This window comes from Eumetopias jubatus, unplaced genomic scaffold, assembly GCF_037043125.1.
Source record: "Eumetopias jubatus isolate StellerSeaLion01/CBP00866 unplaced genomic scaffold, mEumJub1_p1.0 scaffold_16, whole genome shotgun sequence".
NCBI classification, from domain to species: Eukaryota; Metazoa; Chordata; class Mammalia; order Carnivora; family Otariidae; genus Eumetopias; species Eumetopias jubatus.
Genome location: NW_028274822.1, coordinates 13,119,955 through 13,264,133, shown reverse-complemented (window position 1 = coordinate 13,264,133; position 144,179 = coordinate 13,119,955). Strand labels below are relative to the sequence as shown.

The 144,179-nt window shown below is 40.0% G+C and overlaps 3 protein-coding genes across 10 annotated transcripts; all 3 read left to right on the top strand.

Annotated features, from left to right (window-relative positions):
* The first annotated feature begins 1,840 nt into the window (after nucleotides 1-1,840).
* SERPINB12 (serpin family B member 12) lies at nucleotides 1,841-11,104 on the top strand. 3 transcript variants are annotated; one of them, XM_088019528.1, is made up of 7 exons: nucleotides 1,841-2,014; nucleotides 4,109-4,243; nucleotides 5,018-5,152; nucleotides 6,710-6,827; nucleotides 8,462-8,604; nucleotides 9,570-9,737; nucleotides 10,700-11,104. In XM_088019528.1, the coding sequence occupies exons 1-7, from the start codon at nucleotides 1,847-1,849 to the stop codon at nucleotides 11,102-11,104; spliced, it is 1,272 nt and encodes a 423-aa protein (XP_087875654.1). In that variant the 5' UTR covers nucleotides 1,841-1,846. The 3 variants fall into 3 exon arrangements, with proteins under 3 accessions (XP_087875654.1, XP_027958668.1, XP_027958667.1); XM_028102867.1 differs by having other exon boundaries at nucleotides 1,847-2,014; nucleotides 4,109-4,183; nucleotides 5,012-5,152; XM_028102866.1 differs by having other exon boundaries at nucleotides 1,847-2,014; nucleotides 5,012-5,152.
* Nucleotides 11,105-28,196: 17,092 nt separating this feature from the next.
* LOC114208930 (serpin B13) lies at nucleotides 28,197-38,008 on the top strand. 4 transcript variants are annotated; one of them, XM_028103005.2, is made up of 8 exons: nucleotides 28,197-28,305; nucleotides 29,535-29,716; nucleotides 30,213-30,269; nucleotides 33,435-33,563; nucleotides 33,954-34,071; nucleotides 35,481-35,623; nucleotides 35,833-35,988; nucleotides 37,604-38,008. In XM_028103005.2, exons 1-8 carry the CDS (start codon nucleotides 28,197-28,199, stop codon nucleotides 38,006-38,008), a joined length of 1,299 nt encoding a protein of 432 aa, XP_027958806.2. The 4 variants fall into 4 exon arrangements, with proteins under 4 accessions (XP_027958806.2, XP_027958807.2, XP_027958808.2 ...); XM_028103006.2 differs by lacking the exon at nucleotides 28,197-28,305 and adding an exon at nucleotides 31,625-31,645 and having other exon boundaries at nucleotides 29,552-29,716; nucleotides 30,213-30,281; XM_028103007.2 differs by lacking the exon at nucleotides 28,197-28,305 and having other exon boundaries at nucleotides 29,552-29,716; nucleotides 30,213-30,281; nucleotides 33,444-33,563.
* A 28,906-nt stretch (nucleotides 38,009-66,914) lies between these two features.
* On the top strand, nucleotides 66,915-125,888 carry SERPINB11 (serpin family B member 11). 3 transcript variants are annotated; one of them, XM_088019308.1, is made up of 10 exons: nucleotides 66,915-67,003; nucleotides 67,125-67,158; nucleotides 88,219-88,255; nucleotides 110,978-111,162; nucleotides 112,230-112,289; nucleotides 113,471-113,599; nucleotides 114,343-114,460; nucleotides 122,188-122,330; nucleotides 123,247-123,402; nucleotides 125,484-125,888. In XM_088019308.1, exons 1-10 carry the CDS (start codon nucleotides 66,915-66,917, stop codon nucleotides 125,886-125,888), a joined length of 1,356 nt encoding a protein of 451 aa, XP_087875434.1. The 3 variants fall into 3 exon arrangements, with proteins under 3 accessions (XP_087875434.1, XP_027958659.2, XP_027958660.1); XM_028102858.2 differs by lacking the exons at nucleotides 66,915-67,003; nucleotides 67,125-67,158; nucleotides 88,219-88,255 and adding an exon at nucleotides 105,738-105,852; XM_028102859.2 differs by lacking the exons at nucleotides 66,915-67,003; nucleotides 67,125-67,158; nucleotides 88,219-88,255; nucleotides 114,343-114,460; nucleotides 122,188-122,330 and having other exon boundaries at nucleotides 110,995-111,162.
* The last annotated feature ends 18,291 nt before the right edge of the window (nucleotides 125,889-144,179 follow it).

Below are 144,179 nucleotides of genomic sequence, written 5' to 3'. Positions count from 1 at the left end.
ATGTGAAGATATTTTTCCACATAAAGAATGTAGATTCCTAAGGTGTGAAGCATTATTGAATTTCCAGGCACACTCAGGACACATGTTTCTTGGAAAACATCTACCTGCACCTAGCTTTACCAGCACAAAATGAGAAATATATGTCAAGTACAAATTTGGCAGGAAAAAAAAATGTAAGCATAAAAATGGGTGCTAAGCTGAACAGGGGGAAAACACCAAAATATAGTAGGCACGTGCCTGTCCTACACTGAGGGCAACTTAGTAGAAATAGTAGATACAGGAGAAAGAGCACTTAGTTTAGGCCAACATGTGTGCTGATTCTTCGATTCTTTTCTCATCTGTAAAAAGGGAATGACAACTTCTATCCTGTAAAGTTGTAGGGTTAAAGCTAATATATGTAAAACATATGTCTGGCACATTTTAAAAAAGGTAACTGTTATCTTTTTGAATTAGGTTTTACAGACTAAAAAAGTTGATGTTAAGCTGGGAAGAGGCTAAAACCAATGTACACCATTCAATTCAATGCAATAATGATTTCTTAATGCTTTACTGTGTGCCACATGTCTGATGATAAAAAACACACATAAGGGGGCTTACATTTACATCTTGGAAATACACAATATCCATAGACAAAAAGATAAACGAGAAGACATTTCTTTTGGGATGGTCCGAGCTGAGATCTATGTAAGATTTTCTTGATTTTCTTGATACTTCTGGGACAGATTATTGGTGAGGGGCAAGGAATCTGTCCTGAAGGAGTCACTCCCTTGCTTTGGTTCCATATCACCTGTGGTTCCACACTGTTAAGAGAAAGTATTAAACTTAATGACTTCTAAACTCTCAACATCTTTCAAGATCAATGATCTCTTGAACAATAATATCAATGACTGACTGAAGCACCACCTGAAGGCCCACAGGTTGCATGTGGAATGAGTCAAAAGGAGGTGAGAAGGTGACAAAGGACATGACCCATGACAGTTTGCTGGGTATCCTCAGTCGTAGGATGTTGGGAGAATGTGCTGGCAAAGGACTTAAGCAGAACCACGTATAGCCTGTGGGGAAGGAGGTGGAATAAAGTTTTCTTGGTTGCTGACTTGACCATGAGGACACGGTTGCCTATGACTTTGTTTTACCTGAATAAAGAAAGTTCTACCACAATAGAATCATGTCCCCCAAAGACATGTTTAAGACCTAATCCCTGATATCTGTGAATGTGCTCTTATTGGGAAATGGGGTCTTTGCAGATGTAATTAAGTTAAGATGAGGTCATACTGGATTAGTGTGGGCCCTAATCCAATGACTGGTGTCCTTATAAGAAAGGGGAAACGTGGACTTGCACAGAAGACACAGGGAAGAACACCATACGAAGATGGAGGCAGAGATTAGTGATGCCTCTATAAACCAGGGAACGCCAACGGTTGCTAGAAACCACCAGAAGTTGGGAGAGAGGCAGGAAACAGATTTTCCCTGACAACCTCCAGAATGAACCAATCCTGCCAACACCTTGATTTTGGACATCTGGTCTCTCAAACTGAGGGAAGATAAATTCCTGTTGTTTAAGCCACCTAGTTTGTGGTAATTTGTTACGGCAGCTCTAGGAAACTAATTCACATCATTAAATGAAAATAGACGTCTGTCTGTATCAATATCAATATGGACATCAATATGTATATACCAGGATGATGACGACCTTAGTTTTTGAGTTTTTAAAAACACACTGAATCATTGTATATGATTATATCTCATGTATTTAAAATGCGAACTGTTTATTTATCTTCCTCTGATCATCATGTTTTCTCTCTCTGTTTTGTTTTGTTTTTGTTTTTAGACTGTCGTCAATCTCAGGATGGATTCTCTCGTGGCAGCCAACAACAAATTTTGCTTTGATCTTTTCCAGGAGATAAGCAAAGATGATCCTCATAAAAACATTTTCTTCTGTCCTCTGAGCCTCTCGGCTGCCCTTGGCATGGTCCGCCTGGGGGCCAGAAGTGACAGTGCACAACAGATCGACCAGGTGTGGATCCAGTGTCTCTGGGTCCACTCTCAGAGTGAGACCCTAGGCCCTTTGGCAAGCCACGCTGCTCACTGAGCCTGAGGCTCGCGGGGAGGCTGCATCTGCCCTGGAGTTTTCATTTACATCCCACCTTGCTCTCTCTTCAAGGCTCAGTTAAACCTCTGCCTCCTTTATGACCCTTCTTCAGCCTTCCAGCCTCATAGCTTTTCTCAGTCACCTTCTCTGTCTCCGTCTGTCTGTCTGCATGTCTGTCCCCCTTCCACTCTATAATTATCCATACTGATATCACTAGCAATATTTTTAATGTCTATGTGTTTTCTCTCTTTCCGTAAGTAAATCTTTAGTAAGCATCAATTATGTATCCAGTGGCTAAAGATCTTGGCGTCCTCCTTGACTTCTCTCTTTCTTTCTCACTTCACATCAAACTCCAAAAGGCTTTTCGCTTGATACACACCCAGAACACAGGTGCTTCCCGCTGTGTCACTGAGGTTTGACTCACCACCATCCTTTCTAACCTGGATGCAACTTCCTCATGGACTTCCTTGCTTCTGCTGACAGTCTGTTCTCAACCTGGCTGCCAGAAAGATCCTTTGGAAACCTCATTCAGAGCCTATTTCTCATCATTTCAAAACCTGGACTTCCAATTTAGCTAATGATAGAAGCCCGAGTCCTTACGATGGCCCATGAAGTTCTAACATCTGAATTCCTGACAACCATGCGACTCCCTCTATCACCCTGTCCCCTCCCCACTCCTCCAGCCACACTGGCCTCCAGATTCCTTGGGTAAGCATGCCCACTCCTGCCTTAGGGCCTTTGCTACATTCCCTTTGCCTAATGGTTCCCCGCCCCCGCCTCCCCCCCCCCATAACTGATCTATAACTTACTTTCTCCTTCAGGACTTTGATCAGAGTTTACCTTCTCAACCAGGCTTACCTTGACTTCTCAATCTAATGTTACATCCTGACTCCCAACCCTGTAAAATTCCCTCGTACCCTAGCTACTTTTCCCCCACATGGCATTTTCCGTCTTCCAAGATAATGCATACAGTAATTCATTACTATGTGCCTCCCCCGCTAGAATATAATCCTACAGATGGTGAAAATCTTTGTCCTAGAATAGTGCTTGGCTTATAGTAGCCATCTGATACAAATTTGTAGAATGAATGAATGAATGAATGTGACAAGAACAACTCCCCAAATAATCAACACCCTCCTGAGGTTGGTCTTAAAACTTCCCCGGATCTCACACACTGCACAGAGTTTATGTGGGGACCCCACTATTGTCCCTAGTATGGAGGAGTTGAATTCTTGGATTAAGGTAGAATATGTTTGGGGTCATTCTGCTTTATTCATTTACTTTTACTGGGAATATTATTTCATTAGCGAAACTTAGCTTTAGAGTGTGATTGGCATCCTCCCGGTCAGGTTTCAGATGTTCTTTCTGCAGGCACTTGGGTTTTGCCTGCCCAGCAAAACTGTCCTGAGCAGTGCAAGATATATATTTATCTCCTACTTTTCTGCAGTGCTCTGGGTAGCTGTCTTTTGCTGTCCTCACTTGCTTTATCGATTGGAAGGTCTAGATCAGTGCTAACACAAAGATAATTCAAATCCCATATGTAATTTAAAAAAATTTAGCAGCCATAAGAAAGTAAAAAGAAATAGGTGAGACTAATTTTAATAAATTATGTATATTACTTAACTCAATACTTCCAAAATATCCTATCAACATGTAACCAAACAATTTAAGTGAGATATTTTACATTTTTTTTTGTGCTAAGTCTTCAAAAATCCAATGTGTGTTTTACACTAATGTCTGGCTGGCTCAATAGCCACGTGTGTCTCACGGATACCTCGATATCCTTTTAGTTTGGTTGCATTCGTTCTTAAATGTGGACCCCGGGGGTAACATGCAGTTTGCTTTCTTCTATTCCACCTCACAACCAAGTCAAAAGAAACATCCACTACCCTTTGAACTGTTGTTGATTTTTTGACTATGGAATCACTGTCCCTGTCACCCTATGAAAACACTTCTGAAGCTGTTCAGACCTCCTGCTGTTTGTATTGTCTGAGAGACCCCGTAATTGTCCTCCCACAGGTACTACACTTCAATGAATTTTCCCAGAATGAACGAAAAGAACCTGATCCCTGTCTGAAAAGCAAAAAACAAGAAGTGCTGGCTGACAGCTCTCTGGAGGGGCAGAAAGAAACAGGGGAGTCTCTGACTCTGCAGGTGAGCCACCCTGAGCTCCTGTCCTTCTTCTTATGACCTGCTCATTCTGGTTATGCCATATTTGACAATGGTTACTTATCCCCAGACATTAGGACCTGGCTGTCATCAGCAGCAACAACAATAGCAAGAATGCCATAGGACCTCCAATTCTTTTCTGATTATGTATCTTATATGTCGTTGGCTGTAAGCTAGTCTCCTAAAGAGTAGGATCTGGTATCTTCTGCTCATGATGAAGACAGAGCAAAGCCCCATGACTCACCTCCTTTTTCAGGCCACAGGTTCTCAGGACGGAGCATGGTTGAGGATGAAGGGTAGTAAGGGATAGGAATCAGCTGTGGGAGTCTTACTCGCTTTCTGTACCTTGGCCTGTCTATTTCATGGGGTAATCTACTGGTACACAAAGCTTTTATTGGTTCTCATACCAGGAGTGGGAAAGATATTTTCCAAGTTAAATATCCCTGTACCTTAGAAAGTTTAAGAGGAAGGTGGAGAGAAGATTGTCTTTTTCTTGTATCTTTTCGAATATAGAGAAAAACGAGGTGCACGGATCTAAAACACAGTGTGCACTGCTGAGTCCCCAGATGTATTGTTCCTGGATGACTTTGATACCAAGTGAGAGCCATGATCTTCCACTGGGACCTCTTCCCGCCCTCCATTCCTCTCTTCTTCTCACTTGCACCCCCACATGGTAACAAAGTGAAACGACAACGTGGTCTGGTGGCATTTTACTCTGCTGATCAGGTCACATTTTCTTTCTTCTTTTGTCAGGCCGAGTCTTCCAGTGATGAGAGTGGACTGCTCAGTTGCTACTTCGGGCAGCTTCTTTCCAAGATAGACAGGATCAGAGTTGATTACACCCTAAGTATTGCCAACAGGCTTTATGGAGAGCAGGAATTCCCCATCTGTCCGGTGAGTTCGGAGTGGCTGGTGATTAAAACTATCATATGGCATGCCATTTAAAAATCATCGAGTAGCTGGATTGCTCACCTGGCACCTGGAACACAATCCTCTCTGACAGAAGGATATGCTGTGGACTGGGGGGGTTCCCCGGGGCCCACCTCTTTCTCTCCCACACTCTCTGTTGCCCTTCTCCCAGTTTTCAATTGAGCAGTTTATGAGGCCCATTGTGGGTGGAAAGAGGGTCCTGTGACTAATAGCTTTTGGAGCACCTGTGGGTTTGGTAATGGCCTTCTCTCTTGTGACGGTCTTTCCCAGCAAAGGTGCCTGGTAAATGCACTTGGTAGCTCTTCTTCCCGTCCCTCCCCACTCCTCCCCCAGCGCTTCTCCAAAATCCCCTTTCATGCCACCATCAGGCCGCCCCTCAGTAGAATTAAACTCAGCAGCACTGCGGTGTCGCAGAAGGAGATTGCGTTTGGAGCCAAAGGGCGCCTGGCTTGGCTCCGTGGCTGAGCAGCATGTACCTACAGCAAGACACATCAGCTTCCTCAGTCACCGCTGCAAGGAGCCACATACTTAGCAAAGGACATGAGGGGTGTGACCACAGGCAAATGTGTGTTGCAAGTGGTTAGGCTGGTCTAGTGAGGGGGCGGGCTTAGCCTCCTTTGGCCAACATAAGTATGTTCTCTCAACAGTGGAAATGAGTTTTTAGATGCTGTCTTTTTTTTTTTTAACTAGCTTTATTGAGGTATAAATTCACATATCATACAATTCACCTATGAAAAATGTACACACCAGTGGTTTGGGCATATTACCTTGTAATTGTGGTAAAATATAATATAAAATGGCTATTTTAACCATTTTTAAGTATGCAGTTTGGTAGCATTGATCACATTCACAATGTTGTGTAAGCACCACCCAATTTCCAAAATGTTTTCATCGCTCCAGAAACTCTGTAACCATTAGCTAGGGTTTTAATTCTTAAAAATAGAGGCATTTTATAGTTAAGCTTCTCAAATTACTCGATACTCATGTTGCAGTGTCTCCACAAATGGGATGTCCAAGGAAAAGGGTATCTGGTAGGAATGGGCTTGTGCCCTTGTAACTGTGGGCTGCTTCATGAATAGGCATTCTTTTTTCTTTTTAAAAAAGATTTTATGTATTTAGTTTTAGAGAGAGAAAGAGAGAGAGTGCGAGCTGGGGGAGGAGTAGAGGGGGAGGGAGAGGAAGGGGAAAGAATCTCAAGCAGACTCTGCACTGAGCGCAGAGACGGATGTGGGGCTCCATCTCAGGACCCTGAGATCATGACCTGAGCTGAAACCAAGAATCAGACACTTAACCGACTGAGCCACCCAGGCATCCCATGAATAAGCATTCTATATCCTAAATTGTCACCACAGTGAGTGAAAAAGGCCTCTGGCTAATTAAGAGTGGAGATAGATAGACACCACGTGCATCCTGTTTAAATGACCATCTCTCTCATTAGGCTTCTCCTGACTGCCTCACACCTAACTATTAGCATGGTTATCTGATTTCATTGTACTATTTCTCTTTATTCCAATTTAATAGGACTACTTAGATGGTGTGATTCAATTTTATCACACAACCATTGAACGTGTTGATTTCCGGAAGGACACCGAAAAGTCCAGACAACAGATTAACTTTTGGGTTGAATCTCAGTCCCAAGGTAAGAAAGACCAAACACACTGTAGCTGGTGTTCTTTTCCATTTAAAAGGAGAAAAGTCAGCCCGTGGTCTCAGATTGCTAGTCTGTCAAAACCAGGTGCTCCCATACATGGGCCGTGTTCAAAGCCAGTTTTGTAGGCACAAACAGTTAAACGCTTACGCTGTGTTACTCCTTTGCTCCATCAGAAAAGGTGAAATCTTTCAGCCAAGCACATGCCAGCAGGATGTTAACTATTTCCATTTTTTAAACAAAAGGTCAGTAGAAAGATTGTGAAGAGAATCTAGTTATTCAGAGGGAAATGGAAATAATAAAATCCCAATTTTTATCAACTTTTCACTAGGTACGTAGGTGTTTTCTGGATGAAGGGGTGTTTAGAGATAGTGATGAGTAGTGAAATTTAGAATTCAACATAAAATGGAATAATTTTCTAATATGAGACTCCCCTGTCTGGCCTTGTCTTGGGCACCTAAACTCCAAAATTATTTCTCCTTACTTGGTCCACGTGTCACAAAAATTCCCATTCCCTCAAGGTTCCATTCAGTTGCCAAGAAGAAATGCGTGTTCACTAAAAAAACTTATACTAAGGCACTAGTTAAATCTCCTGGAGTATTTTAAGTGTAGGTGATGTCAACATAATCTATTATTTATGGAATTTACGTGGAAGTCTTGTGGTAGAAAGCTCTACTCATCTTTAAGGACTTGGCAGGCATTCAGATAACCGATGGTTTGGTATTTTGTGGTGGAAAGAATGCGCACTGCAAACGGATGATTGCCCTGACGGCATGGGATTTTTCAGTCCACCTCAGGGCTGTGTTATGGTGGAAGGAGCCTCGGAGCTGGACCAAGAGCAGGAAGGCCCAGGACCTGATCTCAGCCAGCCTTGCTGATTTTTGACCCTGTGGCCTTACCTCTTACTAGCTGTAGTGTATTCCTCTATAAGAAGGGACAACCATACCTACTTCTCATGGTTGACATGGGATGGCATGAGAGAGGACATGTGAAAGCCCCTATCGAATAGATTTTATATCCTGGCCTAGCATATTTATATGCATTTTTGTTTATATGTAAACATATACCTTTTGATAGGAAGATAGGAAGTTTACACAATAGTCTGTTTCTCCAGGAAGTTATAATTTAATCAGGTGGCAGAGTCTACTCTGAAAGATAAATCACGGGGTGGGTAACCTGGTGAAGGGTACGAAAGAGGACACGTGATGTGATGAGCACTGGGTGTTATACACAACTAATGAATCATTGTACACCACATCAAAACGAAGGATGTACTATATGTTGGCTAATTGAACTTAATAAAAAAAAAAGAAAGGTAAGTCGTGGCGTAAGATGTCTAATGGCAAGTTCCAACCACAGTGTCTCAGGGAATGGAAGGAAATTCCCTCAGTTTCAGTGATTTAGAATGGGTCCCTCTTGGGGTTGAGTGACAGTGTGTCTCCCCATGATACCCCCCTCCCCCTCCACCGCATCCAGGACTGTGAGTGGTGTGATTTTCTTGGGTTAGTCCTTGAATCAGACATGCCCTAGCCTTGGGGATGGGAAGCAGCATGAAGGAAAATCTGTCTACATGAATACTTCTGGCACAATTCACATTCAGGATATTCTCTGAAACATTTCTCAAGGTAAAATCAAGGAACTCTTCAACGAGGAAGCTATTGACAGTGCAACTGTACTGGTGCTGGTGAATGCTGTTTACTTCAAGGCCAAATGGGAAACATATTTTGACTCTAAAAACACAGTTGATGCGCTTTTCTCTCTAAATGAGGTATGATATTACAGCACATGGTTTTCTAGATATTGCACTCTTAATTTCCACTAAGAAGTATGATTTGCAGTATGTGCATTCAACTTTAAAACTTAGGTCTCCTGGTGACATACAATATAATAAGAATATTTTGTTATTAGCAAAAATTAGTACCTGAAGTTCATTGACCATCTTGGTGCCAGGCACTGCCAGGAGCATTTTCCATTCATTATTTCAACTTGTTCGCTAAAATATCATTATGAAAATGGGTGTTATTGTTATTCCCTCTTAGGAGTTGAGGGGAAAGAATGCAAAGGTTAGATTACTTAGCTCAGTTCATGCATTAGCATTCACATCTGTGAGTATTTGTCTCAAAAACCAATGTTCTAATCCATCAGACTGTAGAATGGAGGAAAGGGAAGGTTGGGAATCCCAGCCCAGCACCTGTCAGCTGTGTTCCTTTTGCAAGTGCTGTGCATCTTCATCTGTAGATTGGTGACTTCTCACATATACAAGGTGTCTGGGATGGTGCCCTTTCGTCTGATGGAAGCCTATGGAAGAAGTGCTGTTATTTACTATGTAGATGATTATCATTTAACCAAGGCTCCAACTGGTGCTGTGGTGGGTCATTCAGGCCAGCGAGGGCAGGGGGTCAGGTAGGGCCAAGAGACTGGGTGGTGCAGGCACAGAAGGTAGAAAGCTGGTGGGGCTTATTTCCCCTGGCTAGGCTATAGGGAGATTCCTGGATAGACAGTTTACCAACGAGTGGTCTTGGGAGCTGAAGAACCTTTTAAAACCATGGGAAAATAAGGTGTTGGCAAAGGAAGGACTGACTGATCAGTGGGCAGAGCGTTCTTAGTTTGGATCACTGGTATGGCTCAGAGCTTCTGGTGAAGACCCTTCTCATCTTAATGGAGAGCTGGAGGCTATGTGAGTGTGTGAGCTTACGGTGGCAGTCCTGCGACTTTCTATCTTGTCCACTGCAGAATGAAAAGAAGACTGTGAAGATGATGAACCAAAAGGGCCTATTTCGAATTGGCTTCATAGAGGAGCTGAAGGCACAGATTCTTGAAATGAGGTATATTAAGGGGGCGCTCAGCATGTTCGTCCTGCTGCCTCCTTGCTCTGCAGATAACGTGAAGGGCCTGGAAGAGGTAAGTCTTCACTTTTATGTTTCTACAAAATATTTCAGTGTCGATCTTTGGAGAGCAGCCCTATTTACTGTCTACCTGCCTGAGGAAGGCTAGCACCTCATCTATCAGAGATATCAGAGAATATATAAGAATCTCGATTCGATGAGATAGTTCTTCTGTATTGGTTTAGAAAAGGACAAAATGCCAAAAATGTTGGATAGGGCTTTCCTCTCCCATCTTACAGCTCTCTGCAGTTGTTCTCCAGACCAAGGAATCTGGACACGGAGTGATGTGAGAATTGCTACAAATGAACCAGCTTTTCCTTTCCTCTGAGTAGCCTGACTTCTGGCCTCTTGCTTGGACTATTTTGCTATGGCTCACATAATGACCTGTGAGCTAAACTCTGTTTTTGGGTGCAAGTGCCTTGACAGAGTGGAGATACTGCCGCTGGGATAGATTGCTTGTGAAGTGGGAATCGGTGAAGGCTGGGGAGCCTCGGCTCTATGTTGTTCTGTCCGGTGAAGAGGTGGAGACAGAGGAAGAGAGAAATCCCCAGACAGTGATCACAAGAATAGCCATTATTCAAAATGTATTATATGCCAGCACTATGTTAACTACTTCACATACATCATTTTGTTCAATCCTGGCAAGAGCCTAATAGTATGATCTCTGTTTTATAGAAGAGGGGATTGAACCTTGGAAAGCTAAGGCTTGGCCAAGCTCGCACGACTTGGGTCAACTGAGCTTTGCTGGGCTCCGACACTGTCAGACACCAGAATTGGTATCAAATTGTCCTGTGACTTCTAAAGAGGAAAGAGATTTGCTTGGGGGAATTTAAATGAGATCAGAGTAGTTTGAGGCTTAGGGAAGGACCTTGAAGATTGTTACTGGTTGTTGAAATAGACTCAAGTCCTTTGAAGTAACTGGGGCATCCTTTGCAGGCTCATAATCTGACCCTAAACATTATTTCCTTCCTTTTGTAGCTTGAAAGGAACATCACTCATGAAAAAATAGTGGCCTGGAGCAGCTCAGAGAATATGTCAGAAGAAACAGTAGCTGTCTCCTTCCCGCAGTTCACCCTGGAAGACAGCTATGATCTCAATTCTGTTCTACAGGACATGGGCATCACGGATATCTTCGAGGAAGGGAAGGCTGATCTTACTGGAATTTCTCCAAGTCCCAATTTGTACCTGTCAAAAGTTGTCCATAAAACCTTTGTGGAAGTGGATGAAAACGGCACCCAGGCAGTTGCTGCCAGTGGGGCCGTCGGCATGGAAATGTCCATGCCTTCCTGGGTGACGTTTATTGCTGATCACCCTTTCCTCTTTTTCATCAGACACAACAAAACCCAAACGATTCTCTTCTACGGCAGGGTCTGCTCTCCTTGAAAGGAGCACACTATCTAGGACCCGGGAGCTGGAAGAGAGCGGCAGTCTGGTCTCCCCCTGGCATAACATGGGCATTTGCATTCTTGCTGATATCTAAAGCTGACTGAATTCTGTCACAGCTCCAAGCCCCCTTCCTCCGGCCACTGGGCCTGTCCTGATTCTTCTCTCACCCTGTAGCTGACTTTCATCTACCTCCATTAGCATCGAAGTCCCTGGCTCCCTCCCTGACCTCTCACCATACTAAGCTTTCAAGCATATAATTCACCCTCTGTGACCTGCAGGTCATGTAATTGAGAATGGTACTAACTTTAAGTTCCCTACCTCCTTCTAAAGGAATCCTGAAAGTTCAAGTCATTAGACCACTTCTAGGGGAGGATAAATTCAGAAACCACTTTAACATGGGCAGTAGGAGGAAATGTTGAAATGGAATGTGTTTTCGAAACTCAGCTCTATTTCTACGGTAGTTAAAACATGAGTCGTCGCGGGGCAAGACTCCCTGCCTCTTCCTCTCCCATCTTCTTCTACTGCATGGAAGATGCCCTGTAAGATGCTTCTCACCGGGGAGAAAAGCTACCCACTGGGGGTGGATTTAAGTGAGAGCTCAAGGACGGAAGCCTGTCCTGACTAGCACTCATTCTGCGCAGATCAGGATATGTTTTGTGAATCTGGCGTTGAACTAGGAGAGTGGCAGTGGATTTAAAAATTAGTCTCAGCTTTCCTTATTGAGTCTCCTAAGCCATCATCACGAAGCACGATCCTCTGTGTCTTCTTCACCCCCTTTCTCCGAGAATTCTCCTCCGAAGTTACCCCTAAATACCCAGCATGTTAGGTGGGGGAAGGGAGCGCTGCCCTCACTGCAGACTGTCAGACTCCCCAACACCCTCTGTCAGGAGTCCGGCCCCATGGACTTTTTCCTCCTGGAGGCCTTATGCCTGGTCACATCCTGAGAGCAGGCCTGGGTTTGGGCATGATACATGTGGAAACCTTTGTCAGGAAGGCCCTTGGCTTCATATCAAGCTCTGGTCTATTGAAAGCCGTATGCCTGAGTGTTCAAGACTCCAGAACCTGGGACCTTCGTCCTCTGATAGGTCTGTCTGAATTCTTGATTTCTGCCTTAGCCGAACACTCTGGAATGACTGCTAACAATGTCTAACTCGAGGACGTGGACAGTCGTTCTGTCAAGGTGAATTTCCGGTCTTGGTCGTGGCCCTGTTTCCTTGCCCTGCCCTATGAGCGTCCTCCTCACAATTGCCACTGTGTTGGTTAAGTGTGGCTGTGGCAGTTTTTGCAGGAGAAGGTAGGTTAAGCAGCTGTCATGCCGGCCCCGGTCCCCCCGTTTTCCTCCATATTAATGACTTCTTTGTGCTGTGAGGGACAAGTTCCATGTTCCCCATACAGGGCTCTCATTGTCAAAGGTTGTTTGTGGTATAAAAAATCTCTCATTGATAATGTGAGGCAGCTTGAGGTGGCTCTTCCAAGTCCTTTCCACAGAATGCAGGTCACATGGGTCAAATTTATGTCAGATAATCAAATACATAGTCTCTTCCGTGGTTCTTTTTGGGGTTGACGTTTTGAAGATTCCATGCCGGAGCTGGCATTGCTGTTGGATACTGAGCTGGATAACTATGACCTATGTGAAGGTTTGGCCTTGTCTGGCATTGCTTATGTTCTTATTCTTTTCCTTGATAAACACATCTTCTCATTTGTATTGGGATCTCTCAGAATTTTAATCACAAAGGGAAAGTTTATCTATTTACAAAAATGAGAGTGAGAGTCTTAAATCTTTCTGTGAATCAGTAAACTTACTCTTTACTAATCTTTTTCAATTGATTAAAATGTTTCTTCTTATTAAATAAAGCACTTTTGTCATTAGTTAAAATGTGTACAGTATTTTATGTGCCAACTGACTTTTTTAGTGACATAAACCTCACCTTAATTTTTTTCATCCCAAAATATAGAAATACGTAATCTGTGAAACTAACCATTCACCTCAATTATGTTGGGAAGATACATCTTGTGCCAGAAAATATTTCCCAACTTTCCATCATAATTACATATGAAATTGTAATTATGTAAGATGAAAGCTTGCAATGATGCTAAAATCTAGGAGTGACAGCCAGTGGATCATCAAACGTTTCTTCTTTCTCTAGCCATTTGAAGACTGAATGAAACTCCCCCAATACAATGCACAGGAAGGTGAAGAGAGGTATTGGCGCTTTCCACCCTGGGCAGTTTAGTCTTTACAAGGAGACTATTTTTGGTGGGACAAGGACAGAAAGGACCCTGGTGGCGATGTTGTTGGGTTCATATATTTCATTTGTCCCCTCTGTTTGGAGTGTCAGAGAGTCGGCCATACAGGGAGGACAGTGGAACTACAGTAGATGGAAGCATATGAGAAAGGAAATTATGCTCAAATTTAGGAGCTCTTGACTCTTCATTCTTGCACCAGTGAGATTGACCCTTTAATGTGGCAGCCAGAGGCACAGAGAACATGCAAGTCTGTGCTCTATAAGTGCTAGAAAACCAGCCAGAGCATGCAAATCCGGGGAGTGAACTCCTCCATTTCTAGTGGAAGATTCCTTCCACCCAGCAGCATTGACAGGTAGGACAAATGAGGCAATGTAGATTCCAAAACAACTGATTCATTTACTCCTACTACAAACATTCTGGGAAGATAACCACCAATGTGTCATACCCAGCAGGCTCTCTAGTGCTCTCCAGGTGACAGGCTTTGTATATTCTCTTTTATTTCACCCCGGGTGAAACCGGGGTGAATTCAACCCAAGAATTATGGTGTTTCTGAGAAAGCAAACATATTAATTGGCATGAAATTAAGAATCAAGACACAATTAAAGAAAACTTTCTTAACTTGGATAGTCACCTGATTACATGGATTGATTTCCAAGAAAAGTAAGCAAAAATAGACTTGCTAAAAAACTGTAAAAATAAAAGGCTGAGAAAATAACTCTATTAACATTTGGGCAAAAAAGAACATAGCTCACTTAAAAAGGATAAATAATCAGAGGGTCCTCAGACATTCATGTTGTGTTAAATTTCTGAAGACAGGGAAACCTAGTCTACAGGGTTGAAGGGAAAATATATGATTAAAGAATTTCCTGCTCAGTCAAGTTGTAAATGCAACAGAAAATCCTTCCTAGCCGTATTTCTGCACAGGTGAGAATGGTGTGTTTAATCCCCAGCACCTGGCACCATGCTATAAACATCAGAGGAATTGAAATTGGATTCATGTTGCTTTGAGTAGAATCCAATGCAGTCAAAAGCTCCAAAAGTAAAGAAATAAACCAGTAAAAATATGATTTCAACAGACAACCAAAGGAAGAAGAGAAATTCTTAATTTTAAATTCTAATTACGTCCCCAAATTGTTGGCAGCTGTGACTCTTTCCTTTGGCACTATTTTTTTTTTTTTTAAATGTTGAGTCCAGGCATGGGATAAGTCTCAATACCCAGAATAAGACTACAGTCATGAAATCTCTGAATTGGAACAGTAATAGTTCTGGATATTTGTTGAGTACTTACATGTACTGGTATTGATCAAAGACTTTTATATGTGCTAGCCCATTTAATCTTCTCAGTCTTCCTCAGAGGTAGGTTATTATTAGTACCTATAGTTAACAGATGAGGAAACTGAGGCACAAAGTCACCCAGGTTGCAGATGATTGATCTAGGAGTTTGAACCTGGCAGTCTGGCTGGATATCATACAGTGAATTTCTGATCACTACCCTATACATCCTCCCAAGTAGAAATAAGAACCTAATAGGCCATTTACTTCCATTTCTTTATTTTGCAAGCATGCCCTTTGAGGGCCAAGGACTCACTCAAGATAAAGTTGTGGGTTCCAGTGTGCTTTGAGCTTTGAGGTGGAGAATTCAGGGGGCAAAAGGAGTATGGGGTGGGCAATCATGGTGGTGGAGGGTTCAGGTTCTTCAGCAGGAGCCACATGGCAGGGGTTCATCTTCCTGTCCTGGCCCTGTGCCCAGCAGTGAGGGACAGAGTTCTTTGCCCCCTGGCTGTAAGTGAGTTCATGTGAGTCACAGAGGCATAGCCATGCCACCATGTGACTGCTACAGTCACAGAGGAGGACAAATTCCCACTCAAGGGGTATAAGCTGCTAGCATCCTTGCCAGGAAGCACATACAGAGCCTCCCACTCCTAAATTGCTAAAGCAGGCAGGGGAAACTGCAAAACAGCTCATAGACAGTCTAATAGGGAATCTCAAAGACAGAGACAAGTGTATGACATAGATTACCAAATGTCTGAAGGAAATAACCACATGAAAGAAAGAAATCAAACTTAACAGAGTTAATAGATTAGATAAACTACATTTAATACATATAAATAAGAATAGGAAGTTAAGATATTCATTTAGAGCTCCTGGAAATAAGCTTAATTATTACAAAAGTCAGTAAGTCGACTGAATAGTAGAATGAACACAGCCAAAGAGTCAGCTGGAAGACTGAACCTTGAAATTCTACAAAACGTAGAAGAGACAGAAAAAGAGGTAGAAAGTACTTAAAAATGTTAAGAGCCATGCCAGGTAGTTAAAGAAGCTCCAACATTCATCAGTGAGCTTTTCAGGAACAGAGAGAGCTGAGGGGAGGAAGTACTCAGATATAAGAAAAGAAAAATACATAGAATCGAAAAAAATTCATGCCAATCGAAAGGGCCCATTGAGAGCCTACACTTCCACACTGTGGCCAAATTATTGAAGATCAGGGAAAGAGGGGAGTATTCTAAAAGCTTTGTGAGACAAAAGAAATAGAATTCATAAAATGTAATGAGAACCAGATTGAGTTTAGGTTTCTCTTTGGCCCTGCAAGAAGACACAGGGCAATATTTTTTTTGGCTCATTTTTATATTTTATTTTATTTTATTTTAGTTTAGTTTAGTTTTAACTCACAATGCAGGTTTATTATGACAAAATTTACAATGAAAGAAATCTGGGGGGGGGGGGAGGAGCAAGATGGCGGAGGAGCAAGGGACCTGGATTTCCTCTGGTCCCAGGAATTCAGCTGGATAGGGATCAAACCATTCTGAACACCTACGAACTCAACGGGAGATCAAAGAAGAGAGTAGCAACAACTCTCTGAACTGAAAAGCGACCACTCTCTGGAGGGTAGGACATGGTGGAGAAGTGAATCCCAGGCGATATCTGGGAAGATAGACGGCGGGGGAGGGGGCCTCCTTCGGCTGCTACTGGCAAGTGCTAGAGCTGCGGAGCACAAAATCGGACCTTTTAGAAGTCGGCTCCGCTGAGGGACGTCGCTGCAGTGGCTAAGCAGGGGGTGGAACCCTCGTGGGACAGTGTGGTCTCAGGACCCTCGGGGTCACAGAAAGACCGGGGGTGCCTGAGTGCGCCAGAGCTCCCAGGTATCGGAGCGGGGAAGCCGGCTGCAGAGACGGAGCCGAGGCGCGGGCTCGCAGCTCGGGGTGGCCATAAACTGTGATCCGCGGCCCAGTGGGGCCACTGCTCCTCCAGCAGAGACCCAACAAGCGGCAGAGCCGGGGAGACTCCCCTTCCTCCCCCGGGAGGAGCAGCGCGGGAGGGCACTGCAGGGATCTGCTGGGTTTGGAGACTCCACACGGGGTCGGGAGCCAGAGATAGAAACGCTCGGTCACAGGCCGGGTGAGCACGGAGTGCGGCCGGAGACCGGGGACACGGGAGTGACTGCTTTTCTCTGCGGGTGCACTGAGGAGCGGGGCCCCGAGTTCTCAGCTCCTCCGAGTGGAGATTGGGAGGCCACCATTTTCACCCCGGTCCTCCAAAGCTGTACCAGAGCTTGCAGGGAACAAAAGCTCCTGAGAGCAAACCGAGCAGCTTGCTTAGCCCAGACTCACAAGGGCGGGGCAATTCCGCCTCCAGCAAAGACATTTGGGAACCACGGCAACAGGCCCCTCCCCCAGAAGATCAGCAGGAACAGCCAGCAAGCCAAGACCAAGTTTACTGATCAATGAGAACGGCAGAACTCCAGCGCTAGGGGAATACTGCACATAGAATTCATGGCTTTTTTCCCATGATTCTTTAGTCTTTCAAAGTTTTTTTTTTAACTGTCTTTTTTTCTTTTGAATTTTTCTTTTTCCCTTTTTCAACCAACATCTTATCAATCCCTTTTTAAAAAAATCTTTTTTATTTTTCATTTTTAGAGTCATATTCTATCCCTTCAAAGTAGTTACCCTTATTTTTGGTACATATATAAATATATATATATACCCTATATCTCTAGTATATGGCTTTGTTCTAGTCTCCTGCCTGCTCATTCTCTCCCTTTTTTTTCTTTTCTTTTTCTTTTTAGATCCTCTTCTTTCTTTTCTCAACCAACTTCTTATCTTATCAATTCCTTTTATAAAATCTTTTATAATTTTCATCTTTACAGTCATATTCCATCCCTTCATCGTATTAACCCTTATTTTTGCACATATATAAGTTTTTCTTTCTTTAAAATTTTGGGAGGCACTTTCTTCTAACAGACCAAAATACACCCAAAATCTCGTGTGTGGCACTGATCTATGCACCAGCCTGATCATATTTGATCATGTTCTGTTTGTTTGTTTTTATCTTTATCTTTTTTCTTTCTTTCCCTTTCTTTTCCCCCAGTTTCAGGTCTTTTCTGATTTGTTTAGTGTATATTTTCTGGGGACGTTGTTACCCTGTTAGCATTTCGTTCACTCATTCATCTGTTTTCCTCTGGACAAAACGACAAGACTGAAAAAATCACTTCAACAAAAAGAACAAGACGCAGTACCGACTACCAGGGACCTAATCAATACAGACATTAGTAAGATGTCAGAACTAGAGTTCAGAATGATGATTTTAAAGATACTAGCTGGGCTTGAAGAAAGCATGGAAGTTATTAGAGAAACCCTTTCTGGAGAAGTAAAAGAACTAAAGTCTAACCAAGTCAGAATTAAAAAGGCTATTAATGAGGTGCAATAAAAAATGGAGGCTTTAACTGCTAGGATAAATGAGGCAGAAGAGAGAATTAGTCATGTAGAAGACCAAATGATGGAAAATAAAGAAGCTGAGAAAAAGAGAGATAAACAACTACTGGATCATGAGCACAGAATTTGAGAGATAAGTGATACCATAAGACAAAACAACATTAGAATAATTGGGATCCCAGAAGAAGAAGAAAGAGCGAGAGGGGCAGAAGGTATATTGGAGCAAATTATAGCAGAGAACTTCCCTAATTTGGGGAAAGAAAGAGGCATCAAAACCCAGGAGGCACAGAGAACCCCTCTCAAAATCAATAAAAATAGGTCAACTCCCTGACATCTAATAGTAAAAGTTATGAGTCTCAGAGACAAAGAGAAAATCTTGAAAGCAGCTCGGGAGAAGAGATCTGTAACCTACAATGGTAGAAACATTAGATTGGCAAGAGACCTATCCACAGAGACCTGGCAGGCCAGAAAGGACTGGCATGATATATTTAGAGCACTAAATGAGAAAAATATGCAACCAAGAATACTATATCCAGCTAGGCTGTCATTGAAAATAGAAGGAGAGATAAAAAGCTTCCAGGACAAACAAAAACTAAAGGAATTTACAAACACAAAACCAGCCCTCCAAGAAATATTGAAAGGGCCCTCTAAGCAAAGAGAGAGCCTAAAAGTAACATAGACCAGAAAGGAACACAGATAATATACAGTAACAGTCACCTTACAGGCAATACAATGGCACTAAATTCATAATTTCAATAGTTACCCTGAATGTAAATGGGCTAAATGCCCCAATCAAAAGACATAGGCTATCAGATTGGATAAAAAAACAAGACCCACTGAGATGCCGTCTGCAAGAGACTCATTTTAGACCCAAAGACACCCCCAGATTGAAAGTGAGAGGGTGGAAAACCATTTACCATGCTAATGGACACCAAAAGAAAGCTGGGGTGGCAATCCTTATATCAGACAAATTAGATTTTAAACCAAAGACTGTAATAAGAGATGAGGAAGGACACTATATCCTACTTAAAGGGTCTATCCAACAAGAAGATCTAACAATTGTAAATATCTATGCCCCTAACATGGGAGCAGCCACTTATATAAGCCAATTAATAACAAAAGCAAAGAAACACATCAACAAAAATACAATAATAATGGGGGACTTTAACACCCCCCCCCCGACTGAAATGGACAGATCATCTAAGCAAAAGATCAACAAGGAAAGAAAGACTTTATATGACACACTGGACCAAATGGACTTCACAGATATATTCAGAACATTCCATCCCAAAGCAACAGAATACACATTCTTCTCTAGTGCCCATTGAACATTCTCCAGAATAGATCACATCCTAGGTCACAAATCAGGTCTCAACCGGTACCAAAAGATTGGGATCATTCCCTGCATATTTTCTGACCACAGTGCTTTGAAACTAGAACTCAATCACAAGAGGAAAGTTGGAAAGAACTCAAGTACATGGAGGCTAAAGAGCATCCTATTAAAGAATGAATGGGTCAACCAGGAAATTAAAAGAATTAAAAAATTCACGGATACCAATGAAAATGAAAACAACTGTTCAAAATCTTTGGGATGCAGCAAAGGCGGTCCTAAGAGGAAAGTATATAGCAATACAAGCCTTTCTCAAGAAACAAGAAAGGTCTCAAATACACAACCTAACCCTACACCTAAAGGAGCTGGAGAAAGAACAGCAAATAAAGCCTAAACCCAGCAGGAGAAGAGAAATAATAAAGATCAGAGCAGAAATCAATGAAATAGAAACCAAAAAAAACCAAAACAAAACAGTAAAACAGATCAACGAAACTAGGCGCTTGTTCTTTGAAAGAATTAACAAGATTGATCAACCCCTGGCCAGACTTATCAAAAAGAAAAAAGAAAGGACCCAAATAAATAAAATCATGAATGAAAGAGGAGCGACACAACAAACACCAAAGAAATACAAACAATTCTAAGAACATATTATGAGCAACTATATGCCAGCAAATTAGATAATCTGGAAGAAATGGATGCATTCCTAGAGATGTATCAACTACCAAAACTGAACCAGGAAGAATTAGAAAACCCGAACAGACCTATAACCACTAAAGAAACTGAAGCAGTCATCAAAAATCTCCCAACAAACAAAAGTTCAGGGCCAGACGGCTTCCCAGGGGGATTCTACCAAACATTTAAAGAAGAATTAATACCTATTCTCCTGAAACCGTTCCAAAAAATGGAAATGGAAGGAAAACTTCCAAACTTGTTTTATGAGGCCACCATTACCTTGATCCCCAAACCAGACAAAGACCCCATCATAAAGGAGAATTACAGACCAATATCCTTGATGAACATGGATGCAAAAATTCTCACCAAAATACTAGCCAATAGGATCCAACAGTACATTAAAAGGATTATTCACCACGACCAAGTGGGATTTATCCCTGGGCTGCAAGGTTGGTTCAACATCCACAAATCAATCAACGTGATACAATACATTAACAAAAGAAAGAACAAGAACCATATGATCCTCTCAATAAATGCAGAAAAAGCATTTGACAAAGTACAGCATTCTTTCTTGATCAAAACTCTTCAGAGTATAGGGATAGAGGGTACATACCTCAATATCATAAAAGCCATCTATGAAAAACCTACAGCGAATATCATTCTCAATGGGGAAAAGCTGAGAGCTTTCCCCCTAAGGTGAGGAACACGGCAGGGATGTCCACTATCACCACTGCTATTCAACATAGTATTAGAAGTCCTAGCCACAGCAATCAGACAACAAAAAGAAATCAAAGGCATCCGAATTGGCAAAGAAGTCAAACTCTCACTCTTTGCAGATGATATGATACTTTATGTGGAAAACCCAAAAGACTCCACACCAGAACTGCTAGAACTCATACAGGAATTCAGTAAAGTGGCAGGATATAAAATCAATGCACAGAAATCAGTGGCATTCCTATACACCAACAACAAGACAGAAGAAAGAGAAATTAAGGAGTGGATCCCATTTACAATTGCACCCAAAACCATCAGATACCTAGGAATAAATCTAACCAAAGAGGCAAAGAATTTGTACTCAGAAAACTATAAAATACTCATGAAAGAAATTGAAGAAGACACAAAGAAATGGAAAAACGTTCCATGCTCATGGATTGGAAGAACAAACATTGTGAAGATGTCAATGCTACCTAGAGCAATCTACACATTTAATGCAATCCCTATCAAAATACCACTAAAGAATGGAACTTTAATCTAAAGAAATGGAACAAATAATCCTAAAATTTGTATGGAACCAGAAAAGACCCCACATAGCCAGAGGAATGTTGGAAAAGAAAAGCCAACCTGGCGGCATCACAATTCCGGACTCCAAGCTCTATTACGAAGCTGTCATCATCAAGACAGTATGGTACTGGCACAAAAACAAACACATCGATCAATGGAACAGAATTGAGAGCCCAGAAATGGACGCTCAATTCTATGGTCAACTCATCTTTGATAAAGCAGGAAAGAATGTCCAACGGAAAAAAGACAGTCTCTTCAACAAATGGTGCTGGGAAAATTGGACAGCCACATGCAGAAGAATGAAACTGGACCATTTCCTTACACCACACACAAAAATAGACTCCAAATGGTTGAAAGACCTAAACGTGAGACAGGAGTCCATCAAAATCCTAAAGGAGAACACAGGGAGCAACCTCTTCGACCTCAGCCACAGCAACTTCTTCCGAGAAACATCGCCAAAGGCAAGGGAAGCAAGGGCAAAAATGAACTATTGGGACTTTATCAAGATAAAAAGTTTTTGCACAGCGAAAGAAACAGTCCACAAAACCAAAAGACAACCGACAGAATGGGAGAAGATGTTTGCAAATGACATATCAGATAAAGGGCTAGTATCCAAATCTATAAAGAACTTCTTAAACTCAACACCCACAGAACAAATGATGCAATCAAGAAATGGGCAGAAGACATGAACGGACATTTTCCCGGAGAAGACATCCAAATGGCCAACAGACACATGAAAAGGTGCTCAGCATTGCTTGGCATCAGGGAAACCCAAGTCAAAATCTCAGTGAGATATCACCAGTCAGAATGGCTAAAATTAACAAGTCAGGAAATGACAGATGTTGGCAGGGATGCAGAGAAAGAGGAACCCCCCTACACTGTTGGTGGGAATGCAAACTGGTGCAGTCACTCTGTAGAACAGTATGGAAGTTCCTCAGAAAGTTGAAAATAGAGCTACCATGTGATCCAGCAATTGCACTACTGTGTATTTACCCCAAAGATACAAATGTAGGGATCCGAAGGGGTACATGCACCCCGATGTTTATAGCAGCAATGTCCACAATAGCCAAACTGTGGAAAGAGCCAAGATGTCCATTGACAGATGAATGGATAAAGAAGATGTGGTATATATATAAATGTGTATATATGTATATATATATATAGATGTGTATATATATATATGTGTATGTACACAATGGAATATTATGCAGCCATCAAAAGGAATGAAATCTTGCCATTTGCAATGATGTGGATAGAACTGGAGGGTATTATGCTGAGCAAAATAAGTCAATCAGAGAAAGACATGTATCATATGACCTCACTGATATGAGGAATTCTTAATCTCAGGAAACAAACTGAGGGTGGCTGGAGTGGTGGGGGGTGGGAGGGATGGGGTGGTTGGGTGATAGACATTGGCGGGGGGTATGTGCTATGGTGAGTTCTGTGAATTGTGTAAGACTGATGAATCACAGACCGGAATTTTTGGACTAAAAAGGACTAAAAATGACATGACTTTAGGAAGGCTATGTTTCTGGATTCAAGAGTACCCTCTCCTGTTGGTATATAGTAAAGCGCAGCTTATAAAACAAATGGTGCCTTCTTGCTCTGCTTGTTGATCTGAATTATGTGCACGGATACTTGAAATGAGGTGACTTCCATTAAACTGATGGAACCGTTCCACCAGAAGAGTAAATATTGGTAAAGAGAGACTAACTCATTATGCAGAGATTTTATGATCATCTTTCTAAAAAATCCAGATGAGTTAGCTGACAGTTTACCAAATAAGAAAGTTCTTCAAGATGGTTAGTTAGCTAGTTACCCAAAATTAAAAAAAAAAGCCTTCTTATACACCAGTAATAGCTATTTGCAAGTTCGACATTTCAGTTAATTCATTGCATTTAATTCTATTTGAGATTTTCCTGTTATTCATTTTTTTATTTATAGTACACATCTCCCCAGCAGAATGTCAACCTGATGAGAGAATGGATCTTTTACATCTTTTTTTTAAAGATTTTATTTATTTATTTGAGAGAGAGAATGAGATAGAGAGAGCATGAGAGGGGGGAGGGTCAGAGGGAGAAGCAGACTCCCTGCTGAGCAGGGAGCCCCATGTGGGACTCGATCCTGGGATCGAGTCAGGATCATGACCTGAGCCGAAGGCAGTTGCTTAACCAACTGAGCCACCTAGGCGCCCCAATGAATCTTTTACATCTTATTCATTGCTGTCTCTCGGTTCTTAAACTGGTATCTGACACAGAGAAAGTGCTCAAATAATACTCTTTGAATAAATGAATGAATGGAAAAACCAAAGACTCTATTCACAAGAATATCAAAGGTATAAAATATTTATGAATAAGTCTAAAATACATGAGCTTCTGTGTGATGAATAACACAAATACATAAATATCAAAAATATAAACATAGAGTTCATTGATTTGTCAGTGAACATCCATGCAACCACTGTCCAGGTAAAGAAAAAATATATAACATTATCTTTACCCCAAAGCGCCCCCCCATCCTTTGCATCACTTTCTAATTTTTACTTTCTTAATCTTCTTCAAAATATAACCAGTATGCTGACTTGCAGTGCTATAGTTTAGTTTTGTCTGCTTTTGAACTTCATATAAATAGAATCATACAGTCTATATTCTTTTGCGTTTGGCTTCTTTTCTTCAATATTGTTTTTGATGCTCATCCATTTTGTCATCTATAGCTTGAGTTCTTTCCTTGTCATGGCTGTGTAGTATTTTATTGTGTGAATACACCATAATTTATGTTTATGTTCTACCATCATATGTATCTCTTGGTGCCCATGAATGCACATTTCTGTTAACAATTTTGTTAAACTCACTTTTAAATTCTTATAATGTATGTGTCAATTTCTCTGTGTATGATAATTTTATTTTGGTTTGGGTCTTGAAACTTAATCAATCATTTAATCGCCTTGTCACATTTGTTGAATTCTCCATTTTTTTCCTATTCTTTCCCTCCAGTCCTGGTTCAGTTTTGAATGGGAGCAGGAATAGTGGGCATACTTGTTTCATTTTTGTTTGCAAAGACAAAGCTGGTTTTCCATCTCTTTGTTTCTCTATTCCTTTCTATCTATCTATAACCTCTACTGAGGGACATGTAAGATGAACATAGTCTTGGCTCAGTATGTGAAGATGACAATTTCTCCCACGTGAATGTATCTGTTCTAAAGGTTCCAATCTAGGGCGCCTGGGTGGCTCAGTTGGTTAAGCAACTGCCTTCGGCTCAGGTCATGATCCTGGAGTCCCGGGATTGAGTCCCACATCGGGCTCCCTGCTCGGCAGGGAGTCTGCTTCTCCCTCTGACCCTCTTCCCTCTCGTGCTCTCTATCTCTCATTCTCTCTCTCAAATAAATAAATAAAATCTTAAAAAAAATAAAGGTTCCAATCTAAATCCCTGGGGGAATTTCCATAGACCTTGGTAAACTGGTGGAAAAGCTCCTTTAAAGGAGAGTATGTGCAAGAATTGCCAAAGAATGTTTAGAAAGCACAAACAGTGAGAGAGCTTGCTTGGGCTAGATATGAAGACACGTAGTCTTGGTCAGCTCCCCTAGAAGCAATGCTGCAGACAGGGGTTCTTGTTCAGGGAGTTTTCTGGGTGAGGAGGAGAGGAGAGGCTTTCCTTGAGAGAAACACGACAGGGAAGGGAAACCTGTTCATCAATCATGTGGTCTCAGCTAGAGATTGGATTCACTCTGATCATGTGGCTGAAGCTCTGGAGGACAAATTACACTACAAAATCAGTCCTGTCTTGATGCAAGGGGGCTGTCCCGTCCTTTTATATCATTATGCCAGTGAGTCACAGCTGAGGTGTGCCTGGGCCGGGAGTGGTGTGCTGCATGGCTCCCATTTGAATTGTCAGCTGAACATCAGCTGGGTGACAGAAGTACTGGCTAGCAAAGGGAATCTGGTTGGGACCCAGCAGCAACCATTACATTATAGGCTTGGGGAAGAAAAGTGTCACATGCCAGTATCAGTCACAGATGTGCAGAGGTTGTGCCAAAACTTGGGATGGGTGGGGAACCCCCGAGTACTCTGGCTCAGGGCTTCATTATTTTCATGTCCTCACTCAGAAGCATTGGAACCACTTTTATGGTTTCTAATTATCAGTGTTATTTTCTACCTTTGGGACTGTTTTGATACTAGGAGGAAGGGGCTGATGAGACAGAAGGTTAGGGAGGGGTCCAATGATTGGAGGCTGTGATGACATTGAAGATTAGGTTTAGGAAGAACAAGAATGAGAATCTATAACCAGAGGGGGGAGTTTCGGGGTCCAGTAATTTCCAGTAGGAGCAGTTCCTGGTGGTGACGACACCCAAAGTGTGACCATGTATGTGGATCACAGAGGAGAGGGAAGGGGAGGGTCAGGAAAGTGGGAGATGCTGCCAGCATGGACTGTGAAGATATACAGAGGGGTGGTGGGGTTGGAGCAGACAGGAAGAACTTGCATGTGCACAGTTGTGGCTGGGGGGAAGATGTGGTTGGGGAAAGAAGGGGTAAGTGTCTAAAGGGAACACTGAAGGTGATTGAAGGAAGAAAGTCTTCGGAAGGTGCTAGAGCAGGACACTAGGCATGGGGACCTTGCTTCCTGATCCCGAGATGTGAGTGGTTGTCCCAGGGAAGACTGTGGGATGTGTGGTCCTCAGGGGAAAGCCAGGCCTCCCTGTGAAAATGCCTGGTAGAGGAAATGCCTTAGGAAAAAGCGGAGGGCTTGTGGAGGTAGCCGGACCATAGAACAGGGGGTCTAGGGTCACAGAGAAAGGAATTAGAAGACATATACTGATAGGGATGTTCAAACATAGAGCATTATTGACAACTCAGAGATTTCATACCATTTTAAAGAAAATCTTCATTTCAAGGGCATCCAGGATTAAGTCCATAACCAAGTGCTGATTCTTTCCAAATCTTACCCCATTGGTGTATCTCTCAGTGACAATGAGAAAGTAAAATTAATTAACTACTGTTTTGAGTTGCTTAAAGAGCTGTAATCAGAATATTAAAAAACAGAAGGCAAACTGTAAGTGTTGAGACTGGCACATACATTACCCGTGCCCCTAAAAGGTTCACCACTGAGCTGCTTCCTTAGGCAGACTTGCAGGTGAGAGGGAAGAGCTAAGATGCCCTTCTAAGATTTGTTTCTTGGCAATGATGACAAATTTTCACACCCTTTACGCAAGACTAAAGCTGAGAATAATCCAAGCGCTCTTTATTTTTTTATTTCAATTCAGTTTAACTAACATATAGTGTATAATTAGTTTCAGAGGTAGAATTCAGTGATTCATCAGTTGCATATAACACTCAGTGCTCATTACATCAGGTGCCCTCCTTAATGCCCATCACCCAGATACCTCACCCCCCCCCACAAGCCTCCCCTCCAGGAACCCTCAGTTTGTTCTCTATAGTTAAGAGTCTCTATAGTTTGCCTCCCACTCTGTTTTCCTCTTATTTTTCCTTCCCTTCTCCTTTGTTCATCTGTTTTATTCGTTAAATTCTACATATGAGTGAAATTATATGGGATTTGTCTTTCTCTGATTGACTTATTTCGCTTAGCATATTACCCTCTAGTTCCATCCACACTGTTGCAAACGGCAACGTTCTTTTTGATGGCTGAGTAATATTCCATTGTACATATACACCACATCTTATTTATCCATTCATCTGTCTATGGACATCTGGGCTCTTTCCATACTTTGGTAATTGTGGACATCGTTGCCATAAACATTGGGGTGCCTATGTCCCTTCAAATTACTATGTTTGTATCCTTTGGATAAATACCTAGTAGCAAGTACTGCTTCTTTAATGGACCAGTAGAGATGGTAGGGATGCCTCAGGATTAGCAGGACAAACTGGAATTTGGAGATGTATTTCTTATTGAGTTTTTTTTTAAAATAGTGTTGTTTTCCTGAAATCAGTGAGCTTGTTGGATGTTTATGAATTATTGGTCCTTAGCCCAGTGTTTGGTACATAGTAGACATTCACCAAATGTTTACAGAGTCAACTAAAATGAGGGACTTCATAATTCATGGAAAGAATGCTTGAGAACAAGAGTGGGGTGTGTGTGTGTGTGTGTGTGTGTGTGTGTGTCTCACTACTTTTTCTGCTTCTTTTCTAGCAAGATAGTTTTCTTTCATTCTTCTTTGCATTTGACATCTCAAAATAATGCAACTGCTAAGTTTACTTTATTGCAGAGACTGGGCTTGTCAGGACACAACCCTGCACATCCATGGTAAGTAAAGTATTCATTAAATCAGATCTTCGTCAGCCTATAAGCCAGTGATTTCCAACCTTGGCTGCACATCATAATCACCTGGGGTGATAAAAATTCTGATGTCTGATTCTTATCCTAGAAAATGCTTGCTTAAGTTGTCTGGGCATCGTTTTTGTTTGTATCTAAGATGGAGAAACAGTGTTCTGAACAATTCTTTCCAGAGGATCCTCAAGATCATTGAGGATGAAGACCTTTCACAGTCTCTCCACTGGGTCAAAATTCATTTGACTCAGCCATTTGGGTCCTGGGTTGAGCTCCTCAAGTCTTATTTTCCTGTCTGGTTGATTTTTGTCTCTTTATGCTTGGGCCTCCAAAATCCTTTGTAAGGGATTTTGGAGAAGTTAGAATTTAAACTCTATTCCTCTATGTCGTAAGGTGCACCCTTTTTGAGTTCACAGAACAATTACTGACAACAAGTGCATAACTTCATGGCCATGAGTGGAAGAAATAGGAAACCCAATCCTCAGTTTTGTCAAAAACCTTGCATGTTAATTTTTATTAGGGAAATAGTCATTGAGAAACCAAAGGTTGTTTCACTGGAAATGCAACGATAATGACTAGGGAGAGGCGGAGAGAGCGCTATAAATTAAAGATCTCAACAACTCATGTTACACATGCTTCCTGGTTCTTTGCTCAGCCACCTCCGTCTCTCCAAAAACCAGGTAAGTTCTTTCTTCGGCTTCAACTTAAGACTTCTGTTTTTTAAGAACACTGATGTTTGTTTATTTGAAAGAAGTACTTTTGTTATGCATAGTTTTTGTTGGGCTGGTTTTATTTAATACAGAGCCTACACAGCCATGTAGTGACAATGTATCATCATCTTGTTTGACAGTAATTTGATTCATTTTATTTCTCAGTTAACTTGCAAGGAATCCCTGCAAGGCAACTTGGGGTTGAAATGGAAGTTTTAACAGCAGATGTAGAATGCCTTAGCAGGGATGGGCCCTTGATGGCCAAACCCCTTCAAAGTATTTAGGCTTGCAGAAAATTTTATTCTGCATTAATTAATCTCATTCTTGTTTTAGGATTTTTCTGGAAACCTTTATAAACTAGTTATAACATAGCTGCTGGGGAGGAAAATATAAAATGTGTCTTAGCTTATTTTGGTAAATATTAATTGCTCTTAAAAATTATTTCTTTTTGTGTGAGATAACAAAAGTAACATGAACTCATGGTATGAGCCTGAAACAATATAGAGAAGTATAGAAAAGAAAACACTCTCGCCCCTACTTAATAATCCATGGCAAAGAGACATATCTTTGCCCTTCAGGGAAAATTCAGCCCAGAGTCAAATTTTCATGCAGTTAGGGATCGGGGTTTAAGAGAATTAATGTATCCTGCCACTCTCTGCACGAGATCTTGAGAAATAGAAAGTATCAGAGAAGGAGCAGCTGTTGGCTTTATTATTTTAAGGCTGGATTGGAGAACACTGCTTGGACCTGAGGTCAGCAGGGATTCCTAGGCCTTCCACTGGCCTGATCATGGGCCAGCAGCTGGACAGCTAGACAGGAACAGGCAAGGGCTGGGCCTGCCGGAGGGGGTGGCGGGGAGGTGGGCGCAGAGATTGGCACAGCAGGAGGCAGAGTGCAGATATAGGCAGGCTCTGGCAGAGAACAAGAGAGAAGGAAACCATTTAGGCATTAACCCCACTGCCTGGGGAAATGAGAACAGAAACACTGTATGCTGCTGGATTGATTCACATCTTCTGTCCAGAGAAGGCCAAGAGAAGGGGGAGAAGCAGACAGCAGTGAGTTTTCCCTGGGAGGGTGAAAATCTCTATTTTCTGAATCAATGCAGGGAGAGGAAGAGAAGCAGAAGGGCTCCTGTGACATAAAGCAATTCAAACAAGTGAAATGTTCTCGTTTGGTTTTGATTGTTGTTGTTGTTCTAGATCTTGCTGGAATCTTCATGGATTCACCTGGTGCAGCATACACTCAGTTTGGGTTTAATCTCTTCCAAAAGCTGAATAAAATGCATGATGGCAACATCTTCTTTTCCCCCGTGGGCATTTCAGCTGCCATTGGCATGCTCGTCCTGGAGGCCCGAGGAGCCACCGCGGTCCAGTTACAGAAGGTAAGGAGCCTCCTGTTGCTGTCCAGCATGGGCTCATCTCTGGGGGCTGCCCTCCAGCATTACCTTGAAATGGGGCTGGGAAACAGAGAATGTGTATGAAGACACAGAGGAATTTCAGATCTGTCAGGTACGTCCTCCTCATTTTCCAAATATCGCCATGCCATCTGCTTCTTGGTGCTTGAAATTCCTTTGAGCGGGGGCTGAGCAGCCTTGTCCAAAGTCATTAACCTCATAATTAAAGATAAAGCATGAAGAACAGAACCTACTGGAAGAAGTTGTGAAATCCCTAAGAGGCTATAAATGACACATCAAAGATCAATACATGAATGGCTAAACCACTGTAGGTGAGATCAATGGGCAGTTGAGACCTTTGTGTGATTTTGCAAAGGAGAGACATGTTACCTGTTTACCACTGAGATTTCTTAAGCATTTTACTGATTCTGTGTGAGGGTTTCTCTATTCTGACCACAACCACACTATTTTCTGTCCCTTCCAGAAGCTTTTCTCTGAAAAAGATGCAGAGAGCTCAAGAATCAAGACCGAGGAAAAAATGGTGAGGAGACAGGTGTTGCAACCTTCAGGATGGCTGCTTTGTTGACGTGGGCTCCCTGGGAAAATGTGTAGGAGAGTTAATAGTTCATACTTATTTTTAGGCAATTGCAATCCCTGCAGCCAAGGAGGGTTGCTAGTATTATATAATAATAAACCCTTAATATTAAGAGGAGACTTTTCAAAAAAAATGTATTTATTTACTTTAGAGAAGGGGAGAGAGAGCACGAGCCAGGGGAGAGGGAGAGGGAAAGAAAGAACCCCGCAAGCGGGGCATGATCTCAGGATTCTGAGATCATGACCCGAGCTGAAACCAAGGGTCAGACGCTCAACCGACTGAGCCTCCTATATGCCCTGAGAAGACTTTAACTTTAAAGCACATTGACCACTCTGATGTAAGTGCCCATGGACTGCAAAGTCCCTGTGGCAGAGTGAATGGGTTTAGGAGTTAAACAGATTTGAGTTCAAATCCTGACTCAGTCACTTAACAGCCATGCGACTTTGGGCAAGTTATTTTCTTTGAGCCTCCATGAAGTGTCCAGTGGGGCATCTGGAACACATTGGTGACTCACCCAGTAATAACGGCGGTGGTAGTAGGCAATACTATTACTATGTTCTATTTTTATTTTAAGCCCCCTTCCTGATATTTTATTTTAAAAATATATTAGCACAGGACCACTGACTTCTTAGGGTCTCTTCCAGCTCTAGGGTTGTAGTATCCCTTACATAAAGGACAATCTGCTCAAATGTGGGGAAGTTCATGGGTCAGGGCTAGCATCTGGAGATGGTTAGAACTCTCAGGAGGGGCACATCTGCCTGACAGTAGTCATAGCTCAGTCCCAGACGCTCATAAAATCATGGCTCCAATCACCCAGCAATACGAGCTGTTCATTTCACAATCCCACATGGCCAGGCTGTCTGGTTGGGTCAGCGGTGTATGTGGAGAGTCAGGCTTCCTTATGAAGTTTGTACAATAGAATTGGGTCAGACAGCTCCTCCACTGTCCACTCAGTCAAGGAGCACAATTGCTTTCAGAGCTTTCTCCCTCCCAAGCATAGTAGCCTGTACAGAATCTTTGTGGGAATTAGAAAAAAGGACACCCCTTTGGACAGGTGCCCACTCCTGGCTTGGTGATGGGGATGAGGGTTGAATTTCAGCTTTGTGCAGGACACAACCTGTATGGCTCTGCATAGCAACTCTGTCCATACCTCAGGACTTTTCTGTGAGTCACAGAGGTACAAAAAAGAATGGAATTACTGACTGAAAGAATATTAGGACTGGGGACTGTCTTGGAGGCCATCTACTCTAATCTCTCTCTCTTTTTTTAAGATTTTATTTGTTTATTTGACAGAGAGATAGAGAGCACAAGTAGGCAGAGAGGCAGGCAGAGGGAGAGGGAGAAGCAGGCTCTCCGCTGAGCAGGGAACCTGACGTGGGACTCAATCTCAGGACCCTGGGATCATGACCTGAGCCGAAGGCGGCTGCTTAACCGACTGAGCCACCCAGGTGCCCCTCATCTCCTTTCTTAATTGATGAGAAAACAGATGAGTAGAATGAGCTGCCCAAAGACAAGCCAGATGTACATTTGATTATCACATGAATTCAGAGTATTCTGAACCTTGCTTTTAAAAACTGAATTTCAAGATTTTAGTATGAGGTCTTGATGATTTCAAGATTTGTTGAAGGAAAACTGCTTTACTACTCACAACACTTCCGACACCAAATGTGGGTTTTTTCCCCTCATGTTAAACAATTGTGACATTAACTGCCTGGAGTCCGAGCAGACCCCAAACATTAAGGGCTCCATTCCATGAGACTTGCCCTACTTCAGATGCCAATTGCAAGGAAGTGAGTTCCCAGATCACCCACACTTCTGTCCAGCTTGGCTACAAATCAGAGGATCCCATTACCTCCTACTTAGTTTTGATAATTTGCTATAATGGCCCACAGAACTCAGGGAAACACTACTTTACTGTAAAGGATGCAAATGAACAGCCAGATGAAGAGATATATAGGGTGAGGTCCCAAATTGTCCCAAGAGCAAGAGCTTCTGTCACTGTGGACTTTGGAGTGCACCAACCCCCCAGCACATGGATGTGTTCACCAACCCAGAAGCTCGTTAAACACTGTAGTTCAGGGAATTTTATGAAAGCTTTATCATATAGGCATTATCAACTATTAGCTCTATCTCCAGCCCCTCTCCTTTCCCTGGAGGATGGGAGATGGGGCTGAAAATTCTAAGCTTCTAATTATGGTTTGGTCTTTTCCGGAGACCAGCCCCCACCTTGAAGCTGTTCAGGATCCCACCAAGAGTTGTTTCATTAGAACAAAAGATGCTCCTATACCAGGAAATTCCAAGGGATTTAGGAGTTCTGTGTTAGGAACTGGGATCAAAGAGCAAATATTAAAACAAAAGATGCTCCTGGTACCCCTATCACTCAGGAAATTACAAGGCTTACGAGCTCTGTTAGGAATTGGAGAAAGAAGCTGAATATACATTTTTTTTAATGTCACAGATGTAAAATATCTTGTTAATTTTTATATATTATTTTTGAAATGATTTATAATACTTAATATATAGTTATGTATTATAGTTATATTAAAATGATGTTTTAGATAGATTTGGTTTGGTAAAATATAATATTAAATTTGATTTCATCTATTTCTTTTTACTTTTAAGAATGTAGTTACTAGAAAATTTAAGATTATATATATGTGGTTCACATGCATTACATTTCTATGGGACATTACTTGTCTATAGTATATATCTGGGAGGTAGGGCTTATGTATGTTTGACTTCATTAAATATTAAATTGTTTGCCAAAGGGATTATACCAATAACTATTCCACTTAGCAGTGTACATTGGCCCATTTCATACTGTTGTACAGAGAGAGTGGGACCTGACCCCACTGGCCTTGAAATCCCCAGTCATTGATATTCATGCGCAGTTGACACTTGAGTAACATGGGGTTGAATGGCACAGGTCCACTTAGATGAGGATTTTCTTTGGATAAATAGAACACAGTACTGTAAATGTATTTTCTCTTCCTTATGATTTTCCTAATAACATTTTCTTTTCTTAAGCTTACTTTATTGTAAGAATACAGCACATTATATATATTTATATATATATATATATAAAACACATATCTTGTTTTGATTTTGAAGATTGACAAGACAGAAGAGATACATCACCAATTCCAAGAGGTTTTGGATGAGATAGGCAAACCCACTAATGATTATGAACTAAAAATAGCCAACAGGCTATTTGGAGAAAAGACATACCTCTTCCTTCAAGTAAGTTTTGCTGAGTCCACCACATCTGTGAGTGGTATTCATGAATGGCCAAAGGCCCTTTTAGGACTGTGGGTCCTGGAGGCATGCTGCCTAAGCTGACTCTCTGGCTCAGCCCGCATCACAGGGTGTGTTACCCTGCCTGTCCTCCAGACATCCAGACCTTTGGGAGCTTCTTTTTAATTTTGGTGGTTTAATTCCGAGTTTTGCCTTAACCCTATCGCACCTGCAAAAAATGTGCATGGAAGTACTCAAAGTGATTTGCCCAGGTCCTAAAATTCCCTGCTAACAGTGTTAGTCATCTTAATGTAGATACACATTTATTTAGAGATGTAGGAAACGGATAGATTGAATTTTCATCCTTTTTCTATTCCTTCTCTGTTCCTTCTAAAGAAATACTTAGATTTTGTGGAAAAATATTACCATGCTTCTCTGGAACCTGTTGATTTTGTAAACGCAGCAGATGAAAGTCGAAAGAAGATTAATTCCTGGGTCGAGAGCCAAACAAATGGTAGAGTATGGATCGGTCATTTAACACAAAACACTTCTTGAGTACCTGCTCTGAGAGAAGACCTGAGCTTGACACTGCATGTGGGACCAGGGTGCACAAGCTTTTGGGGGGTGTGGACCTGAGATAAAGTTTTCAGGGTTAGAGGGCAGCACTGGGCATGAGGAGTGGGAAAAGACACTACAGATGGTGGAATGGTCTCAGCAAATGGTAGAGAGCCAAGGGGCACCAGAGAGGGACCACAGGAAGCCAACTTCGTGGAAAAACATAGTGGAGACTGACTTGCACATGACTGTGGTTTGCGATATCTTTGAGGCTCCTAAAACTGGACTAATGTCTCTGTTGGGTTCACATCTTTTCCTTTATATCAGATCCTTCCTTTCTGAGTCTGGGTCCATAAGTGGAAATGTCACAGTGGTTCCTTTCTCTTTGTCAAGTGAGAAACATTCAGTCTCCTCCCATTAAGACCTGCTTTACTACATACAGCTGGGGCTGCCCAGGCTTCATCTCCACTCGAGTGTCATGCAGGGGTGATTACAACTTTCAGCCCCATCCACAGCAGAGAACTTGACAGAGCCCTCACTTCATCCTCCCTCCTTATCCCTTAGTAGGAGGCAAACGCACAGGAAATACCAGACAGGACTATTAATATGGAAATATGCTTTGGGGAGCAAAAGCTGATACTTTAGTGTTAGAGTTTCAGAAATAATTTTTTTTAAATTCCACTTGTCAGGAAGACATTATTATTTCACAGTGCATTTTTTGGTCTTCGTACTTAGTCCAAAAAATGAAATAAAATTTGGAAGAGCAGGAAAAAAGAGGGCCTATCAAAGGGCTGATTGAAGGCAGTATTCAGTGTGGGATAGGCTAAACCCAGAGACAAAAACATTAGCTCCTTTTCCGATAATATAAAAATCACTAAGTTTTGGGTGGTAACTATATCAAATGGGTAAAAATAATAACAGCTAACACTTACTGAATGCTTCTTTTGAGCCAGGTAACATTATAAGTGTTTTATACATATTAAGTCATCTACTCCTTGCAATAAGTCTATGAGGCAGGTTTTATTCCTGTTTTACAGATTTGGAAACTGAGGCACAGCAAGCTTAAATAACTTGCCCGAGATTCCTCAACCCGTAAGAGGCAAAACTGGATGCTCACAGAGGCAATCTGATCTCAGTGCTTGAACTCTTAACCATCACACCTCAATTTATCCAATGGGATAAATAGGCGATGGGCAAAGTGAGAACCTCCCTACGATTCTGCCAGCAAACCTTTTGTCGGCAAGGCATTCAGGTGCTGACCTGGCTGAGTTTTTAATGATGAGTCAAGTCCATCTGCATCATATCTGCCATGCATAGCACTTGTGGTTTTGAAGATGGGCCAATTTTGTTGTTGTTGTTCGTTTGCAGAAAAAATCAAGGACCTGTTTCCAGATGATTCTCTAAACAGCTTCACCAAGCTGGTGCTGGTGAACATAGTTTATTTTAAAGGGCAATGGGACAGGGAATTTAAGAAAGAAAATACCAAGGAGGAGGAATTTTGGCTGAATAAGGTATGGTCCTTAATTTATTTATGTGATGTGATTACACATGGAATGTAAAATCTAAAGTCATATTTGAGCAAATGTCCATGGTAGATAGCAAAGTTGACTTTGAGGCTCTAATCTTTAGCATTATTTTGTGTGGAGCTAATTACTTTGGTGAGCTAACTTGGTTGTCTTATGCCTCTTTTGACATGGCATGCTCTGGTACTTTGTTGCAGAGTACAAGCAAATCTGTGCCAATGATGACACAGTGCCATTCCTTTAGCTTCACTTTCCTGGAGGACTTGCAAGCCCAAATCCTGGGGATTCCATATAAGAACAACGATCTAAGCATGTTTGTGTTGCTGCCCAATGACATAGATGGTCTGGAGAAGGTAAAACCTTGCATCTCCCCCCATCTTGCTTTCATTTCCTGAGGCTCTGCATCCCAAAGCTTGTTTCTGGGTATGCCTGGAAACAGGGCTTCTGTTAGGGAGCTGGTGTCTGGCAGTGCCAAGCAGAAAATACTTCTCGTTCTGTGCAGCAGCTATAGATGGATGTCTAAAGAGGAACATTAGATGATATCAAGTTTATTGAAAACAACCAATAACTAAAATATTTGGGGATGAGCTAAAATGAACATTTAATGTCATATGGGAGTTCTAAAGATCAGCCACCATTCTGAGAAACGGTATGATCTCTATGGTTGATCTCTATTTCTTTTTCCCAGAAAATTGCATTTGCACATACAGCAAATTTTGCATCCTGTTCAGCAGGCTATTAGACCTCCTGAATTTCTTTCTTGGGCCTTTAATTTCTTTTTAAAGATTTTATTTTTTTTTTTTTGGAGCAGTTTTAGGTTTACAGCAAAATTGAGAGAAAGGTACAGAGATTTCCCATGTATCCCCTGGCCCTACACATACACACCTTCCCTCATAATCAACATCACTTACCAGAATGGTAATTTTTTTTTTTTTTTAAGCAAGGATGAACCTGCACTGACACATAATAATCATCCCAAATCCATAAGACCTTTAATCTTGAACCCCTTGACTTAGTCCCTTTGATTTAAACTTAGACTAAGATATCTCCTAGAATGGATCCAGTACATGGAAGTACTCAGTAAATGATAGATACTATATTATTATAATACTAGATTGTGTTCTGCTGCTGTGAATCATCTCTAGTAGCATTATACGTTGGGAAACTTTGGGACAGCAAAATGGCGATATGTGTGAAAGCTTTAAGAGTATTCATACTCTGACCCCCAAATCCCAGTTGTGGAGATTGCCTTAGAGAAATAATTCAAAAGAAAAAAATTGCCTTTCTGAGTGAAATCAATGATTTCTGCATTAAATACACTAGGATACCTAGTTTGAAATTCATCATCATCATCGTAATTGTTATTTTGGGATCCACATTATCTATCAGCATCTATCATGCTGGATACCACGAGATGACTGTAAAGTGAATGGATGAATATTTGGCAAAATTTATCAGCTCGATGGACTTATTATCTATCGGTTTGAAGATATTCAGGAGAGATACAGACTTGTGAAAAAGTTTACATTAAAACAAGTAACATGGACATTCACTGTGACTGCAACTATGTAAATATATATATTATATAATATAAATTATAGCATTTTAATTATATATAATTCATATAAATATACAACTTAATATATATAAATTATATATCACATATTCATAAAAGACTATAGGGGAATAGTAAAAAATGGTATGTATTAGATGGATAGAATAAGAGCTTATTTCTCATCTTTAAAGATTCATTTAATACTATTGAGTTTTCCCATATACACAGATAATTTAAATAAAGAAGTAAAAGACAAGTGCCTGCTATATAAAGACAAGAGTCTAGTGAAATAAAATTTCTACTTTTATTCATTATTAAAATAAATATTTTCTAATTGATACAAATCAGTGTTACAGTGTTTCAACTTTGTATTGCTAACCATGCCGCCTTCCCCTCCTTTTCTTTCTTAATAGGTTATAGGTCAAATAACTCCAGAAAAACTAATAGAGTGGACGAGCCCAGGGCACATGGAAGAAAGGAACGTGACTTTGCACTTGCCGCGGTTGGAAGTGGAGGACGGTTACGATCTGGAGGCTGTCTTGGCGGCCATGGGGATGGGAGAAGCCTTCAGCGTGTGCAGAGCTGACTCTCCCGGGCTGCCCTCACCCTCCAGGCTGCATGCGCACAAGTTCCTGCACAGGTCCTTCGTGGTGGTAACCGAGGAAGGCACTGAGTCTTCGGCAGCCACCAGTGTGGGCTTTGCCCTCACCTCAGCCCCGGGTTGTGAACATTTTCACTGCAATCACCCTTTCCTGTTCTTCATCAAGCACCAGGAGTCCAACAGCATCCTCTTCTTTGGTAGATTTTCTTCTCCTTAGGATAGTCATTGCAGAAAACCAGTGTTGGAGTATTATTAAGACTATGGAAAGAGCCCAGCCTTTGAAAAAAAATTGTTTTACTTGCTTGCATTCCAATCTTACCATCAAAATCGATGATTTAATGACGGTAATAGGGGGTGTTGTGTTTATAATTCTCCTTCAAAGTGAAATGTCCTTTTGTTTGTGCCACATATAAAGTGAGTTAAATCAAGGCTCATTAGTAATCTCCTGTTGATTTCTTCTGAAAGTAAATCAACTTCTTGTAGTTTTGTGCACTGATGGCAAGAAACGGACTCTTCAGTAAAGACTATAGATTAGTGTTTCTGGGAGTTGCTCTAGTTCTAATAGTGTGACATAATACACAAATAAAATAAAACAGTAATTTACTCAATTCACATGTTATGTTTTTCTTTCTCAGAAGAGAGTGTGGCCAACTGCACAAAATTTAGACGCACATTAGCAAAACATAAATTAAAGCTTAAAGTCAGAACAAAATAAAGCAGGTATCAGACAAAGAGGATTCCCATATTTTCACCCTCTCTTCTAATGAAGTATCTTATCTGTTGTCAGTTGTGTAAGCATTTTGATATTGTGGAACAAATGTGATTTTGAGAAGCTAAATATTGTAGCTGATCACTATTTGTACCCTGTCACTTTTTAAAATGACAGTAAATATCTGGAATGACTTTTAAAAGAGTGTTTTCTTTCTTTTTTGCCCATTTACGTATTTCTGGTTATTTTGCAAGTGAGCTGTGGGCACTACAAAAGAGTATTTTCTTGAAGATGCTGTTTGAGAGGCTCTCAATCTATTGCCAGTGCTCTTTATTATGGGCCTATCCAGTTTTATTTTTTCAGTTTTTAACAAGATCCCATTGCTGACTTATTTTTTAACAGCTCCTTTGAGCTATAATTTACCTACCATAAAATTTACACATTGTAAATTTACAATTCAATGATTTTTGTTAAATTTCTACAGTTCGGCATCTATCACCATAATCCAGTTTTGGAACACTTCCATCATCCTAAAATGTTTTCCTTATGTCTGTTCTCACCCCCCAGTCCCAGGCAACTATTGATTTGTTTTCTGTCTTTATAAAATTTTCTTTGACATTTCATATAAATGGAATAATAAAATATGTAGTTTTTTGCATCTGACTTCTTTCACTTGGCATAATGTTATCAAGGTTCATCCAAGTTATAGCATAAATCAATACTTCGCTCTTTTTATGGCTGAGTAATATTCTATTACATGGGTATTTCAGATTTTGTTTATTCATTCATCAACTGATGAACATTTATATTGTTTCTACTTTTTGGCTTTTATGAATAATGCTGCTATGAACATTTTGTATACAAGCCTTGTGTGGACATATATTTCCATTTCTCTTGGTATATACCAATGAATGGGATTGCTGGGTCATATGGTGTCTTTATGTTTGTCATTTTGAGGAACAGCCAAATTGTTTCCCAGAGTAGCTGCAACCATTTTACAATCCCATAGCAATGTATGAGGGTACCAATTTCTCCTCATCCTTGCCAATACTTGGTATAGCCTGTTTTTAAAATTTTAGCTGTCCTATGGTTGTAAAATAATATCTCATAGTTTAATGGTGTCTTTTGAAGTGCAAGTAGAGTCTAACAAATCAATATTATCTTTGAAGGATAATGCTTTTGGTGTGTTTGAGAACTCTTTCCCTAAATCAAGTTTACAAAGATTTCCACCTGTTTTCTTCTAGAAGTTTCACAGTTTTAACCCTTCCATTTATTTTTTTTATTTTTAATTTTTAAAATTTTTTATTGTTATGTTAATCACCATACATTACATCATTAGTTCTTGATGTAGTGTTCCATGATTCATTGTTTGTGCATAACACCCATGCTCCACGCAGAATGTGCCCTCCTTAATACCCATCATCAGGCTAACCCGTCCCCCCGCCCCCCTCCCCTCTAGAACCCTCAGTTTGTTTTTCAGAGTCCATTGTCTCTCATGGTTCGTCTCCCCCTCCGACTTACTCCCCTTCATTCTTCCCCTCCTGCTATCTACTTCTTTTTCTTTTTTCTTAACATATCTTGCATTATTTGTTTCAGAAGTACAGATCTGTGATTCAACAGTCTTGCACAAGTCACAGTGCTCACCATAGCACATACCCTCCCCAATGCCTATCACCCAGCCACCCCATCCCTCCCACCCCCCACCACTCCAGCCACCCTCAGTTTGTTTCCTGAGATTAAGAATTCCTCATATCAGTGAGGTCATATGATACATGTCTTTCTCTGATTGACTTATTTCACTCAGCATAACACCCTCCAGTTCCATCCACGTCGTTGCAAATGGCAAGATCTCATTCCTTTTGATGGCTGCATAATATTCCATTGTGTATATATACCACCTATTCTTTATCCATTCATCTGTCGATGGACATCTTGGCTCTTTCCACAGTTTGGCTATTGTGGACATTGCTGCTATAGACATTGGGGTGCACATACCCCTTTGGATCCCTACATTTGTATCTTTGGGGTAAATACCCAGTAGTGCAATTGCTGGATCGTATGGTAGCTCTATTTTCAACGCTTTGAGGAACCTCCATACTGTTTTCCAGAGTGGTTGCACCAGCTTGCATTCCCACCAACAGTGTAGGAGGGTTCCCCTTTCTCCGCATCCCCGCCAACATCTGTCATTTCCTGACTTGTTAATTTTAGCCATTCTGACTGGTGTGAGGTGGTGTCTCATTGAGGTTTTGATTTGGATTTCCCTGATGCCGAGCGATGTTGAGCACTTTTTCATGTGTCTGTTGGCCATTTGGATGTCTTCTTTGGAAAAATGTCTGTTTATGTCTTCTGCCCATTTCTTGATTGGATTATTTGTTCTTTGGGTGTTGAGTTTGATAAGTTCTTTATAGATTTTGGACACTAGCCCTTTATCTGATATGTCATTTGCAAATATTTTCTCCCATTCTGTCGGTTGTCTTTTGGTTTTGTGGACTGTTTCTTTTGCTGTGCAAAAGAAACTTTTTATCTTGATGAAATCCCAATAGTTCATTTTTGCCCTGGCTTCCCTTGCCTTTGGCGATGTTTCTAGGAAGAAGTTGCTGCGGCTGAGGTCGAAGAGGTTGCTCCCTGTGTTCTCCTTTAGGATTTTGATGGACTCCTGTCTCACGTTTAGGTCTTTCAACCATTTGGAGTCTATTTTTGTGTGTGGTGTAAGGAAATGGTCCAGTTTCATTCTTCTGCATGTGGCTGTCCAATTTTCCCAACACCATTTGTTGAAGAGACTGTCTTTTTTCCATTGGACATTCTTTCCTGCTTTGTCAAAGATGAGTTGACCATAGAGTTGAGGGTCCATTTCTGGGCTCTCGATTCTGTTCCATTGATCTATGTGTCTGTTTTTGTGCCAGTACCATACTGTCTTCATGATGACAGCTTTGTAATAGAGCTGGAAGTCCGGAATTGCGATGCCGCCAGCTTTGCTTTTCTTTTCCAACATTCCTCTGGGTATTCGGGGTCTTTTCTGGTTCCATACAAATTTTAGGATTATTTGTTCCATTTCTTTGAAAAAAGTGGATGGTATTTTGATGGGGATTGCATTAAAAGTGTAGATTGCTCTAGGTAGCATTGACATCTTCACAATGTTTGTTCTTCCAATCCATGAGCATGGAACGTTTTTCCATTTCTTTGTGTCTTCTTCAATTTCTTTTATGAGTATTTTAGAGTTTTCTGAGTACAGATCCTTTGCCTCTTTGGTTAAATTTATTCCTAGGTATCTGATGGTTTTGGCAATTGTAAATGGGATCGACTCCTTGATTTGTCTCTCTTCTGTCTTGTTGTTGGTGTATAGGAATGCCACTGATTTCTGTGCATTGATTTTATATCCTGCCACTTTACTGAATTCTTGTATGAGTTCTAGCAGTTTTGGGGTGGAGTCTTTTGGGTTTTCCACATACAGTATCATATCATCTGCAAAGAGTGAGAGTTTGACTTCCTCTTTGCCGATTTGGATGCCTTTGATTTCTTTTTGTTGTCTGATTGCTGTGGCTAGGACTTCTAATACTATGTTGAATAGCAGTGGTGATAGTGGACATCCCTGCCGCGTTCCCGACCTTAGGGGAAAAGCTCTCAGCTTTTCCCCATTGAGAATGATATTGGCTGTAGTTTTTTCATAGATGGCTTTTATGATATTGAGGTATATACCCTCTTATCCCTATACTCTGAAGAGTTTTGATCAAGAAAGGATGCTGTACTTTGTCAAATGCTTTTTCTGCATCTATTGAGAGGATTGTATGATTCTTGTTCTTTCTTTTGTTAATGTATTGTATCATGTTGATTGATTTGTGGATGTTGAACCAACCTTGCATCCCAGGGATAAATCCCACTTGGTCGTGGTGAATAATCCTTTTAATGTCCTGTTTGATCCTGTTGGCTAGTATTTTGGTGAGAATTTTTGCATCCATGTTCATCAAGGATATTGGTCTGTAATTCTCCTTTTTGATGGGGTCTTTGTCTGGTTTTGGGATCAAGGTAATGGTGGCCTCATAAAATGAGTTTGGAAGTTTTCCTTCCATTTCCATTTTTTGGAACGGTTTCAGGAGAATAGGTATTAATTCTTCTTTAAATGTCTGATAGAATTCCCCTGGGAAGCCATCTGGCCCTGGGCTTTTGTTTCTTGGGAGATTTTTGATGACTGCTTCAATTTCCTTAGTGGTTATAGGTCTGTTCAGGTTTTCTATTTCTTCCTGGTTCAATTTTGGTAGTCGATACATCTCTAGGGATGCACCCATTTCTTCCAGGTTATCTAATTTGCTGGCATAGAGTTGCTTATAATATGTTCTTATAACTGTTTGTATTTCTTTGGTGTTGGTTGTGATCTCTGCTCTTTCATTCATGATTTTGTTGATTTGGGTCATTTCTCTTTTCTTTTTGATAAGTCTGGCCAGGGGTTTATCAATCTTGTTCATTCTTTCAAAGAACCAGCTCCTAGTTTCGTTGATCTGTTCTACTGTTCTTTTGGTTTCTATTTCATTGATTTCTGTTCTGATCTTTATTATTTCTCTTCTCCTGCTGGGTTTAGGCTTTATTTGCTGTTCTTTCTCCAGCTCCTTTATAACCCTTCCATTTAAATCCATGGTCCATTTGTGTGTGTGTGAATGGGGGGGAAGGTTAAGGGTCTAAGTTATGATTTTTTTGACTATGGATATATAATTATCACCATATCATTTATTAGAAAGACAAAATTTCTGCACTGAATTGTCTTGATACCTTTATAAAAATTAATTAACCATAAATATAAGGTTTTATGTCCGGGGTCCCAATTTTGTTCTATTGAACTATATGCCAATAATGACAATACCACAATGTCTTGATTACTGTAATTTTGTAATCAGGGAGTAAGTACTTTGTTCTCTTCAGAATTGTTTTGGTTATACTAGGTCTTCTGCATTTTCATATAAAATTTAGAATCAGCTTGTCAATTTATTTAAAAAGCTATTGGGATTTTGATAGGAATGGCATTAAACTTATGGACCAATTTGCTCAATATTGAGTTTTCCAATCCATGAACATCAAATGTCTCTCCATTTATTTAGTAATTTCATTTCTTTCAGCAATATTTGATAGATTCAAGTGTACACATCTTTTTTTCACGGAATTTAGACAATTCTTGATGCTATTGTGAATGGAATTATTTTCTTAATTTGTGTATCAAATTATGTTGTATACCTTAAATGTATACAATTTTTATTAAAAATAAAATAAAGAATAAAAAGAAGCATGAATATAAGATGTTTAAAGGAATTTAAAAGGGGGTGGAGTGTTAATGGACGTTTTGTTGAGTGATACTTTTTCTAGTGCAGAAGAACTGTATCAGTTGAAGAATGAGAAATCCATATTCACGAAATCTCTGAGCATTTGGGACCAGATACCTTCTTAAGGCTTAGTATGAGAAGGCTAAACCAGCTCTGCTCCTTTCAACCACCACCTGATGGCCACTAAATAAACTGAAGTATACTTAAAAAGGCAAGGCAGAAAGAGAGGTGATTTATCTAAGTTATGAATAATAAAGCTTTAGGAAGAAGTACAGTGGCTCAAAATGCAAGTAGGGGTGTGCTGATAGGGAAACAGATATGACAGAGATATCACTAACCATAGTTGTGGTTTAGGGTCTTGATTGGTGCTTGCCCACCAGCTACAGTTGTGGGGCCTCTTTACTCCATACATCCTTGACGAAATGTTCAGGATCTCTTTTTTTGGTTTTACAAGTGTCTTCAATGGAGCTGGGCATGTCTACAAGTAGACGACCTTGGGGAGGAAAAAAAAAAGACAAGTGACACAGTTGAGCAACATCCTATTTGGCAAACAGCTGAGGAGCTGCTGGTTAAGCCCTCTCTGGTGCCAATCTGGGTAAGGTTGCTAACCATTAGCACCAAGTAACCACAGTACTAAAGGCCCTTGAAAGACTTAGCCAATCATTATAACTCATCTTTTAGCTACAGTAATCTGTGTTAGGGGTGGGAAGGTGGCCTGGGACTTCATATAAAGATGGGGGGAGAGAAGTTCTCTTGGGGGTGACTAGCTGGAAGAGGATAATCTAGGTAATAGCCCAAGTCAAATGCTAGTCTTCTCATGATGTAGGAAGCTCTCTTTTATATAGTGGGGGAGGATGAGATCAATACGGAGAACAAGTGATCTGAAAAATAGAGGTATCTATCATCTACCTACCTACCTACCTATCATGTATCTATGGAGAGATAACTTGATCCACTTTTTTTTCACAGTTCCACCAAAAAAGGAAAAAAAAAACCCTGAGTTTTGTTACTGGGTACCTGAAGAATCCTGAGAAATCTGTGATCTCCTTAGACAAAAATTTGAAAAATAGCAGGCAAGTTGGAACCAGTGTTTTGGGAGATGCCTGAAGTCCTAGTTGTTTTGAGGAGTTGATTAAAAATATTTTCATCTGCTGCAGATAGTGGGCATGCCAATGGCACAGCTGACATATTGTAAACGAATAGAAGTCTTGGCTGATATTCTTGCCTAGATAGAAAACCATCTATTATTGCAGGGAAAATAGGAAGAGAAAAAAACCTCAGTTAAATCTTAAAAAAATTTCCACTTAAGAATTGTTTTTTCCAATGAATCATGGAACACTGCATCAAAAACTAATGATGTAATATAAGGTGATTAACATAACAATAAAAAAATAAAAAAAAGAATTGTTTTTTCAAGTGAATCCTTTGCTTCTTGTTCTCAGAATTAATTGGATAATTCACATCTGCTTCAAAATAGGCAAGCTGGTAAGATTTCATTGGAAATATAATTGCAATTGATCAAATTCTAGGTATAAGAATGTGTTTACAGATAAACACAAACTCATCAGAATGAGCTCTGGGCTCTGTGCACAGGGAAAAAGACACCTAAGATGACTAGAGTTTCAAATATTCTCTTATGCAAAGGCAGCTCAGGACTACATCCTTTTGGCTTCCATGGAGATGGATCACATTTACAGAAGTATTTGGGTCAAATGTAAATTAATGCCTATGTTATCTTCTTTGGAAACTGTTTCCAAGGGAAGAGCAGGGTGGCTGAAAGAGTGGGTTGATGTTGTAGATGCATGGACTGTGAGAGATCAAATGGGAAGATGCTTCTTTTTTTTTTTCTTAAAGATTTATTTATTTATTTTAGAGAGAGAGAGCACGAGGCAGGGAGGGGCATAGGGATTGGGAGAGAGAAACTTTAGCAGACTCCGTGCTCAGTGTGGAGCCCTACGTGGGACTCGATCTCACGATCCGAGATCATGACCCGAGATCACCACCCAACCAGAGCCAAAACCGAGTCAGATGCTTAACTGACTGCATTTTCCAGGCGCCCCAGGAAAATGCTTCTGAATGAGGACTCAGAAGACAGATTAACTGAATTTGATTCCCAGCTCCACCACTTATTAACTGTGTGACTTTGAACAAGTCACGTAACCTTCTCTACTGCAATTTCCCCATCTGTAAAATCGGGAGATTACTCAGTAAAATAATGCCCTATCTGGTTGTTTCAGAGATTAAATGAGATTGTTTATACCAAGTACTTAAGAAAATGCCTGGCATTTAAATGCTTAATAAATATAGGCTGCTGCTGATGTTTCTCCCTCCTCCTGTTTCTCCCCCTTTTCTTCTTTCTCTTCCTCTTCCTCCTTCTCCTGCTTCCTTGATTGTTACTGTTCCTCATTGCTCCTCAATCCTATACATTGTTATTGTTTATAGTAGCTGAATATGGAAATTCTATCAGTTTGTGTCCCAGCAGGCAAGAAGTGACACATTTCTTTTTTTTTTTTTTAAGATTTTATTTATTTATTTGACAGAGAGAGAGACAGCGAGAGCAGGATCACAAGCAGGGGGAGTGGGAGAGGGAGAAGCAGACCTCCCGCCGAGCAGGGAGCCCGATGTGGGACTTGATCCCAGGACCCTGGGATCATGACCTGAGCCGAAGGCGGACACTTAACGACTGAGCCACCCAGGCGCCCGAAATGACACATTTCATTTAACTAGGATTTTTGAGGATACTATTTTTATACTATTTTTTTACTGGCTTTTTATTTGGAATAATTTTAGATTTTAAAAAGTTGCAAAGATGGTACAGTGAGTTTCCATATACCCCTCATCCAGCCTCCCCTAATGTTATCATCTGACATTACTGTGTCAAACCTAAGAAATCAGCATTGGTACATCACTGTGGTAGACAGCATTCTAAGATTCTACCCGGGGCGCCTGGGTGGCTCAGTTGGTTAAGCAACTGCCTTCAGCTCAGGTCATGATCCTGGAGTCCCGGGATCGAGTCCCGCATCAGGCTTCCTGCTCAGCGAGGAGCCTGCTTCTCCCTCTGGCCCTCCCCCCTCTCATGTGCTCTCTCTTTCTCTCTCAAAATAAATAAAAAAAAAATCTAAGATTCTACCCGGTATACACATACTTTCTCCTAGTTATTCAATCAAATACTAATCTAGGTGTTGCTATGGAGGGATTTTGCAGTAGCAATTGAGAAACCAAATAAATAATAATAATAATAATAACAATAATAATAAAACAATCCATACCAGTTGACTTCAGGAAAGGGAAATTATCAGGGTAGGCCTGATCTAATCACATGAACACTTAAAATCTTGGTCTAGAGCTCAGAGACAGGGAAGTCAGAGGTAAAGTCTGAGGGATTTGACAGGAGCAAAATTCTCTTGCTAACTCTGAACATGGAGGGTGCTGTGAGGCAAGACCCTGAGAAACTTTAGGACCTTAGAGTGTTCCCTAGCTCCCAGCCAGCAAGTAAATGGGAAACTCAGTCCTACAAATGCAACAGATAAATTTGGCCAACAACCCAAGTGAAGTGTATTCTTCCTCAGAGCCTCTAGAGAGGAGCACAGCCTGGCTGATACCCCGATTTCAGCTCTGTAAGTCCCTGAGGGTGGGATTTAGTCCCACTGTGCCAGGACTTCTGATCCATAGAACTGTGAGGGGATATATTTTTGGAATTGATTATGAAGTAATAGAAAATTAATATAATTACTATTAGCTGAACTCCAGGATTTACCTGGATTTTACCAATAATTTTTTCACTAATGTCCATTAGCTGTTCCAGAATCCAGCACAAGATAGAACAATGCATTTAGTTGTCAATCTCCTTAGTCTCCTCTGATCTGTGACAGTTTCTCATCCTTTCCTTGTTTTTCAGTTTTGAAGGGTACTGGTTGGGTATTTTGTATTTGGGGCTTGACTGACTTATTTTCTCATGATTAGACTGGGGTTCTAGGATTTTTGAAAGAATATCACAAAGGTGAAGTGCCTTCTGTTCACATCATATGAGGGGGAACCTGACCATGTACATGACATCACTGGGAATGTTAACCTTAATCACCCGGTTAAGGTAGAGTTTGTCAGGTTTCTACACTATAAAGTTGTTATTTTTCCCTTTTCATACTCTATACTCTTTGAAAGTAAGTCACTAAGTTCTATTTACCTTACTGGAGGTGGGGGTGGGATTAAGCTTCACCTTCTGGAGGGGAGAGTATCTACATATGTTACTTCTGATTTTTCTGTAAGGAAGATTCAGAAGAGACTTAACAAAATTAATAGTTAATTGACTTTACTGAGATGTAATTTACATAAAATAAAATTCACCTATTTCAAGCATAGAACATGAGCTTTTGTAAATGTATATATCCCTGACAAGACCAACACAACCAGGATGCAGAATATTTTCATCATCCTCCAGCCCAGGCAGCTGCTGATCTGCCTTTAATCGCTTCAGGGTAGATTTGCCATTTCTAGAGTTTCATTCAAATGGATTCATATAGTATGTCCTCTTTTGTGCCTAGCTTCTTCGGCTCAGCACTGTTGTTTTTTTTTTTTTTTTAATTAACATATAATGTATTATTTGTTTCAGGGGTACAGGTCTGTGATTCATCAGTCTTACACTATTCACAGCACTCACCATAGTACATACCCTCCCAAAGTCCATCACCCAGCCACCCATCCCTCCCACCCCTCTCCACTCCAGCAACCCTCAGTTTGTTTCCTGAGATTAAGAGTCTCTTATGGTTTGTCTCCCTCTCTGGTTTCATCCTGTTTCATTCCCCACCCCCCGCCCGCCTTCCCCTATGATCCTCTGCCTTGTTTCTCAGATTCCATGTATCAGTGAGATTGTATGATAATTGTCTTTCTCTGATTGACTTATTTCGCTTAGCATAATACCTTCTAGTTCCATCCACGTCGTTGCTAATGGCAAGATTTTTTTCTTTTTCTTTTTCTTTTTTTATGTCAGCACTGTGTTTTTGAGATTGATCACTGTTGCTGAGATATTGGTAGTTTGTTACGTTTTATTGACAAACAGCATTCCGTTGTATGGATAAATCACATTTTGTTTATCCATTTACCCATTGATGAGCTTTTGTGTTGCTTCCAGTGTTTGGCCACTATGCATAATGCTACTATGCACGTTTGTGTGTGTAAATCTTTATGTAGACATATGTTTTCATTTAGACATCTAGGAATGAAATTGCTGGGCCATATGATAAGTATATATTTAAGTTTCTAAGAAACTGCCAAAATGTTCTCCATGTTTCACTCCCACCAGCAATGTATGAACATTTCATTTGCTCTGCATCCTCACCAATGGTTGGTGTGCCAGACTTCATTACAGACATTCCAGTGGGTGTGTAGGTATTATCTCATTGTGGTTTTAATTTATGTATTTCCCTTATAACGATGTCAGGCATGTTTTCAGGTACATATTGGGCATGTGGATCTCTTCTCTTGCAAAGTGTCCAAAACTTTTGCTCATTTTTATTATATTGTTTTACAATTATGGACTTCACAAAATTGCTTTTAATATATTCTGAATAAAAGTTCCAGGTCAAATATATGGATTACTTTTCTTTCTTTCCCGCCCCACTCCCCGCCCCCCAGGATCCAGCTTATTCTGGCTCGGGGAGATGATCCTGAGAGTGGTGGGTGCCATCCTGTGCTAGAGGAGGGGGAACCTGAGGGTCAGTTAAGGCCATGGCGGGAAAACAGGGCTAGGGCACGAAGCCCCTGGAACGCGGTGAGGCGGGGAGCTGAGACAGGCTGCAGGGGGTGCCTCTGCTACCCAGAGTGGAACCACGGGGCTGGGACTGGGCCATGGCTCCAGGGCTATAGACCCAAGCCACATGGGCACCTCATCAGATGACCAACAGGATGGTCACGTCCATGTGGTCCCGGTCCGGGCCCAAGGGGGTGGTCACAGCCCTTGTAGAATGCCTCGAGCCCTTCATCCCTCACACTGCGCAGGCGCGGTCCCACGCCTCCAGGGCGCCAGGCTCTGTATCCGGGTCCTGAGGACCCGGGGTATGTTCACGCGAGAGCTGGGAGCACGGCGAGACCGACGGGTCGGGGCCTCGTGGAGTTGACCCTTAGGTACCAGCTGCGCTGGGAGGTCCTGGCTTGTTCTGTTCAGCCCTTGTTTCCACACAATCTCCACGAACCCCGTGAAAGAATCCTCTGCATTTGGGCTTGGGGGACATCTGGTCGTGAGTGAACTTCACCGTGATCATGTCCAGGAGGCACAGGGCCACCTCAGCCTCGGCCCCAGAGCCGCTGGCGCGTGCGGTTGCCAGGGCGCCGGCGTGCGGTTGCTGCGGGATGGAGCGTCCGGACCCGACCCGATGGCCGCCTTGGGGACAGAGCCCTGCGACCGAAACCGTTGGCACGTGCAGTCCCGGAAGCCCAGGTACACCGGTGCGAGCCCTGGGCTCGCGTAGCTGCAGCTGCCTCTGCACGTGCTCGGGGTGGGGAAGGTGATGCCGGACGCGATGCCGCCTCCGGGCCACCTGTGCGGACCGGGGATGGGGCCTCCTGGCCGCCCTGCCCGTCACCCTTTTGTTTTGGCCCGGTCCCCACGCCCGCCCCACCCCAGCTGTCCTGGCCAGGCACGGAGGGGCGGTGAGAGGTGAGAGACTAGCGCCCCCACAAGGGGATGGGTTACATTTTGATGCAGTCCAGTTCTTTACTTATTCTTTTATGGCTTCTGGGTGTTCCCCCCCCCCCCCCCCGCTTTGGTCTTATTTAAAAAATCTTTGTCTCTTTCAAATTTGCTAAGACTGTCTTGTGTTTTTTCTAGAACTTTTATGGTATTAGCTTTTACATTTAGATATATGATTTATTTTGAGTAAGTCTTTGTTAAGTAAGGATTAGGGCACTTTTTTTTTTTCATGCGGACATTCAGTTGTTCCAGCATCATTTCTTGGAAGGGCTATCCTTATCCCAATAATTAGTTATCTTGGAAACTCTGTGACATATACATGTGTGGGTCTGTTTCTAGATCCTCTGCTCTTCCGCTGATCTATATATCCATCATATGCCAATACCTCCCCATCCCTGGTAACAGTCCTTGTCCTGAGGTTTAATTTTGTCTAATAATAATATAACCACTCAGGCTTTCCTGGGACTAATGTTGGCATGGTATGTTTTTTTCCATCCTTTCATTTAACCTAGGTGTGTCCTGATAGTTAAAGGTTTTTTTTTTCTTTCTAATAGACATCATACAGTGGGGTGTTGTGATTATCTTATGGAGGTAGAATGGATCCTTCTCCAGAAAAATTGAGACTGATAATACCAGGCCTGCACCAAGAAGGAATGAGGGGATTTATTGCTCAAATAATGAGGCTTTCTGAGGAGAGGATGGCATGGTCCCAGGTTCCAGTGCCAGGAGGGCTCTTATTGTGGTTAGGGGTTGGCCCTGGGTGAGAGTTCTGCGCATCGGGGCTTGCTTGGTTTGCACTTCCTGCAGGTGCCAAGGGAGGGAGCTCAAGCGCTTTCTTACCTGCTAGCCCAGATGTGCGTCAGAGGGAAAGAGCCCTGGGCCTCCGGTGTGGTCAGCAGTCAAATATCAAAAGTGGAGCTGGACTCTTTATTACATTGGGTCTTGCTTTTTCACACAGTCTGACAAATGAGTGTTTAGATAATTAGTGTTTGCTATAACTTGTTGCGTTTGGGTTTAAATCTACCATATTGCCATTTGTTTTCTGCTTGTTTTGTTTGTTGTGCCCCTTTTCTTTTCTGATTGAGAATATTTAGTATTACATTTTATCTTCAATATTGACTTACTGGTTGTTGCTTTAGAGTCTATACTATGCATATTTAAGCCTTCACTGACTGTCTTTAGGAAATACTATATACTTAACTGTTAACGTGACAACTTTAAGAGTATACTACCATTTTATCATCTCATCTTTTTTGCTATTGTAGTGACAGATTTTATTTCTCTGTCTCTTATAATTTAAAATCCTTTTTAAAAAAAGGTTTATTTATTTCAGAGAGAGAGAGAGAGTGCACATAAGCAGGAGGGGCAGAGGGAGAGAGTGAGTCTCAAGTAGATTCCGCGTTGAGCACGGAGTCTGTGGCAGGACTCAGTCTCACGACCTTGAGATCAGGACCTGAGCTGAAACCAAGAGTCAGAAGCTTAACCAACTGCCCCACCTAGGTGCCCCTATTTTTCTGTTTCTTACAAACCTGGCAATAGATTGCTGTTGGTTTTTGCTTTAAGCAGTCAATTGTCTTTTAAAAATGACTAAAAATGTCTTTTATATTTAGACACAGTTTACCATTTTGGTCACTCTTCAATACTTTGTGTAGATCTAAGCTTCTGTTGGTATCATTTTCTTTACTACTTGATGAAGTTTTCTGGGTGAATTCAAGCAACTCTTTAGCTAAAAGTATGGAGGTGATCTGACTCATAAGGGTACATATGATGGACCCATGGGGACATAAAATTGGACTTTTTCTTGCCTTGCTTGAGACTCCCAAATTCCCGAATAGAAACGTGAAATAGCAAGCAAACATAATTTTTAAACCTCTGGTTTTAATAGTACAGCCATCAGCAACAGGTGGCTCCATTACATGTAAATTAAAGTAAAAAAAATCAGTTCCTGTATTAGTTATTTATTGGTGCATAAAAATTACACTAAAATGTAGGAGCTGAAAATGGTAAGCATTTCTGATCTGATGTTTCCTGTGGGTCTAGAATCTGGGGAGAGCTTAGCATCAGAGGCTGTATAAGAAAACAGAACCTCCATTCTTTAAAGTTGTAATTATCACACACATTTTCTTTTACTGTCCTGTAGCAGGATTCTGGTGGGACGAAGTATACTCTTAGTAATTGTGGAAAGTGTTGGGGAAATATAATTAAAAATAAAGTCTTCTTCCAACCCAGAAATTCTCTTGACAAAGGTAATAGAAAAGAAGACACTTTCATTATTGAATAAGCATTAAACCAGAACGTGATGCGTATCACAGTCAATTTGCTAAGAGACTGCGAAGGCAGAAGGGAATCACATCCTGTTACATAGCCAAGCAGATGTAACCTATAACATACAGATTCCGAAACATAAACAATAACTAGTCCTCAGGTAAGAGGACCTGACAGCCCCATTTGTTACACACAGTTCATCCTAGATTCATCTGGGAATTGGGTGACCATCTGTGTTAGCTAATTGGCTTTATCCAGAGGAAAAACAAACTTCTATCTTTAAGATGGGAGGTAGTTTTTGAAACCTGGCTGCTGACTTAGGTGCCTACACTTCTACAGAATCTGGGAGATGGCACTGGATCCCATGAAGTTTACGTTTCAAAGAGATGTTTCCCAGGTCCTTCAGAAAAGGCATTCCTCAAGCCATGAAGCTGACAAAGGCTTAATTAGTCTTCAAAAGAATATAAAGTCATTTCAAAGAGGAGAAAGTACTTAGAATTACAAATTTTCTTAGAGTAAATGTTAGAAAAAGAAAGGAGAGGAAGCTCTTATTTTCAACAGGAAGTATTAAGTCTCTTGTTTTTAATTTGTATTTCTCCTTACAATTGTTGCATTGACCTTGTATTTTTTCATTTTATATTAGGGCAATTAGCCACAGTCTGATTGTCACAACTTTCACAGCTGTCACTTAAAATTTTCTGTAAAACAATGTGGTCATTAATATACTTTCAATTCTCTTTTTCTTTGCACTCATTACACTGTTTTCTTTATCATTGTGTTTACTATCTTGAACTGGTATTCCTGGATGTTTGGAAATAGTATCCACCAGGGGTGCCTGGGTGGCTCAGTTGTTAAGCATCTGACTTTGGCTCAGGTCGTGATCCCAGGGTCCTGGGATCGACCCCCGCATCGGGCTCCCTGCTCCGTGGGAAGCCTGCTTCTCCCTCTCCTATTCCCCCTGCTTGTTGTGTTCCCTCTCTTGCTGTCTCTCTCTGTCAAATGAATAAATAAAATCTTAAAAAAAAAATAAGAAATAGTATCCACCAAACCCATTTATTAGAATTACAGAGCACAGAAAATAGCAAATCTTTGGAGACTATGGGATAATTGCAGAGTATACTGCTTTATTTAATATGAGTCATGTCTTATTCTAGCAGCAGTGATTTATTTTGTGCTCTGTGTTCCTGTCTGGTGAATATGTACATTAATGCATATTATGATACTGCTCTGAAGCCGTACTAAGATCACACTAGATTCTTTAACTTATTAATCATAGTTATTCTAAATTTCCTCCATGATTGTTCCTACATCTGCATAATGTCTGAGTCTGGCTCTGTTGATTGTGTTGTCTCTGGACAGTGCGTTATTTTTTCCTTTGTGTGTGTTTGTGGGTGTGCATATCTCATAAATTTTTATTAAATACCAAACTTTGTGTGTGGTACAGTGGAGACTGAGGGAAATAGCATTTATATCTGGAAACAGGCATGCCTCCTCTCTTATGCAATTAGTGTGGGATATAGAGTCTTTCTAGGCAGGATGTGAACTGAGCGTGGATGTATGTAGTTGCTAAGATTGTCTTCACTGAGGTCCTGGCTTAAATTCCTGTAGGGTTGTCTTGTGTTTAGGTTGGGGGCCTGATTGCTGGAAAGTTTTTTATGTGTTTTTGCTCCACACTCAGCTTTCAGCGTTCCTATACACCTTGACCTCAGAGAGGGCCCTGCTGCCTGCTTTGTGCCCGGAGTCCTGGGTTGAGAAGGGTAGTTTTTTCTCTCCAGAGACCGGAGACCTCTCACGGTCCCCAAGTAGAAGGGGTTTATTTCCTTTTCCCTTACGCAGTCACGTGAGTCTTCACCTCTGCTGCGGGACTGATGGGGTTTGCTGCCTTGTCTCAGTGGCCAGTGCCTTTTGGTTCTTGGGGGAGAAGAATCAGGTGTGGCTTTTTGCCTTTTCTGCTTGGGGCAGCCGTATTCCTCCTGCAGACCCCCACCAGTGAGGATGCCCTGCCCTGTCTTTCTCTTGAAGCCCCAGCGAGCCTCTGCAGTGAAGATAGAGCGAGTATGAACTCCCCCTTTGTCTGTGACTCCCAGGGTTCTGAGCCCTTGTGCTGCTCACACTTGGCCTTCAGTACTTGTCAGAACATAACTTGTCCTCCTCTGAGTTGTGCCCCAGGCAAGTCAGTGCTGTGTCTGTTTCTTCTTGGAAGTGCTTGTCTTTCCTTAGATTTCAGGCTGGGTGGTTACCTTGCAACTACAGCTCTCTGATGGGTTCAGGAATTTCTGTCTTGTCCAGATTGTCCTGCTAGAGTGCAGCAGCACTCTCTCTGGCTTTCTCCGTCACAGTGGAAGCTGGAGGTTGTGCGATTCCTTGAGATACCCATCTCCTCTGTGCTCCTGAGCCAGATCAGGCTCCTTGTGGCAGGTATTTCCATAGAAGGCATGCTGTTTTCTGTATTCAGAGTTAGGCTCTTTCCTGTGAGGAACGTGTTGCCGCTGAGCCCTGGCATTGTTCTGCTTGCTGTTCTCCTCACTTCCTCCAGGGCCTCCTGTGACCTAGCTGCTTTTCCCCTCTGCAGCCTTTACAGGAATTGTGAGGCTGTGAGTTATACCTCCCCCTAACTACTGAAAAAGGAATTTACAGATGTTTCTATTCCTTCCTTCCTTCTTTATTATAATTTGCACAGGAGAAGGGGGGGGGTAAGATCCTGATAAACTGATATACACTGTATACTGATTTACTTTTCATATTGGAAATCCCATTTTAATTTTTTCTTTCTTTCATTGACCAGATGAGCTTCTCATCTGCAACTTGATCTGTGAACTTAAGCAATAGGAAGGAGTTCTCAGGGATAACTAGTTTATGGTGTGATTCCCTTTATAAATTAATACATTGACATCCTGGATTTGAAATATGTAAATCAGACAGTGTTGGGTTTGGGTCATGTGAAACTCTTCTCCAGGAAGCATTTTCTATGCAAACTATTCTACCCAATCCAGGTCTCTCAGGGTGCTTGGTGAAAGTCTTTCATACTACCAGCTGTATTGTATTGTATTGATTTTTGTCTGTATATATGAATCTCCCCTGCTACCTGTAGTCACCTTTGCATGCTCAGCATATAGACCAGTGTCTGGAAATGCAAGTGTTCAAAAATCTTATCAGTTCCTGGTTCTTACACATCTTACATCCAGTGTTGCATCCACTGACTTCTTGTGGGAGTAGGGAGACGGCATCTAATGGCAACTTAGCATTTAGGAATGTAACTGTCCTAAAGAAGGTGGAAATGTTTAACTGCCACATAATCTATTCGGTGTGAGCTACAGTGCAGTCAGCACAGGGCTTGTTGATGATGCCATGGGTGAGTGGGTCTGTGAATGGATACCCTCCGGCTTCTGCAGTCAGTGCTTTCTGGGGACAGCAGATCAGGGTAACAGGGGGGTGGGCAACATGACATGTAGCATTAAACTGATCAACCCAATGGAGGGAAGGAAGCAAAGTTGGGAGTCAGGAAGCTAGAGTTTCCATCCCAGCCCTGCCCTGACTTGACTGTGGTCTCAGAGAAGGCAGCTTATTTCTTTGGAACTTTCTTTTTTATTGCTTAAATGAACAGAATTATATAAATCTCTAATATCACTTCTAACATTATATGGGTGGCTACTCCCTATGAAATTATCTGCTATCTAATTATATTGGAAAATCATTCAAACATGAAGAGGGATTTTAGCAACAAACAAATTTTGTTCATGTCCATTTCTGAGTCATTCTACATGCCAGCGTTAGTGTCAGACAACTGAATATAAATCTGGGCTTTGGAAATAGGCATATGGCTTCAGGTAGGTTAGTTCATCTTTTTGGGCTTTAATGTTTTCATTTTTAAAATGAGTTTTTTAAGACTTTGTACTTTACTGAGCCATTGCAAGGATAAATAGAATACATGCTTATTAAAGAACCTAGAACATGGTGTGCGTCCAGTTGATATTAGCTGCCGTTTTCTTTGCCGTCATATCACCGCCACCAGCACCAGCACCACCAGCACCAACACCACCGGTAGCAGCCACAGCAACATCCTCTAACTTTGCTGGAAAACCAAATCATGGCCATCTTGTCCTTAACCACCATACTGGAACCGAAGCTGCTGTTTTATTAGTTTTAGAATGTTACTGGATTCCAGGTAGAGCAGCAGTTCTCTCCCTTGACTTGTATCTCTACATCAGCATTTGGAAGTGAGTGTGTTCCAGGGCACCAATATGTGTATTAAGCTCATTAAGGGTGTTTAAAAGTTCTGGCTCACTAAGGTTACACAGACTAATCCCCTGGGTTTTAAAAATATTCACTTATGATCCTATATCTGTGATGCATTCTGCATCTCCAAGCAGATTTTACCTCTTTGCCATCGTGAAAGCCTGTCCCAGCAGGATGTGTTGGCAGAATTAGCGGTTCTGAGCTGTCTCAGTGTGCATTGCCTTCGAGGTCATTGATGTGCCACTCTTGCAATGGGCATAAACATTACCACAGAGAGGTGAAAATGCAGATAGTGCTCCATTTGTCATGTGCAAATTTATCTTCATTTCACTTTAGTCTGACTACTAAAAAAATGTACTAAAAGAGCAAGCTATTGTTTTACTTAAAATTATTGTTAGATAAAAACTATAGGTAAAAGAGTCCTTAGGGAGAAGACAATTGCATTATTAGTCTCAAGTGAAATATGAATCATCTTGGGCAATATTTTGGATTATGTGCGTTGCTGGTTTCCACCCATTTGGATAGAAAATGATCAGGAACAGAGACAATACAGTCTTAGATGTTATGATTCTAGAAGGCCAGGGACTGTCCCAGGGTCTCTGCTCTGAGACAGCCCTGTCCTCTGGGGAATCACACATATACAGCTACTTGGGAGGGTAGAACCTTCAGTGAATTCTGGTCTCTTGTATCTTTTATAAAATGTCTTCCTGGGGTGCCTGGGTGGCTCAGTTGGTTAAGCGACTGCCTTTGGCTCAGGTCATGATCCTGGAGTCCCGGGATCGAGTCCCGCATCGGGCTCCCTGCTCGGCAGGGAGTCTGCTTCTCCCTCTGACTCTCTCCCCTCTCATGCTCTCTCTCTCAAATAAATAAAATCTTTAAAAAAAATGTCTTCCTGAACTTATGAGTTTGCCTTTTTTATGGGATCCTTAAGTTTTGTGGATTTCTAGTTTTCTGACTGCCCACCAGCTATTTTCTGACTGATCTCAGCTACTTCCATGGAATATGTTGCATTCATACTGCTAGTCTAGTTCCAGACCTTCAACTCTGACTTGATCACTAACATTGGGGCATTTCCCCAAGTTCTGGCCTGCTTATGTTCTGAATTCAGTTCCCTTATTCTGGCCTTTAGGATGCTTGTTTTATTTATTTCTTTTTTGGTCACCCTATATATGAGAACCCACCACCTAATCTAGCATGGCACATTGCAGGTACAGAATAATTATTTGTTGAATGGGCTACACTATACTTCATACAGTGAGGCAGATAACACATTTTTTTGGATGTTTATTATATCTTTTGTAAAAGAAATACAAATGAGTTCTTATAGAACAAATGATGGGCTCCCGAGTGACTTAGGGGAATGACTCAATCATTCATTAATTTGTTACATAGTCGCCGACCACCTGTGGGTGCTCCAGGTGTACAGCATAAGTAATTCCGACAGACGCCCTGTACTGATAGAGTCGATAGGATTGTACATTGAGGGTTTTCCCCAGAAAAGGACGATATCATTTCATAAAGGAAGAAGGTATCTATCCTTCCACTGATAAACAGAAATAGTTGGTGAGGCGTGGCTTTCATCTTTGACTATTGTGAAAATTGTACCCCAAACTGACATAAAAATAGCTTTAAATTTTAAAATAGCATATTTTATCCAATGATACTTAATGAAAAATTGTCTAGAAATGAATTTTCTCATTAAACTCTTTCAAATCTCATATTAAAATTTAAATACAGTAATTTTTAATGTGTTGATGATCAGTAAAGGCAGCTTGGTAGATCACACATCTCAGAATTTTATTTTTTAATAGGCAGTTTCATGATGCTTCTTGCTCCATATGACAGGAATACTGGCATGTAATTAAATAGGGTTAAATGTATATGAATAAATTGAGAATTGGCCCAAAGTTGCTCTTAAAAACATAAGTTTTTTTCCACTCAAGTACTTCCAGAGGCAGTAGGCACTATGTTTTGTGCAATTCCCTTCCTCTTTCTCCTTTTCCTCCTTCTCTGTCCGCTTTATTGAGGCATAATTTACATAGAGCAAAATGCACACACTGTAAGTGTGCACATTAATGCCTTTTGAAAACATAAACACCCGTGTAACCACCGCTGATCAAGTTGTAAAGCATTCATTCCACCAGAAATTTCCACTGAACTCTTTTACCATCAGTATCCTCCCCAGCTTCAGCCCCAGGAAACCACCAATCAGCTTTTTGTCACTACAGGTTGGACTTCATAGCGGTGGAATTACTTACATTACGTGCCCTTTCTGTGCCGCTTCTTTGGCCCAGCGCAGAGTGGAGAGGGTTCACCCAGGCTGCGGTGGGAGTCAGTAGTGTCTTCCTTCTTATCACCAAGTATGATTCCATTGTCTGTTTATCCATTCACCTGCTGATGCAAATTTGAGTTATTTCCAGTTTTTGGCCCCTATGGATGAAGTTGCTATGAACATTTGTATATAGTCCTTTCGTGGACACATGTTCTCTGTTCTCTGGGGTAGATATCAGGGAGTGGAGTTGCTAGATCACATGTTAAGTAAATGTTTATGTTTTATAAGAAATTACCAAACTGATTTCCGAAGTGGTTGCACCTTTCTGTGTTCCCACCAGTATTATATGAGAGTTCTTGTTGTTCCATATTCTCTCCAACACTTGATATGGCCGGTTTTTAAAATGAAAATTAAAGTTTTGGCCACTCTACTAGGTGTGAGGTGGTGTCCTGTGGGGGAGGAGCCTTCAAAGCATATAAATATCCATTCCTTATAAAACTTTTAATTTGATCATTTATTTACTTTATGTCAGTATGGACTCATTATATTCTGTTCTATTCAATGAGTTAGAATGCATTACTTTAAAAATAAAGATACAAGATTTGAGTTTTCTATCAATATCTCTACATATGGCCACAGTGCAGGGGTAGTTGGTTCTCTGACTGGCCTAGAATATAGGCAGAGCTTTTCAGTTCTCATAACTAGATATCGGTCATGCCCTCTACTTGACATGACTCTAATGCCTATGAGCCTTTGTCATAACTTGCTTGCTCTTAATAACACTCCTTTTGAAAACCCAATTAAAATCACAATAGTCAAATTATGGAAAGAGCCCAGATGTCCATCGACAGATGAATGGATAAAGATGTGGTGTGTATATATATATATATATGTATACACACACACACACACACACACACACACACACACACACACACACAGGAATATTACACAGCCATCAAAAATGAAATCTCGCTATTTGCAATGACATGGATGGAACTAGAGGGTATTATGCTAAGCAAAGTAAGTCAATCAGAGAAAGACAATTATCATATGATCTCACTGATAATGCGGAATTTAAGAAACAAGGCAGAGGATCATAGGGGAAGAGAGGAAAAAATGAAACAAGATGAAAGCAGAGAGGGAGACAAACCATAAGAGACTTAATCTCAGGAAACAAACCGAGGGTTGCTGGAGGGGAGAGGGATGTGAGGATGAGGTGGCTGGGTGATGGACACTGGGGAGGGTATGTGTTGTGGTGAGCACTGGGTATTATATAAAACTGATGAATCACAGACCTGTACCCCTGAAACAAATAATACATAAAAAAAAAAGAAAGAAAACCCAACTAAAATAACAAGGAGTTGAAAGTTGTCATCTAAAGGGATTCCAAAAATCAATTCTTCAACGCCCCCCCCCACACATTATACCGGTTTAAACTTCATTGAATCATTAGAAATTAGTTCACACCCATGGTGATACTCTGAGTTTATTTATTGCTTAAAATTTTCTTTTAAAATATACTTCAAAGTTCCTCGTCCTGGGCTAAACTTCTGATCTTCTCTTTATTTTCTTCAACCTCATTAGGTACCCCAGTGCCTCTTGTTCATCAAAGCAACTGCCTCACACCTTGCCTTCCCCACCCAGCCTATTCATTGTGTGGTTTATAATGTTAACCCACTCTCTCCCCAGTCTGTGAGTTACCTTGACCAAACCTCATACTTATATAGGGAAATATTTACTTCCTCTGCTCAGTTCTTGGACTGCTGAATTCTGCTGAAGAAAATTTAGACCTTGCTCAGATCCTCCAAAATTCATGTTTTATGAAATCAGTGGGGATTCAGTACTGACTGAGAAGGATTTGGAATGAATACAGTCCCTTAAGCAAAGCTGTGTTCTAAAAACTAAAAATTGTCAATACCTGTTGTTTGTATATTGACACACTTCAAAGTCAGTTCTAGGCCCTCCTTTCTCATCACTTTATACTCTCTCCCTAGGATCTCATTCTTGCCTTTCGCTACCTATTTTTTTAACCAAGTTTTAGAGTTCCTGAATAAACATGTTAAGACTTTTATATTGAGTATGACACGATTAGAGCTTCAGATCATATCCTGCATCTGAGCTCTAGACTCATATGTTCAAGTGCATCCATTTGGATGTCTCAAAAGTAATTAAACTTCAACAAATACAAACCTAAACCCAGGATCTTTTCTTCTCTCCAAAATAAAATCTTCTTCCATTCAACCCATTGGGTAAGCCAGAAACTTGGACATCATTTTTGGCTTCCATCTCTCATTTCTGTTACATATAATATGTTGCTAGAATCCTGTGCATTTTACTTTCTAAATAATTCTTACATATCTGTTTTCTTAGTGCCACTCCTGACATTCTAATAGCTTATGAATTAATCTCACTGTGTCTACACTGTTCTTTCCTCTCATTTATTTATATTATAATAGCCAGAAGTGTATTTTAAAAATGCAGATATGATGATCTCATTCTCCTCTTTGGAAAACAAATAACAAATAAACCTATAATGGCTTACGATTTATTTTAGGATAAAATAGGAAGTTGTTAACATGGACTACAGAGCCTTTTGTTGTCTGGTACCAACCTACCATCAGCCTCATGATGTTCTGCTCCTACTTTGAATTTTCTTTTAAATATGACAATATATTTCTAATTTGTCTTTCCTATGTGTGGTAGGCCACTTATACTTCATTGAAAAGAGAAAAAGGAAAAGCAACAAATAATATGAATAAGTAATTGCTTTATTGATAATGTATTTCATAAAAGAAATTTAGACATGTAAGCATTCCAGATATCACCTGAATTCAAATAAATGAGGGTATCTAAGTTAATAAGTTTGAATAGTAGGTATGATTTTTGAAATAGGTGATATGATTTCAAATTTAGTAGAAGATAGAGTGTTAAAATATCCTTTTATCTTATGTTGAACATTTTGTCCAAAGGGGAATTATCACTGGGAGATGAAATAGATTTACATGTGTTTGCAGAAGGGGAGAGATAGACAGACATACTATTTCAACCATTACATTCTTAGTGACTATGAGATTGGATTGGAAAAAGAATTAAAGAGAATCTGTTGTTCCAGCAATCCATGTACTGGAACAACTGTGAATTTCCTCCTTAGTAGTGGCAGGCTGATTGCATCTAAGGGGAAGAGACTCTGCCCAAGAAGAGGATGCTGTTGGTCTCATTGTGCTTGATGAAGAACAGGAAAGGGTGATCGCAGTGAAAAGAATAAGTCGGTGCTGATGTGAGATGGACACTTACTGCTGAGGAGCTTGCGGCTTCCGTGCCCTCTTCAGTCACCTCCACAAAGGACTTGTGTATGACTTTAGACACCATGAGATTCTTCCTCCCTGACATGCCTGAGAGGTTGGCTCTCTGTGTACTGAAGACATCCACCATCCCCAGGGCTCTCAGTGTGTCCCTGAGATCATAGGTCTTTTCCACTTTGAACCGGGGTAAGTATAAATCCACATGGGCATTGCTCATATTCTGTGAGCTTGTCCACTCTATTAGTTTCTCAGCAGTGAGTTGATCTTCAAGCTATGGCAATGAAAAAAAGGAACAGCTGACGTGATTCTCATTGATGTCAAACACGATTTAACATTGGATCAAATTGTAGAAAACTTTTACTTAAACAGTAAATGCAAATGCAGAAGATTCAGTTTGTCACATCTTATCCGAGCAGGCAAAAATAACACAGTCATAAATAGATATTATACAATTGAAAAATGTATTATATATTCATGTCTGTGTTATATTTATATATGTGCATAAATATGCACAAATATCTATATATGTGTTTATATGGGTATATATGCACATATATGTATATACAACAGAATTATTAAATAAAGTTATTTTGTAAGAGATGAACTATGTATCTCTATTTTTTACAATCCCCATATATGACATGCTTCTTTTTCAAATGGATTTCTCTTGTTACTATCCTTGTGTACATAATTTTGTACACCCTAATTTAAATAATTTTTATAGTGTAGGCACTACTTTTATTCCTTTTTCTTGCTTGACCCACTTGTAAACATTTCTTATACAGATATATATTTTTCTAATCAAGTTTAAATTGTTACACGATACTACTACTAAATTGATATTCAATGTATATATTTTTACTTAATATTTTTAAGCGTTCACTATGTGTCAGTCCCTAAGTTAAACTATTAGTAATACAAAGATGCACCAAAATTTTGAATTTTTCAATATTTTGAGCCACTTCTGTCCAAAAGCTTTTGCCTTTTTTGGATTAGTTACTTTAGGTTAAAATCCCAGGATGTCATTGATAATGAGGATTGCTGAGCTGAAGTATGAACACTGTCATGACCTTCACATGTATTGCTGTATTACTTTCCCTGAGGATCTCCAAATCTCACTGTTATTACAATATCTATTTTGGGTGAGGCAAGTTCACTGTGACTTTAGCAGCATGATCAGGCTTTTGAAGTCTTTGGAAGCTGCAGTGTTCGTAATGTCCTTAATGCGCCCGATACTGTTGTTGGTATATTTATATATTAACTTTATTATAACAGTTTTAAGAGGAAAATTATAATCCCTTCACATACTTTTTTTCCCCCCACTCTGAGCAATGAGGCTCCAAATGACTTTTGAGCTCTTAGGGACAGAATACTTCCAAATTGAAAATTAGGCATCAAGATAAATCTGTTTGTCTATTGTCTACAAAACCACTGTGATTTGATATTTAAAATGTACCTTTTGTTATTTTAATTTGCCTGTTTTGTTTATGAGTGAGCTTGCAAATATTTCCATGTGTCACCTACATATGAATGTTCATTTCCTCATCTTCAAATGAATAGATTGGAATATATTAGAAGTTCTTATGGTTGCAAAATATTAATGTGTGTGCCTAGGTATGTTTCTTCTGAACTGACATTCCATAGTTTCATCAGAATATTAATGGGACCTGTGATGTTGAGATTTTCTATATATTCTTCCATATGACACTGTGATATTTAAGATATTTACTTTTTGGAACATGCAGGATACCAGATTCTCCTTAACAGTTCTTTTTTAGGCTGTATGCAGAGAAGAAACTATGCAGAGAAGAAACTGTACTTGAACTCTGTCAGCCACCACCACCAATCTGTGAACCTTGCTTCAGTGAAAGCCCACACAAACATTGTACTACTAGGAGATCAGGCAAATAGGAAGAATTGGAGGTACAAGATTTTACCTTCTGCAGACCATCTACTTCATCTGGCAGCAGCAATATCATGCTTAGATCTTTGCCTTTGTATGGTATTTCCAGGATCTTGGCTTGCACGTCCTCCAGTGAGGTGAATTTAAAAACATTGGATTGTTTCATCATTTGCACAGGTTTGCTTGTATCCTGCAGTAATTAATGTGACAAATGCCGAGTGAGGCATTAGTCAAAAGAAGATAATACTATTGAGATGCCAAACAAATCCTCCTTCTAAGAGATGATGTGGGAAATTTATGAATTAGAAGCAAGAGTTTCTTTGAGTATTCCTATCTAAATAAAGTAAAAATATAAAACAAGAAGAAAATACAACCATGACAAATTTTATTTTCTACCTGCTGTTGTATATGCTATCAGATGAGTTTAACATTTAATTAATTAAATTTATATGTTTAATTAAACATATAAATTTAACATTCCATTTATGAGTGTGTTACATTATTATAAGTAAATTACAATACCTTGTTCAGCCAAAATTCTTTGTCCACAGTGTTCTTTTTATCAAATTTACTGTCCCACTGTCCTTTGAAATAGACGGCGTTCACCAGAACCAGAATGGCAGACTTAAGAGAGTCTTTGGGAAACAGATCTTTGATTTTTTCTGCAAAAGAAAATCAAAGGTCTGCTGTGAAAGTACAAGTGGTTTGTCTGGAAGATGCTTTGAAAGTTACAATGGATCATTAATTTTTCACACAAGTCACCACTTTAGGGACTGTGAGCAATAATTCTCCAGGTGCAGCTTTCCTTGTGGCACCAGCTTGATGGAGTTATCCTTGCTGGAGACACCCCTTCTTGTCGTGGGAAAGGTGTTCAGATTCTCTGTCTTTGGGTGACTTCAGTCATCTCACACAAAACATGGATACAGTGATTTCAGCTACTCTTGTAGCAAATCCATTCCTACCCTCCCTCCCTCCTGGAGTTCTTCTACACTTCCATTCTTCACTCCTCCCTTCCTCCCTTCCTTTCTGTTTTTTCAGCTTTGGGCTTACCACTCTGAGGAAATAGGGCTTGATTGTTCTTAAGGACAAATGGCATGAACTCTATCACCTGAAATACATGCCCTGTGCTGTCAGACAACACTCCTTGGGATATCTTTCTCTTTATTCTCCGCTTTGAGAATTTAAAGGATGTGAACCCAAGATGGGGTCTGAGCAGAGTCTTGGGAGCCACAGGGGTATTGCCATCTATGGCTATGAGCAAACACAGATTGCCAGCTGTGTTTCTTTGGAGTTGTCTTTCTTTTATACCTCCTGGGTTCTCGTTGTTGCTCTCCACATTTACCCGGACCATTCAATCATCTGCAGTGCCCTCCTCCAGCCTGTGTGCAAAGCCTCCTCCCCCACCCCACTGGTACCCCGTATGGTGTCAAGAACAGGTTTTACACACAGCAGGAACTCAAAGTGCTTTTTATGGGTCATCTCTCATACCCTACCATGAGTTTGGCTTTCCACCCAGGAATTAATCTTCTTACGACTTTCTTCTGCAGCATTGTTAAAATCGACAGATTCCACACTGGTTAGGTAAAATTTCTTAACATTATCCATGTATTCCTTTGATGTGGGAAGGAAGAAAGGAGGAATTAAGAGTAATTTATCTGTAATTATGTATTCCCAAGTTAGTTATCTTCAATCTTGACAAAATATAGTACAGGAATCTAGACCCTGAAGAAATTTACTTTTTCTTGCCCACGCATATTTTATACAGTTAGTATGTGGGTAATGTGAAAAGGAAGTATAGGCTGGCACAAGATTGAGGTCTTTGAAAGGCAATACCTTCTGACATAGACTGGGGCAGAAGAGGCTGTGGTTTGCAAGTTGCAAAGCATGATGCTCCAAAGGAGATGGTGTGCTTCTGGGATTCCTCAGCAGTACTATCAATCCACAGGGTTCTCACTTTTGCTTATATCTTCCATTCTGGGCATTCAGTATTTCCTGGCACTTTCCCAACTTCCCTTAGAGACTCTCCAAGCCTGCCCTCTAATCAGTATCCCATTAGCCATACATTTCCTGGGTCATTGCCCACCAAAATTTATACTGTGTGACTGAATGGTGTCAGATCATTGGGGGCATCTCATGACTTCCTTTGCTATGGGAACCTCCTCTTGGGTTACGAAGTAATCCCTAAACCCACACTTTATCTTGGTAGATTGTCAGGTTCTAGGACACTTCATTTGGTCTAATTGAGGCAAGGGAGTCTTGTACCCTGTGTGAATGCTCTGCCTGCGGGTCAGCCAGGTTCATCTGCCTCAGTCTCTCCCATTTGGTCATTGGAGGACATAGGACCCAGGATTCAGATTAAAGATGTGGCAGGCCAGACGAAACTTACTTGAAGAAATTGATAATTTTTTTCTCCGTAGAGCTTGTTGGCGATGTTCAGTTCATATGCATCAGTGGGTTTCTTTAATTCGGTCAGAAGCTTTTGAAATTGGTGGTGCACATTTCCCAACTTCTGAACCTTCAAATATCAAAAAGTAAGCTAATTGCATTCTCTGTCAATGTAAATATAAATACTAACCCCATGTAAACTGTTAGATCCAAAGCTAAAATTCAGTAGTCCCATAGATGATGTTCATTGTTATTCCCTGATTTTTGGTGGATTTACTTAAATGTTCTTCAGAGTCCTTATGTTTGGTCTCCTCCAGGAAATTCTTTCTTCCTGCTCTAAACAATCCAATCTTTTCACTTTTTAACACAGATGCAGCACCATTATGCCATTGGATTGTCTTTTAATTAGTACAAATAGTTAGGTTAAGCTTCCCAGCTAAACTTACGCTCCTTAAGGGCTAGAGGCACATTTCATTTTAACAGCCATTAATAGTATGATAATGTTGAATTTGTATATTTCAGTTACATTATGACATGACGCCCTTTACACTCTTAGACTGTATTTCTTCTAAGACCTGTTGACCATGACCATGATCTATGGCAATGATCACTAATGATGGTCATACTCTAAGTGTAGGAATAGCATGTGCCTGGTAAGGGCTTTACATTGGTTATCTCTAAGTCTTTATCCTATTGAGATGAAAACAAGAAACTCAGAATTAAATAAACTTTCCAAAGAGATGCAGAGCCAAGTTTTGAACCTAGGCCTGTGTGAATCCAGAACCTTCTACTTGCTAGCTAAGAGTTTTGGACCTTAAGGCTATAAACTATATATCTCATCTAATCATCTTCCAAAATGTGCTCGGATGTGTTAATCCCATTTATGTATTAATTAAAATTATATTATTTTAGCAACAGTGTTGTGATTACTGTAATTATTGTTATTCTATAATAATAATACATAAACTTTATCAGGGTTTCCAGTAATCTAGGCACTGTTGTAATGTTTTGTATCTGTTTGTATGCATTGAGGAAGATTCTTTTATTACTCCCAGTTTACTGGGATGAGGTCACTGTGCCTCAGAGCAGTTGTGTCTTGTTCATGTTACCCATTGGTGAACAGCAAAGCAGGAATTTGAAGCTCTTTAGGCACAGTGCTGATCTCCCCCCAGGAGACAAAAGTATGAAATAAATAAGTGTGTAATATGAAATGAGATACATCTCTGTCCAATCTATTTTACCTAAGATTTTCCCTAAAAATGAACTTTTCACAGTTTATCTGAAATTCCCAGTTTCGAGTATGACCCTCCTGGATATGCAATTTTCCTTCTAGACCCAAGTCTCTGTGACTCACATGATCTGTTGTAGTTCTTTCTTTTGTGTTCTCTGTGGCTTCATTAAAGTGAAGGACCTGGAAGAGACAGGAAGTGGGATAAGAAAACTGCTCAAAAGATCTGGAAATAAATAAAAAAGAAAAAAAGAAAGAACCCAAATCCAAACAAAACAAAACCCCCAAACCAAAACCAAAACCAAACCAAAACACTAAACAAAGAAAAAAAAGAAAACTTCAGTGTAAGCATTTGCTCCTTGAAAAACCACAGCAAAGCTGGTTGATCACCAGCCACTTCACAGAATCCTGTGTCATTATTCATTGCTGAGAAAGCATGAAATGTTTTGCATGAATTTAAATCAGTGCATCATTTCTCCCATTACTCTTCCCTGTAAGCCTTGCCTCTGTTTGTTGTACAATTGTGGGAGTTCATCCCAGCAATCGGGAAATCTAGGCATAAGGAAGCGAATGGCGCAGAGCCCTGGGGAGGGCATGTGCCCCTTACACCTCTGTGCTCACCCAGTCACGGAAGCGCATGCTCAGCCTGCTGTGCTACACAGGCAGATCTGTGGCAAACCGCACGCAAGCCGGCAGAGAAATCTGTCCAAGCTGGTCAGCGTGTAGGAAGCCGAGACCTAACCTACCTCCCCAATTTCGAATGCAGTGTTTTCTTTGGCTCCTAAGTAGGTCATGGCTAAAGCTGTTGAGATGGAGAGAGGGGAGTAGAAGATGTCATCCTTTTTTGATCCTTTCAGCTGTTGGAACAGATCAAATGCGAAGTGGGTGTTTGCTGCACTGAGTGAATTCATGGCGACCTTGGTGAGATCTGGAACTCCTAGAAAAGCATCAGATTCATTTTATGAGTTTAATGAAGGGAAGGTTAGTCCATAATGAAATTTTCTTAAAAGAAATGACTTATATTTGGATTGTGGGATTCTGGCAACTGAAGTTTTTCTTTCTTCTACTTTTCAAGCCTCTTTCAATGTAGCTGTATTAATTTCATAATTAAACGACTATCGAAATTACTATGTAAAAAAAAAAAAAAAACTTCTGTGAAAAAGTAATAGAACATCTTTATCTTTCTTCCGTCACTGGCAGTACTAGGCCTGGGTAGAAAATGCTTTATTACAGACACCAACACAAAGATTCAGCCAGCTCCCATGAGGCACCTCTCTGCCTTTTCCTTTAGGCTTCTATGGGTGCCACAGACTCTCCCCCTCACCACATGTGTACCTATGGGAGCATCTGTTTAATCAGAAATAAATTAGATAAAGGATAAATCAGATGGAGGTGTTTCAGTTTTACCCTGGCAGAATAAGTAAAATACAGTCACACAGATTGAGATAGATGCACGGTAGAAAACACACCATTACCATTTTCAGAAATGATTCCTGTTACTGAGCTGGAGCAGCCGGGGGCACATACCTGTGTTCCTGGAGGAAGCAGAGGTGGGCAGGGAGCCTGTCAGCCTGTGTGTGGTGAACAGTGAGCTCCGGAATATATAGCTCTCTCCTGCCACTTTTTATCCCTCGTTGTGGTCAGTATTTCAAGCAAGTCAGCTTTTGATTTCTTAATCAGGCTATCCATCATGTGAATCAACTCAACATATTTATGAGATTAAAGCATGAGCGTTCTATTACTGTACTTCCTTCTTACCTGCAGCAAAAAACTGCAGACCTGTAGTCATTGGCTCCTATGAAATGCAGGTAAGTGTCTTTCTAATACCAATGAGGATAGAATTACAACTTCCTCACATGCCCCTGCCACATCCACCTGGAAATAACCCTTGAAAAAATCTTCTCTTGGATGTGGATGTCTTTAAGGCCCACTTCAAACGTCAACAATGAACAAGCTTATATTTTCTATCTTAAGTTCTGAAAGGGCTAGTTCAACCTGTCAATTTCATTAGTAATTATTCTGTATAACCAGGAAAATAGCTCGAGTTCTGTCTAAAGCACTACAGATGCAGTGTCTCAACAATACGTGGAGAACAAGAATCTATTGCCTTTCCTTAAAGGCTGTACCTTGATAGCTGCCCTCCTTGTTACCACCCATGCCCCCTTGCAGCTGGTCCCAGATTTTCCGTTTTTTAAGGCCGGTGGGAAGTTCATTTACCTTGCAGTGTTAACATGCTCACAAGGGGAAGAACGATGGATCAAAACATGGAACATCTTTTGTGGCAGCATTCTAGTTTTTTATATAAATATGAATCAAAAATAAGTTATCTGAGCTCCAGAATCATGACATTTCTCTGTCGCTTGCCCTTTAGCATACCAGCTTCTTATTCATGGAGTGGACATCATAGTCAACTGCTTGTAAGAAAAAATGAGACAAAGTGTTCTTTGAATGCCATGGTTAATTCTGCTGTCACAGGAACTTTATTCCCTTCATGTACATGATGTTCCACAGGTAGAATCATATTAAAAACTTGACTTTTACCCAGTGGTGATAGATATTCACCCATTTACACCTTTTCCAACTTATTAAGGCAGGTCCCTTTGTTATCCCCATTGCACAGATGACAGAAATGAAGCACAGAGCAATTGAGTAAAAGCTCAGGTGTCTATGGGTAGTGAATTGCACAGGTGAGATATCAGGCAGATAAGCTGGCTCAGGAACCTGTATGTGTATCCACTACCTGTAGTATGTTAGACAGACTCTGGGCTTGAAACGACATACCTCCTTGTGTTTAAATGAAAAGAACCTTTTTCTTCTGCACTCTTGAAAGAGGTAATGTCCTCCTACAAAATCAGAAGGGGTGAGATAGAATCAAACACTAAGCCCCACTGTCACCAGGAGAGAAGGCTGGTTTTCAGATGTCCTTTTAGGGCTCCATCCTGGGACAGCCAAGAACAGTGAGTGGGGAGTGATATCCAGGTGATTTCCTCTGGGCATGAGGCTCAGAGAGAGAATCAAATCATGCCCAACCGTCCCTTCCCCCAGACAGCTCTATCAAGGTAGGATTTAGTAGAAATGAAGAGGGAGGGAGGGAGGGAAAAGAGGCAGACAAAAAGAAGTGTTTTTCCCCAGAGTACACTGTACCCTGAGGTATGGCTATGGCAGGGGTGAGGGTGGTGGTTGTGGGGCATCTAGCCCCACACCTGGCCTGCCCCAGGGGTAGTGGAGATTGGAGGTAGAGGGTGAACGGGAGTTTTGTTTCTAAAACTGAAAGTTTTTTTCTGGCAGATCTCCCTACCCTCCAGGCCATGCTGGTCTCATCTGTCCCTCTGTGTATAGTGAATCCCTGAGTGGGATTGTTATGTAACAGATCCCTGAGCTGAGACTGGGTGGGGTAAGGGAGGAAGCCGAATTTGGGGTTTTGATGAAGGAATAGGTCCAAAGTTAGAAGAAATGACAAGAAAAAGACCCACGATGAAAAATTACAAACATGGGAATAGGAGCTTCTCAGTGAAGGTTACGTCACTGGCCATTGTCACCAGATAGAAGTATGGGTTCCTGGAGCAGGAACAGGAGTGGTTTCTTTGGGCTCCAAGAGAAAGAGACCTGACCCCATAGGACAGAAGCAAGAAGCTCAGGTTGGGCATGGAAGGAAGAAATTTGGTGATGAATTGGTATAAATTGGCCTTTGAGGGAACTTCTGACTAAGGCTGAAATCCCCTGAGGCTAAGCTGCTAAGATTTGTCATGCAGAAGTAGAGTCTGAGGATAAGGGACTAATTATAAGGACCAGGAGTTTGCTTATGTTTAGAGAGAGCTTGGGCTCAACTGAGAAATAATTTCATACTTTTCTTCTGTTCCTAAAAAGTGTTCCAGTCATGTAATAGGATTATGACATCCTGATGTCACATGGTGTCACAGATCACTCAGCCATTCTCAGAAGTTTTTGCATGTGATTCCATGCCAACTTGTGTCTTCGGGTATTTTCTAAATAATACACCAACATCATGGGTTCCAGGAATTCAGAAACCCAATAAAACTTAGGCAGAACATACACTTTTGGGAACCATCCTGCTATTTCTAATGCTTTATAGGTTGGTTAAGAAATATCTCCTTGGTTTTCCTGAACCTTACTTCCTTGTGAAGGGTGTGATTTGTTAAATTGCAAGTCCTAGGGGAATTTTATTTCTTCTTCCTTCTTACGAAGTATATGGTATGTCTCTTTACAGGGGAACTGGTTAGTGAGAACAATGAGCATCCAGTGATAGACTACCTGCCAATTACTCTATCCCCTGCAGATACAGATACAGCTGTGTATGCATTGAATAACATCAGAATGGGGTTAATTAGCTTTGTGAAAGAATTTCACAGAAGAGAACTCATTCCAGTAAGATTTATACAGACATTAGTTAGGGAATTGGTCTCCTGTGTAAGTATATCATGGAAGACAGATTCATATGAATCTCCCATTCCCACATCTCCAGCACCACCCAGGACAGTCATCCTACTTTCAACTGAATCCATCACTGTTCCTTGTTGTCTTCTTATAACTCCCGCCCTGATTCATGTGGGCATTCCTGTTCTTTTGCCAAGAAACACCAGTGTAGGCTCTCCCCTTTCCTCTTCCTCTTTGTTTTATGTAAAATAATGGGTGTTCCCTGGGACTGCATGTCTCTGGATCTTTTCTCAGGGGCAGTTTCTCAATTCCCCATCTTCATACTATGAAGCCAGAAAACATGGTCTTCTCTTTCTTTTATTTCCACTGCCTTTTCTAGCCATTGTTTTTTCCTGTCTTCAGTGCCCTATTTTCAGTTTCCAGCTGTGCACGTATGTCACTGCATGACACCTACCCATCTTGTGTGTTACTCCTTACTATTCATTAAGTCATCTGTTACCTCTTCACCCTTTTATGGTTTTAACTCTTCATTCTAAATGCTCCCAGTATTTCAGGTGACTTCAAAATTTTCATTTCATAGTCAACAAATGGAATATATTCCTATTTTATTTTCTATCTGTTTTAGTTGAATCTCCTTCTTTGTGAAAATCTTCTCATGTCTTTTGCCCTTTTCATCATTGGATTCATGATGTTTCTTACCTATTTGAATATGCTCTTTATATAAAGTGATATAGATTGTTGTTGATACTGTCTCTGGAGTACTGATGGAGAGGAAAAATTCTAGAGCATGAAGAAACTTGAGTACGTGGGATGTGGGTTTGCTGGGGATTTTATTTTGCTTCTCTAGTTCTACTCTTCACTCTTTCAACCTCCTCTGGGCTCCAGGAAGCTGAGTTGTAGGGCAACATAATCAGTGTCTTGTCCTCTGACAAACACTTGCATTTGGCCATTGAGAGGCAACGAGTCACCCGGCTTCCTCTCAGCTAGGTTGCCAAGGGATGGTTGCATTTCTTTGACAAAAGCCACAGATGCTATTGGGCAGCCTTTTCTGTAGCTCCAGCAGTTTCCTGGATTTTGGTAACTACTCCTCCCCTTACTATTTAGGTCTAGGGGTGGCGGTGTCTCCCCACTGTTGTTCGCCTCGTGCCAGTCACCATCCTTTGTCTGTTTCTCTTAGCCCTGACCGTACTTTGTATAGTTTTTTTATCAAACACTCCTGAATTATCAACTTTGTGTCATTTGTTTTCTGCTAGGCCCTTGACTAATACAGTAAGTAAATTGCTTTAGGAAAAATATCTTCAAATGGAATTCTGGAATCAGGTTGCTCGCATGTTGAGAAGCGCATGTTGAGAGGAAATGGGGCACCGGCATATTGCATATAGTAGCATCAAGTTATCACTGATGGAGGTAACACAGGAAGTGCAGGCGGAAAGCAGGTGTTGGGACGTCAAGTGGCTGTGGTGCTAAGTTGCTGTGGCGACAGCAATGGTTATAAAGACTGTGGGATCAGCTGCTTACTTATGATGGGCCTGGCAAATTCAATTCCAACTGAAATCTGAAAAACCTTTTCCATGGATCTTGACAAGTAAATACTGAAAGCTAGAATACATTTACAGGGATAAGATGCTTCATCTTTCTAGGAAAATTACAATTAAAACAATGAGATTAACACCAGTAACAATTTTAAATACTTCAGATTGGTGTGATGTGGAAGAAGGGCATTACTGATGAAGTGTTGGTGAAAATGTTAGTACAACTACTTCAGGAATATCTGGCGGTATGTGCTTCAGATTCAGCAGTTCTGTGTTTAAATATATACCTCAGAGGTACTCACATGCTCTGCTCAAGAAGACATGTATAAGGGGGTTAATGGCCATACAGTTGGCACTGACAAGAAGTAGAAACAACTTAGATGTATATTAATAGAAGAATAAGGAAAATAAATTATGCTAGGTTCATACAACGGAATATCCTACAGCAGCGAATGTAAATCAGTCTTCAAGGATAATGTTCAGTGGAGAAAAAATCATGTTGAAAAGGTTGTGTAGCTATCATTTTTTTTTTTTTTTTTTTTGCAGTGTGGGTGGGGAAAGTAGGGAGATTGATCATTGAAATGTAATTCTGTTTCTGAATCTGTTGTACCCTAACCCCATTATGCCCCATAAACATTCCTGCTGACGTCCGTTGGTGGTTTCCTGATAACCTTCTGATGGCCCCTTATCCAGTCCTTGACAGTGAATTTTCTGAATTACTTGTCACCGTTGACTCATCTTCCTTGGGATTCTGCCTTTAGTTCTCCACATCTCGGACTCCCTTCCCACTGCCACCACTCAGATGCAGGTCCTTCCCCTGGGGGTCTTTTGCAGGCGTTCCTTCTCCAGCCTACCTGGGCCATCTCGACACTCTTAACTTCAGTCCACGAGTTCCCTGGTCCGTTTCTCTCAGTTTAGGGTTTTCCCCTCCTTCCTTCCCATCTCTAGTGCCATTCATACAGCCCTTCCTTTTCATTAGTTTTGGGTTGATATTTATCATTTTGACTGATTTATATTTTACATCATTTTAATCAGCCCTATTTTAAAATTTCATTCTATACCTTTTAATCTTTTCAGAAAAATTACACTGCTTTCCACGTCTTCTATTATGGGGCTCTGTTGATGTTTCAGTAGAGTAAGCATGTCTTTGGAACACAAGGAGAGATCATTTTTTCTGTGCATCAAGTCTAGCAGTAACCAGGAATAACTGATTGTTGTCTGCTTACATTTGGATGAATGCTTCTTGAATGCACCTTGGTTTTGAATTTAGGGATGGTTACATAATATGTTTGACCATCACATTTTTAAGGCTTCTATAGTGACCCATTCTCCATGCAATGGTTCTTAGTTATTTTCTATGACCTAGTGGGGTAGGCTAACTGAGTGATCCTCAGTACAGTGCCAGAAGCAGGGGCTTACTGACAAGGGAGGTTTGCCAAGGTTCCTTTACATATGGGTGACAGGTGACTTGGTAAGCCTCCTACCTTGAGCCAAAATTCCAAGGTCCAAGGCCATCCTATCGCCATATACTTCCCATCTCATTACCTGTGGAACAAGCCTCTGCATTCCTGGAATGACCCTGCCTTTTAGCATCTGTCTCTCCAGGACTGCCAGGAACAGTTATCACCTCCTTCAATTTCCCAGTTACCCAAGCAGGATACAGTCTACTTCTAGTAATTATTATGCTACTGCGCAAGAAACTCCTGAACTTAAATCATTACAGTGATGTCCTCCCTACACTAAGAGGATCACTTGACAAAACTGCTAATTAATTGTACTTTATGTAAAAGAACTGTTCCTGAAATTCAGGGCATTAAATTGAATTTTGGTCAGTATTAATTTGGTTTACAATATTATTCCAATGATGTTCGGAAGTATCTGTACTTCTTTGAAAGTATTTTTTTAAAAAATTGTTGAGGGGCGCCTGGGTGGCTCAGTCGTTAAGCGTCTGCCTTCGGCTCAGGTCATGATCCCAGAGTCCCGGGATCGAGCCCCTTATCGGGCTCCCTGCTCCGCAGGCAAACCTGCGTCTCCCTCTCCCACTCCCTCTGCTTGTGTTCCCTCTCTCGCTGTGTCTCTCTCTGTCAAATAAATAAATAAAATCTTTAAAAAAAATTTTTGAAATACTTGATGCTTTCTCTGTTAAATTAAGATAATTCAGAAATATAGTCGGGAAAATACAAGAGGGAATTCCTCCACTCTCAAGCAGGGTAGTAGATTCCTAGGACTACTATCATGAAATACCCCACACTGTGTAGATTAAAATGACCAAAATTTATTCTCTCACACTTCTGGAACCTAAAATTCTAAAATCAGTATGTTACCAGGACCACGCTCCCCCTGAAGGCTCTAGGGGCAAATCCTTGCCTCTTCCAGCTTCTGGTGGCTCCTACTGTTCCTTGGCTTGTACATTCAGTCTCTGCCTCTGTCTTTATAGGACCTTTTTCTCTGTGTGTCTCTTCTCTTATAAGGGCACTGGCCATTGGATTAAAACTCATCCTAAGCCAGTGTTACCTCCTCCTAACTAATTGTATCTGCAGTGTTTCTATAACTAAATTAGGTCACACTCTGAGATACTTGGTAGACATGAAGTCTTGAGGGGGTACTTAGTCCACTACAGTTAACACTCCCACTAGCTGAACTAAAAACTTTTAACAGCTGAGTAGAAACCATCTAGCTATTTTTACATAAATATAAAACACATGCTTCTATCCATGTGATCATAAATAAGCCTGAATAGCCTAGACACTGGGTGATCCGTGGACACCAGACTACTTCTTCATGATGATCTACCGAGGGTGCTGCGGCCGAGAGTGTAGGTGTGAGGACTGACACGACACGTGGGCCGGCCTGGCATTGGCCTTCGGGAGGACTTTCAGCGCCTTGATGGACCAGCTGGAACAGTATCAGGCAACTGAGGTCATGGCTCCTGTGGTGCTTATCCACCCTAGGCCTCATGGAACAAGCTTAGGAGGAGCTGCACTCTGGCTTCTGCATTGTCTTTTGGACCCTTTTCAGTGGCAGCTGTCGAGGGACCATGGAGGCCCTAGTTTCAAGGGTAAACATTGAGAGAATAGTAAAGGAAAGTAGCATGCCACGTGAGTAGCCCTTCCCAAGGCTTTATAGGAGCTCTAGTTCCAAAAGCAAGATGTGTCTAATGATGGACCACTTCTGACCTAGCCCCCTTGGTCAGATGGCCCGTGTGGTGTCAGAGGCTGAGAGGGAGGGGGCCAGGGAGAGCGAGGTGGAGGAGGAAGACTATGCATGGGGAGGGTGTGAGTAGGGAGGTGGGGCAGGAGGAAGGGCAGAGAAGGAAGGAGAGAGAGGAGGAGAGAATGAATGCCGTGAAAGTGGACAGGGGGTCATGGAATCTTTACAGCTGACTGTTCTAGGGAAGGGAGGCCTCCCCTAACCCAAACATCTTCCAAAACAGCAGTCTTTAAATGAGAATAAACCTAAAGGTGTCCCCAGAAACTTTTATATGAGATTTTCTAAATCTCAAATGCATGTGTTCTGCAAAATTTTTATGCCCGAGAATGTCCTGTGTTCACAAGTGGCAGGTTTCCCAAGAAAGCAAACGTCACCTACTGCAAATCTTACTACAGTGAGATGCCCAGGAGCAACAAAGACAAAACTCTTTTAATGATTAATCAAGATGCTACAGGCCCACCCAGAGGGCTTCTGCCTTCCCCGGTTTTATACAGACTCCTTTAAACTGTGAAGAATGCAATGTCAGAAGGGAAGTATTTTAGCTCAGATTGAGTTATTCTGGATTAGGAATATTTATAAAAGAAGTCAGGATGACGGTGGGAGTAATGGCAATTTTTCAATAACACAGCTCCTTCAAAGCTTTGACTATTGTCAAGATTGTGTTCCTCAGGAGAACAAAGCAGAAGAGCACCTCAAAAGCTACTGAACATTAAATATGATTTTTCTACTTATTGTGACAAATTCTTTTCTCATATTCCAGATATTATCTCAGGCACAAGAAAATACCAAACTAACTGGAATGTTTTACTGGGTTATGTATTTTTAAGATACATTAGAGAAAACCTATGAAATTTATTTCAGATATGGTGTGCATTATTCAATTAATATATAAAATCTATTTCATCAGATCTCATCATGAATATTTCCTCTTGTGAACGTGAGTTCTCATTTTATTTCATTTCTAAAAATGGTTAGTGGTTCAACTTGCTACTAACAAAGTCCAAAATTTTGTTTTAGATGCAGAACTAATGAATTTTTAGCAATATATGTTTTTATCTTAAGTGAAAAAGCACAGGGAAATTTTCTTATGATTCATCTCATTAAGAGATGCTTCTCCAATTAAAAAATAGCTTCTGTATTAATTTTTAATTTTATACCAATAGTAGGTAGCTACTGTATTTAATAATTATGTTACAAATTTTTAATTTTATACCAATAGTAAATGTAGTGATAGATAACTCAATCTAAAAAAAGATGTTTTAAACATTTAAAGTAATATGATCATACAAACAATTTATATTTTAATTTATAAACATTGTCATTGGAGAGAAGGATGACAAAGTTATCAATAGAAGACTTTAAAATATAAAAACGTTAAATTAGGATAAAATTCTTTTTTTTTTTTTAAGATTTTATTTATTTGACAGAGAGAGACACAGTGAGAGGGAACACAAGCAGAAGGAGTGTGAGAGGGAGAAGCAGGCTTCCCGCCGAGCAGGGAGCCCGATGTGGGGCTCGATCCCAGGACCCTGGGACCATGACCTGAGCCAAAGGCAGATGCTTAACCGACTGAGCCACCCAGGCGCCCCAGGATAAAATTCTTTGAAGAAAGTGGAATGGAAATATAATTTCCATGTGAAGAAGAATGATTTAAAATCTTCAAAAGTTAAAAGGCTTGTTCATGTGTTTTAAAAATGGGTAAATAGTAGGTATTATGGTTAAATTCCACTGGATCGATTTAAAAGTGATGAAATAGTTTTATTTTTTATTTATTCATTTATTTTTAAATTTTATTTTATTATGTTAGTCACCATACAATACATCATTAGTTTTTGATGTAGTGATCCGCGATTCATTGTTTTCGTATAACACCCAGTGCTCCATGCAGTACGTGACCCCCTTAATACCCATCACCCGGCTAACCCATCCCCCCACACCCCTCCCCTCTAAAACCCTCAGTTTGTTTCTAAAGTCCATAGTCTCTCATGGTTCATCTCTCCCTCCGATCTCCCCCCTTCATTTTCCCCTTCCTTCTCCTAATGTCCTCCATGCTCTTCCTTCTGTTCCACAAATAAGTGAAACCATATGATAATTGACTTTCTCTGCTTGACTTATTTCACTTAGCATAATCTCCTCCAGTCCCATCCATGTTGATGTAAAAGTTGGGTATTCATCCTTTCTGATGGCTGAGTAATATTCCGTTGTATATATGGACCACATCTTCTTTATCCATTCATCTGTTGAAGGGCATCTTGGCTCTTTCCACAGTTTGGCTATTGCGGACATTGCTGCTATGAACATTGGGGTGCATATGGCCTTTCTTTTCACTACATCTGTGTCTCTGGGGTAAATACCCAGTAGTGCAATTGCTGGGTCATAGGGTAGCTCTATTTTTAATTTTTTGAGGCACCTCCACACTGTTTTCCAAAGCGGCTGTACCGCCTTGCATTCCCACCAGCAGTGTAAGAGGGTTCCCCTTTCTCCACAACCTCTCCAACATTTGTTGTTTCTTGCCCTGTCCATTTTTGCCATTCTAACTGGTGTAAGGTGGTATCTCAGTGTGGTTTTGATTTGAATTTCCCTGATGGCTAATGATGATGAACATTTTTCCATGTGTCTGTAAACCATTTGTATGTCTTCTTCGGAGAAGTGTCTGTTCATGTCTTCTGTCCATTTTTTGGACTTGATTATTTGTTTTTTAGATGTTGAGTTTGAGAAGTTCTTTATAGATCTTGGACATCAGCCCTTTGTCTGTAGTGTCATTTGCAAATATCTTCTCCCATTCTGTGGGTTGCCTCTTTGTTTTGTTGACTGTTTCCTTTGCTGTGCAGAAGCTTTTTATCTTCATAAGTCCCACAAGTTCATGTTTGCTTTTGTTTCACCAACCTTTGGAGAAGTATCTTGAAAGAAGTTGCTGTGGCCGATGTCAAAGAGGTTACTGCCTATGTTCTCCTCTAGGGTTTTGATGGATTCCTGTCTCACACTGAGGTCTTTCATCCATGTTGAGTTTATCTTTGTGTATGGTGTTAGAGAATGGTCGAGTTTCATTCTTCTGTATATAGCTGTCCAATTTTCCCAGCACCATTTATTGAAGAGACTGTCTTTTTTCCATTGCATATTTTTTCTTGCTTTGTTGAAGATGATTTGACCATCGAACGGAGGGTCCATATCTGGGTTCTCTATTCTGTTCTGTTGGTCTATATGTCTGTTTTTGTGCCAGTACCATGCTGTCTTGGTGATCATTGCTTTGTAATACAGCTTGAAATAGGGCAACATGATGCCACCAGCTCTGTTTTTCTTTTTCAACATTTCCTTGGCAATTCGGGGTCTTTTCTGATTCCATGCAAATTTTAGGATTGTTTGTTCCAGCACTTTGAAAAATGTTATTGGAATTTTGATTGGGACGGCAATGAAGGTATAGATTGCTCTGGGTAACATAGTTTTATTTTAAAAATGGCAACACTCATAATATGACACAAATTATATCCTTTGTAACTGTATTTTGGCCATAATTTTAGCTGTCAACTAAAACATGTGGGGCAAAGGTTTAAACAAAAGTTATGAGTTTTTCTTGAGCAAAGGGTTTGGAGATCACTGTTGCAGGATTCAGATCCCTCGGATTGCTGTGTGCTGCCAGGTGCTGCCCATTTCAGGCAGCACCACTAGTGACACTGTGTGGCAGTGGCTGCAACAGCAAGTCAATAGTACGAGACTTCCTGGGGACTAAATAGGTTTCTGGTGTTTCTTCTTTAAAACAAGTATAAGACTGGCAATCCCCCTCCACATCTCAATTTGTTAAACATTGTGGGGTTCTTAAATTGTGGGGTTCCTAAAATTGTTAAGAGAGGGAGGATCCAGGGAGAGAGAATGGCATCTTTAATGGACAGGATGGTGGATGGATTATATTTCATCTGATTATAAAGAGAAATGTAGTCTTATTTTGTATTCACTGAAGTCATAGTTTCTCCCAACAAAGGAAAGCCCTGGGCTAAATGGCTTCACAGGTGAATTCTATGAGCTATTGAAAAAATTAACACCAGTCGTTTTCAAACTTTTCCAAAAATTGAACTGGAGAGATCACTTCCTAACTCATTCTATGAGGACAGCATTACCCTGATATCAAAGCAAGAGGGACATGAAGGAAAGAAAAGTACAGACCAATATCTCTTATAAATATTGATACAGAAATCCTCATAAAGTGCTAACAAGCTGAATTCAGCAGCATACTAAAAGGATTATGCATCATGACCCAAGTAGGATTTATTTCTGGAATGCAAGAATAGATCAACATATGAAAATCAATCAATGTACTACACCACATTAACAGAATGAAGGGGAAAAACACCATGTGACCATCTCATATGATGTAGAAAATCATTAGACAAAATCAACACCTTTTGATAAAAATATTTGTCAAATTGGCAATAGAAGATTTCCTCAACATGATAAAGGATATTTATGAAATACCCACAACTAACATCATATTGCATAGTGAAAAACTGAAATCTGTTACCCTTTTTCCATTTTTACTTAACATAACTTTGGAAGTTCTAGCCAGAACAGTTAAGCAAGAAAAAGAAGTGAAAGGCATTCAGATTGGAAAGGAAGAAGTAAAATGATCTCCCTCTTTAAGATGACATGACCTTATATGTAAAAAACACCAAAGATTCCACAGAAAGTCTGTTAGAACTAGTAAATAATTGAGGAAGTTTCTAAGATATGAAATCAACAAACAAAAATTGTATTTTTACACTCTAAACAAGAAAAATCTGAAAAGAAGATTAAGAAAACATATCCATTTACAACAGTGTCAGAAAGAATTAAATACCAGGAACTAACTAGGTGGGCAAAAGATTTATAGAATGAAAACTACAAATCACTGGTGAAAGAAATTAAAGAAGACATAGATAGATGGAATGATGCCGTGTTCATGGATAGGAAAGGTAGCATTGCTAAAATAACAAGACTATTCAAATCTATCTACAGGTCCAATGCAATCTTGAAAAAGAAGAATAAACTTGGAAGTTTACATTTTCTGGTTTCAAAACACGCTATAAACTTATAGTAATCCAAACAGTGCGGTGTAAAGACAGACTATATACCTATGGAGTAGTATAGAAAACCTGGAAATAAACTTTTGAATATATGGTCAAATGATTTTTGACAAGGGTGTCAAGACCATTTAATGGAGGAAAGGACAGTCTTTTTAAATAAATGGTGCTGGTAAACTGGATACCTGCATGGAAAAGAATCAAGTTGGGCCCTTACGTTACACCATACGTAAACATTAAGTCAAAAAGGTCAAAGGAGTAAATGTAAGAGCTAAAACTATAAAATTCTTAGAACACATAGTGGAAAAACATGACATTGAATTTAGCAATGATTTCTTTGATATGCTACCCAAAACCTAGGGAGCAAAAGAGGAAATTGATAAATTGGATTTGATCAAAATTGAAAACTTTTTTGCATCAAAGGGCACTATCTAGAGAGTATAAAGCAATCCACGTAATGGGAAAAAAAACCTTTGCAAATCATATATCTGATAAGGGATTAATGTCCACAATATATTAAGAACTACCACTCAGTAAGAAAAAACCAAAACCCAATAGAAAAATTGCAAAGGACTCGAATAGACATTTTTCCAAGGAAGATATACAAATACCCTCCCAGAAAATAACAAATGTGGCAAGAATGTGGAGAAAAATAGAACACTTGTGCATTGCCAGCGGGAGTGTAAAATGGTGTGACTATTGTGGAAAACAGTTTGAGGAGCCACAATATTGGTGACGGCTGCACAACAATGTGAATGTACTTGATGCCACTGAATTGTAGAATTAAAAATGATTAAAATAGTAAATTTTACTCTATGTATATTTTAGCACACTCACACACGCACAAGTCGTGATTTCTGATTTAAGCTATTCTTCCAACAGTGTTTCCCAAACTTTTTACCATCCTGGGTCCCCTCCCTCTCACATTTCCCTCAAAGGTTCTATTAACTTCCTCTCCTTTCTAAATTCTCTACTCATCCCATAGCTTTATCCCTTCCAGTTGATGTCTTTTCCTCCTTTTCATTAAAGAAAAAAGAAAAGGATATACGTTTTGGAACTTCTTCAGTTTCCCATCACCCTCTAGACTTCAGACCTACCGGCCTCTCTCCTGTTATTCCCATCTTCCATTTTCTCAAGAACTTCTTTCATTAGTAACACACCTTTTCTAAATGAACCTCTATCTCTAGTGGAGCCCTCTCCTGGTGTAAATGTATTGAAACTCTCTCATTCTTAAGCAAACAAACCACTCCCTGCAGTAAACTTCTTTTGTCGTTCGTAGTTTTGGGAGTCTAGACTCCAAAGGCCTTCCTCACCCACTGCAAATCTAGCATCTTTTGCACTATTTCAACAGCATAATTTTTGCTTAAGTTCGTTATAGACGTTCTGAATTCCTAATCCAGTCGATATTTCCAGACTTTTACATCTGTAGAAAGGATTCTTCTTGTGTGATCTGCAGGCGCTGAAAGTTCCCCAGACCTCAACATCAGAACCAGTTTCATAAAAACACTAAGACATTACTTGCCTTTTTCACTGTGTTGAGATTCACACATATGGTGCAAAAGCAATGATTTCTAAAACTGCCAGCACCTTAGTGTGAATCAAGGCTATATCCCCAAACTATACTCGCATATGAATTCTCCACTTACACACACACACACACACACACACACACACACACACACTGCTGTTTTCAACTTAATGGTCTTTTTGAATCATTAAAATATTTAATTGAAGATTTTATTGAATTTACCATGAGTACACATCACTTAAAATTAGGTGAGGTCACATGGGATGTATGCATAATGTAACTTTTAATTTTTTTCTTAAGCATGGGGTTATTCTTAAAAACATTTAATTAAAAAGTATTCTGCTCCCCCCATACTTCCAGAGACAATAGTTACTATGTGTGCTTTATACAAATCTCTTCCTATTCCTCATTGTTTATCAATTTCATTGAGCTATAATTTACATAAAATAAATTCACACTTTATAAAAGTGTAGTGCAGTGACTTTTGACAAATGTAAACACCTGTGTAAGCAACACCCACTCAAGATGTAGAGCATTCCTCTCAATCAGAAGTTCTCCTAGGACTATTTAACCATCAATTTCTTCTCCAATTCCAGCCCTGGGAAACCACTAATCAGTTTTCTGTTAGTTTTGCCTGTTCTAGGACATCGTGTAAGTAGAATTATATAATAGCTACTCTTTCTGTCCCATTTCTTTTGCCCAGCATAGTATGTGGGGAGGTTCATCCATGTTGCTGCAGGTATCGGTACTTTCTTCCTTTTTTTCACTGAGTACTCTCCTGTGGTTTATATTACCATTCACCAGCTGATAAAAATTTGAGGTATTCCCAGTTTTTGAATATTATGAATAAGGTGTCTATGAACATCTGCATACTAGCCCTTTTGTGACATATGTATTCAGTTCTCTTGGGTAGATTCCAAAGTGTGCAATTACTGGATCATATGGTGAGTATATGTTTAACCAATGCGTGTCTCTTTGTACACGTGAGGAAGACTTTCTCTAGATGTGAAATTGCTCAACTCCGAGAAATTTGAAGTTTTCTAGAGTGATATCACCAAAATGGCAGTGTTGGAGACCCCAGCCTTTAACCCTCCCCACAGAGATTAACAATTAGACAGCTCTTCTTGAACAAAAACAACTCACAAAAAGAGATGATAATCGTGTGATGTCATGGAGGTGTTAGCTAATGCTGTGGTGGGAGTCATTTTGCAATATGTAAGTGCACCAAATTAACATTATGTGCACTTTAAACTTACTCAGTGTTATAGGTCAATTATATCCTAATAAAGATGGAAAAAATAAAACAACCAAATTGTTTTCCAAAGTGGTGGCACCCTCTTGTATCCCACTGGTAGTGTATGAGAGTTCTATCTTCGCTACATTCTCTCCCTACATAGTTTGACCAGTCTTCAGCAGCACTGGCTGTTATAATAATGGCAACTGCTGTTTTTTGAATGTCTTTTATAGGCCTAATACATTATTGGTATTATTATACATTATTTTTAATCATTATAACCATGCTAAGAAGAAAATTACATTAATACTCTTTTTTTTTTTTTTTTACTTCTAGGAATGAGGCTCTAATTGTTTTTTGTACTCCTAAGGTCAGAATACTTCTGCATGCTATAGTGGGCATCAAGATAAATCTATTTGTCCAGTGCTCACTAAGCCACCTTTTTCTAATATGTGTAAAATGATACCCTTTTGTTCTTCTAATTTTCTTGGTTTTGTTTACTGCTTATGTTTTTCATCTGCTTCCTAAGTCTGTGAGTTTCTTTGCCTTAAAATGCAGCTTGAACTACATCAGAAGTTCTTATGATTGCAAAATTATATGAATGTGTGCACAGGTATTTTTTTCTAAGGTGAGTTTTCACAGTTTTTATTAGGATATTAATAGGTCAGCGATGTTAACATTTTAATTCCTTTCACATCAGATCGTGATACTTAGAATATTGATGATTTGCAACATTGCCAAGTAGCCAGGTTCTTAAAAATTCTTCTTTAGGCTGTGTTTAGAGAAGAAACAAGATACCATCCAATTTTGGTATTCATGATAATTATGTTCTTTAAAGTCATCATGGAACACTGGTTTAATGAATACTGAACCACTCATTGCTCCTATGGGAATTATAGGGCTAGGTTCCTGTGAGCCCCTGGTCACATTTGTGTTAACAAATCAGTACACCTCATTTTAGGTATTTTTCTGCTTATAGATACTCTCATTTAATGTATGTTGTTCCTGGCCAACTGCACTATAACTAATGCCTGTACAAGCTTGTCTAACACATATATTTTCTGTGATCTTGGCCTGCATGTCCTCCAGTGAAGTGGAATTAAAGGAATCAATATGTGTCATCATCTGCATAGATTTGCCAGTATCCTGCAGTAAATTAATGTGGCAAACAAATGCCAAGTGAGGCATAAGTAAAAAAAAAAAAAAGATACTGAGATACCAAATACATCCTCTTTCTAAGAGATGAGCTAAGAAATTTTGAATGAGAGACAAGTGAATATCTTTAAGTATTTTATTTATTTGAGAGATCATAAGTATGTTTTAAATTGAAAGTGTTCTGGTTTCCACATGCTCTTTGTTAGTATAGAGAAATGTTATTAACTTTTATGTGTTTATACTGTATCCTGCAACCTTGCTGAACTCACTTATTAATTATAGAAGTTTTGTGGAGATTCCTTGGGATTTTCTATATAGACTGTCACATGATCTGAAAATGGGGGAGTTTTCTTTCTTTCCAATATGTCTTTCATTCTTTTTTCTTACCTTATCAAAGTGGCTAGAATTACTAGGACTATGTTGAATAAGAGTTGTTTTGTTCCTAATATAAGGGGAAAGATTTCAATCTTTCACTATTAAGTTTAATGTTAGCTGTAGGTGTTTTTGTAGATGCTCTTTATCAAGTTGAGGCAATTAGCCTCTATTCCTATTTTGCTGAGGTTTTATCATGAGTGAGTGCTTGATTTAGTTAAATGTTTTCTGGATCATTTGCTCTGATCATATGATTTTTCATCTTTAGACTGTTGATATGGTAGAGGTTTTTGAATGCTGGATCAATCTTTCATACTTAGAATAAATTCCACTTGGCAAAGTTATGTAATTTTTTTATATATCATTGGGTTTGAGTTGCTAATATTTTGTTGAGGATTTTCCCATTTATGTTCATGAGAGTTCTTGGTTTGTAGTTTTCTTTAGTTTTTTTTTTTTTTTTAATACTGTCTTCATTTGACTTTGGTATCAAGGTAATGTTGGCCTAATACTATGAATTGGAAAGTGTTTTTTCTCTTCTATTTTCTTTCTATTTTCTATTAAGTGGTCAATTTTCTTTAGATGTTGGTTGAAATATTTTTCATGAAGCCATTTGTATCTGGAGAGTCAATGGTTATAAAATGATTCAGATGATCTCTCTTAATTTACTAGCTTATGGTTATCATAGAATTGGGTCATTTTTTCTAAATTGTCAGAATTATCAGTATAAAGTTGTTTGTTGTTTTCCCTTATTATTCCTTAATGGCTGCAGGATCTGGTAAAATATCCTTTGTTTTATTACTGATATTGGTACTGGTCTCCCCCACACTTTAAAATGTCATTGTTTTGAATTTCAGATCGTGTTATAACTTTTTTCAATCATCAGTGTAATTTATTTATTTATTTAAAGATTCATTTATTTATTTTAGAGACAAAGTGTGTGAGCACGCTAGTGGGGGGAGGGGCAAAGGGAGAGGATGTCTTAATCAGACTCCTCGCTGAGTGAGGAGCCAGAGGCGAGGCTCCATCTCAGGACCTTGAGGTTAGGACCTGAGCCAAAACCAAGAGTTGGACGCTTAACCGATTGTGCCACCCAAGTGCCCCTCAATCAATACAGTTTATAAAACTAATGAGGAGAAGGATATTCATTATATAAACCTATATTTCTGTTGTGTCTATTGGTATTTCTTCAGGATGAGGCAAAATTCCCTCTTTTATCATTTTCTTTTTAAAGAACTTTCTTTAAAGAAGGAATTTTTTAACCTTTAAGAAGAGTCGGTCTGCTAATTAAAAATTCTTTTCTTGCACCTGAGAATGTCTTTATTTCTAATTCGTATAGTTTTATGGGTTATGGAACTGGCAGTTGGTAGTTCTTTTCTTTTAGCAGTTGAAAAAAGTGTGACACTTTCCTCTGGTCTACATTGTTTCAGATGAGAAATGTGCTGTCACTCATAAGTGTTTTCCTACAGGTAACGTGCCATTTTTTTTCTGGCTGATTTCAAGATTTTTTTCCCCCTTTCTCTTTACTTTTCAGAATTAAATTTTTATGTGTCTTCACATGTATTTCTTTGTGTTTATCTTATTTGGGGTTTATTCAGTTTTTGATTCTGTAGGTTTATGCCTTTTGCTAAATATGGGGTTTTAGCCATTATTTTTTAGAATGTTCTTTCAGTTCCACTCTCTTTGTCCTCTCTGAGTCTCTGATGATAACAAATATTGGATCTTATGTTATTGTCTTGAATGTTCCTGAAATCTATTAATTTTTTTCAGTCAATTTTTTCTTGGTAAATTGTATAAGTTCTATAAATCTGTTAAAATTGGGTAAATTCTATTAAACAGTTGTTAGGTTCACTGGTCCTATCCTGTCTTCTCTACTCTAATATTTAGCCCATTCAGAAAGTTTTGTATTTTTGTTATTGCATTTGCTATAATTTCTATTTAGTCCTCTTTAATAATTTCTATTTCTTGAAGTTTTCTATTTTTTCATTTGTTTCAAGAGAATTTGTAATTGTTGGCTGAAGCAATATGTCTGATGTCTGATTTAAAATTATGTCAGATAATCCCAGTATTGGATCTATCTGATGTTGTTGTCAGTTGTCTTTTGTTGTTTAATTTTTATTTTTCTGGTTCTTGGTTTGACAGGTGATTTTTTTAATTAAAAATTTTTTTTATTAGTTTCAGAGATAGAATTTAGTGATTCATCAGTTGCATATAACACCCAGCACTTGTTACATCAAGTGCCCTCCTTAATGCCCATCACCCATTTATCTCTTCCCCTCCACCTCCCCTCCAGCAACCCTCAGTTTTTTTCCTAGAGTTCAGCATCTATTATAGTGCCTATTTGCCTCCCTCTCAGTTTTCATCTTATTTTCTTTTTCCTTCCCTTCCCCTGTGTTCATCTGTTTTGTTTCTTAAATTCCACATATGAATGAAACCGTATGGTATTTGTCTTTCTCTGACTGACTTATTTCACTTAGCGTAATACCCTCTAGTTCTATCCACATTGTTGAGAATGCTGAGATTTGGTTCTTTTTGATGGCAGAGTAATATTCCATCACACACACACACACACACACACACACACACACACACACACACACACACCCCACCTCTTCTTTATCCGTTCATCTGTTGAAGGACGTCTCAGCTCTTCCCACAGTTTGGCTATTATGGACATTGCTGCTGTAAACATTGGGGTGCATGTACCCCTTCAAATCACTGTGTTTGTATCCTTTGGATAAATACCTAGTAGTGCAATTGCTGACTCATTTTGTAGCTCTATTTTTAACATTTTGAGGAACCTCCATACTGTTTTCCAGAGTGGCTACACCAGCTTTCACTCCCACCAATAGTGTATCCTCACCAACATCTGTTGTTTCCTGAGTTAATTTTAGCCATTCTCACTGGTATGAGGTGTTATCTCATTGTGGTTTTGATTTGTTATTTCCCTGATGCTGAGTGATGTTGAGCATTTTTTCATGTGTCTGTTGGCCATTTGTGTGTCTTCTTTGGAACAATATCTGTTCATGTCTTTTACCTATTTATTGACTGGATTTTTCATTTTTTGGGTGTTGAATTTGATAAGTTCTTTATAGATTTTGGATAGTAACCCTTTATCTGATAAGACATTTGCAGATATCTTCTCCTATTCCATAGGTTGTCTTTTGGTTTTATTGACTGTTTCTTTGCTGTGCAAAAGCTTTTTATCTTGAACTACTGGGACTTCATCAGGTGATTTCTTTTTTAATCATATCCTGGGTCTTTTGGGTATTGTTAAAAGAGTCTGGCTCCTCTTTAAATCTTTTATTTTAATAGGCAGTCACCTTGTTTAGATTTGGCATACAAGCCCTGGCCAGCTTTTGTGGGCTGTGGTTCTGATGAAAATTTTATTTTCAGAGCTTTTGCTGTGCTGTTTTGGTCTACTTGATACCTGTTACAGCTGGGTGACACACAGGTCATGGCTGGTGCCACCTGAAAGGGTGGAAGGACATTCCTAGGCAGGATCATGGTGCCTCTAGATGGGAAAAAAGAATTTCTAAGGAGTCTCTGGCTCACAGGGATGAAGAGCACTTCCTAGGACTGTCTACTTGTTTTGGCAGGATCCTTCTTGCTGGTGCTGCCTGGCTATCCAATGTCTCTTGAAAGGGGAGGCATGTTTCAGGTCCCACGGAGAAAGCACTTTCCTTGGCTGATTATTGTTTGTAAAACATCCAGTATATCCCCATACCAGTGGCTTAGCTGTTATTGTCAGAAGGACTCCTATTTAATCAGGATGAGGAATAAGCATACATGAGCTACATTCTATTATTAGGTTGGGGGTCAGGACTTGCTGGATCTGTTTCCCTTTTTCTGTTGAGTGAAGGGATATAAGATGATTTGCTGCTGTATTGTTCCCCCAGTCGTGGAGTCACAAACCGGCTTGCTTTTCCTTAGGAACTTTCAGGGCAAGAGGTTTTATTTTCGGAGTATGCTAATATATTTCAATAAGAGAGGCAGTAGGAGATACCCCAGAATTTCATATAGGGTTAATTTGGTTGGACATAGGCAGCAGTTAAAAGAAAGGAAGATTCAGATGTCAACAAGGTAAAGAGATCTAATTGGTCAAGGTGGAGACCATCTACCAACTGGTTGCAGTCCTAGTTCGGTCCCAAACAAGTATGTCAATTCTAAGCTTCCTTCTTTTGTCTTCTGTAAGAAGAGCAGTTTGGCCTAAATGAACTTTGGGATCTCTTTCAGTTCTCATGTGTACAAGCTGAAATCTACCCATTTTACATGTAGTTAAGTGAGGGTGATAGGCCAGGTATCTTCTACACCCCACAAATATCTCCCAGCCGTTGAGGCATAAGGTTTGGGGAAGACAGGACATAGAGACAAGATCTGGTATATCTGCTTGTACCACAAACACGGTATGATCATTTGTTCACGAATTATTTATTTGTTCATTTGGTTTGTCATCACTAATTAATCCGAGTATGTTTTGTATGCTTACTCTGGGCCAGTTTTATCCCAGCTTCCGTAAGAGTAAAATGAGACCAATTCTACCCTATGTTGCTCAGCCGCTCATTTGGCAATATCTGCCAATAAACACACATTCAGTAATATGAATAAGTAATTGGAGAGGCCAAGATGTAGAATGTGATTAGACTCAATATGCAAGATAGTAATGTTGATTCTCCATGAAGCTGCCTGGAAAATCTGGGACCATTGTTTAAACACAATAGATCTCAAAGCCTTAGGACTCTCTGCTCCCCACCCCCACCCACCCCCTGCGTGAGCAAGCTCTAGTGATTCTGCAAGCTTTTGTTCTTTAATACATTAAGCAAACATGAACTCCAAGTGCTGTCACCTTGTTGCTATTCATTGTGCTGTGTAATTGGAAGAAGCAGTTCTAGTTTGCCTCTTCCCTGTGAAGCAACCAGTTAGCCAACAGATCAGCGTTCTGACATTTGCTCCTGGGAGGGTTCAGAATCTCAGGATTCAGCACTTTAGAGACTCTCTTGCCTGGTTAATAGCACAGTATCTCACTTCCTTGAGGCTGGGGCTGGTCATCACCTTGGACAAGCAGGTAATCAGATAGCCCTTGGCTCCAATCATAAACCCTTGCAATAAAAAGGACCTTAGAAGCAAAATCAGCAGCACCATAAATTAAATTACAAAATATACTTAGAGGGTGAAAAATAAACACTTAACACAATAAACAGCAGCATAGGGTCTTCCGGAGGTCTGATGAGCTATGGCCAGCTTCATCCCTCCAAGTTAGGGTGAGAGACGTATGGGACAGGGAAGGGGCTACAGAAGGTCATATGCTCCAACTGTCTGACTTGCATTTGAAGAAAATGAAGCCTAGAGGATTTTCTGAAGATTTGGCCAGGCAACAGGACTAGTCATTTGACCTTATTCAGAGGGACATGAGAGACGTGATCTCTACATCCCAGCACCCTCCTGGAACCTCTAGTCCAACCTGCTCCTTTCCTCTTCGGCTCCGGCTCTCACCTCTTCTCACCCCACCACACATCCCTATTTAGACCTTTAACATTGACTTCGAGCTTCTCCCATGCTTCTTTTTTGTCTTTTTAGCACAGAATTTTTTCGTATTCTTTTACTTATTAAATCAAGTATTGTTTTGAATCTTATTTTATAGGTAGATACGTTAAATATTTTATCTTTATCTCTCCAAGAAGGAGACATTAATTGAACTTCTTAGTGACCTTGCATTTACTCTGTGATTGGAATACCTGCCCTCCTACCAACTCCCCCCACCCCCTCAATCCCCCACCTCAAAGGACCTCCTAGTCTCCCTGCTCCGGATGCTTCCAGTGGATCCTAGCCCAGGAATAGTTCTTCTCTTTTGTTTTCTTTTCTCTTTTCCTCCTCTTCTTTCTTTCTTCCTCCCTCCCTTCCCCTCTTCCTTCCCCTCCCCTTCTCTCCAAATAAGACTCTATTATATACACAAGCCTCAGATAGTAGCAGCACATAATATTCACCCTTTTCTGCTCTCAGCATTACTCAGTATACTGGTTGAAAATCTAAAAATTACACATCCGTACAGTAACTGCCAACTGTCAGCCTGTGTATTCTCTATATAAGACTTTCTTTGCAAAGCTGAACTTTGCCTCCCCATCCCACTAATACAAGCACCATGGAATGTAGTCTCCAAGGAACATGGAAATGGAGAGAGTGGTACCAGGCCAGGGTGGAGGGCTGATGATTGTTTGAGAGACCAAGAAAGTCAGGAAGCAGACCAGCATGTATGTTCTTAAATTCAGGGCCTGTGGCTGTCAGAGGAAGGGTTTAGTGGAGTTCACAGATACATCAAAACATTCCTAGTTTTGGCACCATGTATGTTCCATTTCACTTCAGACCCAATCAACCACCACTCCAGCCAAGGCCTAGCCAAAGAGGCAGCTGAATGGGGACTACAGTTCTAAGACAGAAGCTGCAGTGTCCATAGATGCCAGAGAGATCTTTCCTGGGATAAAGGGGAATTAGCAGCAGACATGAGGCAGCTGTGGAAGAAAGCACTCATCTTGATAATTGATGCAGATGCTGCACTGAAAAATCTGAATTACTGATGGAAACCTAGAATTTCCTGTAATTAATAAGTAACAAGGGCCTCTCTATTTTTTACTTATTTTTATGAGGCTTCTGAAACAAGGGTGGAGAACATTTGCAAAACTTGGATGTCTCAGTAGGAGCAGTCCAGTCCAGCTCAGCTCTCCCAAACAGTCACTGCAAGACAGACCCCTGACAGCAGCTGCTTTGCTGTATTTCCTACTAGCTGTGGCATGCTGGAACAGTGCCTGGCGCATAGCAGGTCCTCCATAAATGTTGAATATCCAAGTAAGGTTTTTGACAAATTCCTAGTGAGGTAGACTTAGAAATGAAGGCCGGGAACCGCCATCTGTCATTCCTCCTTCGTATGTAGTCATGTTTGCCAACTAAACATGTTCCACACAATGAGATCAGCTAATCATTGACTTGACTCATAAAGTTCCAAATGGAAGGATTTTATAGTAGAAAACTGAACTGGCTTATTCCCAGAACAGGCAAAGCATTGCTATTGTAAAAAATTAATAGACTTTTTAAAAAAATTATTATTATGTTAATCACCATACATTACATCGTTAGTGTTTGATGTAGTGTTCCATGATTCATTGCTTGTGTATAACACCCAGTGCTCCGTGCAGAACGTGCCCTCCTTAATACCCATCACCAGGCTAACCCATCCCCCCAACCCCCTCCCCTCTAGAACCCTCAGTTTGTTTTTCAGAGTCCATCGTCTCTCATGGTTCATCTCCCCCTCCAATTTCCCCCCCTTCGTTCTTCCCCTCCTGCTATCTTCTTCTTTTTTAACATATAATGTATTGTTTCAGAGGTACAGATCTGTGATTCAACAGTCTTGCACAATTCACAGCGCTCACCATAGCACATACCCTCCCCAATGTCTATCACCCAGCCACCCCATCCCTCCCACCCCCCACCACTCCAGCAACCCTGTTTGTTTCCTGAGATTAAGAATTCCTCATATCAGTGAAGTCATATGATACATGTCTTTCTCTGATTGACTTATTTCGCTCAGCATAACACTCTCCAGCTCCATCCACGTCATTGCAAATGGCAAAATTTCATTCCTTTTGATGGCTGTAAAATAATTAATAGACTTTTTAGTAGAGCAATTTTAGTTTACAGAAAAATTGGGCAGGAAGTACAGAGGGTTCTCTCTGTACCCTCCATAGTATTCCCTGTTGTTGACTTGGATTAGTGTGATACATTTGTTATATTTGATGAGTGGATCTTAATACATTATTATTACCTGAAGTCTGTAGTTTACCTTAGAGTTCATTCTGTGTTATACACTTCTATTGACTTTGGCAAATGCATAATATCACATATCTACCATTGCAGTATCATACAGAAAATTTTCAGTGCCCTAAAAGTTCTGGTCTCCAGATATTTATCCCTCTCTTCCTGTCTACCTGCTGGAAACCACTTATCTTTTTAGTCTCTATAGTTTTGCCTTTTCCAAAATATCACATACTTGGGATCAAACTGTCTTTAACCTTTTCAGATTCGATTTTTTTCACTTAATCGTATGCATTTAAGATTTCTCCATGTCTTTTCATGGCTTGATAACTCATTTCTCTTTAGTGCTAAGTGATAATCATTATATGAATGTATCACAGTTTGCTTATCCCCTCACCTGTTAAAGAACATCTTTGTTGCCTCAGTTTTGGGGAATTATGAATAAAGCTTCTATAAACATTTGTGTGTAGGTGTTTATGTGGACATAAGCTTTCAACTCATTTGGGTAAATACCTAGGAGTATGATTGTTGCATCACATGGTATAACTATGTTTAGCTTTGTTAAGAAACTGCTGCCAAACTGTCTTCCAAAATGTCAGTACTGTTTTGCATCTCCAACAGGTGAGAGTTCTTGTTGCACCATATCTTCGCTAGCATTTGGTGTTGTCAGTGCTTTTGATTTTAACCATTGTAATAGATGTGTAGTGGTGTCTCATTCTTGTCTGAATTTGCAATTCCCTAATGACAAATAATGTTGAGTACCTTTTCATATGCTTATTTGTCATCTGCATATCTTCTTTGGTGAGATCTGTTCAGATCTTTTGCCCCCTTTTGAAAATTATATTGTTTTTCCTATAATAGAGTTTGAAGAACTCTTTGTATACAAGTCCTTTATCAGATGTGTTTTGTAAATACTTTCTCCTAGTCAGTAGGATTGTCTTCTCATTCTCTTAACAGTATCTTTTGCAGTGCAGAAGTTTTAAATTTTAATGAAGCCCACTTTTCAAATTTCTTGCTGGGATAATGCTTTTGGTGTTATATCTAAAAACTTATTGCTAAGCCCAGGGTCACCTGGATTTTTTTCCTGTATTATCTTCTAGCAGTTTTATAGCTTTGATTTTACACTTAGATCTGTGATGAGTTTTGAGTTAAGTTTTATGACAGGTGTAAAGTTAGTATCTAAGTTCATCTTTAAAATGATTGTTCAGTTGTTCTCGCATCATTTGTGGAAAAGACTATTCTTTCTCCATTAAATTACTTTTGCCATCTTTGTCAAGTTAAGTTGCTATTATTTGTATGGGCCCGTTTCTGGCTCTTTGTTATGTTTCACTGATATATTTGTCTATTCTTTCACCAGTGGTACATTGTTTTAATTACTGTTGCTTAATAGAAAGTTTTGAAGTCAGGTAGTATCATTTCCCTCATAAAGAAGACTTCGCTTTTCTTTTTCAGTGTTGTGTTGGGAATATGTCAGAACTAGTAGGTAAGTACGTGCTAGAGAATCTAATGCACAGCATAGTGATTATAGTTAGCAGTACTGTATTATAAACTTCAAAGTTGCTAGGAGACTAGATCTTAATTGTTCCCTACAAAAAAAGATGATAATTATATGACATGGTAGAAGTGTTAGTTTAGCTGAAGTTACAGTGGTAATCATATTGCAATATATAAATATATCAACATGTTGCACATCTTAAACTTATACAATGTTATATGTCAATTATATTTCAATTAAAAAAAAGAATAAGCTTCCCATAGCTATATTCTTATATTAAAAAATATTGTGTTTGTTACTCTGGATCTTTTGCCTTTCCACATAAAGTTTAGAATCAGTTTGCAGATGTCCACCAAGTAACTTGCTGGGATTTTGATTAGGAAAGTCTTGAATCTATAGATGAAGGTGGGAAGAACTGACATCTTAACAATATTAAGTCTTCTTATGTATGAACATGGACTATCTATTTATTTAGATCTTTGATTTCTTTCATCAGAATTTTGTAATTTTCCCATATAGATCTTATAATATTTTGTTAGGTTTACATCTTAGTATTTCATTTTTGGGTGTGCTAATATAAATGGTGCTTTATTTTTAATTTCAAATTCCAATTGTTCACTGCTAGTATATAGGAAAGAAAGAACTGACCTTTCTATGTTAACAAAACAAAATTTTTGACACATTCTAATGTTTAAAGCAAGTCACAGAGAGAGAGACTACAGAAGGTATGATATTGAGTTTCATTGAGGGCCACCAGTATAAGAGATCCCCACATTGGGGAAGTAATTTTTACACATGAACTGTTAGAGAACCACCAGAGCCTTCTTCCATTCATGCCCAAATTTGTATGGTACTGGTGAGGTCCTACAAGTCAATTTCTAGTGTGGGCAGAGGGAGGCTTTGTGGATGAGACCCAAACAGAACGTGCTAGTGCCTAAACCCTCTCCATGTGCAAAGAACTAGGATTTGCAGTATATTTTCCAGGTGCTTCTTGACGGTGTCAGGGCCTCTAAGGTTTGGTGACTTCCTCCTGGTTTGTAAATTATGTCTGAAAGAGTATTATCTTAAAAATTAAATTTAAGCCTAACACCTTTTGGGTTTGTCTTTAAACTAATTTTGAAGAGGAAGAATAAATAGCAAAGACCAGTCTACTCTATTATAAGATGTATTATATAGATAATCAAGATTGTGTGGTATTGGCTGAGGGATAATCACAAAGATCAATGGAATAAGAACTGAGAATCCAGAAATAAACCCACACAAATAGTAGCTCAGTAGATTCTTGACAGAGGTTCAAAAACAATTCAATGGAAAAAGGATAGCCTTTTCATTCTTCTGTATATAGCTGTCCAATTTTCCCAGCAGCTATATACGGAGGAATGAAACTCGACCATACTCTAACACCATACACAAAGATAAACTCAACATGGATGAAAGACCTCAATGTGAGACAGAAATCCATCAAAACCCTAAAGGAGAACATAGGCAGTAACCTCTTTGACATCAGCCACAGCAGCTTTTTTTTTTTTTTTTTTAAAGATTTTATTTATTTATTCATGAGAGACAGAGAGAGAGAGAGAGGCAGAGGGAGAAGCAGGCTCCCAAGGAGCAGGGAGCCCGATGCGGGACTCGATCCCAGGACCCTGGGGTCATGACCTGAGCCGAAGGCAGACGCTTAACCATCTGAGCCACCCAGGCACCCCAGCCACAGCAACTTCTTTCAAGATACTTCTCCAAAGGCTAGTGAAACAAAAGCAAACATGAACTTGTGGGACTTATGAAGATAAAAAGCTTCTGCACAGCAAAGGAAACAGTCAACAAAACAAAGAGGCAACCCACAGAATGGGAGAAGATATTTGCAAATGACACTACAGACAAAGGGCTGATATCCAAGATCTATAAAGAACTTCTCAAACTCAACATCTAAAAAACAAATAATCGAGTCCAAAAAATGGACAGAAGACATGAACAGACACTTCTCCGAAGAAGACATACAAATGGCTTACAGACACATGGAAAAATGTTCATCATCATTAGCCATCAGGGAAATTCAAATCAAAACCACACTGAGATACCACCTTACACCAGTTAGAATGGCAAAAATGGACAGGGCAAGAAACAACAAATGTTGGAGAGGTTGTGGAGAAAGGGGAACCCTCTTACACTGTTGGTGGGAATGCAGGTTGGTATAGCCGCTTTGGAAAACAGTGTGGAGGTGCCTCAAAAAATTAAAAATAGAGCTACCCTATGACCCAGCAATTGCACTCCCGGGTATTTACCCCAGAGACACAGATGTAGTGAAAAGAAGGGCCATATGCACCCCAATGTTCATAGCAGCAACGTCCGCCATAGCCAAACTGTGGAAAGAGCCGAGATGCCCTTCAACAGATGAATGGATAAAGAAGATGTGGTCCATATATACAATGGAATATTCCTCAGCCATCAGAAAGGATGAATACCCAACTTTTACATCAACATGGATGGGACTGGAGGAGATTATGCTAAGTGAGATAAGTCAAGCAGAGAAAGTCAATTATCATATGGTTTCACTTATTTGTGGAACAGAAGGAAGAGCATGGAGGACACTAGGAGAAGGAAGGGGAAAATGAAGGGGGGGAATCGGAGGGAGAGATGAACCATGAGAGACTATGGACTCTGAGAAACAAACTGAGGGTTCTAGAGGGGAGGGGTGTGGGGGGATGGGTTAGCCGGGTGATGGGTATTAAGGAGGGCACGTACTGCATGGAGCACTGGATGTTGTATGAAAACAATGAATCGTGGATCACTGCATCGAAAACTGGTGATGTATTGTATGGTGACTAACATAACATAATAAAAAAAATTAAAAAAGAAAAGGATACCCTTTTCAACAAATGGTGATAGAGAAATTGGACATCCCTAGATGCCCCCCCAAGAAAATGAAAGAAAAAAGAATCTTCAATTCCACATGAGTGAAATCGTATTGTATTTGTCTTTCTCTGACTGACTGACTTAGCTAGCTCCATCCACATTGTTGCAGATTTAAGAAACAAAACAATCGAACATAGGGGGAAAAACAGAGAGACAAACTAAGAAACAGACTCAAGTATAGAGAATAAACTGATGGTTATCACAGGGGAGGGAGTGGGGGAATGGGTTAAACAGGTGATGGGATTTAAGGAGGGCACTTGTGATGAACACCATATGGTGTCAAATGGAAGTGTTGAATCATTAAATTCTACACCTGAAACTGATACTATATTGTATGTTAACTAAGTGGAATTTAAATAAAAACTGGGAAGAACAAAAAAGAAAAAAAAAAAGCTTGACCTAAACCTCATACAAAAATTAACTCAAAATTGATTTTTAAATGTAAACATAAAACTATAAAAGTTTTAGAAAAAAATAGACAATTTTTGGGGCTTAGGGCTAGGCAAAGAATTTTTAGATTTAACAACAGAAGCATAATCAGTAAAAGGAAAACATTGATAAATTGGACTCCTGAAACTAAAGACTTTCACTTTGTGAAAGTGCTGTGAAGAGGATGAAGAGTCAAGTCAAAGTATCTAACAAAGTACTAGTTTCTAGAATGTATGAAGAGCTCTCAAAGCTCAGTATTAAAAACCAAACAGTCCAATTAGAAAATGGCAAAGACATGAAGAGACATTTCAAGGAAGAGCATATTTAGATAGCAAATAAACACATGAAAAGATGTTCCATATCATTAACTATTAGGGAAATGCAAACTAAAGCTACAGTTAGGTATCACTACACATTTATTGGAACACCTGAAATAAAAGCCACAGCAGATACTGGCGAGGATGTGGAGAACTAGCTCACTTATACATGCTTTTGGAATGCTAAATGGTATGGCCGCTCTCGAAAAACAGTTTGGCAGTTTATACACACACACACACGAAAACCCCTCAACTAGACGTGAAATTGTGACCCCCAAATTAGGCACTATTCCAGGGAGATTAAAAACTCACATTCGCATAAAAACTTGCATGTAAATATTTATAACAGCTTTATTTATAATGTCTACAAACTGTAAACAACCCAGATGTCCTTCTACCAGGGAATGGCTAAACATGCTGTGATATATGCACACCATGGGTGCTACTCAGAACTGAAAAGGAACAAGCTATTTGATAAATGGGTGGAACTCCAGAGTATTACTCTGATTGAAAAAATGGCAATCCCAAAAGATTACGTACTGCACAATTCCATTTCTGTGCCATTATTGAAATAACAAAACTCTAGAAATGGAGAACAGATTAGTGGTTACCAGGGTTTAGGAATGAGGCTAGGGTGGAGTGAGTATGGTTTTAAAAAGGCAACGTGAGGAATCCTTGTGGTGGTGGAAATATTCTGTATCTTGACTTTGCTAATGCCAATATGCTGGTTGTGACTTTGTACTACAGCTTTGCAAGGTGCTATCATTGGGAGAAGCTGGGTAAAGTACCCACGAGAACCCTGTATATTGTTTCTTAACAACTGCATGTGAGTGAGCCTACAATTATCTCAAAATGAAAAGTTTAATTTAAAATAGAACACTATTATTAATGTATAATTTAAATATAGTGAAGTGTTCAGATCAGTCAGTTTAATCTGTTTTGACTAATGCACGCACTAAAGGGCATGCCCCTTCCCAAGCAACCCTGCCTCAAGAGGAACAACCACTGTTGTGGTTTTGATTTTTCTTACTGCGTGTACTTATCGTATGTACTTACCGTATGCCTATGTGGTTTTTTCTTCCCTCAGTCTGGCTTCTTTCACTCAGCGTAATGCTTTTCAGATTGACCCAATATCATTGTGTGTATTGGTAGTTTGTTTCCTTTCAATGCTCTGTAGTGTCCAGTGTCCAGACCTGTCCTGGTTTGTCCTCACTTCCTCTTGTTGGACGTCTCTTGTTTAGCTCTTATGTTTAAAGCTACTGTCAACATTCTTCAGAAAGGCTTGTGGTGGAAATAATGTTTTCATTTCTCTTGGATAAATACTTTGGAGAGGAATTGTTAGATCACAGGGTAGATGCAAGTTCAACTTTTTAAGAATCTGGCCCTTTTCCCAAAGTGGCTGTACCATTTTACACCTCACCAGCACTACAGGAGAGTTCTGGTTGCTCCACATCTTTTTCAACATTTGGTAGAGTCGGTCTTTCTTATTTACTCATTCTAGTGGCTATGAAGTGATATGTCTTTGTGTTTTAATTTGCTTTTCTCTGAAGACTAATGATATCGAGCATTTTGTTATGTGCTTATTCACCATTCATACATATTCCTTAGTGAAGTGTTCAAAAGAACTCTTCTTTAGGAAGAGTTGCTTTATGTCAGGAAATATTTGGCCCTTTATTTCTCTTTAGCTTTTTTTGTTTGTTGGTGTTTGTGTGTTCTATGGACATACACTTTTTTTTTCCAGGTTTGTGCATGGTGAATATTTCCCCCTAATCTGTGACTTGCCTAGTTTTAAGTACTGAATTCGTCTTGACTTACCTGAGTTGCTTATTATAGTTGAAAGTCTCTTTCTGTGTCTAGTGGAAAATAAAACAATAACATTGTTGATTATTTTTCGTGGGTCTATGCCTTAAGCTCTTTCCATTTTGTTGCCAACTGGGTCCTTGTCAAGAGCTAGGAAAGTGCCCAAGGTGTTGTTTCCAGAACTCTTGATTTTCACATGACATGACTTCTTTTGAAAGAGTTGCTTTATGTCGGGGAAAGTAAGAGTTCTAGTTTCACTGAAAACGTCATTTTTTTGGAAATGTCCTGTCAGAAAACGGAAACTTTTGCAAAATAATGGAGATTGGCTGGGTGATTACATTCCAAGGATTGAGGAAGCCAAGGAGTGGGAACTTACAAACCACAGCAAAATGTACCTGTCAGAATATCATTCTCCCTTTATGTTACAAATCATGTGTAGTTCCATCTGCAACTGGCAGTCAGTGAGGAAGCCTTTTATGTCTTCTTGATCCACTTTTCCAAACGTTCTCCACTTTTCCAAACCTTCGTGTCTTGCCCTATCTCAGTCTGAAACATACCCTTTTCCCCTCCACTCAATAAAAAGATGAGCAGTTTAGTTCAACGAATGGTTAAGTGCTTACTAAATGCCAGGCATTTAGCAAAAAACATGGTCTCTGTCTACAAGGAATTAACAATCTAGACAAGACTTTTAACTCATATATGTAAGTTTATTTAAATATGTATCCATCCTTTTTTGCTGTACTCTTGTGTTTGGGAAGGACCGTCTCTTATTTTTTTTTTTTTTAAGATTTATTTGTTTATTTGAGAGAGTGAGAATGAGAGAGAGAGTACGTGAGAGGGGTGAGGGCCAGAGGGAGAAGCAGGCTCCTCGCCGAGCAGGGAGCCCGATGTGGGACTCGATCCCGGGACTCCAGGATCATGACCTGAGCTGAAGGCAGTTGCTTAACCAACTGAGCCACCCAGGCGCCCAAGGACCATCTCTTATTTTGTGTAAAGTTGGTTCTTCTACCTGCATTGCATCTTGCTGCCTTGTATCTCTTTGGGTAGCTTTTCTTATCAACTTTTCTCTCTTTTCTCTAACAATAGCCACTTATCCATTTTTTTTTTCTTTTCTTTAGTACACACCTTTAGTATCTAGATCTACATCAAGCTGCCTTATGGACCTTTCTTAATTCTATGTCTAGTTCAACTAAATGCCAGTAAATGTATATATTTACTGTAATGTCTCAGGAAAATGCCAAAGTGGTGGGGTTGCCAGATAAAATACAGAACACCAGTTAAATTTGAATTTCAGATAATGCTTTCTTTAGTGGAAATATGTGCATACATAGTATAAATTTGTTCCATATAGTATTTGGGATATACTTATACTGTAAAATTACTCATATAACTGGGCATTCTGTATTTTTACTTACTATGTTTGGCTACCCTATGAAGGGGAATGACATAATGCAAATGAAAATTCCAGAAGTCAACATTCTCTATCCCTTTCCATCTCCTGCAAAATAGAGCAGATGCTCCTGAAGTCCTCCTTACCCTCTCTTCCATGCTAAGCTCCCAAGAACAATGAACTCAGTCTAAACAGGATCTGCTTTGTCCAGATTCCACAGTAAATCTTTTACTTCTTTGTTGTGTACTCACCTTCACCCTTCACTCCTTATGTCCATTGAAACCACAGAACTGGTCCTGGCTCAACTGCTCTTTTAATCTCCTTCCTCTGGGAAGGTTGTAAATACTTACCATTCATTTTTTCTCTTGTTGGAATAAGCTAAAGTCACAGATAAAAAGTTCTGTAGCTTTTCTTCTTCTAGCATTCTTATGTCACGACTTCTCTTTGGGGGTGTGTTCTTTTCTAGTCTGTTCTGCAATGCATTGCAGCTTAGATTCTTCCCTTAGAACACCATTAAGGCAACTTCCATCAAGATTACTCATGCACTCTTGGTTGCCTCCACGTTCTTTCTTGAAATTTTCCTTTAACTTCTGGTGGAGGCCATCATCAAGATGGCCTGCCCAAGGTGAGGGAGTAGCTAGGGACCGAAATCCAGCATGTACTCTGCTTTCCAGCTCATGCTAACTGTCCTAGGCTATGAGGTCCAATAAATAACACTCTTACTTCACCTGAGTCCTGAAAAATATTGAGAGAAAGTTGAAGAATTCAGGCAGATGGAGAATAAAATACTTATTACAGGTCAAGATAGGGTGAAAGACAGGATTAGATATGAGCCAGCAATAGATTCTAATTCTGGTCTGGAGAATTAGACAGACGTACAACCTTGTCATAGAAATTACTGGACCCACAACGTGGGGCACTGCCCCAGGAAGAACCTAGGGCAGGAGGAAAAGACCAGAGTGTGCACTTCCTCTGGACAGCTAGCACCCCCATGAGGAAACTGGCAGCTTCTCTCTTGAACCCACCCACAGGCAATGTCATGGATTAGATGTGTTGGACACCTGTTGTGAGCCACTTTACATGCTGTCACCCCACTTCCTAATCTAGCTGCTAGTGGGCCTGTCAGTTCTGCATAGGCTTTGAATGCCTTTGTGCACTGCAACCTGAAAACACCTCTGTTCACATCTTGCTTCTAGCTCCAGGGCTTTTCTAATGCTTCGGTGTGGGATGGGCATACTTGACATATGTACAAATACGACCTGAGTTTGTGCCCATGAAGTCACTTTGACCAATGGGGATGAAAGCCGGAAGTTTCAATGCTTCCCTCATTTTTCCTCTACGTGGACAGTTCTGAGATATATTTTAGAAAGTTCATGGGATCAGGTACCCAGTGGCTAACTCATTGTATTAGCTTTCCCTCCACTTCTTCCTCTTCTATTCCCTGAGATCATTTCCTTCATTAATTCCAGGCCTGCAAGACTTTTTCTACTGCTCTGCTTTCAGAGAATCCAGGCTGAGACACGAGGGAAGGAGGAGTGGGTGAAAGAGTAAAGAGAGGCAAAGAGTGTTATGTTGATGGGTGTACTTCCACCCGGAAGGAAAAGTCAAATGGTGTGTAAGAACTTCTTCTCTAGTGGGGAAAATAATAGGGTGTCCATCTAGACCAACGATGAAAAAGATCTTTGATCGGTTCAATTCTTAGATAGCAAGAAAGTTAAGAAAATCAGTCTTTTTCTTACTGGGTCTGAAAGGAGATAAAAACAAGCTGTCTTCGAGGATGAGCCCTAACCATGGGTATGAGGCTTCCAAGTGATGGAAACCCCTAATCAGAAGGAGCTCATGTTGGAAAACACTTGCTCTGAGCAAAAAAAAAAAAAAAAAAAAAAAAAAGTAAGACTGGACAGATTTGACTCTTCTTAGTTCTGTGTGGTTAGTTGTTTACAACTGTTTTTATGAGAATCTTAATGGGCATAGTGGATATTAGGGACATAATTTTAAATCTACTTCCTCTGATTCTTGTGTCTTTTATAAATGGTTGAGGTTTTTTTTTTTTTTTTTAAGATTTCAGTCTTTAAGTGACCTCTATACCCATTGTGGGGCTCAAACTCACAACGCTGAGATCAAGAGTCTCATACTCTTCCAGTGAGGCAGCCAGGTATCCCTAGAATGGTTGAGTTTTGACTAAAGGAGAACGTATTGAACACCTACAAGGTGCAGAAAAATCACTGGCCGTAAAGGACTTTCTGTTGTCATAAGTGCAGTGAAGTCCACCATCACAGTTTAAGTTTGGACAGTGGTATCCCCCTGGGGAGGCTGGGCTGTGTATTACATGGGCAAGAATAGCCTCGGGGAAGCTGGGCTTGTCTCATAGTGCTGATTCTGGCTACTGCAGAGCCCAAGCATTTTTTGTCTCCAGCTTTGATGTCTCCCCCTAATCTATAATCTTTCTTGCATGGTGCTGAATCATACCTGTGAACTCACTCTAGGTAGGGGCAGCTTGTTGCTCCTACCAAGCTTTTAAACTGAAACCACAGAATAAGTCCCGCTTGAGCTCATTGTTATTTCCTTTTTATGGGACAGGAATTACCTGCCCGCAGAAGCTCCTCACAAAAAACATGTACTCCATGCAAGAGAGCTCGGAAAATCTTGGGATGAATGGGCCTCAGGCCAGGAAGCATCCATCATGGCTAGAGTCTTTCTGTCACAGCTGGGATCTTTCCTTTTGTATCACTGTCTGCCATGCACACTGAAACAGCAATCTTTGGAATTTTGAATAATGTGCTGCTAACTTGAATGTGTCCCATTTATTCTTTTTAGAAAGACAGCTTATTTTCTGGAATAGAGATTAGGCTTGTAAATGTGTCCTCATTAGCAAGGCAGAAGGAGGTTAAGAACCGAGCACTTCTCCAGAAAGCCCCGGACATCCTGAGAGTCTCCTGGATGCAGAGCAGCTCTGGGTGGCCTTTAGAGGGACTTCCTTCTCAGGGCTGTCCTTTCTGCCAGGCGGATGTAGAGCTGAATCACTAAGGACACAATGGAAAGGGAGGGGCAAAAAGTGAAGGCTTTATATTTCCTCTCCAGGGACACAGCTCTCATCTCACCTGCCAAATTGTCCACTTCACCCTGGAAAGCAGCAAAGGTAAAGAGAAGTATTTCTGTACTTCATTATTTCAGCTGTGCTTGCTGTCCGAGAGGAGCAGATAAGAGCAGTATAATACGGCAGCTGGACAGGTGTGTAACGAGCCAAATGAGCGTGAAGATTATTCTTCGATTGAGTGTGGCTTTTGCTGATCTCTTGATGAATACATTAACATGTTTGCTAATACATTAACATTGATGGTGTGTGTTTTAAAAATCCTTGAGACAGGCTGACTTAATTTCAAACCTCTGATTTGTTTAGCAAAATAGAGCTCTTGATTTTCTACTTACTAATAACCCTTATTCAGAGCAGAGCTCGTTACACATGGCTCTGGCCTCTGTGTGATGAAACTTTTCTTAGTTCCTTAGAAGATCTTAACTGCTCTGGAGTGGCCTTATTAATAACTTGGTGTGTTGGGAAGAATGCCTTACAATGTTCCGTCCTTTTGCAATACTTTAGTGACAGTATCTCCTTTTAAGATATGTTTCTTTCTCACATTTCCTGAATAGCTTTTTTTTTTCTAGATATCCTCCTCCTTAACGTAGAAGGGCTCCAGCCTTGGGCATCCTTTTACTGTTTTTATCCCATGACAGCTTCCAGATGACTCATTCCTTTTGCTTGGGAGGGATTTTTCTCCATCTAAAAGCAGACAGAAAGGTACACTAACAGAAATTTTCTGCCATTCCTTCCTTCTTTGGGAGCTCACTTCAAAGTCCTTATGTGGGTCTGTGTGTCTGCAGTAGGATTCTGTCTGCCTTGGGACTTCTGTCTTTCATGGCATCCTCTTTTCTGAAACCAACTGCATAATATTAATTAAACTAGAAACTGTAAAATATTTATACTGTTGATTTCTCTAATACATATCCATTGTTGGGTAATTGTGCAAGACATGGATGATTTCACAAGTATGTTTTCCCTGCCCTCAAGGAGCGCTAAGTCTAGTGAAGAAGACTAACATATTCAGTGAATAAGAATCTGTAAATTCATCCACACATTTGTGTCTCAGTGTCACACAGAGACAACTACTCAGATGTAGAGGAAACAGTCAATTAAGGTTACTGCATAAAATCCATTCAGCACCAGATTAATGTGGATACTCTGTTGTGCTAACAGCCAGAAGGGTGAAATTTTGGAAAATGAATGATGATAGAGCTCTTAAGAGCTAGGTGAATGACAGTGAAAGCTCTGTCTTACAAATAAACGTGCCAAATACCAAAGTTAGTGCATTAATTTGAATTATATATTCCCAATACTTTTTGAGAAAAACCTAAACCTAAATCTTTTCTTCTTGGTGCTCCGAATTAAATGCTTGAAGAGCTAGAAGATCTTATTGTGAAGTGAGGCAAATAATACTATACTTAATAATAATTAACTGTTAGAGTAAGCCTTTTAATGCCTTGTATCTTGGACAAAAATATCTTAATTTTTCTGATAAGATGTTATCCTTATAAGATAAGGATAATAATGATAATGCCATAAAAACAAAACCATTTTACCGCAAGTGAAAACTTCTCAGAATAGCATCCAGTGGCAAGTGGAAAGAGCATGGATTTCAGAACAGATGGACTTGGGTTCAACTCATGGCTTGCCCACTTACAGTGTGTGAGTTCCCAAACCCTCACTGCCTTACCTGCAAAACGGGGGTAACACGACCCGTCCTGTAGGACTTAAATTCCGAATAATGTGTGCAGTGCTTGGCACATACACAAACCCTGAGATTCAATCATTTCCTTTACAAAGAAACCGCACGCAGGTGTGTAAAGGGGTGTGTATGAGGACGTTCATCATAGCTCTGTTGCTGATGATGTGGAGGAGGAGGCCACTTGGGTGTCTGTCTCTGGGGAGTGGATAGGCAAAATGTGAATGCACAAAACACAGTACTTAACAAGTAACAGATGATGTTTCCAGAGAAACCTGAATGAGTCTTAAAAATGTAGTGCTCAGTGAAAAATAAATTATTTCATGTAAGCTCATTGCTGAAAATGAAAAAAGGCATAAAATAAGGAAACATATTTTTAAAGGACACATGTAAATAAAAGAATATGCTTTAAACAAATTATAAGTGTTGTCTATGGGGATGAAGGATAAAGGAAATGAATTGGGTTGAAGTCAATAAGCAAAGAAGAGAATTGTGGCCCAGTGATGGCTGTGCTAAGGACCAAGGGGTATGATAAATTCAGTCCTCTATGCTTGTGGTTAAAAAAGAAGAAAGAAACAAACAGATTAATGATATAAGAGTGCGTAGGCCACCTGGATGCCTCAGTTGGTTAAGCGTCTGTGTTCGATTTAGGTCATGATTCCGGGGTCCTGGGATTGAGTCCTGCATCAGGCTCCCTGCTCAGCGGGAAGTCTGCTTCTCCCTCTGCCCCTCCCCCTGCTCGTGCTCTCTCTCTCTCTCTCTCTCTCCTCTGCCACCCTCTCGCAAAAATAGATTTAAAAAAATCTTTAAAAAATAAAATAAGAGTGCATGGCTCACATAGGTGGTCTCTCAGTATATCCCCACACTCTTTTCCTAGGTGCCTCCATAACTGCAGGGCTACTGTAACTCTGCTATGTAGGCAGGCTTTTTATAATGATGATATGACGTGGATTTAAGAAGAAAAAATTTACACTTACTTATAAATCTGAAATTGCATTCTAGAGCCTGACTCCATTGGCTAACTGCAGATACTGAAATGCAGACTGCAGTATGAAGAACGTTTAATGTTTGGACATGCTTCATTATTGGACCAAAATTGGTTTCTTATTAAAGTAACTAAATAAAGAGCTTTCAAGGATGTTATTATTATTAGACCTGTTACAGAGAGCTCTATTTTGAAGAACAGTGTCCGGTTAAAGGTATATGCTAGTATTTTCATTAAATAAGATTAGCACAACTTTTGTGTTATACCTTTTAAAAAAAACTGTCAGGAGGAAAAAAAAAATACAGTCCAGGCTGGTTATAATGGCTAGGCTCTATTATACTATGCTGGGTGGTCTGATGAATGGAAATAGGTAGCATCTAGTTCTTAATGATTGTTTTAGGACAACTAGTTTCAATTACAGGGATGTGTCATCACCATTTTTTGCCATATAAATTTGGCGGGTCATTATTTTGAAAGTCCACAAGTGACATGTTTCCTTTCAGTCTCTCTCTGCCTGAGAAGTGCTGAGCTGCACACTCTCCTGCCTTCCCCAGATCTGAGGCCTTCATGCTAGGTTTGGCTTTGTTCAGCTCGTAAGGCACAAAGCACTATGTTTTAGTGGCAGGTATGACACTAATGCTCAAATCAGTAACCCAACAGAGTCACACCCCAGAGAACACACTTCCAGTGAGCTCAGCTCAGATATGTACTGTCTGAAAACAAGGCAAGTTAGTAACTAAAATAAATATACCCAGGTGGAGATAATAGACTGGCTGTCTGTCATAATAGCCTAGAGAATATAGGCCTAGACTTGGATTCTACAAGAGTGCACAGCTGTAATCTAGAAGATGAGAGGAAGCACGAAGTAGTTCCAGATCGCTGGGGGACTAAATGAGGGGAAAGATGTAGCTGGCCTAGAAATGTGTGAATGTGAAGTAGGTGGACTAATTGGTTCTAGCGGACAAGTGTGTATAAAGAAATCCCTAAAGTAAGTCGGGATGCTTTTAGCTGCAAGTAATAGAAGACTCAGTCAAAACGAGTTAAAGCATAAGGAAACATCATCTTACATGACAAGAAATCCCAAGGCAGGACAGATCCAGGGTGGGTTCATCCGTCTACTCAGTTCTGTCCACCTCTCCCCTCTGACATCTGGCTTATCCTCTTGGGCTGGCTACATCACAGTCACACAATGGCTGTCATGACAGTAGTCACATGAAGACAAAACAACTGAGAGGAAGAAGAGGGCAGGCTTCCCCCTGTGAGTCTTTTATCAAAGGGAGCCCTCTTCTGGAAGCCCTGGAGTGACTTTTTGTCCTTATCGGCAAAAAGCATGGCACCTTCAGATCTTTAAAATTCTATTTATTACCCCCCAAACTTGATTGAGGAATAATCGACAAATATAATATCATATATTTAAAGGGTACAGTGTGATGATTTCATATACACAAACATTGTGGAATGTTTACCAAGATCACATCCATCACCTCCTATAGTTAACTGGTTTTTGTTGTTTTTTGTTTTTTTCCCCCTTTGGAAAAAAATGCTTAAGATCTACTCTCAGCAACTTTGAACTACACGTTACTGTATTATTAACTGTAGTCACCATGCTGTACATTAGAACTTCAGAACTTCTTCTTATAACTCAAAAGTCTGTACCTAATTCGTCACTGATGTGGGATAATTACCTCAGTCGGCTTAAACCAATCAAGGCTTGCTCCTGGGGCATGGGGAGCTTGAAGCCTTCTCTGAAGTACATGGCTAAGTGAAAGCTGCTTCATGACATCTGTGTTTTCTTAGCAAAGAAGGGAAGGGCTGAACAGCAGGCAATCAATTTTTTTACTATGCCATTTGGGGAGAATCAAGGTATCTGGAAATAGAAAAGTGTTCTCCTATGAGGCTGTGAAGGTGGGCAGTCTAGTGAGACAGCATTTCATTTGGCTGAGCTTGTATAACTCGAGAATTTTTCTTTTTTTTAACATTTTATTTATTTTGGAGAGAGAGAGAGTGAGCGCTAGTTGGGGACAGAGGCAGAGGGAGAGGGGAGAAGCAGGCTCCCCGCTGAGCAGGGAGTTTGATGAGGGGCTCAGTCCCAGGACCCCAAGATCATGACCTGAGCCAGAGGCAGATGCTTACCAACTGAACCACCCAGGTGCCCGAGCTCGAGAATTTTTCTATACAAATTCCAGGGTCTTATGGCATGGACAGTAAGAGCACAAAAACCTAATTCCTTCTGCTCTTTTGCTGCAGAACAATTTTAAATGTACACAAAGGATAGTGAGACAGCTTTGAGCTACTGGTTGAAAGAAACAGAATCTTCTATTCATTAGAATCTGCAACTACTGGGAATTCCCACCTCTATCATTTACAGATTTCTCAAAAACTATGAATATGTAATTTTTCATGAAACAGTGTGCCCAGACTCTTGAATTCATGAAATGAAATAAATGAACTCTGTAGATTATCTGTATTCCCAAGTGATATTCTGAGATTTTCCCCTCCATCTGTTCTCAGATAGTGCTGGGCATAAAATGGATTCTTTCAGCACAGCAAACGTTGAGTTTTGCCTTGATGTGTTCAAAGAGCTGAACAGTAACAACGTAGGAGATAACATCTTCTTTTCACCACTGAGCCTGCTCTATGCTCTAAGTATGGTCCTCCTTGGTGCCAGAGGAAACAGTGCAGAGCAGATGGAAAAGGTATGGAACACAGCAAAGATTTCCCCGTAGCCTAGAGGTCTTCCAAGCATCCCTGTGGGTCAGCCAAATGCTCACATCTTTATACCAAGGGAATTCTGCCATCTTGTGAAAGAAGAAACATTTGGGAAAATCATATTTCTTAAAAATGAATGATGGCTTAAATTATGCAATAATAATGCAAATATCATAATACATGTAACACGGTCTCTTCCTTCCCATCGGTGCTCTCACGCATACATTTCTGCAGTGTACTTTTAGAGTTCACTTTTTCAATGATTTAAATATGACAGAGAACACATGTGTGATACTATTCTTGCCTTCTGGAATTGTAACTTAAAATAAACCTTAATGACACTTTAAAAGCTATCAAGTTTTTAAAAATATTCATCAGTACATTTGAAGCTCATAAGAGCCCTATATAGCAGGTAGGGATTGTTATCCCCACTTAACAGATGGGGAAACTGAGAGAGACTAAGAGGAAAGGGGTGACTTTTCAGGTTACATAGGCTGATATACAGTGATTTTTTTCATTATATGTATTTTTAATTGCTATGGAAAGTCTAGTTGAACACCACTTAACAACAACTAGAATACTCACATATTGTATTATTGTTTGCCCTTTATTTCTTTACTACATATTTTGATGCACTTTCATGATTTTCTTGCTTTCAAAACAGGTATTGTATTGGGACACCATGTAATGTTTCAGATGAACCCCAGATGGGCACTGTCATAGTGAATGACCTGAGAATGGTGGGAGGGGGCAGAAGAGCCTCGTGGACAAGACCTCCGTCCCTGGACACTGACAGATGGTTGTCAGGGAATATCTCTCTTGAGCTCATTTTCCCAAGCATGAACTGGGGGTAATACTGTCTACTTATAAAGCTGTTGAGAGGGTTCAGTAAGATATGTGGAGGCTTAGTTCAGTACTAAGAATATGACATCACTAAATGTTAGCTATTATTGTTGGTCTTTATCTGAAATGGAAAAACAGATGCTTATAAATATTCACTTTTATGGACTGTCTGTTGCTTTTGATGCCAGTAGATCCCTCTTTTCTTTCCTAGGTGCTTCACTTTAATCATTTTGCAGAGTCATTAAAACCAGAGTTCAAGGACTCAGCTAAGGTATGATAATATCATTGCTGAGCTGTCAAATGTTCTTCAACATAAGAGCACAAGAAATTACAGTGCAGGGGTTGAGTAACAGAGCCTCTCTTTGACCCTTTAGGGAGTTAACAGTGTCTCCCTTGATCTACTCTTTTGGTCTTCCCAATAATCGCTACAGCCTATAGAGTTAACATAATGACAATAACGATGATAAAGTCCCCCAGATTTTATCATACCATTTACTGTCATTCTTGCTCAAACTTTCTGTTCTTTTATGGACTGCACCATAAATCTCAATATGGGATTGAGTCTGCCAGCCTCGTCTGTGGAGTGGTAGATTTTTTTCAGTAGGGGCACTGAGACAGGACCCTGATGCTTTGCCTTATAATTAGATCCCAGATAAACAAGGCCTGATGTTGCCCAGCCCACGTTGCCTGGGACCATGGTCCCTGCTCTTTTCTAGTAGGAGAATTCCTTTTGACATCAGAATAATACAGAATTCACACATGAAGGTGGTTGTGTTTGATCGTGATTGATTGAGAAAATATATAAATGCATATAGGTTCACAGAATACTTGCTTCACAGAACTCCACTTGTTGTGAGGAGTTGAAAGCTTGTAGTTTGGGAAACTTTGCTTTAGGGAATGTAGGTATACCCCTATAATGTCCTTGAGTTCAGATGTATCAAAGCTGTAGGTCTAACAGAATTGCTCCTGTGATGGGTGAGTAAGGTCAGTTCAGTGAAGGGCTGAAGTGTTTGGTTACATGTCACACAGAAAACTGAGACATTGAAAGTAGTGTGACAGAGAGGAGAGATGATTCTATAGGTACGCCGTAGTATAGGGATAGCAACAAAACTTGGATCATTGCCCTGAAGACCCTACTAGGATCTCTTTATGAAAACTTGTGCTTTTGGACTAACCCACTGGGGCCAGCGAGTGCTTATGTGTTTTGCAATAGCTTACAATTCTGCACACAATCTGTGAGTAAGGTCACAGAGTGCTGAGATTATTGTGCTAGAGGAAATCTACAGAAGAAACATGATTTAAACTCTCCAGCTCCTTGTTTAATATTCTCTACCCTTTTATTCAGAGGCAATCATCTTGCTCTCTACTTACTGTTTTCACATTATTTATAATCTTCTGGTGGCAAGAAATCAAGCAACTTAATACTCCACTCTTTGTTTACTGAAGCTTCAGTGCAGCCAAGCTGGAAAGATTCATTCAGAGTTTGGAGTCTTATTCTCTCAAATCAACCAGCCAGACTCTAACTATACCCTCAGCATGGCCAACAGACTCTACGGGACAAAGGCATTGGTGTTCCATCAGGTACGTTCATATGGAATGCTGGTCCACAGCTCTCTTGGCATCCTCTAAATATCATGCCATAAAATAAGTGAAGAGCGAGAAGAGCCACATGACATTCATCTTTAAGAGATTGAATTTGAGCTGACTTGAGTTTCAGTGAAATGGTTTTACCAAATTCCCATTTAAAGTTGTGCAATATCACATAAAAATTTTATTTCTGCAAAAATCACCGAAGTTGTCCAAGAGTCAAGGTCAGGGATGAAGCACACACACACACAAACACACACACACACACACACACACGCACACACTTGCACACACACCATGGGGAGACCTAGCTCTCCGTTAGATCTCAAACAAGCAACATGTACCACTCTGGTCCTTACTTACATAATCACCCTAGATCTCAGTTTTCCAATCTAGAACACAGGGCAGCAATTCCCATTTGTCTGCTTTGAGAGGACAGAGTAGTGAGAGTGAACAGCAACTTGCCATTTTGCTTTGAGTGTTTTAGAATGAAGAATTCCAATGATATGATAGAAGAAACAACCAAACATTTCTGAACATTCCTTTTGGAAAGCTTTTTGATTTGTTTAAATCCATTTGTTTTATTAAGAGTAAGTACATATGGATTCTGTTTCCTTGCAGACATATATACATGAGCTGCTTTTGTCTCTGTGTTGTAGATTTTAGAACACATAGAGCTTAGGCTTTTGCTTCCCTTACACTACTTTTTTTGTGTGTGATTGTCCTTTCTTTTACAGCAATATTTAACTTGTTCTGAGAAACTCTATCAAGCCACACCACAAACTGTTGATTTTGAACGGTCTCCAGAAGAAACGAGGAAAACTATTAATGCTTGGGTTGAAAGTAAAACTAATGGTAAGAATAAGTCCCACATGTGTCTCCAAACTTTATTCGCACTGTTTTGATAAGCTCCCTGAATCAGTGCTAACAAGGAATCTGGGTGAAGTCCAGGACCCAACATAGGCAGGTCAAGAGTGGAGGAAATGGGGGAGTATTTGGGAATATTTGTAAATATCCTTTACAGTCATTTATCCTGATTGGGAGCTAAAGCTCAGTGACTCTGAGAATGAGAAGAACACTATTTCTACTTTACAGAAGTGTTGTACATTCTGCAATTAAATTTAATTAATTTTAAATCTACCTTTCACGATTTTAAAATAAACTTTCTAATTGTCAAATATTTCTTTGAAATTGCAGGTTAAATGTGTAGATTTAAAGATGTATCCATTTCATTATTTTAAAACGTCTAGTTAAGGAAAGATTTAAAGAAAAACCAGTAGAGAGAATACTATAATGAATCCTTATTGACCCATCACTCAGCTGCAGGATTTATTACCTAAAGCTATACCCTTGCCCTTTTCCCCCTAACTCTTCCAGGACAAATCCCAGAAATCACCTTTTTTTTCCGGTTGTTTCCTCTCAAAAATATAAGTTATTTAAAATAAAATACCACTGTATCATTATTATATCTATAAATTTAAAAATAATCATTTAATATTAAAAAATAGGCAGTGAGTTTTTGTATTTCCCCAGTTGTCTTTTTTTTTTGTTTGAATCAGGACACAAATAATGTTTATACATGGCAGTTGGTCAGTATGTTTCTTACATCTTGATTTTTAAATTAAACTTTTTCGATTGAAATATATATACTTATAGAAAATTTCATACATTCTATGTTTGCTGTTCAATGAATTATCACAAAGCAGAAATTATCACAAAAGTGAATGCCCTCAGGTAGCCTATCTCCACCTCTACCAAATCAGAGAAATAAAACATTAGTTACTAGGAAGGGCACACTCCAAGGCCACTCTTGTGTCTCCTCCCAGAAACTAAACTACCTTATTGCCGAACATTAAGGCTTCTCTGACTTCTTTACTGTATATTAATTCTGCCAATTTAAAAATTTCATGTAATTAGAATCATAAAGCATATATTTAGGTTTTTTTTTTTAGGTTAACATTTTGTTTGTGAGAGTCATCCATGTCACTACAGGTTGGCATGGTTTGCTCATTTTCATTGATGTCGATTTTGTTCTCTGAAAATACCTAAATATATTTATCCATTCTACCGAGTCTTAATAAACACTTGGGACGTTTTTAATTTGCATCTATTATGAATAGCACTGTTATGAGCATTTTGATACCCATCTTTTGGTACATATGTTGTATGTGATTTTGTTGGATGGATACCTTGGAATGGAATTGCTGATCATATAAGGTGTGTGTGTGTATATATATATATATATTCAATTTTAGTAGATATTAGTTTTCTAAAGTGGTTTGCCAATATACTTGCCCAAGCAATGAATGAGAGTTTTATTTATTCCTCAACTTTGCCAACACCTCTTAGTCTTATTAACTTTAGTCGTTGTAGTTAGTTTAATTTTAATTTGCATTTCCTTTATGAATGATGTCATTGGACATTTTTCATACACTTCATATCTTCCTTTGTAAAGTGCCTATTTGAGTCTTTTACCCATATATAAGGATGGTTTTTCTGTTTTTTTCTTATACATTTTTAGGAGTTACTGAATATATGTGTTGCAAGTAATTGCTACCATTTTGTATCTTCCCCTAATGGTGCCTTTGATGAATAGTTCTTAATTTGAAAGGAGTAAAATTTATCAATTTTTTTCCTTTATAGTCAGTACATTAGCATACTTTTAAATAAATCTTTTGCCTACTCCTAGCTCATGAAAATATTTTTATATGTTATCTATTAGAACATTTATTGTTTCACTATAGTCAAGATTCATTTAAAAATTCATTCCACTCCACATGGACATCTAGCTGACATAGCACTATTTATTGGGAAGAGGATCCTTTCACCATTACACTGCAATGTAAACTTTATCATAAATCAGATGACCATATATGTATGAGTCTGTTTCTGGGTTCAGTGTGCTCCATCTATCTATTTATTCTCATGAAAATACCACAATTATAGTGGCTTTACAATACATCTTGATAGCCAGAAGTGTTAAGTTCGGTGTTGATCCTCTTCTGGGGCTGCCTTGACTTAGCTTGCTTGATTTTTTTGCATTCCATATAGATTTTATTTATTTATGTTTGAGTATAGTTGATGCACAATGTTACATTAGTTGCAAGTGTACAACATAGTGATTCAAGTTTATACATTATGCTGTGTTCACCAACTGTCCCAATACATTGCTATTACAATATAGTTGACTATATCCCTTATGCTATGATTTTATTCCCTTGACTTATTCATTCCATAACTGGAAGCCTCTCTCTCCCTCTGCCTCCTCTCTGGCAACCATCAGTTTGTTCTCTGTATTTATAGGTCTGATTCTGCTCTTTGTTTATTCATTTGTAGTTGTTCTATGCAGTCATAAAAAGGATGAGATCATGCCATTTGTGACAACATGGATGGACCCAGAGGGTATGAATGCTGAGTGAAATAAGTCAGACTGAGAAAAGCAGATGCCATATGATTTCATCATAAATGGAATCCATACACATTTTAAAATCAACTTGTCAATTTTTGTTAAACATACTAGTTGAAATTTTAGTTGGAGTGATACATATAGAATCTATAGATTTGGAGAGAACAGGCATCTTTATAATACTCAGCTTCTAATCCATTTCCATGAAGTTTACCTCTGTTTATTTAGGTCCTCTTTAATTTTTTTCAACGACATTTTGTATTTCTCTCTGTTAATGTCTTGTATGTCTTTTGATAGATGGTTTTCAGATATTTGAAGTGTTTACCAAATTTTAACTAGTATCAATTATTTCAAATTTTATTTGTTGTTGATATAGAAATATATAATTGACTTTCATATATTTACATTGCTGAATTCTCTTAATTCTGGTTTATAAATTATTTTAGATTTTCTATAAATATAATCATTTCCTCTTCAAACTTTCTTGCTTCTTTTCTTATTGTCTAGTGCCTGCAGTTGAATAGAAGTACTGATACTGGGTGTCCTTTTGTTATGTCTTGTTTCTGGATTTATATCTTGTTTCTGAATGGTTTTAATAATATATATTTAAGTATAATGTTTGTTGCAGGTGTTTTTATGAATATATTTTTTTCAGATTAAGGAAGTTTCTTTCTATTTCTGGTTTGCTAAGAATTTTTGGCACAAATGACTAACCATATTATATTAAAGCCTTTTCTAAATCTATTGAGCTATGATTTTTCTTCTTTCCTAGACTAATTTAATAAATTACATTAATTGATTTTTGGTGTTAAACCAACCTTTTAGTCCTACAATAAACCAAACTTGGTCATGGTAATATTATACTTTTTGTGTATCACTGGGTTTGATTTCTTAATATTTTCCTTAGAGATTTTACACCTATGCTCATGAAAGAATTTGGCCTTAGTTTTTATTTATTGAAATATTCATGTTTCTCCTTTTTTTCTAATTTCCAAAAAAGAATTTATGTAAGGTTAGTATGCATTTTTCTCCTTTAAATATTTGGAAGAATTCACTGGTGACCCTCTATGCCTGGTGTTTTCTATGTAGGAATATTTTAATTAGAGATTTGATTTCTCTAGTAAATAGAGGCCTACATACATTTTCCGTTTTCTTTTTGTGTAAGTTTTTGAATTTTTTTTCAAGAAATATGTCCATTTTATCTGAATTTTCAAATGTATTAGCATAAAATTGCTCATAAGAGCCTTGTTTTTATCTTCTTAATGTCTTTTGGATATATAATGTTGTCTTTTTATTCCTAGAAATCTAAATGGTGCATTTTTTCTTTTTTTCTTAGTTAGACTTATAATGGATTTATAGTTTTTTAGTCTTTTGAAAGAATTGATTTCTATTTTCTCTAATATAGATTTTTTTATTACATTAATATTTATGATTATCATTTATTTCCTTCTTCTTACTATCTTCATATTAAATTGCTATTCTTTTTCTAGTTTCTTGAGATGAACAATTGATTTTCAGACCATCTTTTTTTAATGTACACATTTAAGACAATGGCCTTCCTTCTAGGTATCACTTTAACTCCATCTCATAATTTTCCATTTGTTTTATTTCCACTATTATTCAGTCCAAAATATTTTCTAATTTTCATTGAGATTTCTTCTCTGAATCATGGGTTATTTAAAAGTGCTCTATTGATTTCCAAAAATTTGGAAATTTTCTAGTTGTTTTTTAGTTACTAATTTTTAATTCAGTTCTTTTGTAATCAAAGAACATAATAATTCAGTTATTTGAAATTTATTGAGACTTTTTTACAGCAAAATGTATGTTTCGATTTTGGTAAAATTTTCATGTGCACTTAAAGATAATGTGTATTCTTTAGTTATTGGGTGAGATGTTTAATTTTATAAGGCCAACTTTGTTAATTTTGATGTCTGTGTTTGCATATCCTTGCTTATTTTTTGTCTGCTTTTTTGTCATTTTCCGAGAAAGCTGTGTTAAAATCTTCCACTATGATTGTGGATTTTTCTGTTTCTCCTTTTAGTTATGTCCAGTTTTGCTGTGCATATTTTGAAGCTGTGTTATTAGGTGCATAGATATTAAATTTTGTATCTTCTCAGTGGATCAGTTCTTTCTTCATTATGAAACACCTTTTCCACCTTGCCAGATCCTGAACTTCAATTATTTTTTCTTTAGCACTGAGAGACTATAAGTAGTTCTTAAATTCTTGGTTCACTTGCTGCTGTGTTTTTTCTTATCTAGGCTTGGGGCAACTTTTGAAACTTCATTATACTTTGAGGGAAAAATTGTCCAGAACTCTCTATTGAGCTCACCTGCCCAGGTTTTCTCCTGTCTCTGGGATCGTTACCCCTTCAGTGTTGGTTTCCTGCTTCTTTGAACTCTATTTTTGGTCTTCCCAACCCTCTCATGATGTTCTACTCAGCTTCTCTGTCTCTTTTAGTCACTTTCTGCTCAGATTTTTGCATCTCCATTGCTTATGATAAGCAGTTGCTTCAGAAACAGTGCAGTGTAGAACTTAAAAAAAAATGTATTCAGCTTTCCTTACGGTTCTTGCCAGGGATATTTGTCTGCCATAAACCATACTCTTGTTGACTAAAAAAATCTCTTTACATCATTTTTTTATCTTTTAATAGTTTCTCTGTTGATCTTTTATTAATTTCCCCTCCTTTTTTTCTTACAGAAAATTTGTTGAAGGAAGTAGATATTTGCCTGCATTTTCTCATAGTCTAGATGATGATGATTACACCTTGAAATGTCATTTAATAATTTCTCCTGTTTTTATATTTCTCACGAGTTGGCAGTTAGACCTAGAAACTTGATAAGATTCTGGTGATTTTTGCTTGTGTGTTTGTTTTTTACCCTTGACAAATATGCTTCATTGGAGGTGTTGTGTTTCCATCAGGAAATAAATAATGTCTGGGCACCCTCCCTTTTGTATGACGCTAGTAGCCTTTGATGATAATTGCTTAGGTCCATTATTTCATTAGGGGTTATAAAGTTGTAGTATTCCAATTCTTGCATTACTTCTTTATAAGCTGGAATATTTCTACATAAGATACTTCTCCTCATAAATAAGTATTTGGTTATTCTAAGTACTGTTCATATGAGAAAAACAAAAAGAGAATGCTGGATTCTTTCTAATACCAATTTCAAAACTACCTTTTTTTTTTCCCTCTAGCATCCTTTGAAAATAGCCAATGAGTTTTATTTTTTTTTAAGACTTATTTATTTATTTGAGAAACAGGGGGAAGGCAGGGGCAGAGGGAGAGAGAATCTTAAGCAGACTCTGTACTGAGCATGGAGCCCATCATGGGGCTTGATCTCATAACCCTGAGATTACTATCTAAGCCAAAACCAGGAGTCAGTTGCTCAACCAATACCACCCAGGTGCCCCAACCAATGAGTTTACTTTTAAAATATCCTTATAAATTCATAATTTTAAACATTCTGAGGTGTTTCAATTTATTGGCCCCTTTTAGTCAGGGATCACATCTTTATATTGGCTTCTAAGTCCTTTTGACACTTCCATGCAGAATTTGATAGCTTCCTTGCCTTCCAGTTTGACCAGATGTTCCAGGCTCATGCCCTGCTCCTGACCTAGAATTACTTACTTCTCAAGGGGATCCTGAATCATTTTAAAGAGAAATGATATTTAGAGACCATAATCTGGGTACAAGAGTACTCAGTGATACTGGCTTGGTTATTGTTTATAGGCCTTCTCAGTGAATACATTTTTTTTAGATGAAATACAGCATAATTTCTTACTGATATGGCCAGTTCAAATTCAGATTCATAGGATTTTTACTTAACACGCCCCTTTTTATATCTATTTCTCTTTTATCTTGTGTCAAAAATCCCAGATTCCAGTGTCACCAATATTACTGCAAAATCACATCATTCAACATAAACACGGTCTCAAAGTAACAATACCAATAGAATGTAACAGTAGGTTAAGATATTTTTTGCAGTTCTTTCTGTCCTTAGGATATATCTACCCAACTAGAGATGTACAGATTACCATGTTGAAATAACCTGTCTTTGTGTGGTTGTGCCACCAACTCATTGTACCAGTAGTTTCTGAGGTTTATGAATGTAAACAATCATAATACTTGGTACAGGAAAGAATTAAGTTTATTAAGTAACAAAATTAGGGTGAAATAACATTAAAGTATTAAATTAGAGCTGATTGCATTTATGAAGAACATGTCAATTATTTATATTACTGAGCTTTATTCTTTATTCTCTTATTCTTTATCTTTATTCTCAGAGAAGAATAAAGACCATGTTTCTAACATATTCGTATCTTACTATTTCACTTACCAGTGATGAACTCTCAACAGTATTTTGTTGATTGATGGATTGATAGATGTTATTCAAGCTTAGTAATAGGCGACCAGATTAAAATATGTATTTATTTAATTCTTTGTATTAAGTTAGAAAATGCTTGGAAAGGTCTACAAATTTTTCAGATCTGTTACTTAGAACAGTAATGGAAAAATTAAGCTTAGAGTCTAATGTTCTGGATATCCCTATGTTTCCTGTTGTTAGATTATATTCCAAAAAGGTTTTATAAATTGCAGTGCACCAGAGTGCACCAAGAGGGCTTAGTGTTCAATCTGACTGGTATATCTAATTGTATATTTTTACAAATTCTGATTTTCAGATACGTATTTACTTTAAGTCTAGGTATATACTTGTGATACACTAATTGCTAGGACATTATAAGAACGAATGAGTCTTTTGAATACTTAAAATATTTGGATGTGGTGAGGTGCTGGTAAGTGTAAAGCCTGATAAATATTAGAAGGAAGCCATAAGAGATTATTTATATTTTCTTAAATAAGCAGTAATGTATAGGAAAGCATTGGCTATAACTAGGTATAAGACAAATTGATCATTAGCTAATATACTAAACTACTCTCTAGATGCCATCTTCTGATTAGAAATAACAAAGTATTCAATTCTTGGACATAAACTTCATTTGGCAAGGACAGCCTCGATGGCCAGAAGATAAAGTAGTTCTCCTGGTATCTCAAATTTATAACTAGCCTTAAAAAAGAAATGGTTCCAAATTTCTAGTGACTATTCAACTCTCTGTTACTAATAAACCCAAGTTCAGATCCAAATACATTATCTGTTTTTTTTATTATTATTAAAGGAAAAGTCACAAACCTCTTTGGAAAGGGAACAATTGACCCTTCTTGTGTAATGGTCCTGGTGAACGCCATATATTTCAAAGGACAATGGCAAAATAAGTTCCAGGAAAGAGAGACAGTTCAAACCCCTTTTCAGCTAAGTGAGGTAAGTATTTTGTTTTCAGACTGATGATAAATTCCGAAGAATGCAATAATCATTTAAGGACGGTTTAGAAAGTTTTAGTGAAAGTACTGGTCTAGGTTTCCATAGGTTTCTTTAATTGTGTCTTTTATGAATTTTATTTTCATATTTCCTCATGAGGTGACAGTAACCTTCCTCACAGGGCACTGAACCAGAGCCTTTGGATGTGGGGGCCGCCCTGGGAGAGAAGAGAGCATGCTCTCTCCTCACTGTTCCCTGTCCACACATTCTTCCCACGTGTGCTGTGGCTGTTTTCTCAGCACAACAAAACCGTCTAAATTATTCTTCTCCTAGAGAGTCTCCAATTGGATTAAAAAAGAAAATGATCCTATGATGTCATTTTTCACATAAATCACTTTAGATGGTAATGTTAGCTTTGTTTTGGGGAAACATTATTGTTACTATACATATTATTATACATATATATTTTATATATAGATGATTATATATGTTATTTGAACTAGTTAGGCTCTAACAGTGACTTATTTTAAAATAAAAAATAACCTTTGCAAAGGAAAGTAATAAAGGGTTACTTTATTGTTTATATTTTCCCCATGCCTTTAGTTTTTTTTTTTTTAATTTTATTTATTTGACAGAGAGAGACACAGCGAGAGAGGAAACACAAGCAGGGGGACTGGGAGAGGGAGAAGCAGGCTTCCTGCAGAGCAGGGAGCCCGATGCAGGGCTCGATCCCAGGTACCTGGGACCATGACCTGAGTGAAGGCAGACGCTTAATGACTGAGCCACCCAGGTGCCCCATCCTTGCCTTTAGTGTTAATGCAAATATTCATCTTAGGCAAAAAAAAAAATCATTGTACATACATGTTCACGCATATATGTAACTATTCTACCTAATTACAATCTTTTTTTAAAAAAATAGGGTAAAAGCGTATTTGTGGAAATGATGTATCAAACTGGAACATATAAATTAGCCTTCATAAAGGAACCGCAAATGCAAGTTCTTGAGCTGCCCTATGTTAACAACAAACTAAGCATGATTATTCTGCTTCCAGTAGGCACGGCCAGTCTAGAACAGGTAAAGAATGCTAATGTGCAGAGAAAGCATGTGTGCTCACACCCACCCTCCCAACTCTGTGTACCCCATGATGCTAGTGTGGTCAGCCCCGAATTCAGTCACATTCTGGGTTCAGTGGGATTGCCCCAGGGGCTGTGAGAGGGACCCTGGTCCCTGCCCTCAGGACAGTATATTTTGGGGGACTAATCCATTCTTATATCAGAGAAGGCACAAGGAGGCCAAAGTGCCATCTTGTACAAATATCACACCTACTGGTTACTTGACACTTGGGAAACATGATTCTGTAGTAGTGAAACTGTAATGCTGCTTAGGGTCTTAGTCCACCGAAATCTGTTTAAGCCATCTTCCCTCTCAGGAGCAGTTTTTCCAGCCCAAATATGACACGCTTTCATGAGCTAGCCACCTTTATTAGCATCCTGGTTTTGTGGGGGAAATGAGTGCCATAGCCCCTGAGAACAGGTCATGGTGGTGGCAGGAGTTTGGGTCTAAGCCCCTCTCCCTGGCTGTAGCCAATGCTGCCCGGCACAGAAGCAGGCAAGCCACTGATAAAGAGTAACTACACTTCCTCCCTGGCCTTGCTGGGACTTCCCAGTGCTCTGCTGGAAGGACAACACTTTCTTGGGAGACCAGCTGTGCTTCTGGGATCTTGGGGAAGCTGACCTATGCCCACGGTTGGGATGGCCACAGTCAGGGCTTTCTAAGTCAGGGAGTACCTGCTTGAGGTTAAACAATGTGGCACATGTGGGTGGGGGATAGGGAAGGTTTCTTGAAACACCTGAGTTGGGATGTATGCATTTGGACCTCTAGGAAGAGAAGCATTGCCATGGCCATGAGAACTGGTGTGGCCAATTCAGAGGGGCTTGGACTTCTGGTTGCCTGTGGTGGGCTGCCGTGGGATGATATTTGGAGGCAGATAGCATTTTGAAAGCAGTTTAGAAGAGGTCTTTATCAGCTTGTGATACATTCATTTATTTGTTCATTTATTCATTTATATACCAAACATTGAGTGTTTACTCTATGCTGAGAATTCTAGGGGGTTCTAGAACACCAACAAATGCGTGGTTCCAATACAGAGTTCTAAATATCATGTAACAAATGCCATGATAAACTGCCGAAAGTCCTGGGGAAGTAGAGAGAGTAGAGGGTAGAGAATGAGGAAATCAGGAAGGCTCCTCACAGAATAATCTCGATGCCTCACTGGAGAAGTAGAAGTTGAATAGGTGGAACAAGCCTAGTCTGTTGTTCTCACCAGAGCAAAGAGCACATGCCAATGCCTTAGGGGTATGAGGCCGCGAAGTGGATTTGTGATATGACGTCATGGTAACTTGGATTAGGGCAGAAAAGGACGAAAGGAAAAGATAGAAAAACCACCTTTACTTTATGTCTGATTGTATATTGTCAGGATGGAGAGAAGGTGACCAAAAGTTTTCAACTTTCGTATTTGAATGATGGGGTTTTGGATGCCGTTTTGGAGCCGTGGGGAGGGCTGGCTGGAGGGTTTCAAATGCCTAAGGGGAGAGCTTACACAAAATTGTAGCACTGGGTGGAGGATGAGAAGCTGGGATGTGAGGCTGCATGGCCAGGTGGAGGCATGAAGGGGCGTGTAGAGCTGAGCTTCCAGGGAATAGCGGAGAAGGAACGGAGGGAAGTGAAGCAGAGCAGAGCAAGGGGGTGCTGGCGTCACAGAAGCAAGTTCATAAAAGAGGGTGCAACAAAATGTTTCAGGCTTGAGAACCAAGGAGAAATGGCGAATTCACCCAGGACACACCTGGACTCCAGAGGCAAGAGAGGGAGTATAGGTGGAGCCTACACACTGAGGGAGTTAAGGCAGAAGACCGTAGGACACACATTTGAGGCACTGACTTATGAAACATGGACCAAAGGTAGACAGTAGGACAGGGAAGGTGTGGCTGAGTGTGAGATTCTGTTTCTTTTTTCCAGATGGGGCTGGAACACATTTTCAAAGTAGAAAAGAAAGCGATACATTGAATAATTCACATTGGGAATTATAAAACAAACAGCATTTAATGCAGAGAGCACGCATTTGGCTCATGTGGACCCATCTGTGTTCTGTCTCTCAGGTAGAGAAGCAGCTGAACACGAAGACGTTTCACGAGTGGACCAGCTCTGCTAACATGGTGGAGAGGGAAGTTGAAGTACACATCCCCAGATTCAAACTTGCAATCAAGTATGAGCTGAGTTCCCTGCTAAATTCCCTGGGCATGACGGATATCTTCAACGAGATCAAAGCTGACCTTTCTGGAATATCATCAGGTGATGGCCTGTATTTATCAAAGGTCGTCCACAAGTCCTATGTGGATGTCAACGAAGAGGGCACCGAGGCGGCAGCAGCCACAGGGGACAGCTTCCTTGTGAAAAGACTCCCCATCCGGGCTCGGTTCCTGGCGAACCACCCATTCCTGTTCTTCATAAGGCACAGCCATACCAACACGATCCTCTTCTGTGGCAAGCTCGCCTCTCCCTAAACAAACGGGCTTGAGCAAGGCTCAGAGGAGGGGCAGGGACAAACCCATGACTAAAAGCAGTTCATCCCCCACATACCTCTGTACCTCACTTCACTCATCTGCAAAATGGGTCTGGGATCTCTCTCAACCTGTACCTTGAATTGGTGAACCTTAAGATTATGGAAATCATGGAAGAAGGTACATTTACAAAAAAGCTCCTCTAGTCCTCTTATCTTTGGAGCCTCATTTAAGTGCTATCTGGGTGACATAATCAAGTCAGTGAGACTAATTTTAAAGGGTTAGATTTGTTTGACTTCTGTATATCCATAAGCTCTTGAAAAAGTGACCAATCTACCTTCAGAAAACCAATTCGAGGACTTCAACTGTGGTGGGATTTTTAAATATTGTAATTTTCCTTGCATGCATAGATACAACATCATGAATTTTAGTTCAAAATTCTGTATTCGCTATAATAAATACATAAAAGGCCTTCAATTCTTTAAAGATTTTTAATATACCACAGCAATTAAATGACTTATGAACGGAGATGAATAAGCAGCAGTCTAATTCAGTGAACATTTTCATGGAATTTTTGGCCCAATATTTTCAGTCCTAAATTGAATTATAGATTTTTCTTTTTGCCTCCCTCCCTCCCTTCCTTTGTTCCTTCCTTTCCTTTCCTTCATTCATTTTCCTCTGTCCTTCCTTTCCTCCCTCCCACTTCTCCTACCTTCCTGTCTCTCCCTCCCTCCCTCTCTCTTTTTTTTTCAATAATGCAGTGAGTAAAAGTTCAGAATAGCAAAAAACAGAAATCAGATTTTTATTAAAAAGGGATTTTTATTTTTAAAATTTGAAAAAACTTCTTAAAAAGAAATCCTTATTTTCTACTCAAGAAAACATGAGGTGATAATCAGATAATAAAGGCCATGATACATTTATTGCCTTCTCAGTGCCCTCTTGGTAAGTACTTCCTTCCAGAACTCTGTCAGAGATGTGAGCAAAGCAGAGGGGAATCCCCTCAATTCTTTCTTCCCTAACCCTATCTTGGAAGAGGCAGTCTAAAATCAGCCACTGCTTCACTCCCGAGGTGCTGGGACACCCTCTTTTACTATTGACAGTGGTGGTAGCTGATAATAGCTTTTCTTTCCCATCAGGGCACTGAAGGGTGGGGCTGACTTTACCCTCTAATAATAAAGATAAAGTAGCTGTACGTGCTATTCTAGTGATCCTTTATAAGCTCATGCTTTATAAGCCACCTTGGCCTACTTCCCAGAATACCCCAGTAGTCCCCGGGCACAGTGGGTTTAACTGTGGAACAATGGAGAGACTTGAAGCAACAGTGATGGGTGGAGAAAAATAAGAGTTGTATCTTGGCATCTACTTCTCACTTTAATCATCCTGAAGAGACAGTGAATGGAACCAGTCCAGTGAATGCTGGGTGCTTCGACATGAACCTGGCATGTGCTGTGCAGGAGCACGGAGGTATCACATGGACCAAGCGCCTTGGGCATGACCATAGCCGCGCTGCATGGCACTCATTTGGCTTGGCCTCCATCTGTTAAAAAGACTCAGAATGACTGCCCATTCCCAGGATGCAGTCATAGAACCTTAGAGTCCTCTTGAAGGGATGAGAACTGAGCTGATGGTCATCATTTAGAGTCAAAGCAGAGAACACTTCACACAGATGGGCCTTCAGAAGTACCAGTGTGGGTGCTGAGCTAGGAAAGGAGGACTTGGAGAGACAGCAACTAAATCAGCCCCTGAGAGCACACTGGGAGGGGCGCTAGAGTCAGGATCCTGAGCCTCTTTGTAGGATGGAGCCAAGAGCTTTTTAGGGCACCCAGCTGGGATGGGGAGAGCACGGCTATTTTCACTTTTCAAAGAGCTAATGTTATATGTCAATTATATCTCAAAGAAAATATGGGCATGGGACCTGGATAGACATTTCTCCAAAGAAGACATCCAAATGGCCAACAGGTACATGAAAAGATATTCAATATCACTAATTATCAGGAAAATGCAAATCAAAACCACAATGAGGTATCACCTCACACTTGTTAGGAAAAGAAAAAGACAGAACAAGTGTTGGCAAGGATATAAATAAAAAGGAACCCTTATGCATTGTCAGTGAGAATGTAAATTGGTTCAGCCATTACTGACCACAGTACAGAGGTTCCTCAGAAAATTAAAAATAGGACTACTATATGATCCAGCAATCTCGTTTCTGAGTACATATCCAGTGAAAATGAAATCAGTATATGGAAGAGATATCTGCACTCCCATGTTTATTGCAGCATTATTCACAATAGCCAAGAGAGGAAAACAACCCAACTGTCCATCACTTAGAGCCACGAAACTATTCAATATTACACCATGCTGGAGAAGACATGTCCATATACGTCTGTCTAATCAGATAGGAGGTACAGCACAAAGAGTGACCCCTAATGTAAACTGTGGATTTTAGTTAATAACAATGTATCTAAGTAATTACCAATTTAATAATAATAGTAAATGTATTGGCTCATTGGTTACTGTAACAAATGTATGACATTAATGCCAGATGTTAATAATGGGGAATTTGGGAGGGGCCCCAAAGGAGGTAAGTGGGAAGTCTTTTTGCTCAATTTTTCTATAAACCTAAAACCGCTCCAAAAAAGTTAAAGACTATAATTTTTTTTAAAAAGGAAGTAGGGAGGAAAAATCTCCTGTAGCTGGATTTCAAAAACAAAAAAGTCTTTACTTTTTTCTTAGATGTTTTTGATAGTCTTTTTTTCCACTTCTGTCAGTTTTATTCCCTTTCATACTTAAAAGCTCTTCTGAGTTTGTTAGTGGTCTTTTTTCCCCTTCTTATTTCAAGAACACTGAGCCTCCAGATGAGTGTTTGATATACACAATGTCACAGCGACTCATACCGAATTACTGCTTTCCTAACCACGTTCACAACCACACCTCAATGCACAGGGAAGCCTGGTATTTCCCCATGGCCAGTAAATAGCATCAAACCAAAATCTGAGTCATTGTGCATCAGTGGGGCATACAACGTCAAACTTTTCTTGGGTCTCTTTGCTCTGAGTGGCCTCCTCCATGTGAAATTGCTGCAAAATTAAAAGGCAAAGTGAGAAAAAATCACCACCTCGATAGTGGTCCAGAGAGATTTGTTTGTGTATTTACTGGTAAGTATAGCTCTTTCCCTTTACTTCTAAATCTGTCATTTTTTTTTTCTCAGAAATTTTCAGGAGCAGAATGGAATGGCAGAAATGAAGACTTAATGGAGACCACCTTGGAGGGAAATCCCCACCCTCAAACTTCTGTATTGAGGAATCTAGCTCCTTCTCCCTGTGCCTGGATTAATGGGGTGACTATAATCCTGGTATGACTGGCTCAGGCGTGGCTTACTTCTGTTGCCCTTGTGTGATAATCAGTAGCTTCCTATTTCACACTCAAAAGTGTCCTGGTTTGGATGATTAGTTATATGGCTTTCCCACGTTACTGGTACTGGATATTATGTCATGGTCTGAGGTCATCCTATCGAGTTAGTTACCTAAGGCAACAGAGAAGGAGCTGCTGGTAGGAGGCTCCAGTTCTCCTGGTAACAATAACACTGATGCTTGACCAGCTCTCAATCTTTGCCTTAGTGTCCCATGTTCCTTTGATTCTCTTCCTGAGAGTGCCATCCCTCTTCTTACTCTGGGGTCTTTCTGGGGGTAGTTACTCATTGTATGTCTTATTCTGGGAGAAGCTTCTCCTTTTATTTCTTTCCATTGGTGGCACTTGTTTCTTCTTTGTGTCAGTAGAGAAAGCAGAGCTCAATGGGGGCACCCAGGCTACCCTCAACCAGACCCAAAAAGGCACATATACCTCCAGCCAACACCAGATTTGCTGCCCAAGAGTGAGTCACTTTAAAAGACTTTTGTCATTTCATCATTCATTGATACCCTGGTTTATTTCTTGAAGAAATATTTCTTGAGCATCTACTAAGTTCTAGGCCCCATATTAAACCATATGTATATATAACGAATACCAAAAAAGTCTCAATACTTGTCTTCATGAACAGAGAAGACAGACTTCAGAACAGTAATGACACCTGGGTGCTGGGCACTGTGAGAAGGCTGTTACAGGCAAGGACAAGTGATGAGGATGGAGTTACGGGGTGGGGGCCTCCAAGTGGGGAGCCCTGTAGCCATTTCAGGGAATGAGGACTTTCTTCTGAGAAAAATGACTTGATCAGATTAGCATTCTGGAAACATCACTTGGGCTTCCAGATGGCCATCTTTATAGTGGGAAAGATGCATTACAAGCTACATAAAATACATCACAAAGGAGCATTTTCCATGTTAATAATCATTTTGGCAGAACTAGAAGAGTTTAGAGGTGTAGGCACAATGACTGCTCATGGTTTATTTTGGTTATATATAGATAGCATCTTTGACAATTTCGGTGTAATAGTGAAGGTGCCATTGAGATGCTAAACTGGGTGATGGAATTGTCCAGTAATGTGGATGTGAGTCAGAGTCACCCACCCACAACAGCTCTGAGATGTCCATGCCAAGAATTCCCCGGTCTAGTCCCCAAGCATCTTTGACTATCAACGTGGAAAAGACTGTGTTAAGAGGCAATAAGGTTATTGGCTGACATTTACCAGACTGGGATTTGGCAGGGTTTCCAGGTTCTACATGTGATCTATGGAATTTTTTTTTTTTAAATACTCCTTTCTGTTAACGAAATCTTTGTAAGGTCTTATAGAGCATACACTGGACTAACAGACTCTTTCTGCACTTGATCTCACTGGTTGTTGTGGGTCCTTCAGAATCCCCCTACTTCCATAGTGCCCCACATCCTCTCTGAGATTCCCCACTATTCCCTTCCTTGTGGTTGGATAAGTGTGGAATCTGCTCCCCTCTCTGGTGCCCCAGAAGCCACCTGTGATGTCACCAACAGGTCTGCGGAAGTGCTACCCTCTGTTGGTGCTGTGTCCAGAACTGCATTGGATCAAGTGTCCTTGAGTTCCTGGATCTGCTGCTTCTGCCCCAGTGGGCCCAAGAATTTCATGTGAGGAGACAGTGCAGCGCTTGCAGTGGAAGCTGGGGTCGGAAAACTCTTGCTACCTGTGTGCTGTATCCCATCATCATTCCCAAGCAGGGCTGTGTTGCTCTGCCAGTCTTGTTCAAGGATGATGCAGAGGCTATTTGAACTGTCCCATGAAGCTTTTCTGCCCTGGGACTCAGACTCAGGTATGAGGGAACATGGCCTGAGCATACAGGGGGGCTGCTTGTACAATTGTCCTTTATCTGAGAACCTGAGCCACTGTCCTTGGGTCATGGACGCCCCAACTCTCCTCCTGAACATGAATTCTTTCCAGGATGCTCCCTGGTTCCTCATGCAGATAGGCTCCAGTCGGCTCCCTTATCACTTCTTCGTATGTGTCCATGCCACCCAAATTCCTGTGTGGGCCACAGGTCCATCTGGGACCCTGGCCACGTTCCTAGTCTTCACTTCCAGATGTCAGCCTCCAAACTTCTAACTTGCAACCTTATTACACGCTTGCAATCCCTCTTCTCTATTTTGCTTTTCCCCTTAGCACTTACCACTCTCATATATTTTATTTGTTTATTTTGTTTATTGACAGTCTCTCTCCTCTAGTATGTGAACGTCATAAGGGCCATTTTTTTTTTTAATCTTTTTTGGCTGTCTCAGTGCCAATAAGGCCTAGAGCATAATAGTTGCTCAATAGATATCAGTTGAATCAGTTAAGGAATTAATTCCTTAAATACTTCAGTGTTCTGAGTGTCTACTATGTTCAGCATTCATTGGTCTGAGTGATATATGCTAGATGGGGACTAATGCAGTGAACTTGGCCCAGAGCTCATCTGACAATTCTAATAGGATTGTTCTATAGTTAAATGAAGGTGACCCCAGGCTACAATGTGGAAAAACATTTTGTTTCTGCATTCACAATCTCTTCGGATAAAGAAGATGAAAGAGCCTATATACTCCCACATGAGATGGTTTAAGATACACTTTGTGTTGAGCTGGGTTCCCCAGAACATCTAAGCCACAGTTTAGGAGACTCAGTGACCACTTAGGTCAGCTGACCCACTGCAATGATGCTTACAAGTGGAAGAGAAAGTCTAACCTGTCTGAGTTCAAGGTGTTGATACATTGGGAGCTGAACAGTTTAGTGGTTGCCAGCTTGTTAGGATACCACTCAAATTAACTAAAATTGTTAAGGATGGTCAAGAGTCTTCTGGCATCTCCAAAACAAAGTGTCATCGTGTTATATAATGTAACCAGATTTTCCAATTACAGCTAAATTTTATTCAGCTTTTATACTAAGTTACAACCTCTTTGTTAACCACTGTGTCTTGGGTTCCTCCTGATGGTTGAGACAATAACATGAGGTGCATATAAAACATAATCTGTGCTTGTGGGAGACCATGATGACAACAATGGCAATTAGAACTAACATTTATTGAGGCATTACTATATGCCAGGCACCATTTTAAGTATTTTACCAGTTTGATCTCCACAAATGTATGTGAGGACACTTGGTTACTTGGACTGAGACTTAGAGAATGTCAGTAACCTGCCTAAAGTCCCACTGTTGGTAGTAGAGCCAAGATTTGAGCCCAAGCAGCTTGACTTCAGAGTCTGTGTTCTGTCCTCTGCACCGTTGTTATAACGGCACTTGGTACTTTTGTGAAAGTTGGAGGGAGCGTTAGATTGGCAATTTAGAGGCCTGGGTTCTACCTCTGCGTCTGCCACAGCTCCTCTTAAACTGGGTAATCCCTAAACACTGAGCTGACTGACACTTGCTTAAGGGCTGTAGATGTGTTGCTGCAGCTCCCTATCCCATCACTAGATGGCAGACGTGGTGGGAGGGAGCGGAGGGTGTGGTAGATGTATAGCATTTAATTTGTAAATCTCGTCTTGTATCCTACTGGTAAAGTAGTTTATGGGCTATTTCAGTCAGGCAATATAAATATTTATTATGTTTATACTCATTACATTTCTGTCAGTTTGTATTTAATAGTTCCATTTGTCCTGTTTGTTCAATGTATACAGTAGCTACAAAAGGAACATAAATCAGATAGCAGGGAATTTGGCTGCCTTATTCATGACAATGACTACAACAGTATCTGGCCTATAATCAGGACTCAACAATATTTGAGATTTTCTTTTCTTTTTTCATGTTGTAAGGATTTCATTTTCCTTTTTGTTTGGAACAAATGTTAGTGTTATAGAAAAGTTGCAAACATATTGCAAAGATTTGCCTTATATCCCTCACTCCATTTCCCGTAATGTTAACATCTTACATTACCTTAGTAGAGAGATCACGAATAAAAAAATTGACATTGGTACAGCCTTATTGACTAAACTACAAACCTTATTTGAATTTTACCCATTTTTTCTACTAATGTCCTTTTTCTGTTCTGGGACCATACTCTTCAGGGTTTCACCTTGCATTTAGTTATTATTTTTCTTAGTCTCCTCCAGTCTGTGAAAGTTCCTTGGTTTTTCTTGGTGTTTTGTGACCTTGACAGTTTTTATTGATCCATTCATTTACAGAATGTCCATTAGTTTGGATCTGTCCAATGTATTCTCCTAATTGGAGTGAGATGATGTATCTTGGGCAAGAAAACCAGAAGAATGATGCTGTGTCCTTGTCTGTGCACCACATCTGGGTGTTCATGATATTGATACGTCTTACTGCTGGTGACGTTTACCTCGATCACTTGGATAATGTGATGACTGCTAGGTTTCTCCATTGTAAAGTTACTTTTTTATACCATTGTAGTTAATAAATACCTTTGAGGAGAGTTTTTGAAGACAATGCAAATCTTGTATCTCCTCAAACTTTGCCCACAAAGTTTAGTGTTTTTTCTGCTCTCCATTACTCACTCTGTTATCCACTTGGCCAAATTGTTGTACTCTTGGCCTTATTTTTCATTCTTATATGACTCCTGGGTACTTACAATGGAGTGTGGATAAGAGACATTGGAATATGCATATACTACTACTTATTGACTGGTTCAGATAAAGTTTTTTTTACTGATGTATAATTAAATTATTAAATTCCCCAACTGGACCTGTCTAGACCCCACTTTGGATATTTTTAAAGTGAGAAATTATGCTCTGAAAAAAATATTGGAAGCAAATTTCAACAGTAATTAATGGAATCGGATCTACCCTCTTAAATCCATTGAAAATGTAAAGAGACATTGTATTTATAAAAATTTATCCAGTGGTAGAAACATTAGAAATTATAGGTAATCATAAAGAAAAAAAACTCATTAATTCTTCCCTTAACTCTAACCTTTGTTAAGATTATGCCAATATCCTTCAGAATTTTCATATATATATATTTAAATTTCTATTTTAAAAAAGATCATATTGCATGTCATGTTAAACCTAATTTATGTACTTACTATGTTAAGTAATTCTTTTTTTTTTTTAAAGATTTTATTTATTTGGCAGGGAGAGACACAGCGAGAGAGGGAACACAAGCCGGGGAAGTGGGGGAGGGAGAAGCAGGCTTCCCGCTGAGCAGGGAGCCAGATGCGGGGCTCCATCCCAGGACCCTGGGACCATGACCTGAGCCGAAGGCAGACGCTTAACAACTGAGCCACCCAGGCGCCCCACACTGTGCTGTTCTTAAGAATTATTTAACATAGGGGCGCCCCACACTGTGCTGTTCTTAAGAATTATTTAACATAGGGGCGCCCCACACTGTGCTGTTCTTAAGAATTATTTAACATAGGGGCGCCTGGGTGGCTCAGTTGTTAAGCGTCTGCCTTCGGCTCAGGTCATGGTCCCAGGGTCCTGGGATGGAGCCCCGCATCAGGCTCCCCGGTCTGCAGGAAGCCTGCTTCTCCACCTCCCACTCTCCCTGCTTGTGTTCCCTCTCTTGCTGTGTTTCTCTCTGTCAAATAAACAAAATCTTAAAAAAAAAAAAAGAACAGCACAGTATTCATTTACAGGATATAGCAGGATTTTATAAATAATTCCTTCTTATTGTATATTTTCAGTTGGCTTACTTTTTAAATTTTAAATGTATCAGATTATAATTGGAGATAATATTTGAGGGTTACTTGTCCCCTTGATGTCTTATATCCATCTTCTAGGCTTTCTTTGTATACTGCCTTCATGAGGAAAGAGTATGCTGTTGGGCAGTGCTGAGGTTCCTCAATGGATTTTCTAGATAATAGCCTTGAAAGTCAAGCTTTTGTTTGCATATACCTGAATTTGGGAGATGAGGTTCTTTAAATTTCCAAGATTTGGCACAAAAAATGCAGGGTGCAAACTACGAGAGAAGCTGAATATGCAGTTAATTTGACACATGTGGACACATTTCTGTATGTATATAGGGCTGGAACAGCTTATGCACAGACTTATAATCAGTTTTAGTAGTTTTTCCACTTTATACTACCACTAGCAATGTCTGAGAAGTTCCTGTTCAAATCTTGTGCATATTTTTCTACTGGGTTGTCTTTCCTTTTATTACTGATTTGTAGAACTACTTTATATATTTGCATAACATTTGAATGGGAGGAGATGAGGAAAAGGGATGTACTTATACTCTAAGTCTAGCCTTGGCAATGTGTCTAATTTTCCTGTATCCAAAGGTGTGTGTGTGTGTGTGTGTGTGTGTGTGGTGAGGGGATGCATGGGATGTTGTTTCTATAAAGGACTAGTGACCTTCAGATAGCCTATTATGTTATGCCATGCTGCCTACCATTCTTACCCTTTCTACCCTGGCAGTTAATCCATGGGCCAGGGTATCCAGTAAGATGGAGACTGAGTATCCCCAACCCAGATAAATGGAAATAGAGAATAGAAGTGGTTCTATAAATTAGTGATACTGGCTGGTTTTATTTAACATGAACAGGGAAGTCTTATTTCAGCACACAGACACTACATCTCTATGCTCCACTGTCACGGGGCCATGGCTGTATTTAACAAGGGCAAAGTGACAGTAATTTTGTGACGTAGATAAGATTTTTATTTTACATACAGATCATGATGAAATGCAAAATGAAAAGTCTTTTTCCAAAAGATAATTTAGGAAATGTCCAGGTGTGTATGAAGGGTGTTTATAGTCATGGCCAACCAAAATACTCCTTGGACCACAATTAATTAAGTACATATTTTTCAAGTGCTTATCAGATTTCTTACAGTGTATTAAATCTTTGGGATTTTAAAGCGGTATGGCTTGCTTTCAGTGCTCAGGAAAATGTCTTGTAGGAGTGACTTAGAAGTGACAATATAAAATTATGTATAAAAAGTGGAAATTCAGTAAAATATATGATGAAAGCATATTATCAAGAAAGAAAGAAATCAATATGGGCTCATGATAATATGGAAGATGGCGAAAATGGGGGATGTGAGGTGGACTTTGAGTAATAGGTAATATGTAAATAGAAGAATCTTATAGGATCAGTTCTCATACATCCTGGATTTTCCAGGGCTGTCTCAGTCGGTTATTACAATAATAATTACATTTATTAAATGCCTGCTATCTACTAAGTACTTTGTATATGCTACTTATAATCCTCTCAACCACAAATTTCCTAAAATTCTCCCCATTTTTCAAACAAGCAAAGCAAGACATACAGAGCTTGCCAAAGGTCTCGTGGGTACAAAGTGAGGAGCTGGAATTTCCAGTACACCACACCCTTCTCTATTCTGCCACTAGAAGCGCATTTCCCAGAAGACGTACCCTGATGTTTGGTTCCAAATATATGGTCTCTGCTGTGTATTGCGTTGTTAGCATTTCTGCAGAGTTGCACGTTGCCATCTATTATTGGCAAAAACCGTTCATGTGTTGCAAGCTTATCCTGAGATCTGGGACTTGAGTTACTTCATCTTCAGGGACACCATTTGAACTCTAGATAACGACTGTCGTGGGAATGGCTGAAGCCCAGGCATTCGGTCAGTCCTGGGCAGAGAACAGGATTGTCTAAGTTTTGCACCTGGTGCTTGGCCCCTCTTGGCTCTGTCTCACCCTCTCACCCTCCCTGTGTTCTATTCTGCTGGCTCTGATTCTTGGCTCTTAACTGATAACCTGCTCTAGGTCCAAGTACACACAGTTTAGATGGGAATGTGAAAGGAGAGTCTTTAGAATGTTTTCTTTCTGTGGTTGGTTTAGTTTACTTGCTCATGATTAAATGTGGTAGGATGAATGACAGACACCAAGGCGCTACTCTAGGCTTCCTGCTGAGCAGGGGGATGCCATGTGCCTTCCTGAGTTGGACAGGGAAGCCTATTTGGTGTGCCTCCTTGGTGTCCCTTCCATGATTCTCTTCGGAGAGCATCTGGGAGAGGGGAGGGGCTTCTTGCACTGCTGTCACCACTGCTGCTGTTGTCGCTAGCCGCTCCCTCAAGGGTTGAGCCAGCGGGGATTCTGGGGAACTTTCCCTGGACCTTGGCAGAGATGAGGAGGGAGGAGGCAGGAGGAACTTGAGCCCAGCAGTGCAGGTGGCAGAACTGCAGTGTGAGGAGGTAAGGGGCATTCTTACGCATGCTGGGTTATTCTAGAGTATTCTCAGACACTCTAAAAGGGATGGGCAACACCAGTGGCTGTCTATGTGAGCATTCATCTGCCTTCAGAGTGACAGCTTTGCCTCCAGCATCTGGGCTTCTGGCAGTCAGACAATGCCTTGCTTGGTAAAACCAGAGTCTCCTGCGCTTCCCTGAAGGCATCATAAACTCCCCTATTCACTCTCTATTCTCTACAGGGTTGTAGAGTGATTTTAAGATTAGAATGACAGTGGATGGCAGCCTCTATCACATTGGCCAACATATTAGATATAAGAAAATCAGCATTGTTCTTTACTGTATGTGAAAAACGCCTATCAACTGCTGAATAAATCCACGCTTATAAGGGATAATTTATACACCGAACATACTTAATGCTTGCATCCAGGCTTCCTATCCCCTGGGCGTAAAAACGGTACTAAATAAATGTGTGAATGAATGAATGGATATTTACAAGCTAGTCTTTTCTACCTTTTTGTTTGTTTGTTTAACAGCAAATGATCTAAAACCCTGATGACAAGTTGCGTGTCAGCTCCCAGATCCAAAACAAAAGCTAGAAACAATAATACACGATGATAAAAATCCCCCCCCCCCAAATCTTCTAGGTGTTAGACACTCCCTGTTGGTGATATTTTCATTATCATCAATGATATTTGGCAACTTTAGCAACAATGGGGAGAGGTTTGAGCTTGATGTTGTTGTTTTTAGGAAGGTTAGGTGCTTTGGAGTACTTGATAAACTTAATTCAGAATCAAAAGTTCCTCACCCAGAAAAACAAAAATCCAAAACTGGGTGCAGCTGAGCTTTAGAATATCTCTGTGGTTTATGGGGCGCCCGGGTGGCTCAGTCGTTAAGCGTCTGCCTTCGGCTCAGGTCATGATCCCGGGGTCCTGGGATGGAGCCCCGCATCGGGCTCCCTGCTCCGCGGGAAGCCTGCTTCTCCCTCTCCGCCTCCCCCTGCTCGTGTTCCCTCTCTCTGTCAAATAAATAAATTAAAAAAACTTAAAATTTAGAATATCTCTGTGGTTTAAATGTTGTGTTCAACAGTAATGTATAGCCTGGACCTCTCTGCTCATATTTTTGCTCATAAAGATGAACCAGAGTGTGGGCTTCTCATGGGGCCCAGACACAGAGGAGAGGAAGGAAAAGGAAAGGGACTTTTTATATTTTTGAGGCCCTAACCTTGCATTTAATCACAGTTGTAGCTGGAAGATTCTGATCCATAGTCTGTGGTTGGTAGGGTTTTCAATACTGACATGTTAGTAGAGAAGTTTATGTTTATATTGATAAATAAAATAGCATTGATTCCTCAACAGGGATGAGGTAAAACTGTTCTGGAAGTTTTTCTTAAAAAAGAGGTATTAAGTCTCTCATTTGTCTGAAAAGTGCTTAGAGATCTACATGGGGTGGAATGAAACCTAAGTTTCATAACTAAGGAAGTGTGCTGTTTTATTCACATTTCATGAGTGAAGATGGGGTCTGGGTTTGCTCCAAAGTAAACGCTGATTTCCTCCTTTATTCTTTGAGAACTAATTAGGTTATGCTCTCCTGTCTGTCCTGGTTTGTGTTGCCATGGGGGATGCTGCCTGGAACACCAGCAAAGAGATAAGAGCTCCACAAGTGAAGTTTTGTAGGGACAAGCCCTGTAGTCTTAGAATGTTCCCCAGAGGAGCAGAGACAAGGATACGGCTGGTCATCAGGGCTGTCCGGAGAGAGGTTGGAGCCCCAGGGACGGTGATGCTCTGCGCCTGAGCCCTTCCCTCCAGCTCAGTCGACCTCACTGGCCTCTCTTCTTACTTCTGTCAGAAGGAGTTTGAGCAGCATTTCTCCTGTAAAGCCTCTTGCAGCCATTCCTGCTCCCCCAAAGCTCTTCCCAAGCATCGCCACCCATCACAGGGCATGGACTACCGGGGGAGAGGCAGGAAAAATGTCTTAGGAATTTCCTCCCGCCCACAGTGTTTAAACTGAAGTGTTGAATTGAGGTGGCACTTCAGGTCATAGTTAGAGGCTTCCTGTTTTTTTTTCCCACTTCTGAAATGATGAAAAACACTTTTTTCTTTACTGCTTCTTTTCTTCTCATTTCTCCCCCGCCCCTTTTTTTTTCCAATTTTTCTTTCCCTGCGAGAAGGGTGGGAGGGGGCATGAATGGGACAAAAATCAGGGATAAGATGAGAAGGATCGGAGTTTCTTTCTCCTGGTCCCTTTGGTATATAATTAGCCTGTTTTCATGGCAGACACTGGAGTTTGCGGGTTGACTGAACAAAATTCACTGGCAGTAGTATCACTTTAAAGGTGAGTTAGTGGGGTGCCTGGGTGGCTTAGTTGGTTAAGTGTCTGCTTTCAGCTCAGGTCATGATCCCGGGGTCTTGGGATCGAGCCTCGCATCAGGTTCTCTGCTCAGCGGAGAAGCTGCTTCTCCCTCTCCCTCTGCTGCTCCCCCTGCTTTTACGTTCTCTCTCTCTCTCTATCTGTCAAATAAACAAAATCTTTAAAAAAATAAAGGTGAGTTAGTGAGGCAAGCGGTGCTTAATAGACGGGCACTTTGAAGAATTTTAAAAATCTTTATTCAGCTATGGACAAGAACTGTTAGCACGTCACTAATAAAAGGGTGCAGTTCTCTATGTAAGGCTGTTGTCATGGTTGACCAGTATGTTTTTACCTATCACCAAAGGTGGAAACAAATAGGGACAGTATTCATTGAGATAAATATTTACACATGAACCTTTGAAGTTTAAAGGGAGGATACTGTTCTGTGTGCACAGATGTTATGTAATGAGAGCGTGCCTCAGAGGATACAAAGTAAAGAGGAGAGCTGTTTTCTCACACATGTTGCTGCCTGTTCAGGCTCAGATTATGAACTTTACTGTGTGCCAGGTCTCATAAAATCAATATGCGGGGTGGGTGCATGAAATGTTTCAGCCAAGTGGTTGGGAGTGTATTTTCCTACACCTTGATGGTGACTGGCCATTTCTGTCAATGGGGCACAGAGAACCGATTTATGAGTGGTTTGCTCCCAGCCACCCCTGGAGGACCCACAGAGCGATCCAGTGACAACACCACAGTCTAAGAGCCATCCCGACCTGTCTCTTGTTAAAGGTTGTAGAAGCCACACAGCCATTCATCTCATATGACAAAGTGGGTATGGGCTTCCACAGCATCCCAGTTGAAATCAGGGTGGAGGATAAACAGAGGTTCCTGCATCCATGGTCGGTATTTTTTGAGGAGCTGGTGAAGGAGATTCTGTGAGATTAGAAGGCATTAATTATCTCAGGCAGTTAGGCCTGGCCCTGCGGTTTCCTCCAAGATTCCTGTCCTACATTTTAGATTTTGCCAATCATTTCCAGAGTCTTGGGTGGACTCAGTGTGTGTGTGTGTGTGTGTGTGTGTGTGTGTGTGTGTGTGTGTGTGTGTGTGTGTGTGTGTGTGGTGTGAGGAAATGGAAAAACTTACAAAGACTCTCATTTCTTTGTAGTTGACATTACAGTGAATTAAAAGTCTTTCTTTTCTCAAATTCCCTACCTTTTCCCACATTGGTCACCATTGTCATTTTGAAAGTTTCTGTTCAATGTTAAGAGTTAGAAACATAGGAAGTTCATCTTTCTTGTCCAGAAAATTTAGTTAGCTGCAAAACAAAAATTTAGATTCTGGATTTTCTGATTCTTATTGAGCCAAATGATTGTGTATAAGTTCTATCTATTATAGCATGTGTACCCTTGGAAAAGTAATTGAATAACTTGAAATTAATTTTCAGCTGAAAAATAGGAAAATAGGAATAATAATAAAATAGTGGTATCAATGCTTGTGAGGATCAAGAGATTTTATAGATTTAGTTGGTGTAAGAGTTTTAGTTATAAAGTGGCATAGGGGTCTGTCAGGAATCAAATATGATTTGCCAGAGTCCTTAATCTCATCTTTGGTTTCCAGAGGGCCATTTAATGCTTTAGGGTTGGAGTTGGCAAACTTTCGCTCTCAGTCCAAAACAGGCTTGCCACCTGATTTCTTAAATAAAGTTTTATTGGAACACAGCCATGTCCATTTGTTTACCTCCTTGCTCTGTCTGCTTTCATGCTACAACTGAAAAACTGAGTTGTGACAGATGGCGATATGGCACAGAAACCCAAAGTATTTACTCTCCGGTCCCTTACATAAAAAGTTTGCCAACCTCTGCTCCCAGGAGTTCCTGATGAAACAGTCTAAACTTCTATAGGGCAATGCTTAGTCTTTCATGTAATCATACACACTAGGCACCACACTTAGCAAACTAGCAGTAGAGCTCCCCTTCAAGTTCACAGTCTGGTTTGCCTTTCTGGTAAGTTTTAGATTCTGAGGGATCCTTTCCTGTTTGTTGTCCATCCCTCAGCTACAAGTGGTTTTACCAGGGGGTGTGTTGCCCACATATTTTAGTAACGACTTCTTCAAACCTGGGGTTAGTGTCACACTGCTACATTCTCACTGCACCTCCCCCACTGCCTCACGCACACACTTTGTACAACTGCCATTGCTAACTGTGTGGTCCACGTAGCAGGCAACAAATGGCATGATTGGTGTGACTTTAAAATGTTCACCGATATAGAGCCCCAGAAATTTTTAATAGTATCAGGACCAGGACTGATCCTAACTGCCTGGTCACACCCAGAGCCAGACACCATCCACAGAGATTAGTTCTTTTCCCTCTGATATTTGTGCATTTCCTGGCTGGCGAAAAGTGGCACATGGGACTTAAATTGTATAGTGAACACTTTCACTGTCTCGAACAGATTAGTTAATATAAAGGGAAGCAAAAAGTCATGAGCTGCTTTCTTAAAGATGCTTCCCGCTTCCCTGAAGCACTCAGAAATATAATCACTGTTTAGAAACTGGCTCTAAATAACAGTGACTTGGCCATTTTTATCCAGTCTCAAATCTTCTGTATCTGTCCCCTGGAGAGATAGTGGTTGACTGTGGAGAGATGTTACAGGGACAGTTAGAGGAAAGTGATTCTTTAGGGCCTGGGCCCCTTTACATGAACAGATCCTCATACCATCTGGATTTTTGGTATGTGTGACATAAAGAAGACTCTCGTGGAAATCCTGGTGCCCATGTGGGTGATAGGCCCACTCCCTTCTAGCTCCTCACCCTTCTCATCGACATGAACAGCCACTGTGAGGCTCCCACTCCCTGCTTTGACACAAAGCCCAGATATTCAAAGGCATCCTCACAGTGTGCAAGTTCCCTTAACAGCAAAGAGCAAGAACTTTGCCTTGTGGCCAGGGTCCACGAGTTTTAGTATTAGGCCCTAAATACGTAAGAAAGATTTCAAAGCTTTCAAGACTTGATTAGAATCATCACTGAGTGTAGACCCACTTCTTGGTCAGTGGCTGTCAAGTAGTTGTGACCGATCACGTGCATGTGCGCACATGAAATAGTATTTGCCCTTACTGTGAGCAGTGCTCTGTGATCTGTTTTAGTCCCTTTGTTCTTGTGTGTCCTCTCCTGTTCTATCTTATCATATACTACTGTATTTCAGTTTTTAAAAAGATTTTATTTATTTTGGGAAGGAGAGAAAGATGAGGGAAGGGGCAGAGGGAGAGAGAACCTCAAGCAGACTCCCTGCTGAGCGTGGAGCCTGATGTGCGGGGCTCACTCTCACGACCCTGGGATCATGACCTCAGCCATAATCAAGAGTTGGACGCTTAACTAAGCCTGAGCCACTCAGGCGCCCCTCATTTTTTTTTTTTTTTAATGCTGATGTCCATCCGCTAAATGTATTTCATTTCCCCCAGTGGATTGTAATCTGCAGTTTGGAAAGAAGTGTTCTAGGTAATATGAACATTACTGACTCTTGCCTACTAAAATTGATGGCTAGGAAACAATGTATGTTTTCCTTCGTACAGAACCATGACACAGAGACCTAATGGAGAGCACTCAGGCCTCTCTGGGCACATGTATCTTTTTCCTTCCACAACTGGATGGATTATTTTAAAGTCCTGATTTCCTTTTTATTTCATTACTAGCTTTTCTCTTCTCCACCGCCCCCCCCCAAGTCTGTTTGTTTTCTTTCTGCCTTTGACCACTAGCTCCACCAGTCACATGAAGGGCTGCCTTGTTCTCTACTGTCCCTGAGCCCTTGCGTATGTGGCTGTGGCCTCCTTTCTGCCCCGTAGGCCTGATCAATTCTAGTTTATCTCTGCTAAGTTTCTCTGCGCCCTGTAGTTCTCCATGAACTCTTATTTCCTGGTTGTTCAGGAAGTGGCACTTCTCATTCTGCCTTGTAATTGCTCATAAAGGGTCTCCTTTCCAAACTTTGGGCCCATTGAAGGCAGGGACAGGGTTATTTTTTTTTCTTTTTTTAAAATTTTCTTATTGTTATGTTAATCACCATATATTACATCATTAGTTTTTGATGTAGTGTTCCATGATTCATTGTTTGTTCATAACACCCAGTGCTCCATGCAGAATGTGCCCTCTTTAATACCCATCACCAGGCTAACCCATCCCCCCACCCTCCTCCCCTCTAGAACCCTCAGTTTGTTTTTCAGAGTCCATCATCTCTCATGGTTCCTCTCCCCCTCTGACTTACTCCCCTTCATTCTTCCTTTCCTGCCATCTTCTTCTTTTTCTTTTTTCTTAAAATATGTTGTGTTATTTGTTTCAGAAGTACAGATCTGTGATTCAACAGTCTTGCACAATTCACAGCGCTCACCGTAGCACATACCCTCCCCAATGTCTATCACCCAGCCACCCCATCCCTCCCACCCCCAACCACTCCAGTAACACTCAGTTTGTTTCCTGAGATTT

Bases quoted from the DNA above. Each gene is read 5' to 3' on its own strand.
- SERPINB12 (XM_028102866.1), top strand. From the start codon at position 1,847: ATGGATTCTCTCGTGGCAGCCAACAACAAATTTTGCTTTGATCTTTTC. The intron at 4,244-5,011 runs GTGAGCCACCCT...TTCTTTTGTCAG, and splicing joins GGGAGTCTCTGACTCTGCAG to GCCGAGTCTTCCAGTGATGA. The intron at 8,605-9,569 runs GTATGATATTAC...TGTCCACTGCAG, and splicing joins CGCTTTTCTCTCTAAATGAG to AATGAAAAGAAGACTGTGAA.
- LOC114208930 (XM_028103005.2), top strand. From the start codon at position 28,197: ATGACTAGGGAGAGGCGGAGAGAGCGCTATAAATTAAAGATCTCAACA. The intron at 30,270-33,434 runs GTGAGGAGACAG...TTGATTTTGAAG, and splicing joins TCAAGACCGAGGAAAAAATG to ATTGACAAGACAGAAGAGAT. The intron at 33,564-33,953 runs GTAAGTTTTGCT...TTCCTTCTAAAG, and splicing joins AGACATACCTCTTCCTTCAA to AAATACTTAGATTTTGTGGA.
- SERPINB11 (XM_088019308.1), top strand. From the start codon at position 66,915: ATGCATCAGTGGGTTTCTTTAATTCGGTCAGAAGCTTTTGAAATTGGT. The intron at 67,159-88,218 runs GTTTGGTCTCCT...ATTATTTTTTAG, and splicing joins ATGTTCTTCAGAGTCCTTAT to AATGTTCTTTCAGTTCCACT. The intron at 123,403-125,483 runs GTAAAGAATGCT...TCTGTCTCTCAG, and splicing joins GCACGGCCAGTCTAGAACAG to GTAGAGAAGCAGCTGAACAC.